The 144179-nt window shown below is 44.9% G+C and overlaps 1 protein-coding gene across 2 annotated transcripts; it reads right to left on the reverse strand.

Annotated features, from left to right (window-relative positions):
• Positions 1-1814: 1814 nt before the first annotated feature.
• On the reverse strand, positions 1815-61434 carry MMD (monocyte to macrophage differentiation associated). 2 transcript variants are annotated; one of them, XM_044297973.1, is made up of 7 exons: positions 61279-61434; positions 27200-27281; positions 9996-10156; positions 8408-8482; positions 7706-7807; positions 5444-5513; positions 1815-2821 (listed from the first exon to the last, which is right to left on the reverse strand). In XM_044297973.1, the coding sequence occupies exons 1-7, from the start codon at positions 61365-61367 to the stop codon at positions 2627-2629; spliced, it is 774 nt and encodes a 257-aa protein (XP_044153908.1). In that variant the 5' UTR covers positions 61368-61434; the 3' UTR covers positions 1815-2626. The 2 variants fall into 2 exon arrangements, with proteins under 2 accessions (XP_044153908.1, XP_044153909.1); XM_044297974.1 differs by lacking the exon at positions 8408-8482.
• Positions 61435-144179: the final 82745 nt, after the last annotated feature.

Consider the following 144179-nt stretch of genomic DNA (forward strand, 5'->3'; position numbering starts at 1 on the left):
GTTACAAAAAGATGATCACGGGCAGATATCCTGTGTCTTGGATGATGACCCATAGCTTGAAAACCCCAGTTTGATGCTAGAGACATTATAGCAACAAATTGGTCATCACAGTACTCATGAATATAACACCAGCACCACGCAAAATACATATTAAATACTAAGTCTTACATGTTATTATGCCATTATCACTTGCTTCACCTTTCTTAATACTGTTCTGCGTAGTGGTTATTAGAATAGACGCCTGCAATTTATACAAGGAGAGGATAATTAATACTGTTCAGAGCAGTGGTTATTAGAATAGAGGGCCTGCAATTTATACAAGGAGAGGATAACCCGACTCTATAAAAGGCAATTTTCAGTAAGTTACAGTCATTGGCTCACTTGCATTTCAATAAGGGATATCCTTAATTAGTGCTTTAAATTTTTACCATGTTGCCCTGGCTAGGCAAATTGATTCATGTGTGGTGGGCACTAATAACTTTCAAGAGGAGTTTAGAGCAGAGTTACAAAAAGCCTCCAGAAACGTAGCTAGAAGGAAGGCTGGCGGGGCACGCCAACAAACCACTGTGACCTGGCCAGTGTATTTCAATAAATAGCTAGGGCAGTAAACATAATCTAAGGCTGGCCAAACTCAATAATTAGCTGTCAGTCAACAGTCATCTCTTCGAACCCATGCCACACACTTACACGCTTGGCCGAGAACAAAAGGATTGGGGATGTTGAGCTCTAACAACCCGATCTTGGTGTCCCTGAACATATGACACCTGGGAAGATATTATGTGGGCAGCCGGTTGTGCTCCGCAGGCTCTGCACAGCTGGGTTTGATTGGCTCTGTTCAGCGTTTCCATCATGTAGAGAACAGATTCATAGAACGTATAAGTTTCTGTACACCACATGTTGGAGAAGCCAAGCAAAGCAGAGGAAACCTGACCTGAGAAGGGCTGATGCATGATCATTGGTTTTACCAAAGGTTTAGGTCTAAGGATCTGTAAAGGAAGGCTTACTTACCTGCTTCCTGGCATTTGCTCCCCGCTGCTTCTCCTCAAGGCCTGCAATGCTCCACTGGGCTCCCTCGCTGTCATCATCCTGTTTGACATTGCCACGATGGAGACCGGATCCCCTTGCATCATGTGACCATTTGTTATGATGTAAAGGAATCTGTTTGACACCGCAGCGACCTCAAACAAGATGTAGACAGCGAGGGAACCCAAAGGAGCATCGCAAGCTGGGATGAGCGGGGAGCTAGTGCCGGGAAGCAGGCAAGTCATCTTTCCATTACAGGTCCTGCCAAGTGGGGGTTGGCCAAAACCTATCCTTTCTTGCACAACCCCTTTAAAGGGAACCTGTCACCTAAAAAACACCTCCCAAACGGCCAGCGTTACCATAAAGTAGCCAGCAGTATGTTTCTAAAGATCCTCTTCTTCCTCTGGCCAGATGCACCAAAATCTTGAAAAATGACCTTTAATCTACTGCACGCGCTATGTAACAGCAGAGTTTGAAGTCAAGGGGTCAGCGGCCTCCTTGACTTCAAACCAAGGCCCCTTTCCCCGCCCCTTCACCTCTGATTGACAGCCGCGCATGTGAACATCTGACGCACACGCACACTCACACTCGTCCGGCTTTGCTGAACAGCCGAAAGCGAAGGTGCATGGAAATGGGCATGGTTATCTTGACTTGAAGCGAGGCCGCTGCCCCTTTGACTTCAAACTTTGCTGTTACATAGCGCGTGCAGGGGTTTAAAGTTCGTTTTTCAAGATTTTAGTGCATCTGGCCGGAGGAAGAAAAGGATCTTTAGGAACATACTGCTGGCTACTTTAAGGTAATGCTGGTGGTTTGGGAGGCTTTTTTTTTTAGGAGAGTTTTCTTTATAGCCAGGTACGTCACCATTGATTAAGAACCATCGCAGTCAAAGTTCTAATTTCTTCCACATTAAAATTGGACAAACTTTGACACACGTTGCTGAACCCATCTAGTTTCCATGGATGTCGTAGAGGGTGCAAAAAGTGCACAATTCAGTAACCAAATCAAGACCACTTCCTTCTTCACTATTTCAGGCTTCAGGTATAACAAACATAACCGTCTCCCATCTTTTACCTTTTACGAGCATAAGCATCTTAGTTTTTGGAATGTATAGACTGAGGTTTTTTGTTTGTTTTTTTATATTCGTAAGTGCTTGTAGAAACTGGAGGAATGAAAATACCCTCATTTACTTCAACGATTGGCATTTTAAATCTTGAAATGTTTGAATTCGACTTGTAAAGAAATACATCTGTGTTTAAAAAGTATCATCAAACCACTGATAGAAAAAATAATTTCCCCGCGTTGTAAACATTAGACATGCCAGTTGCAGGACCTGGCTTGACTGACTCTAAGAGCTGGCTGCTGAGCACTTTTGTGTCTGGGACGAGCAGGAAAGTCTTAGACCAGGTCAGCCAGGGGCAAAATGTTGGCTGAGGAATGGGCCTCGTTATTAACTGCTCTTAAGATTCACATCTTGTTCACAGTAAGTTGTAGAGAACCAGATACTTCAGTGCATTATTTTTTTGTAGAATACAATACCTCCTTCGCCTTATCATACATTCTTTTCCAAGTCAAGTAATACTGATAGAGTTTTGTTTAATCTGCCTCATCCTGTCATACGGGTCTGACTTTTGTAAAGGTATTTCCAAATGGCATAATAATGCACAGCAGCTGCAAGTGCCACAAAGAGGTGCCAGATGGCATGTGCAAAAGGGATGATCCCGTCGCTCTTGAAGAACACCACACCCAAGCAGTAGATGAGTCCTCCCCAGGCAAGCTCTTGTAAGCCATCTGTATTGTTCTGTAAAGGAAAAGGATGGTTATCAATTATTAACAGACCCAACATTTCCTCATCAACTTTGACAGTTCACATGTTAAGAAGAGGCTTAAACTTGGGACTACCTACAAATAACGAGTAGCCTTGAGGACATATCTCACTGCACTAAGATATATGGCTTGACTTTTTCAGTAGAGGCAAATTAGAAGACCCATGCCAGGCCTATCATTTGAAAAAGCTGACCAATGCAGTAAAGCAGAGTAGAAACAAGTAAAAATAAATTATTTAAAAGGGACATTACCATCAACTATATATATATATATATATATATATATATATATATATATACACATATACACACACACACACACACACACTCTCCAAATAACGAGGCAGCACTTCCAGCTTTCGGTGACATGGTGAAGACCCCAAAACTTTATTCCCAGCAACATTTTGGCCTACTCAATGAGGCCTTTGTCAAGAGAGAGAGGGTGAGTGATTCAATTAGGGCAACGCACATTACAGTAATAAATGCAGTGCTCTTCTATGGCCATCTTTATATAGGCCTATCAAGAGAACAATAGTTGTTATACTGTTATGCCAATCATACCAATCTACTATTATACTAGCAAACAACATAATAAGTGAGGGAAATATGCAATCTTATTCCATACTGATTTGGGGCAAACACCCCGAAACCGCTGTCTACAGGATGGATATTTGGCTTGGCTATTTTCCCATATCAAGTCCTCCCAAGGCGTGTTCTAAAAAAGTCAGACTTTGACTCATAGGGGGCCACTTCCAAAAGGTGGCGCTAGCGAGATTGTTCTCTTTCTCTGGGAGACACCTCTTTGCATAATGATTCATTCTTATAAACACAGTAGCTAAATTGCTTAATCAGGGACACAAGTTGTTATCTGTAAGTGGCCGTTCATGGGAAATGATACTTATAATGTGTCTAATATCTGGAGCATGCACCTAATATGTATAGTTTTAAAAGGCTCTCCACATGAGAATTCATTTTTTTATACATTTTCTAAATAAATGTTAAAGGGGTTATCCAACCCCTATAATGACCCCCTAATTCCCAGGCCCCTCATATAGGTTATACTTACCCAGCTCCCTGGCATGCTCATCGCACCTGGTGCCAGGGTTGCAGCCTATAGCAGGTCACGATGGTGACCAGCCTCCCTAGCATCATGGGAGACGTCACCCATGGCTGCAACCCCCAACGCCGGATGTTTTGATGGCAGGGAGGCTCGTTACCCATCGTGGCCTGCTTTTAGCTGGATGTTTTGATCTGCGTGACAGGGGGATGCAGCCACGGCCTTGTGGGGATGAGAAGCGACGTGGCTGCAGGGGAGCGGGTTAAGTATAATCTAATCTATATGAGGTGGGGGCCATTATAGGGGTTGGATAACCAGCGGCTGTGAAACTACAGCTCCCAGCATGCACACTTACTCAGCTGTTCTTGTAACCCCCATAGAAGTCAAAGGAGGATTCTGGGAGTTGTAGTTTCAATGCAGCTGGAGTGCCGGAGGTTTCTGATCCCTGAAGTAGATTTTAGTTGGTACAGATATACATTGAGGCTGATCATATGTGGGTCACCCGGACGGCCCACCCAAGTGTTAACCAGTAACAGTATTGTTCTATTTTGTACCACGCGCTAACCATGCAAAATGAGAAAGAATGCATTCATTCAATGAAGAAAAGGCATTATAACCTCTGTGCACTGGAACGACAAGTAACTCGAGCATCAGTGGTTTTTTTTTCATGTGTGAAATACGTAGCTCTCACTTTGCATTTTTTAACTTTAGAAAACTCGCTCAATTTTGGGGGGGAAAATAGGTGAAAAATGTACCCAAAAAAAAAAAAAAGTCAATGATTGAAAATGTATGTTTTTTTTTTTTCTCCTCATAAAATTGATCTAATTCATTATTCCTGACAATACAGGTCTCTTGGCACGGTCACATTTGTTGTCTGTGTCACCACCTTGTAAACAAGCCCCTAAAAAAAAAAAAAAAGAAGGCAATCGCTGACTTTTGTCACTATCCTGCATCACAAACTGAATGGTTTACTGTATTTGGGAACTATGGGAACTCCTTTTTTGGTAGGCACTACAGAAGTTATCAAATTTAAATCTATACCCTTCTTTTTGGAAAACACGATTTTACGTGAACATAGAAATTATTGTGCATTAAAAAAAATATATATATATACTGGTAAATAATGATAAAAAAGGACTCTATCCTGCATCACATTTACTAACAGATACACGCCACTTTACTAACAGATATACGCCACTTTTTGACATATATCTGAGACTTTTTTTAAAAAGGGGGCGGGGTGTGGGCGGGGAAGGGGGAGTAGAAAATTATCAAAATCTACGCTAGCAAGGAAGCTGGCGTAGATATAGACAGGCTGCAGATATGCCAAAGTTATATAGAGGCCAGCACGTCTACATTAATTCGGAGCATCCACCGCAAGCTAAAGGGGTACTAAGACCGGCATCTAAAACGCTGGTCTTAATAAATGACCCCCCTATGTTTTTTTTTTTTCACGGCACTAAAGAATTTATTATATTTCAAATCTATATCCTCCTTTTTGGAAAAACACAATTTCACATGAACATAAAGAAATTCTTACCATTGACGTCACTACTAAAGCTGGAGAAAATCCCATTGCTAGGTAGAAGAGCAATTCAACAATCTTATACCTAGAAGAATAAAATGCATTCTTAATGGCTCAAAATGTACAAAACAAAATGGCAAAAAACATTAGAAGAAGAAAAAAATAAAATAAAGTGAAATCATGAGAAAGCATTCACACATACAAATCCACAGCTACAGACATCTGTAACTAAGAGTTCTGGATCAAATCGTATCAAGAACCATAAAATGTAGTACAATCTGAAGGCAACATGCTAGACAGTAGAAGGAGCTGGGCAGATTGACAGTTTAAAAAAAATAATAATAATAATTGGGGGGCCTCACTAAAAAGGTATATGGGCACTTAGGCTAGATTCACACTAGCGGCAAGGAACGCCGGCAAGCTGCTCACCCGCTGGAGTTCCTTGCCGCTAGTGTGGATCTAGCCTTAGTTATGAGCGCACAGTAGATAAGTAAAGCGAATCCTTCGAAAATGTTCTAAATATCCCACAATCGTAAAAGATATTTAGAAAACATTATGTTATGTATTTATTCGCTTATACTATTATATGGGATTATACTTTTTTTTGTGTGTCCAATTGTTGTGGATTTTTGCTAATTTTATGATGAACTTCTTCACTGTGTAGTGAATGGAGCCGGTTATTGCATCACTGCTCCCGTTCCCGTCAAAGAAAGCAGCGCTGCAGCGTAGTTCCAGTGCCAGAGCTACTGCAGGACAGCAGGTCGGCGGGGGTGCGAGGTGTCGGACACTTGCTGATCAGATACCGATGGTCTCCCCTTGAGGGCAATTTCCCACAAAAACTGAAATTTTTGTGGCAGTGCTCAAGGTAGTGTTATGAGCAAAACCCTCAAGTGGAGTCAAAAGGAATGAGAAAAATATTGTCAGGACTTAGCTATGGCTCAAAAAACTGCAGTGGCTTTTACCCCAAAAAACTGTGTGTGACACCGCAGTAAAGAGTATGTGGAACCTTAAAGGGTTTATCATTGAAATAATATTGATGACCTATCCACAGGATAGGTCATCAATATCACACATTGGCGGGGGCCGAGTCCTGGAACCACCAGCGATCAGCTGTTTTGGGAAGCAGCAGCACTCACTGGAGCTCTGGCGAGCGTGGAGGCGAGCGTGGTGGCCTCCCAGGAGCTTACCAAGAACATGGCTGTACATGGTATAGTGGCTTGAATGTGGCTGAGCTTCAACTAGGACATGTGCACAATGACATCACTGGCCTAGGAAGCGTCCAGGATCTTCTAACAGCTGATCGTCGGGGGTCCGGGGGTCAGACTCCTGAGGATAGGTCATCAATATTAATTCCCGGATAGCCCCTTTAAAGGGGTTGTCTCAGTTCAGCAAAAGGCATTTATCATGTAGACAACGTTAATACAAGGCACTTACTAATGTATTGTGATTGTCCATATTGCCCCCTTTGCTGGCTGGATTCACTTTTCCATCGTATTATATATGGCATGTTTCCAGGGGTTATGACCACATGAGGTGGCAGGACAGGAGCTGATGCATATGCGTGCCTTTGTGCACTCCCGTGGTCCTGGCCACCAGAGAGGGTTTCCCATAGTGTGCAAGTACGACCACCGCTGCTGGATTGCAGGGTGGTCATAACCATGGGAACATGCAGTGTATTACGTGGTGGGAAAATAAATCAAGCCAGCAAAGGAGGCAATAAGGACAGTCACAATACATTAGTCAGTGCTTTGTGTTAACTTTGTCTACATGATAGATAAATGGCATTTTCTGAAGTGAGGCAACCTCTTTAAGCAAATTTTTTTAAACCCTGGAAAACCACTATAATATCAGAAGGTTTTTGGGGAGTAGGAGGAAACAGGAGTACCTGGAGGAAACCCATGTAAGTATGAGGAGAACATACAAACTCCATGAGCATGTTGCCCTTGGTCAGATTCCAATCCAGGGCTGTGAGCAGCAATGCTAACTACTGGATTTTCTTTCATCAAGTTTCTTACTATAAAAGTCCATTTCATAATTAGTCCACTTTTTGGAGAGTGGGATTATAGCGGACTACTGAAAAGAAACAAGCACAGGGAAAAGATGCAAGCTCCTTGCATATCTTGCACGCTCAAACCTAGAACCTCAATGCTAGAAGGTAACAGGGCGAACCAACCACTGTGGCACGTCTCTGTCCTATTCATGATATAAGGAGGCACAAACTACTGTAAAAATACAAAATTCATCATCGTACACAAAACAACTTACAAAACAATTTACCTTTCATGGTATAGAAACACATAAATGGTTCCACCAGCAGCCATCAGCCAAATGAACCACCTCATGTGAGAGGCCAGGGGTCCCAGTTCTCGAAGATTTAACCTTGATACGTGAAGAAAACACAACTGTTCAGAATCCAGCAATGCAAATTAAAAGGGCATTCCCAAAATTAAGATTTATAAAAAAAATTGATGATGGAGAGCCCCACAGTAAGGAAGAGTTTGAATAAAGCGGTGGTCGAGCATGCTCACTGCTGCTTCTATGTCAGTTCCATAGACTTTGAATGGAGCACCAGCAGGCATGCTTGACCACCACTTCATTGAAACTTCTCCTCACTGGTGTAGTGCCCTTATGAGGAACCAAGGGGCTCAGAACTTGTGTTCTAGTGATCATGGGGGTCCTAGTGGTGAGGCGCACAGCAATCTGACATTTATCAGCTATTCTGAGAATCGGTGAGAAATGTCAATTGTGGGAACAGCCCTTAAAATAAACCCCAAAAGCCTTTTTCCCAGAGGAGCATTGTCTGGCCTATAAAATATCTTATAGCACTCTCCTTAAAATTAGAAATTACTATATACAGGGATTAATACAGATTAAAATAGTCATAATAATATGAATTGAAGGTAAAGGACAAAGGAAAAAAATGAATGGAGGTGGCATATTTAGAAGTGAAACACATTAAATAGAACCTTTAATACCCACCATGGTGCATAGGATGCCGCAATGAAAAAGTAGATGACCATTCTGTCACACATGTGGAAACAATGCTCTACACTCCTGGAAACAACAACAACAAAAAAAAGCTTATCTGGACCATTCTGTAACTGATCAGCTGCTGATAAATAATGCAATACGGCAGGGAAAGTGGCCAATTATTATTCTGCTTGGTGACAATGCTCCAGTGAGCTCATTCACAAGATCAAAAGGTAACATGTGGTGAGCCCCATTGTTGTATGTTGTGCTGAGCCGGCTTACAACTACAACAGAAAAACGATGGACTGTATAGAATACATCAATAATGGTTATGGACAACTTTAACGTGGAAAAAAGGTGTGTACATGTGTTAGTGGTTAACTTGAGTAAAAATAAAAAAATTAAATAAAAAAGTTGCAGTAAAAGGCTATGTTCACCTTTGGTGTAATTTTTTTTAAATTACTGCATTATACTCATTTTGAGCTAAAAATTATTTTTTCAATTGGTCTTTATTAAAAATGATGAGCTGTTCTCCCTGCACAGCTTTGAGTTTATCTATTAGCAGGATCTGTATCTTCTCTCTGCTCCATCAGTTCCTACCTTATAAACACTCATTAAAGATCAATTTGTATCTTACTGCTAAGAATTTGGCTTAAATAAGTGTTTATGGCCTTTTAGTAATTTAGAGATCAGGTTTATGAGATGACCAAAGTGAAAGTGAACGTACCATTCACACAGCTAGAAAAACAGTTTACCCTTTGTGACAGAATGTCTCCAAATGTTTGATAAAGAAGAAATGAACAAATAATTTTTAGCCCAAAACGAGTAACTTGCCATCATAAAAATAACTGTCCCCAAAGGTGTACATAGATTTTAAGCTTTAGGCTGAAATCTTCATTCCTTAATTCATTTTTGGAACCTTTCATATGAAATTTGCAACCTGCTCCTAGTGTCAGAGTTCTCATGTAGGCGTATGTGTGTCAAGGATGCTGCTGCCTTCACTAGCTCCTATGTATCAGCACAGATTCATTCCTGCATCAATTTCCCCTTTGGCAGGTCATCAAGAATATCTTGTGCTGACAGTCATTGATGCGGAGAAGTATGTTATCCTGCCCTGAAAATTTTGTCATGGTCTATAAGGCGTAAGTGAATAACCTCCCTCCTGCAAACTACCTTATATGTGCAATTTCCACCTATATATATGGCCTGTGTGAGGTGCCCTCCCCAATAACTTGGATGCCTTTCTCCCTCTATAGACTCTGATCTGCCTTGTACAATTCTGCTCTCCCTCCCTGCAGCTATTCCTAACATTTGAGAGAAGGAAAGGGGGGGGGGGGGGGGTACAGAGAGCTGAACCAGCCAGAGCTGTAGAATCTATGGCAAAATTAGCAGCACCACCAGCTAGGTGAAGGACTTAAACAGACTCTGCAGCAGAGTTGCATCATGGGTGAAAAAAATCTTCATTTTTCTTTTTATCTAAATTGTTGATTTTTGCAGGTATGTATCTGAAGCAGCTGAACTACTTGTGTCCCAAGGGCATTATGGGAAATGAGCGCCTAGGGTGACTATAATTAACTCCTTCCATGGACATACGTACCTGAGATGACTTTTCTTCCAGGTGACTATGTGAAATACAGTGGACACTATAAAAAGTGCACACAGGCCCATTCCATAAATGCATGCTGTTATCTTCTCCCATCGGTCATCTGACATGCGGTGTAATAAAGCACTTCCCACGATAGAAGGGACAATGAGGAACTGCAAAATAAGTAGATGGAAGATAAGAAAGAAGAATAGGGAATTTATGACACTCAATGAGAGAAAAATACAAAACATCATTTTGTATACTGTAACAATAAAAATACAAGCATGGAAAACAAATGATAACATAATATCAGCAAATTAAATTAAAGGGGTATAGTAATTTTATGAAAGCAAGGCTTAAAGGGGTTATCCAACACCTACAGGTATAATGCCCCCCAAAATGTCCGTGCACCTCATACAGGTTATACTTACCCCGCAGTTGATGCTAGGAAGGATTGTTCCCATCGTGGTCTGCTATTGGCTGAAATCCCCACCCCCATCCAACGCTGGATGTTTGGATACGCGCAACTGGGAGATGCACCAACGACCATGTGGGCATCAGGAGCGACGGGGGTGCCAGGGGACGGGGCACGTATAACCTGTATAAGGTGCCCAGACATTTTGGGGGCATTATAGGCGACCTTTGAAGAGGACCATTCATGGGTCCAGACATTATAAAATAAGTATTAGAATATGTAGTGATAGTGCAGGGATCTAACTGCACTTACTACCCGCCATGGCCCCCATTGTATTCTCTTGCCTAATATGCTAATTTTAGCATCGGTACAGGGAGGAGGAGACTGCCCCGTTTCTCATTGGGCGTCTCCTTCTCCCTGGCTGTAGAGCGGTCCAATCACAGGGGAGCTCGTCACAGCCAGGGAGAAAAAATAAACAACTCCCCTTCTCCCTGGCTGTGACGCTCTCCGCTGTGATTGGACAGCGCTACAACCAGGGAGAAGACGACGCCCAATGAGAAACGGGGCAGTCTCCTCCTCCCTGTACCGATGCTAAAATTAGTATACCAGATGGGAGAATAAAACGGGAGCCATAGCGGGCAAATAAAGCGGTGCCCAGAAAAAATAGTACGTTTCGTTAGATCCCTGCACTATGCCCTACATATCCTGATACTTAGTTTATAATGTCTGGACCCATGAACAGTCCTTTTTACAGAGTAGCTGTCACCTCTCCCAACATGTCTGTTGTAGTAACTACTTGCATTCCTCATGTAATAATTCTGGAGAATCTATTCTTATGACTCAATGTTGTACCATTCATTTATTATTTCTGCGAGAAGGAATGAATGAATTGCTAGCCGTCTGCAGTGGGTCTGGGTGTTACCAGTTGGGGAGGGAGGGTGTCCCTACACATACCCCTTTATTGACAGTATAATAAAGAGCTGTTCCATTTTCTAATATAATCTATAATATAGCTTGTTATTTCAAGATCTCTGCTTTCAGGTTGTGACTAGAAACAATCTTGACAACATCCAGGGGGTGAAAACCTGTACTGTACATCATTTAAATACCAGAAGCCCTAAACGCATACCAGTTTATTTTCTCTGATCCTGTCCTGTGAAGGGCTTGTCCTAATTTGGACAATAAGGGTCTGCTATTTTCCAGAAATGGTCTCACTCTAGTCCATGGGCTGGGTCTGGGATGGCAGGATTTAGTTGAACAGGGATATGATCCAGTACCAGACGTTCATGTACAAGAAAGCCACAATTTCCTTAAAGAGGTATTCCACTTTTATTAATTACATCTACTTATTTAGAGAATAGGACAATGAACAATTTTCAAGTATACATCTATTTAAACTTGTGCTCACAGACCTTTATCATCTTCGCACAGTAGCCCCTCTCTAAAGAAAAAAAATGGTACGGCCCATTTTAGTCCCGTAAGCTGCATCCACAGGAGAGGTAAATGGGACTAAAGGTGGCATAGATCATGTGATCCTCAATCCTGTCATGTGACCTCTGACAGGTTAACAGTCTAGATATCTAGGGGTGGGTTCACATCACGTTTTTTTTTCCCCCATCATATTAATGTACACATCTAATATTGTTCTCCCCGTCACCCCTGTATATGTTGTACTTGTAATTTTTTTTTTTTAAAGTTAACTTTATTAAAACCTGGCAAATTCACCTAGAGACAGGAAGCCATTTTTCAAAACACCTCGAAACAGGAGGCCATGTAAACACACATACAGTGAAGAAGCTGTTATTATAGCCATAATGGTTTCCACCATTACGCTGGGTTCACACCTGAGCGTTTTACAGCGCGTTCCTACGCGCTGTAAAACGCACAACAGGCAAGAACCAATGATTCCCTATGGGAATGGTTCTCACCTGGGCGTTTTACAGCGCGTACGATCGCGCTGTAAAACGCCCGACGCTCAAACAAGTACAGGAGCTTTTTTTGGCGCGTTTGGGCCATAGACTCTTTGGACAACACTGCTGTCAATCACCCAAACGCGCGTTCACTATTAAAAAAAACACGCATAAAAACGCGCGACAAAAACGCGCATAGAAATGCGCGTTTGAGAAACGCCTAGGTGTGAACCCAGCATTAGTCCTACATCGTTATCCCATGAAAGTGTCCCTTGTGCTGACCCAGCACGTATATGTCATGTAACGCGGTTGCTTACTAAATATCACATGACTGATGCCAATTTTCAGTTAGGCCATGGATGCATTACACATGACCGATTCGTGGGCTGTACCATTATACTGTGCAGAAAGAGGTCTACAACCTGAAGATACCACTCTGCTATCTTCACTGAATGGAGGAGCTGAGCTGTAATACTGGACTGTGGTGCTGTTTCTGGAAAAATTAATTGGCATTTTCCAGGTTATAGCTCAAGGATCGGCAACCTCCGGCTCTCCATCTGTACTGAAACTACAATTCCCACAATGCTTCATTCATTTCCATGGGAGTTACAAGAAAAGCTGAACAAGTGGGAATGCTGGGAGTTGCAGCAGCTACCATTGCAGAAGGTTGCCGATTATAGATATTAAAGATCTATCCTTAGGCTACATCCGAAGGGAGTCCAACACCCCCACTGATCAGCTCCTCGCAGAAGCCCCTAGAATACAGAGAGCAGACCCATGCTGGGTTAATGCAGCTCAGCTTCCATTTGCTAGTTAGATCTGACTCTGGGTGCTGGACCGCCAATGATCTATCGTAAAGATAACCAGAATACCCCTTTAGTGGGTGCATTAGTTTAGGTTCACCCCACCTCAGCATTAGGGCTCATTCACATGACCTTGCCGTGTTTTGCGGTCCGCAAATTGTGGATCCGCAAAACACGGATGCCGCCTGTGTGCCGTCCGCAATTTGTGGAACGGAACAGACGGCCCATTATAGAAATCCCTATTCTTGTCCGCAAAATGGACAAGAATAGGACATGATCTATTATTTTTGCGGGGCCATGGAACGGAGCAAAAAATGCGGCTCGGATGCGGAACCAAACCACGGTCGTGTGAATGAGCCCTTAATCACATTCGTCATGACTATGAGAAAGTCAAAGCAGAAACTTTCCATCCCTGGTCGCGTCCTCAAAAACATTTCTCGGGGCACTGTTCCCCAGATTCTCAGTGCAAACAAAACATATGCGAATCAACCCGTAGATTCTCGGAAAACGGCAAAGAAAATGTTTGCTCAGCAACACATGAAATACACCGCAAGGTACCTTGAGCAATCAGTAAATAATACAACCATATTAAGCAACGGATGAGACTACCGCCAGATACTGCACACCCTGTCAATCCTAGTATATAAATACATTGGTTGTATTCATCTTCAGCGTTTACCATGTTACTTCACCCTGTGCTGTATTCATGCAGGTATATGCTGCCATTTAGTGATAGGGATTGTATTAAAGGGGTTTTCCAGGAGTACGACACAGTGAAGACCCACCTCCTGGGCGCTTCAACAGCTCAACCTCTTCAAGCAGCAGACTGGTGGTGGTGTTGGGAGCTGGATCCCCAACAAAGTTCTAAACAAATTTTTTCAAAAGATTGATAGAATCAGAATTTTATGTAATTTTATTCGAAAGAGAGAATGGAGATAAGTCACTGGGGAAGATTTATCAAAGACCAGCGGTTTCACGCCAATCTATGATATCCCTTGTGCCTTATTTATGACGATTTATTTACTAATGGTCCAGAAGACCAAAAAGCCCTATTGTCACATGTGCTATTAACTGTACTTTAAAACGTAACTTCTATTGTCTCCATTTTCAATGTTTCTACTGACTTAATAAAAGTATTTAAAATCATCAGCTGTGTCACATTGTTATTTTTGTATATCGATAACACTGTACGGCTACTTTCACACTGGCGTTTTGGCTTTCCGTTTGTGAGATCCGTTCAGGGCTCTCACAAGCGGTCCAAAACGGATCAGTTTTGCCCTAATGCATTCTGAATGGAAAAGGATCCGCTCAGAACGCATCCGTTTGCCTCAGTTTGCCTCCGTTCCGTCTGCATTCCGCTCTAGAGGCTGCCTGCAGCGTTTTGCTGTCCGCTTGACGAAACTGAGACAAACGGATCCTTCCTGGCACACAATGTAAGTCAATGTGGACGGATCCGTTTTGTCTGACACAATAGAAAATGGATCCGTCTCCCATTGACTTTCGATGGAGTTCATGACGGATCCGTCTTGGCTATGTTACAGATAATACAAACGGATCCGCCCAAAACCCGAGTGTGAAAGTAGCCTTAACCTCACAGGGCCGCGGTGAATAGCGTCAGGTCCCTGCTGCAAACTCGCCCTCTCTCTCCCTGTGTTACATGTAAGATCCATTTCATAATATGTTTCTAGTAACTAGTGAAAGAACTGTCTAAAATAACTTCAAACACTGCCCCCCGACATGTTTCGCCAGCTACCCTGGCATCCTCAGGGCATATGGGCAGGATAGGTTATACAAAAAAAACAAAACAACAAAGTGACACAGCTGATGATTTTAAATACTTTTAAGTCAGTAGAAACATTGAAAATGGAGACAATAGAAGGTAAGTTTTAAAGTACAGTTAATAGCACATGTGACAATAGGGCTTTTCAGTCTTCTGGACCATTTGTACATAAAAGTAATAGGGTCAATATTTACTGAGGGATTATTTATGACGAGGCCTTGTCATAAATTAGGCGTATCTTCCAGGATTCCATGCCACTAAACAGAACTCTATGGCAGCTCCGAGCTCCTGTAGATTCCAGTCTTTATTTACGCCAGAAGTCTGGTATGGATGAAGGTGAATGTGTGGGGTCTACTGGCTCCGCCTCCTCCCTGCCCCCTTTTTAGGAAATGTTGATGGTGGCGTACAAATACCACAAGTGATAATAGATGGTCTCAGTTAAAAAGTCATAAACAAAGAATTGGCAACTTTATTCCCCTGAATTGTGTCATGGGTGAAGGATAAATTCCCCCCATTTACTACTATGGGAGACTGTTGTGGCTATGATCTATTGTGCAGGGAGGTGGGTAGAATGGCTGTGTTATTACCTACTGTGAATGGGGGATCCAGATAGATTAGGCAAAAGATAGATTAGGCAAAAGATAGATTAGGCAAAAGATAGATTAGGCAAAAGATAGATTAGGCAAAAAATAGATTAGGCAAAAAATAGATTAGGCAAAAGATAGATTAGGCAAAAAATAGATTAGGCAAAAAATAGATTAGGCAAAAAATAGATTAGGCAAAAGATAGATTAGGCAAAAGATAGATTAGGCAAAAGATAGATTAGGCAAAAGATAGATTAGGCAAAAGATAGATTAGGCAAAAGATAGATTAGGCAAAAGATAGATTAGGCAAAAGATAGATTAGGCAAAAGATAGATTAGGCAAAAGATAGATTAGGCAAAAGATAGATTAGGCAAAAGATAGATTAGGCAGAAGATAGATTAGGCAGAAGATAGATTAGGCAGAAGATAGATTAGGCAGAAGATAGATTAGGCAGAAGATAGATTAGGCAGAAGATAGATTAGGCAGAAGATAGATTAGGCAGAAGATAGATTAGGCAGAAGATAGATTAGGCACATTTCATTGTAATCTTGCATGAGATAATGAGATGACTGCTGAGAAGTGATCTCTAGAGAACAGAAAATATCAGTCTACCATGAGGCTCAAAATGGAAAATTTCACAGAAAACAATTACAAATGCACCCAAATTTAGTAAAATAAAGCTAAAGGTTTTTTGATGGCTAAAATTGGTGGGAAATTGTATAAAGTAAAAACATGATTTAAGCAGTAGGTCGTTTTGTGATGAGACATTCCTTTCAAGCGTAAACTCGAGCCTCAGACAGATCAATCACCCAACCCGTGTGACAAGTAAAATGCCGGCATTAGGAGAGGAGGAGCAGCGGTTACTCATCGGCAGTTTACATTCCGCTGTCACTATTGTTTGGGTGACTCACAGACTGTTTAGTTCCACCTGCACACAACAGGCGTACTCTGTATTCATAGTTCTAAAAGGGATTTTAAGTGGTTTCCATGCTTAAAACAAATATCACGCAGTGTGTACTCCATGTAAGATATGCAAGTTACACGCAGACATATGATGTAAGTAAACGAGCACTAGCATCCCCAGCCCCATTCATATACACTACTCACAAAATGTTAGGGATATTTGGCTTGTGGGTGAAATTTCAGGATGAACCTAAATGCACTCTAACCTTTATAGGTGAACTTGATGTGATCTCTAAACTTCTGAATGCACATGTCCAACTGTTCAATGTTTCCATACTTTTTGCACAACTTGCTGTTCTTTAACAAGGAGCTTAACAACAAAATTCACAACAGGTGTAGATCCATGAATCGCCCAATAAACTTCCTGGTTCAATTAGAATTGGTATTTAAACAGTCCTCCTCATCATGCTATTCACATTTTGACATCATGAGACCAAGGCGACGCCTAACAATTGATCAACAGCACCTATCAGAGGCTTCAAGCAGGATGTTCTCAGATGGAAGTGGCCACTGAGCTTAGAGTGTCATCAGCAGGTGGCAACAGATATAAAGAGACTGACAGTGTCGCAGAAAAGCATAGAAGTGGATTTCCTGTGGCTACATCCCACACTGATGACTGTTTCATTGTGAACAATGCCCTGCGGAACCGGATGATGAATGCCACACAACTCCAGGCACATTTAATGGAAGTAAGAGGCACCCAAGTGTCATGTCAGACCATTCGACCTGCGAGGGTCTCTGCGAGAACTCCATATTATATGTGACCAATAAAAGCATTGTGTTTACTGAAGATACAGTGAATGCCGGTCTTTTCCTACAATACACGTGAGATTGCTATCTCGGACGTGTGCACCACGCTCTCTGAACAGAGTGCCGGCTGATCACCACTTGATTGGGTACCTGACCACAGGCGACGTCGCCTTGCATGGGCCAGGGAGCATCTACTTTGGCCGAGGGATCATTGTACATAAGTGCTGTTCACTGATAAAAGTCAATTCACGCTGAGCAGAAATGATAGCCGCCAACGATGTGGGAGACATCAAGTAGAGTGCTATGCATCAGCCACTGTTGTCCCCAGACAAGGCTATGGTGGTGGTGTTACAGTGTGGGCAGGTGTGTCTAGTCAATACAGAACTGCCCTACACTTTGTGAATGGTACAGTGCCCAGCCCATACTACTTGAATAACATCATTAATCCAGTCATTGTGCTTCTACATGAACAACACAGGCCTAATTTCATCTTCATGGACGACAATGCACCAGCTCATCGAGGTCGCATCATTAGGGAATGTCTGCTGGAGACTGGGGTACCTCAAATGGAGTGGCCTGAACTTTCTCCAGAACTGAATCCCATTGAAAACCTATGGGATTCGCTGAGTGGCCATGCAGAAGCTCGTAACTCTGTACCCCATAACCTCAATGACCTGATGGCTGCCCTTTAGGAAGAGTGGGATGCCATGCCTCAGCAGACAATAAGTCGACTTGTGAACAGCAGGAGACTTTGTTGTCAAGCAGAAATTGATGCTTCAGGCCACATGACAAGTTATGGAGGCACTGACATTTTTGTGGGGTTATACCCACCACTGGTGTTGGCTTTTGTTTCAATAAAATGTTTGCGATGAGGAAATCACCATTGCCGTTTCCACTTAAATGCCCTACTACTTTAAAGATATTATATCACTGTAGCCTGAACTTTCTATTTCCCTAAATTTCACCCAAAAGCCAAATATCCCTAACTTTTTGTGAGTAGTGTATATCATAGGCCTAACAATGGCAATGCGCAACTTTATTAATAATTTGAATGGGAGTCTATCACCAGGAAATTCTTCTATAAACTGATGGCGGGCCTAAGCCACTCTGTCCTCTGTTACTCTTCCTGCTTCCTCTGCTGGCCATTCCCTCTTCTTCCTTGGGACAGGGACAGGTTCCTGCATAGTCCTTTCACCTGACCTTGTCAGTCAAGGAGAGGAAGAGCAAAGGTGCACCTCTGGGACCCGCGCCTATCTTAGAAGGGAGCCTGCGTGGCCGTCCTCCATTCATTTCTATGCGATTGCCAAAAATAGCCGAGCATGGTGCTTTTCCCATTCTTTTCAATGGGACTTCCAAAAATAGCCAAGGTGTTCAAGAATGGAAGGGGGGGGGAGGGGGTAGAAAATCCTCACATGCTGATGGACCAACAAAGGGAAAATGACTTACGGTACCTGCTTGCTGGCACTGGCTCCCCGCTGCTTTTCCTGCAGGCTTGCAATGCTCCTCTGAGCTCCATGTGACCATCTGACATGATGCAAGGGGAGCTGGACACCGCCATGGCCTGTGATTGGCTGCGGAAATGTCAAACCGGATGTTGGGTTCGATGGAACCCACTGGAGCATCGCAGGTCTGCAGGAGAAGGAGCGGGAAGCCGGAACCAGAAAGCAGGTAAGTAATTTTCCCTTTAAAGGTCCAAGAGAATGGATGGTGGTTTGCCAACCACTAAGTTTTTAGTTTTTTTTTTAAATCTGGCCTACTTAGTTGAGGGCAATCATTTTTCTCTGTGCTTGGGCAGGGTGTTGAATCTGTTTAAAGAGACCAGTCCTGTATAGAGACTTGCTGGAAGTACTCCATGGTATGGACACCTATTAGCTATGCTCAAAGGGAAACAAATATGCAAAAAGGTATCTCCTAAGGAAGAGAACCATCTCACCCGCGCCACCTATTGGAAGTGGCCCCCTATGAGTCAAAAACCGACTTTCCCACAAGTCTTGGGAATATAGAGAAACCAGACATCCAGATGTTTCTGGGTGCTTGTCCCTCATCAGTACGGAGTAGGATTTTGGCTGGCTTAGTGTGATGCAACTTCCCATAGGTGGGGCTGGCGAGATGGTTCTCTTTCTTGGGAGATACATCTTTGCATATCTCTGCACTTGAAAAATGTTAAAATATTACATGTGATCAAATAAAAAATAAAAATAATATGTTAAAAAGTCAATGCAGGGAGCAGGTGTCTCCCAGCAGGTTATTACTGGAATGTTCCTGCAGCTAAAATTAAAATTTCCAATCACTATATGTTTATTAGAAAACGTCTTTTTAGGAAATTCATTCTATAAAGTGCCTGCAGAGTCGAAGCTTTTCCTATAGTCTCTGCCAGGCCGACAGATTAAAATAATAATAATAATGTCCAGAGGGTTAAGACCTATAGATCTGACTGAGCTGAGAATTAGACTGTCACGTTGGACCATTGAAAAATGCTGCAGATCAGACCCAGGAAGAGGAACATAATTTGCAAGCATCAGCTTTACCAGAGCGAAGAGATGATGAAAGATCGCCTCTTATCTCATGTGACAGCGAGAGGTTCACGAAGAGGACATGTGCTGTCGACAGAGCCAGACACCCAGAAAGAGGAGGGCGCAGGAGGACGCAGCTCATCACAGGGAGCGGGAAGCACAGCTTGTGGAGCACACTTGGCTCACCATTTGTCTCTACTGAAATAATTCTGGACTAAAGAGGACAACTGATGACTGCTGGATGCTGAACGGCCAGCAAAGCCCAAGGTCTCCAACATTTATTGAAACACCGCAAATCTTTATTTGCACGTCCTTAAAAACATCAGAGGTGCTTACGCGTTTCGGATGGAGAAGAAACATCCTTATTCGTAACCACTTGTTTCCACCTTATCCGAAACGTCAGCGTTTTTAGTGTTTCCCTCTGATGTTTTTAAGGATGTTTTAATGAGTGCTGGAAACTCTGAATTTCATGTTCTACAGACTCAGGAATCTGTTTTCTCCCTGCATCATGCTGAACAGTGGATCTGGAGATTGATACATACGGCGAGCTGATCACTTCATTTTACTCTTGTATTATACTAACGTCTTGTACTGTTCTCTATCTCAACAGTTTAAAAGGGTTTTCCAGTAGAAAAAAAAAAAAAAAAAAAGATGGCCATGCAATGGTTAAAAAAAATAAAAATAAACTAAAAACTCTTATGGCTTATACTCACCTCGGTCTACGGTCCCTCCTGCACATTTCCTCCTGCCTCAACACAGCAGGAGATGGCCTGGAATGTCACTAAGCCAATCAGGGGCTGAGGCGGGTCTTTGTTGCAGCCAGTGATTGGCTGAGCTGCATTTCCAGCCAATCAGACAGGAGCAGGAAGTGGAGCGCAGCCTAGACCCAGGCACCGTTGGAACAACAGCGCCAGGAGAATCTGTGAGGCGAGTATAAGCTAGTTAAGTTTTTTTTTTAACCATTTCATAGCCATCCAAGCTCTTTGTTTCCCTACTGGAATACACCTTTAAATGAGCAGATTTACAGTTGAGGTCTAATGCTGAATCCAACTCCGAGGGAGGTGGATACAGATGTATTGGATCCAGGGAGATTTCTGTATACTAAATAGAATACCAGCAGCACAAATTGATTTTCTGATGGTTTGTTACAGTGTATCACTGTAGGCAAAATGTATCAGTCTGTAGTACTGATGGTTTTAAAGTAATAAAAGGGGTTGTCTGCTTAAAGGCAATGTGCAAATTCATAGCCCTTGTATCAAAGCATCTAAACTGAGAAATGAAGCAAATTGTTATCAATTTCCATTTTTTCCCCCCATCTATAATTCCCATCCAGATTTGTGTCTCCATGGTGACAGACTACTAGTGTAGTGGATGGGGTGCTGCTGTCTAACTGGTTCACCCGAACCAGAATAAATAGGGTTTGAAAGACAGAAAGAACTTGATAGACAGGCACTCAAACAACGTACGTAACAATTAAAATATTGTAGAATTAGACCACTAATATCTAGAAACAGACCATCAACATTGCATAGCAGATCAATAAATTGATAACTAATCGAATAGCAGCAATATGCAAAAGATAACAACAAATCCCTCCATAATGACAAATACAAATTCTTCATCACTGTAGAACTACTAGTCCCAGCCAGTCAGATCTAACACAAAGAATATATACAACACGTATACCAACACTCTTCTAGATATACCATCATATATCATTATATACACTTAGATTAATTATGAGGATCCATACAAATATTTTTACTATATATATATATATATATATATATATATATATATATATATATATATATATATTATATTTATCTATCATCTTAATCTCTTATTGTTCCCTTTATTCTTTTTATTCCTGTATTTCTTTGTCTATTATGCACTTATAATAGAATATATATCTTCTCTTATTATCTACAACCTATTATCACTATAATAGCCAACGGCTATAGTAAAATCCAACCCATTTTTTATAACATCTTAGATAATATCTTTATTAGATAATTGAATGATTGGATAATTATATTCAACCAGAAGGTATTTAAAGTCCAAAGTAGGAGTATGCAGGTACCACTGATGAAGGGGAAGGATACTCCCCGAAACGCGTTTGGTACCGACCCAAGAACCCCGCATATCCTGGATTAGCATTGGAAGACAGTTGTTTTTTGGGTCCGAAAATTGTGCGTCTGCAAAAAAACAAACAAAACGGATGCGGCATCCGTTTTTTTTTGGGAAGATCCGTTTTTTTTTTTCACAGATCCATTGTAATAAATGCCTATCCTTGTTCGCAAATGTGAAAAAGTTGAATATGCACAATTTTTTTTACTGAAGGGAAACACTGACAATGGACACGGAACACAAACGGATGAACTATCAGCATTTGCTGACCCATTGAAATGAATGGGTCCCCATCCTATCCGCAAAAAAAAAAAAAAAACAGAACAGAGGTTGAGAAAAACAACTGTCGTGTGCATGAGGCCTAAGGCTGTGGATCCAGTTCCTGATAACTAACCTTCCTATTGATTATCCTGAGTTCTGCAGCAGCGACTTCTTCACCCCTGGAGGAAAAAGCAATAAAGGAAACATTGGGCCAAGTGTTCCTTTGCCTGTTCTAACTCCTCATCTGTATCCCTATGTCTTCATTATCCCAACTCCTCAAACCAACACAGCTCTTTATTATTGAATTAAGGGTTTAGTCCCATTGCCGCAGGTGTATAAAATCCAGTCCCTAGACAGGGAGTCACCTTTACAAACATTTAGTAAATAATGTCTTGTTCTAAAAAGCTCACTGAAATACATTGTGGTCCTACAATGCCACCACTGAAACAAATCACTTCATGAAATTTCTAACCTCCTAGATCTTCCGCCATCAACGGTGAGTGATATTAATGCAAAGTGGAAGGAACCACACAAACTCAGCCACAAAGTGGAGACAACGTAAAGGTACAGAGCGGGCTCACCGCGTGCATAAAAGTCACCAACACTCTGCTGACTCCATAACTGCAGAGTCCAAACCTCCTCTGCTATTAACATCAACACAAAAACTAAGCTGTGTCAGGAGGTTCATGACATGGCTTTCGATGGCCAAAAAGCTGCATGCAAGCTTCACATCACCAAGCACAATGCCAAGCACTGGATAAAGTGGTGTAAAGTACAGCAGCACTGGACTCTGGAGCAGTGGAAACATTCTGTAGAGTAAAGAATCACACTTCAGTTCCAGCAGACTGATGGAGAAGTCTGGGTTTGGTGAATGTCAGGAGAATATTACCTGTCTGACTGCATTATGCCAACTGTACAGTTTGGTGGAGGAAGGATAATGCCATGGGGGTGTTTTCAGGAGGTGACCTAGGCCCTTAGTTCCAGTTAAGGGAAATCTTCATGCTTCAGCATACCAAGACTTTTTGGACAATTGTATGCCTCCAAGTTTGTGGGAAAATTTTGGGAAAGGCATTTATTTTCCACCATGACTATGCCCCAGTGCGCAAAGCAAGGTCCATAAAGGCATTGTTGGCATGTTTGATGTGGAAGAACATGATTGGCTGCACAGAACCCTGACCTCAACCTCATCCAACACCTTTGGGATGAACTAGAATAGAGGTTGTGAGCCAGGCCCTCAGTGTTTGACCTCACAATTGCTCTTCTGGATGAATGGGTAAACATTCCCACAGACACTCTGCAAAATCTTGTAGAAAGCCTTCCCAGAGGAGTGCGTGAAGTTTCACCTGGATTTAGAATGGGATATCATAAACGTTCCTGTGGATGTAATGTAGAGGTGTCCCAGAACTTTTGTCCATGTAGTATACATACACACACAAACAAACACATATATAGCATTAGGGTTCATGTACACGAACGTTTGCTGTTTTGCTGTCCACAAATTGCGCATCTGCAAAACATGTATACCAGCCATGTACATTTCGCATTTTGCGGAATGTACCAGCCGACCCCTAATAGAGCAGTCCTATCCTTGTCCGTAATGAGGACAAGAATAAGATATGTTCTATAATTTTGCCGGCGGCATGGAACATATGTGCGGAGGCAGACAGTACACCGTGTGCTGTCCGCATCTTTTGCGGCCTCATTGAAATGAATGGGTCCGCATCCGATCCACAAAAAATGCGGATGGGATGCAGACCAAAAATAAGTTTGAGTGCATGAGCCCTTATACTAACTTTTTCCGTAAAAAAAAAAAAAATAGGCCTTATACAAAGTTTTTTGTACAAAAAAAAAAAATATCTGCCTGCTAGGATGTAGACAGGTGTACAGTCTCACTGGTCTTTGAGCGTACATTGTTCAGCTGATCAGGGACACCTTTAGAACTCTTGGGATTGAGCATTCTCAAGAAAGTTCATTCTAGATGATTTGCCTAATAATCTGCACACGTAAACAGGTCAGTGACACCAATTTTTATGTATTTACTTATATAGTGCTGGCATATTCCGCATCACTTTACAGACATCATTATCACTCGCTGTCACCACTGGAGCTCACAGTCTACGTTCCCCATCAGTATGTCTTTGAAGTATGGGAGGGAACCAGAGTACCGTAATCACGGGGAGATCATCCAAACTCCATGCAGATGTTGTCCATGGTCCTTGACAACGTAACCACAGAGCCACCGTGCTACTCATCAATTAGATCTATACTGAGCTGGAAAATTCTTATGACTTGTCTTCTTGGTCCTATCACTATTGATATCTTATGGCAAAGGTGGGATTAACAGAGGGGTGACGGTCTTCAATGCAACATCATTTGAGGACTGGAAATTTCCTTCAGCATCCTGAAGTGCAAACAAAATTGTGTCGTAGTTATGGAGCGCTTACAAGAAAAAAAACGAGATGAAGTGTGCAAGTCTCGTTTAATTATTTACAGGGAGAAGGAAACTTTTAGCAGTAAAAGCGAGGACTTGAAATGCTCTATGCAATTACTAAATGTTCCTGCTGGCTGTGGTGTGACCACAAACGAGATTTATTACCTTGTTTTTAATCCATATAAAACACAACAATGTATGAAATGGTTGGGAAAGCGCCACTGCCAAGGTAATGGCAGGTTTTCAACTATACTACATACGTACATTGAGTTGTCCGCATTCTTGTGAATTGCGGATGTCGCTCAGTAGTGCTACAAAAAGTCTCTGTCTAGTCTTAAAGGGCTCATCCATTCCATTATAACATTATTTTATCTGCTCAGAATATCTGAGATACTGCATATGATTGTCCTTAATTCTGGCTTTCCATGTCAGCACTTTCCTTCCCCTGTTCTCAGGATCACCACATCCTGGCAGGATGTCTACATGCAGAACTTCCCCTTTTCAGCAGCTTCCTGCTTGGTTTCCTAACTAAACCCAGCATGCTCTGCTCTGTAATGTTTCACAGGTCTTGCTCCACCTGCCACAATGTTCCCTCTGCAGTAGTCACCCCTCTCCATGTTAGTTGGGCCTCATGCACATGACCATATTTATTCTGTGGTCCACCAACCACAGATGCACAAAATATCAGCCGCATGCACCCCGCAATTTCCGCGGGTACTAGAGATGAGCAAAATTATTCTACAGAATCGATTTGTCCAATCAACAGGGCTGTTAGAATCGATTTGTTAGGGCTCATGAAAATGAAGAAGACCTGCTGATTAGAGAAATCAATTCTGCAGAATGATTTCGTTCATCTCTATGCGGGTCCTGTTGTCAAAATGCCTACTCTTGTCCACAAAATGGATAAAAATAGGAAATGTTCTATTTTTTTGCAGGACAGACATGGTTTCCAACCCTATTCAAAAAGCAAATCAGATGCCGAAAAGAAAATACAGTCATCTGCATGAGGCCTGGGAAACATTACAGAGCAAAGCATGCTGGATGATGCTGAGAACATGAGAAGGAAAGTGCTGACATGACATGATAAGCAGTGTCTGGGGTACTCTGGGCAGATTAAAACAAATGTGACTATAGGACAGGACACCTGGTTTAAGCATTACATATATGTCCACTGAACCTGTTGACTTTGGCATGACCAGCTGACCATTTAATGTGTATGGGGGTGTCCCAACTCTCCCCCAACGGCAGATGGTTGGGGAGATCAGCGGGTGCCCAAACAGTCAACCATGATCTACTGAGCGACCAAAGCTTGAATGAACGGCTGCCCCGATCACCTCTAGAGGTTTCTGCGCTCAGATGCCACAGTCCCATTTGACCACAGCAACTGGCAGGGAAGTGCCTTGCTGGTCGTGGCTCTCTCTAGATCAGGCATCCTCAAACTGCGGCCCTCCAGCTGTTGCAAAACTACAACTCCCACAATGCCCTGCTGTAGGCTGTTGTAGTTTTGCAACAGGTGGAGGGCCGCCCACATTGGCGCTTTTTGAAAGAGGTTGTCCCTGATGAGAAAACCCCTTTAATTAAGGTTAGAATCCCTAACCATTATAAGTCAGGATTTCTCAGCATCTCTCAGCCAAGAACACTCTAGTTAAAGGGGTTTTCCAGGACCCCCGCTGATGAGATACTGATGACCTATCCTAAGAACTTATTCTAGTCTAGATTTTTGAATGGTACCCCACAAAAAAAACTACACTAAGTTGCCATTTAAAGAAGGTGGGGATTATTAGGCTGCAAGGTGGACATGGGTGTGTTTGTACACGGGAATCCAGTTTTGGAGCCCTGTTATTCATTAGCACTGGTGTGAGTGATGACAATCTCTGTACAGAGCCGTGGAATATCTTGGCACTACATAATAAATAGGAGACAATAGGAATATTAAAAAAAAATTTGCCCCTCTGAAGACACATGAGAAGATATATCTTATAGCGTACGGTCTCTTTAAGTTTGAAGGTCTTGCATTCACTCAGCCATTCCATCACCCTTTACACAGAAATACTTGAGAAACCTTCCGATGAAAAGGACACACAAATACAAAGAACCAAGCAAGAAACATGATCATTTCCTTTCAGGTCCATGTGCCAAATCTGTTGCAATAAAGCTTAGCAATGGTCACGAAAACCATTTACAACTCTTAATCTTTTACAAGATGACTGAAAATATTTTAATTTCTGTGTGCAACTACTACAACATATTTTCTACTTCCTGCTGAATGCAATAAAACAATAGCACGTAAAACAAAAAACACCAGCATATAAAGCACAAAAACAGAAGATAAAACAAAAACAGCATAAAACAAAAACAGCATATAAAGCTAAAACAGCAGAAGCATATAAAACAAAAAAACTCTGGCATATAAAACACTCCTGATCGGATAATTATCTAATAATTCATTAGCTATCGCTCACACTAGAGTGGATGGAAATTGTGGAGCTTTGTCCTTGGTGAAGGACCCATTTAGGAGCAGGTTGAGCTTAGTACCTTCTCAACTGGACTCATGGGCTAAGAAAGGAATGTTGTTCAAAAACAATTGGTAAATCTTTTAGGTATATCATGGGACAAATTAGGACGTGATGTACGGTATATGGTCTTGCTCTGGATTTTACTACAGTATTGACTTACTGCATGTGTGTAGCAGTTGGCAGCATGTTCATAGCAGGTCGGTTTATAGCGGCTGTTCGCCGGGGCTCTGTGGTTCATGAACCTGTGGAGAGAAGAAATCATTACAATTCACACGCACCAAGGCTGCTGGAAGGTTGTGGCTTTCATGTGTAGATCAATTAAATCATTTTTATATGCAATATTGGCAGCATCCACCTCCCAGTCCAATGAACCAGATGTATTGTTTCCTCAGAGAACAGACACAAGACATAGTAATATCAGCCGAATTGTGTGCTAATACCAGGGGTCGAGTGGAGGGGGAACGCATGGGAACGGCGTTCCTGCACTTTTTTCATGGCAGGAACGCCGTTCCCTTTCAGCCTCAAGCCAGGAGAACACGGCTGAATCAGATTCACAGGGGGAGACGGAGCGCACTGTGCAGGGCAGGTTAAGGGAGGAGGGGCGGCTTCAGTTGAGAGGAAGCTGTCTGTGCGGTGCCGCTGCCTGCGACTCCTCTCATGGCGCCCCGCCCCCTAATGACATCATCTCCTTCACTACGAGATCATTTAGAATGTCTTTTAGAAAAGTTTGTCCTGGGATTCGAACTCACGACCTCTACACATCAGAGGAAGGCATTTACCCTCACAGCCATGAAAGCCGTCTAGGTAAATGCTTTAAAAAAAAAAAAAAAAAAAAAATATAAGACTTCTAATTATACCTAGTGTACTGATATCTAGTGTACAACCATACACATGACAGCTGCCCACTGTGTATGGATGTAGCAGAGCTGGGTGTGTTGGGGCAGCTGTCATGTGTATGGTTGTACACTAGGTATCAGTACACTAGGTATAAGTAGAAGTCTTATATTTTTTTTTTTAAACAGCTACCTTGACAGCTTTTATGGCTGTGAGGGTAAATGCCTTGCCTCTGATGTGTAGAGGTCATGAGTTCGAATCCCAGGACAAACTTTTCTAAAAGTGTTTTTTTTTTTTTTTATAAGACTTCTACTGATACCTAGTTTACTGATACCAAGTGTACAACCATACACATGACAGCTGCCCACTGTGTATGGATGTAGCAGGGCTGGGTGTGTTGGGGCAGCTGTCATGTGTATGGTTGTACACTAGGTATCAGTACACTAGGTATAAGTAGAAGTCTTAGTTTTTTTTTTTTTAAGCAACTACCTCAACAGCTTTTATGGCTGTGAGGGTAAATGCCTTGCCTGTAATGTGTAGAGGTCATGAGTTCGAATCCCAGGACAAACTAAAAGTGTTTTTTTTTCTTTTTCTGATACTTCTACTGATACCTTGTGTACTGATACCTAGTGTACAACCATACACATGACAGCTGCCCCAACACACCCAGCTCTGCTACATCCATACACAGTGGGCAAAGTTACCTACAGTAGAAGTCTTATATATATTTTTTTTTAAGTAGCAAGCTAGACAGCTTTCATAGCTGTGAGGGCATATGCCTTGCTTCTGCTGTGTAGAGGTCATGAGATCGAATCCCAGGACAAACTTTTCTAAAAGTGCTATTTTTTTAATTTATTTTTTAGTCCGCAGCGACACAAATTACAGCATGCTAGATTTTCTGTGCTTTTTTATTTTTTGGAGGGGGGGGGGGGGGGGGGTTGCAGTGGATCTTGGGTGAGTTCCCACACTTTTTTTCCCAGGACTTGACCCCTGGCTAATACATCATATCAGGCTTCCTTCCTGAAGGTCCTCTCCAAAAATCCAGAATGTATGAAGATCTGGAAATTTTACAGGTCGCTCCATAGCCATATTAAATGAACTGCACTGCAAATATATCTGTGATAAGGTTTAATGAAGGTGAAGTGGAACCATTGGGTTCAAAACGGATTTGATGTGGGGCTGAACAAGAGAGTGGAGTATTAGGGGTTCTGAGTTCTTCTTCCATGAACAGGTACGGACCTTCCCATAGGGCAGGCATGGCCAACCTGCGGCTCTCCAGCTGTTGTAAAACACAAACTCCAACCATGCCCTGCTGTAGGCTAATAGCAGTAGGTGGTCTGGGCATGCTGAGCGTTGTTTTGCAACAGCTGGAGAGCCTCAGGTTGGCCATCCCACCAAAGGAAATCCCCAGGTCGCTACTCCCCGAAGTAAACTCTATTAGTAATGGGTTGCACACTGATAAGCAGAAGATGACAATATGAGTGACCAAGTCAGTAGGCAGCAATCATAGTCAGGTGGACAGACAGCTGAAATGAAAATAACCTATTGCTCAGGCACAGAGCACTGTGGGAAGGCAGCTTAAAACAACACAACCATAAAAAAAATATTACATATTAACAGCCTGTATGTGAATATTTTATGTATTTGTTTTAGAGGGTGTGTGCTCCTCTGTGCTGTGGGTGGATGGTTTACTGGATATCATTTTCTGAAGTCATTCCATGTATTCTACTTCCTGTCCAGGCTTTTTATCTTCCTCTTCGTTCTATTAGCATGGAAAACAGTCTTTCTTAAAGGACTGATGATCTATCCTGATCGGTGGGCGACCCCCAACAATCCACCACTTTGGCCTGCTCAATTCTCGATATAGGTGTGGGGTGGAACCCACACCCATCATACAATGGAGGCATAGCCTAGAGATTTACACCCATTGTCTCAGATGAGACAACCCCTTTAAAGAGGTTCTGTAACTTATTCTTTGGATAGATCATCAGCATCTGATTGTCAGGGGTCACTCACCGATCAGATGCTGATGATCTTTTCAAAAATACATCCCCTTTACCGCCCTCAGTCAGGCCATCACTGTGGCCAGAGAGAGTCCCCTCTAGTGACTCAATTAGAAAATTACACTAATCAATGCAGTGCTTTTCTGTGGTCACCTTTATCTAGGCCAGGCATGCTCAACCTGTGGCCCTCCAGCTGTTGCAAAACTACAACTCCCATCATTCCCGGACAGCCTACAGCTTTCAGCCTACAAAAGGGCATGGTGGAAGTTGTAGTTTTACAACAGCTGCAGGGCCGCAGGTTGAGCATCCCTGATCTAGGCCTATCAAGTGAACAATAGAGAGGTCATAATGTTAGCCCAATTCTACACTTACTGATATCAGGAGGATTACACTTTAGAGAACATCTTCCCCTCACGGCAGCAGTAAACTGACAATGGGCTACACATCTATATAGAAGTTTTTAGCATTTGTATTACTTAGGCCTCATGCACACGACCGTTGTGTGCATCCGTGGCCGATGTGCCGTTCTCCGTTTTTTTTGCGGACCCATTGACTTTCAATGGGTCCGTGGAAAAATCGGAAACTGCACCGTTTGGCAGCCGCATCCGTGATCCGTTTTTCCTGGCCGTGAAAAAAATATGACCTGTCCTATTTTTTTCACGGCCAACGGTTCACGGACCCATTCAAGTCAATGGGTCCGTGAAAATCACGGATGCACACAAGATTGTCATCCGTGTCCGTGATCCGTGTCCGTTTTTTCCTATCATTTCAATGGCAAACTTGACTTAGATTTTTTTTTGCATTTTTCATGTCCGTGGATCCTCCAAAAAACAAGGAAGACCCACGGACGGAAAAACGGTCACGGATCACGGACCAACGGAACCCCGTTTTGCGGACAGTGAAAAAATACTGTTGTGTGCATGAGGCCTTAGTTAGCACAGTTGAAAAAAAGATGCAAGTCCATCAAAGTCAACCAAGGGATGGGACAGGATGTGAACTGAGGGAAAGGGAGTGAGATGCTAGAATTTCACATGTTTTTGAATGTTTTTCAATTCTAAGAATTCATCTAGGCCTTTTCTTAAAACCGTCACCTATTTTTGCAGTGACCATGTCCTGAGGCAGACCATTCCACTGCTACAGATAGACAATATTTGAAGGAGTATTCCCATCTCAGGCACTGACTGATGGCATAGCGCTGGGACTTACTCCTATCTCCAGAACGGGCCCCTACAAATTGAATGGAGTGGGGCCATACATGCATGGCCACCCTCTGTTCAGCGCAATGGCGCAAGCACGCTCCTACAGCATTGAATGGAGAACACACTGAGCATAAGTGGTGCCCTCTCCTTCACTTCAAGGGCCACATTCTGGACATAGAAGCGGATCCAGAAGTGGGACCTGCACCTATCCAACATTGATGGCATATCCTATCAATATGCCATCAGTGTCTGAAATAGGAATCCCACTCTAATTTTCAATGGTACAGCACTGACATAACGAAAAGGCAAAATTCGGGGGGGGGGGGGGGGGGATGCCATGGAACACAAAGGGGCATGGCATGACATAAATGAAGTTCTGACACTTTTTCCATCATGGGAGTTACGATGTAAAACATCCATTTGTACCTGTTACTATGACAACATGATTTATGAAGCAGTCTAAACTGAAAATTGTCTTTGTTGCCCAGCCAATCACAATGCTGCTTTCATTTTACCAGAGCAGTTTATAAAAGAAAAAAAATATTTAATCCCTGACTGGTTGCTATGAGCCGCAAAAAAAGTTGGCTGAAATTCATGTCCATAGCAACCAATCACAGCAAAGCTTTCTATTCGCGTTCGGCTCTTGAAAAATGAAAGCTGTGATCCGATTGGTTGCTACTGGCAACAAAGACAATTTTGATAAATGAGGCCCCATTGATGTCTTTTCGGTAGTGACATATACCATAGCATTTAGCCCTGGGTGCTATGTACTGTTTTAAAAACAGGCAGCGCCATCTATTATCCAAGATGTTATTTTCCGGGATCCATTATCCAAGCAGGCGCCAAGTAAACAGACGCACAGATCTGCCGGGAATATTTACACCGGCCGCGTCTACCGATTATAACCTATGAATTCCAGAGGGCCTGACGTCATTATAGCAGGCGTTCAGAAGAAATGTGAGCTTCCGTACATACACAACTCATACATTAAGCAACAAGTACACAGACATGTCTGGAAAACGAACACCAGAAGAGGACAAAAAGCCGCAAAAAAAGTTTATTCATCTTGCGTTGATAAATAAAAACTAAGGGTACTTTCACACTAGCGTTTTTCTTTTCCGGCATAGAGATCCGTCACAGGGGCTCAATACTGGAAAAGAACTGATCAGTTTTATCCCCATGCATTCTGAATGGAGAGTAATCCGTTCAGGATGCATCAGAATGTCTTCAATTCAGTCGTTTTGACTGATCAGGCAGCGCGCTACGGTTTTTTCTCAGGCGAAAAAAAACTGAAGACTTGCCTGAATGCTGGATCCGGCATTTTTCCCCATAGAAATGTATTAGTGCCGGATCCGCAGACCGGTAAAAATGTGAAAAAAGATACAAGACTGATCCGTCTGTCCGCATGACAACGATGGACCGTTTTTAAAACAGAAAGTGATACCTCAAACTATTTATTAGTTAACATTCCCCATATGTCTACTTTATGTTGGCATCATTTTGTAAATGTTATTTTATTTTTTAGGACGTTAGAAGGCATAGAAGTTTAGAAGCAATTCTTAAAAATTTTTAAGAACATTTCCAAAACCCACTTTTTAAGGACAAGTTCAGATCTGAAGTCACTGTTTGGGGCTTACATAGTGGAAACCTCCCATAAATGACCCCATTGTAGAAACTACACCCCTCAAGTTGCTCAAAACTGAATATACAAACTTTTTTAACTCTTTAGGCGTTACACAAGAATTAAAGGAAAATGGAGATTAAATTTCTAAATTTCACATTTTTGGCAGATTTTCCATTTTAATCCACATCGAGGGTTAAAAGCTCAACAAAACTCAATATTTATTACCCTGATTCTGCGGTTTACAGAAACACCCCACATGTGGTTGTAAACTGATGTAAGGGCACACGGCAGGGCACAGAAGAAAAGGAGTGGTTGGATCGCACAGGCGCAGGCAGTACTGCGCCTGCGTGAGATTTCAGCCGGACTAACTGAAGATTCCAGGTGCGTGGCTTGAATGAATTAACTGACGGTAGCAGAGAGGGCGGCGCCATTAAACTAGGCTGTGGGACGATACTACATAGCGAGGAGGCGTGCTTGGGCTCTAAACTAAGGGCTCTTTCACACTTGCGTTGTCCGGATCCGTCGTGTACTCCATTTGCCGGAATTACACGCCGGATCCGGAAAAACGCAAGTGAACTGAAAGCATTTGAAGACGGATCAGTCTTCAAAATGCGTTCAGTGTTACTATGGCAGCCAGGACGCTATTAAAGTCCTGGTTGCCATAGTAGTAGTGGGGAGCGGGGGAGCGGGGGAGCGGTATACTTACAGTCCGTGCGGCTCCCGGGGCGCTCCAGAATGACGTCAGAGCGCCCCATGCGCATGGATGATGTGATCCATGCAATCACGTAATCCATGCGCATGGGGCGCCCTGACGTCACTCTGAAGCGCCCTGGGAGCCGCACGGACAGTGAGTATGCTGCTCCCCACTACACTTTACCATGGCTGCCAGGACTTTAGCGTCCCGGCAGCCATGGTAACCATTCAGAAAAAGCTAAACGTCAGATCCGGTAATGCGCCTAAACTACGTTTAGCTTAAGGCCGGTTCCGGATTAATGCCTTTCAATAGGCATTAATTCCGGATCCGGCCTTGCGACAAGTGTTCAGGATTTTTGGCCGGAGCAAAAAGCGCAGCATGCTGCGGTATTTTCTCCGGCCAAAAAACGTTCCGGTCCTGAACTGAAGACATCCTGATGCATCCTGAACGGATTTCACTCCATTCAGAATGCATTAGGATAATGCTGATCAGGATTCTTCCGGCATAGAGCCCCGACGACGGAACTCTATGCCGGAAGACAATAACGCAAGTGCGAAAGAGCCCTAAGGCGGGATAGGCACTGCAGGGGGGCGTTACTGGGCTCAGAGGGTGAAGAATAACGCCCCTCTGGGCACCTTCAGGGTTCATTTGCATAATACAAAGATCGCTTTTTTAGCAAAATGAAAGCATGAATATAAGAAAGAAAACCACTGCAGGAGATAAGGTATTTTATTAAACATGGCAATGGTGACAGCTTAATATGGTCAAACCAGGTGACAGATTCCCTTTAAGTCATGTGATATTATTATAGAGCAGGTTGTTTCATATACAATTTTTTTTTTATTTCACTTTAACACAATAATAGCATTTTTGAAGCAAAAAAATGATGTTTTAATGTCTCCATGTTCTGAGAGCTATAGTTTTTTTTTACCTTTTGGGCGATTTTCTTTTGTAGGGGCTCATTTTTTGCAGGATGAGGTGACTGTTTTATTGGTACCGTTTTGTGGGACATAAGCCTTTTTGATCACTTGGTGATGCACTTTTTGCGATGTAAGGTGACAAAAATGGCTTTGTTACGGACGCGGTGATACCTAATATGTCTGTTTTTCCAGTTTTTCAATTTTTTATTATAACATCAGGGGAAAGGGGCATTTTATTCTTTTTTTACTTGAAACTTTATTTTTATTAAAAACACTTTTTTTAAACTTTATTTCTGTCCCACTCTGGGACTTCAACTTTTGAGGGTCTGATCCACTCTGCAATGCATTACAATACACCGAGTAATACAGCGCTGACCGCGGCATAGAAGGGGTTAATCCGCTGGCATCAGCTTTTACAGCGATGCTTGCGGATACAGCAGGGGCCCAGCTGTCAGGGACTGCCCGATCACCATGACGCAATAGTACGTCAAAATGCTGCAAGTCACTTGCCGCCATGACGTACTATTACGTCACATGTCGGGAAGGGGTTAAGCCACATTCTTATCATTAAGATAAGACTTGAGCTATAATGAGCGTTTATAAGGTCAGAGATCCGAGATAAGGAGCCAGTAGCTGAGCTGCCTGACAGAACACGGTAAAAATACAGAGCCTGATACTAGAGAATCTCAATACTGTACAGAGAAAGGGGCTCAAAATTATTGATAAAGACTAATTTAATTATTTTTAGCTGAAAAGGAGTACAATGCAAGGATTAAAAAATGCCCCCCAAAGATATACATAGCCTTTGGTAAATTGTATTATTCCCACAGCTTTCACAGAAACTGAGAAAAGATAAAGTACTTTGAAAGATGTCGGACGTAGCACAAAAACCCATTTGAAGGTTTTAAAAGTACTATTATGAGTACATTTGAGTATGTTTGGCTGTACAAGACTGGTTTTTAAAGAAGATCCCCGATGTCCCTAAGAGCGCAGCCTAAAGTCTACATTTCCTTGAACTGAGTCAGGAAGGCAGGTGCAGACAATGCCTAGAGCAGGGCAGCATGCAATCCTGAAGACTCACCTGAAGAAGGATTCCTTCCACAGACAGTGTGGGCGATGATGTAGACAGGAGTAGACATGCCCGGCCGAGATTTCCCACGATCTGTTATACTATAGAACTTGTCCGATTTAGGGCTCATGCACATGACCGTGATCACTCCCAGAAAAGAGGACCAGTGTGTTGGCTGCATCTTCCCTGACCTGAACTGACTGCATCATAGCGATTTATGATACAGTCAGTCGCTATGAGACCCTGGGGCTATTGCAGTGTACTCACATCATCATGTACACGTGACCAGATATTAACCGACTATCACTATGACTCAGTAATTTCAGGTCGAGGAGCTGCAGCTGACACTCGGACCGCGTTTCCCACGCCGATCATGGTCGTGTGCGTAAGCCCTTAGGATGTACTTTTTAAAGAGACAATATATTTGACCTTCATGATAAAGTTTCTGTCTGCGGCTTATTCTACCCCTCACCCTATTGAAAATACATGCACACTCGGCTGAGAGCATGTGTCCGGGGGCATGTGGAAGGAATCGGTAAGGTTTAAGGCCTTAAAGGGCATCTGTCAGCAGATTTGTATGTATGACACTGGCTGACCTGTTATACGTCTGTTGGGCATAAGGGCCAGACGTGATGATGTTTACACTGTGTGGTCCTGTCAATCAAAGTGGAGAGGGCGCATCAGTTGCAGAAAGAGAAGAGCCCCATAGGTGTAATGGTAACGCCCCTGTTGATCCTAGAGGCTCATTTTCATATATAAAAACATAATCTTTCTCAGCAATGCGGGCACATAAGAACATGGCACCAACACAGATGCCTTCAGCTGCCAAGTGCACATGTAACAGGTCAGCCAGTGTCATAGGGACAAAACTGCTGACAGATGCCCTTTAAAGGGGTTATCCCGTAAAAAGGTATTTATCACCTCTCCACAGGACAGTTGATAAATATTGGATTGTGGGGAGTCCATCTGCTGGGACACCCAGCAATCTAGGAAGGTGGTGTCCCCGAGTCCCCTTTCTGAGTATAGTGGTAGTCTGCGCCCATGGCTTCATCCCTTTCTATGAGACTGATGTAGACAGCACTCATCCAGTCCCATAGAAGTGAATGGAGTAATGGATAGGTATTCGGACTAGTGCTCCATTCAGAGAAGGGACTCGGGACCTCTGGGGGTCATAATGATGAGACCCCCAGCAATCCGATATTTATCACCTTTCCCGTGGATAGGTGATCAGTACTTTGTGTGGGTTAACCTCTTTGACAAAGGTCCACCGCCTTACATACAATGGTGTTGTCACAGTCTTGTTCACAATCTTTGCTCGCTTGTCAGCAGTGAACTGGATGGGCTCCAGACAATGCACACAAACTAAATGGGGCACGAATGATCGTAGTAACAATCATTTCTCATGCTGTTTGCATTAGATCATGTGAAAGGCCCTTTAAACGAGCGCCGATCAGCTTGTATATCATTGACCTGCACTCATTCAGGTCTGAAACTGCTCCATCTAAATGGACCTCGAGTCTAATTTATTATCTTGGTGCCCTGTGTAAGGCCAGACACAGACGAGCGAGTTCACTGTGAGAAACTCGCAGCATGTCAGTGTGATCCCGAACTCTGGTCCTCTGACAGGATCGAACGGCATAAGAGTAATTTATAATGCTGTGTGACCCGGAGAGTCCTAAAATCTACGGAATAACACTGACAGCATGTCAGTGTAATTCAATAGATCCTAGACACAGACAGACACAGACTCGCCGGGTTACAAAGCCTTATAAATTATTATAATGCTGTAGGATCCTGTCAGAGGAGCGGAACAGGAACTCACACTGACACACGGTGCGAGTTTCTCACACTGAACTCGCTTGTCTGTCTCTGCCCTGATAAGGCCCGGTCCTTGTTTTCAGAAATCTAAAGACCTGATCTCAAAAAGTGTTGCAGGCTAAGGGCCCTATTACACCGACAGATTCTACAGGCGATTGTCGGGGTGGGGGGGGGCGTTTCTTCCCAGTAATTGCCTGCTCGCTAGCAGAGGAGACCGCTGCTATTACATGCAGCGATCTCCTCCTCAGTATAAGACATCATGCACATGAACGTATTTTCTTTACGTGTCCGTTCAGGTTTTTTTTTTGTGGACCATTTGCATTCTGTGTCTGTATGTCTGTATTTCCGTTCCGCCAAAAAATAGAACATGTCCTATTATTGTCCGCATTACGGACAAGGATAGAAATGTTCCATTAGGGGCCAGCTGTTCCGTTCCGCAAAATACGGAATGCACATGGACGGCATCCGTATGTTTTGCAGAGCTGTTTTTTGGGGACCGCAAAATACATACGGTCGTGTGCATGAGGCCTAAGGTGGAGCAATCACTAATGCCATTGCTCGTCCCCATACTGATCACTGTTTGCCGGCAGTAGAGTGCTGATTACAGGGCATTTCACCGGATAATCGTGGCAGTATTACACTGCCAGATCATACGCTTGTTAACAATGATATTCGCGATTATCTGTAGGTCTAATAGGGCCTTAAGCAATTTTGGACAATTATAATTTTATCTTTACTGCACAGCACATATTTCAGCGTAACTCAATATGCCGGAGAAGAGCGCTTCTCTGAGTTAGCCGAGTATGCGAGTCCAGGCGAGACGGTCAATATTTCTGAACTGTCACTGATAATAATCGGGTATGAGCGGAAGCACAGTACATGAAAAGTATTGCCATTGTTCAGAAGCCAAATGATGTGAATGCAAAGCGTACCGGCTTACACTAGAAATGCAAATCAGCGACGCTATGAATGGATTCCCAGTTCACGCCTTACTTCCCCAGAACTGCAAGATTAAGTTGGGTTTAGACAGTCAAAGCGTTTGTTCTGCATAATGCAAAAAAGATGGAAAAATGGACATTCCGTATGGAAAGACCTAGAACTCTACAGCAGATAGACAGCCAGGACGACCACATCTAAGGGCAAACTGCACCGTGTGACACAGAACAAGTCACCTCTCCTTACAGGGGCTGAACCCGGACATACGCTTACTTTTACCCAGGCAGCACCTGTGAGGCTAGCATCGGAGCATCTCATGCTCCAATCCGCTCCCTTGCCCTGCGCTACATCGCGCACGGCACAGGCTTTTTCGTTTATCATAACGCCTGGCAGTGTGTTCAGCGACATCACCAGCTCTGATGGGCGGGCTTTAGTGCTGCCCTAGCCGATTTACTGCCATGGGCAGCGCTAAAGCCCGCCCATCAGTGCCAGTGACGTAACCGGGCTTTCTGGCAGCCCCATGGAGAGCCCGGTTCTTCACCAGAACTCCTAAAAATGCCTTTGCCCTGTGCAATTTAGCGCTGGGCAAAGGAGAGCATTGGAGCATGAACTGCTCCGACGCTCAAGTCAGGGGGGCTGCCTGCGTGTAAATGGAGGCATGTCCGGGTTCAGCTCTGAACCCGGGCAACCCCTTTAAGGGCTCATTGAGATGACCATATGTGTTTTGAAGTCTGCAAAACACGGATACCGACCGTGTGCATTCCGAATTTTGTAGAACGCACACGGCCACCCCTATCATATAAATGCCTATTCTTGTCCAAGAATAGGACATGCTCTATCTTTTTGCGGGGCTGTGGAACAGAAGTATAAAATGAATGGGTCCGCTTCCGTTCTACAAAATTGCCGAACGGATGCAGACACCAAATACGGTAGTCTGAATGAGCCCTAAAGGGGTTATGCAAGAATAAAGGGGGGAGGAGATTTGGCAAACCCCTCTACTTGGCCGGACCTGTAAAGGTAGGCTTACTTACCTGCTTCCCGGCGCTGGATCACTGCTCCTCCAGGCTTGCGATGCTCTGCTGGGCTCCCTTGCTGAAAACAACCGGTTTGACGCCGCCTGCAGCCAATCACTGGCCACACCAGTGACTGGATCCCCTTGCTTCACGTGACCACTTAACATAACGTAAGGGGATCCAGTCACTGCTGTAACCAGCGATTGGCTTTAGGCGACGTCAAAGCAGGTTTTTAAAGTGAGGGAGCGCAACGGAGCATCGAAAGGAGAAGGAGCGGAGAGGGAAGTAGGTAAGTGATCTTTACAGGTCTGGTTTGCCTAGACCCCCTTATTCTTGCACAAATCCTTTAAAGATGACCTGTCCACCAATCTGACATGTCTGCCTTAATCTTCTCTATCACTCTGACATTCCTCTGCAATTCCTCCTGTTCAGTCAGTGCTGAAAGAGTGCATTACTAGTACAGTCAGCATGGACTGGACAGTGTCGGAGTGTGTAGGGACATGTCTCTAACAACTGGCCAACTGTCAATAAATTTCCAGGAAGAATAAACACAGGAATGCTCCAACATGGCATTTCACAAAAAGATGCAAGTATTTACAAAAATAGGTAAAAAAAATATGATAGTAGAGAAGATAGATCATGAAGTGTGCTGTCATTTTACAACTGAAGGGGCAGGAGCCTTCAGCTGATCGTTGTGCTCTTTCGGTTCTCCGGACGGCAGAGAGAGCAATAAACAGGTTCAAGGAGAGAGTCTAAAAGTCAGTATACTGCTCTCTGAGAAGAAGTGAGCAGAGACAATCAGAAGAAATGGGGTACCACAATGCAACTTTTATTAGCAATCGTGGGGGTCTCTGCCTTCATACCGCCCCAGATTAAAGCTTCTCACATGTTACTAAGACACATCAGAAGCCTTCTGAAATTAGTTACACTTCACGCTGTAAACAGACATGTTTGCTGGTAGATCCCAAACATTGGGGCTGACACATTTCCAGTGTTGGGGAAGCAAAGATAGATCCACCAGGATGGATTTCTCATTCTCCTACAGCTCTACTCTGATAACAGGACAGATCTGGCCAAGTGGAACATGTATGGTAATGGAGTACTGGCGAGGAGAGCTCGAGTTACCCTATGCCCGTGTTAGCTTTTTAGAATCTAATGCGGATGACGGATTCGCCGACATTTTGGCCAATGAAGCAGATAAGAAGAAAGCAGCAGCTCATATTCTGCTAAATGACCTGTAAAGCACTGCTTTGGACCACCAGTGTTCAACCTGAGCATCCAATCCCTCCTCAAAAATTCACTTGTTCTCCTTAACTTATTTTGAGCCATGGTTCACACTTTGCAACTGAATTATTTACCAGGACAGACATAAAAATGTTTAACTTTTGATTATTTCTTAACGTGGACCTTATTTGAGCTTCTGCTCGGAGCGTGAGTTGTTGCCGTGGAGGTGCTTCTTCAGCATGTGGATGAAGATAAGCATAGACTTGAGGCAATTCATCTTCTCACAATTGTACTACTGGGCAAGAAGGCAGACGGAAGGTAATAATACCACCATGAAGATGCAGCACCAGGTGCAAGGTGGACTCTTTCTGGATGTTGAGGTCAGACCATGTACATCCATCTTCAAACTGCTGGTCAGGTGGAATACCTTCCTTGTCCTGAACCTTCAGTAGTTTCACTGGCCTTGACTTCAAGTGTGATGTTTTTTTTAGTAAGGACTCCTTCAAGTCAGTGATTCACGTTCGTGTGCTGTCCCGGGTCTCTACGGACAGCACACAAATCCATTGACTTTAATGTGTGTATTCCCATGTCATTGGTTTTCCATGGACTGTGGGTCCATGGTGACACCACGGAAGCAAGCACATTATAATTTAAGGGTATGAAAACCACCGACGTAGCACAGATGTCATCCATGATTAGTTTGTTGTTTTCACGGACCATTGGTAGGCGATGCTCTGGAAATGATTTTTCAGGCTAGCAGTGTCCATGAAATATGGATGACACACTGAGGGCAAAGAAAATGGACCCATGGACCAAATATGGAACATTCACAGGCATCTCCATGGATGAAATACTAACCATCTGGTCAGAGATCTCATCACAGACATGTGAAAGGGGCCTAAAAAGCTTATTTCACACAAGCAAGTTTTCTGCCAGGATGCGTCCAGTTATACAAAAGGATAGCTTCTGGACTGAACCCAGACTCACTCATTTCGATAGGTATACACACATGGGCATTGGTTTTTAGTGACCATCTGTCCATTCAGTAAAAATGCAAGCATGTTCCATCTTCATCCACTGTTCACTCAGGATTGGTCCATTCAAGTCAATGGATCAGTGAAAAAAATAAAATAAAATGATGGCACATGCACAGCATCTGGATGCAGCGCACTTTTCACTGAGGGTTGGTAGGAGATGCCTTATGCACACAACCATATGTATTTTGTGGTCCTCAAAACGTGGATCCACACAATACGGATGATGTCCATATTGCACCCATTTAATTGAATTCAATGAGTCCATGGCTGGCATTTTGCCACCAAGAAATCCTTTGCGGAACGCAAAATATGTATGGTTGTGTGAATGAGGCCTTATTCTTCAGGTTTTCTTCACGTGCGTGAAAACTGCATCAAAAACTAATTGCATCCGCGCAGAAAAAAAAAAAAAAAGAAAACAAGAACTTTAAGGGGTTATCTGACCCCTGAAATGCTCCCCCCATAAGCCCGGGCCCCTCACACACAATGTACTTATCTGGTCCCCGCACGAGTGCCGCTGCTTCTCCCCTTGGGCGGAGGAAAACATTGCGGGTGACACTAGGGAGGTTCTTCCCAGTCACCGCCTGCCATTGGCTGCATACCCAGATGATTTCATCCACGAACGGAGAGAAGCAGGGATGGTCGTGCCAGGACCAGGAGCAACATGGGTCCCGAAGAGCGAGGTAAGTACATTGTGTGTGAGGGGCCTGGGCAGTAGGGGAAGCATTTCAGGGGTCGGATAACCCCTTTAACAAGCTAAAGGAAAACTGAGGGAAAGAAGTCCGAAAGGAGCTGTGAAAGAGGCCAAAGTTTTTTGGTTTTTTGTTTTTACAAAGATCTGCATCTTGGGGGCCAAATATAGTTATTGTTGAAATTGTCATAAGGAAGGAAAGTTTTAGAGAACACTTTTTTTGTAAAAATGTTACTTCTGAAAACCATAACTACCCCTCCTCCCAAGAAAAAAATAAATAAAAATGGTGACATACCACCTGACCTCATAAAGCAGGAAGCGTAATGCACGATGGGAGTAATCCCTCGCGGAGAACAATAGGGCATCATTTTGTGTAATCCTATTTGTCTTTAAACACTGCTTTGGCTTTAGCCCAGGATTTTGCTGCCCAATCATCTTCCTGGCGGTTCGGTAAGCCATGTGAGTGGGTGACTTCAGCTCTCTGCCAGGACCACATGTAGCTATTAGTTAAAACGGACTTGGATTTGCGTACGCCTGCTTAAAGGGGACATGTCAGCTCTTTCGACGAGTCTGCTTTAGCAAATACTTGTATTACCTATGAAATTACAAACATGGAGCGATTTTACCTACAACTCTACCTCTGTTATTCCTCCTAGAAATGCATGAATACTCTGAAATCGAGAAGTTACCATTGTCCTAATTAGGGCTGAAACGATTACTCGACTGAATCGGGTAACTCGACACCCAAAAATCCTCGATACACATTTTTGGCATCGAGGATTCGCTTTTGTCATGTGACTACGAAGTGTTAGTGAAGCGCTTGCTATTACTCACGCTCCTTGGTCCTCCGCCGGCCCGCACCACGCTGCACTGGATCCTGGCATATCGTCAGGACATAGTGCACGTAAGCAGGCACTATGACCTGACGCCGTGTGATGTCAGGACAACAGTGCAGCGTGCGGAGAAGAAGTTGGACGAGCTGTGGAGCGGCGCCCCTACAGGAAAAGGTAAGTGTTTTATATCACTGGCGCTGGGGACATGGCACTAAAGGGGGAGATGGTGGCACTGGGAGGGGAGCCTGATGGCACTGGGAGGGGAGCCTGATGGCACTGGGAGGGGAGCCTGATGAGTGAAAGGAAAACATTTTTAAAAATTTTTTTATTATTAGGAGTACTAGATTAATCAGTAGAATACTCGATTACAAAAATAGTCAATAGCTGCAGCCCTAGTCCTAATCAGTAGCGCGAGCCCCTACACAGCCTGACACTGGACAGCGTCGGAGTCAAACTGTCAATTTATTAAAGGGGTTCTCCAGGATTTACATATTAATGACTTATCCTCAGGATAGGTCATTAATAACAGATCGGCAGAGTTCTGACTCCCGGGACCCTCGCCAATCATCTGATTGAGGAGGCCGTGGTACTCCTGTGAGCGCCATGGCCTCCTCACAGCTTACCAAGCACAGCTCCATCCTTTGTATAGTGGTTGTGCTTGGTACTGCAGCTAGGTCCATTCTGTGACCGATGGATGTGACGTCACACGGCCTAGGAAGAGGCCTAAGCGCTCAGGGAGCGCTGCAGTCTCTGTGCACAGCTGAATGGTGGGGGGCCCGAGAATCGGACCCCCGAAGATCTCATATTGATGACCTATCCCGAGGATAGGTCATCAATACAGTATCTAAATCCCCGAGAACGCCTTTAATGTACTTTCAGGCGAAATAATAGAAAAGCAGCACAAAATTTAAGCGATTTTCCATAAATTAACACTTGATTACCTATTTCTAGGATGGGTCATCACAGTCAGATCACCATGCGCCCCACCGTGTAGTGGACAGAGCTGGTTACTGCAGCGTTGCTCCCACCAAAGTGACCATCCACTACAGTCAGGGATGGCCAACCTGAGGCTCTCCAGATGTTGCAAAACTACCATCATGCCTGGACAGTCTTCGGCTATCAGCCTACAGCAGGGCATGGTGGGAGTTGTAGTTTTGCAACATCTGGAGGGCCTCAGGTTGGCCATGCCTGCACTACACAATGGACAGCGCTGTTTAGTTAGCTCCCCATTGTCAGCGCTGCGGGGTGTCAAGCCCTCACGATCTGATACTGATGACCTATCCAGGGGATAGGTTGGATCCACTCACGGCTTTAGCCCCATTCAACCAGATCTTGAGGGATCAGGTGTAATCTGGCATTAAAGGGGTTGTCCAGGCTCAGAGCTGAACCCGGACATACCCTTATTTTCACCCCGGCAGCCCTCCTGAGCCTGGCATCGGAGCATCTCATGCTCCGATGCGCTCCCGTGCCCTGCGCTAGATCGCGCAGGGCACGGGCTCTTGCGTTTTCAATAACACACTGCCGGGCGGTAACTTCCGCCCAGCAGTGTGTTCGGTGACGTCACCGGCTCTGAGGGGCGGGCTTTAGCTCTGCCCTAGCCGTTTTACTGGCTAGGGCAGAGCCAAATCCCGCCCATCAGTGCTGGTGACGTCACCGGGGTTCCTGTCAGCCCCATAGAGAGCCCCGGTACGTCACCGGAACTCAGAAAAATGCCTTTGCCCTGTGCAATTTAGCGCAGGGCAAAGGAGAGCATCGGAGCATGAACTGCTCCGATGCTCATGTCTGGGGGGCTGCTGGGGTGAAAATGGAGGGCTGTCCAGGTTCAGCTCTGAACCTGGACAACCCCTTTAAGTGTTCAATTTCCCAGCAGCACACCCACAGGTGAAATTAAGCATTACGCTCTGTCCATTAAGAGAAAGGGATTATCTGTGTCATGCAAGACAGGACAGAACCTCCAGAGCAAGAGACGCTTATTGCAACCGCTCTATACCCTGGCCGTTAGATGAGGGTCCTGAACAGAGGAACCTGCTTCCCCATCAACTCATAATTCCCTAAAAGCCTAGCTAACACAAAAGTGGCAAAAGCTGCATAACATCACAAAAAGTCACACATTTTTGTAAAAAAAAATTGCATCAAAATTTGTGTCCTTTTGCAGTTTCTTAAATCCCCCCCCCCCCCATATGTCTGTCAGACTACTATTAATGTATTTATAGATATTTTTATGTTTATTAATTTTTATAGACATTTTTATATTTATTAAATTGATGTATTATATTTACCAGTGGTTATTTTTATAGACAGTTTTATATTTATTAATTACGTATTACATTATTTATATTTTTATAGACATATTTTTATGTTTATTAATGTATTTGTTAAATTTATTTTTACAGACATTTTTATATTTATTAATTATTTTTTACATTTATGTATTATATTTATTATTTATATAGACATATTTTTCTGCTTAGCAATTTGTTATATTTTATAGACATTTTTTATATTAATTACGTATTACATTATTTATATGTTTATAGGAGTAGTTTTATATTTATTAGTTTATTATTTATCTAGACATATTTTAATGCTTAATAATTTATTATATTTACTTTTATAGACATTTTTATATGATTTATTATTTATATTTTTAAAGACATATTTTGATGGTGTTAATATGCCATTCAGACACAAACAATCTATTCACAGTCAAAGTCAACCAGTTGAAAGGGTTCTGCAAGGTAAGTAAAAAGTTCACATCGGTCCGTGGGCCGTTTTTGGTATTATGCTTCAGCTCCATTCACTTGAAAGAGGATGAGCTACAATCCCAGACACAACCTATGGAGAGATGTGGCGCTGTTTCTAGTCGTGGATAATGCCTTCAAAGACAACAAAAAAAGGATCTATCAACAGCAGCTTGTTAATGGCTTCCAAGGACCAAGAGGATATGTATTTCTCCTCCACATATGGACAAAACAGGCAATGGAGCAACATTACAGGGACTAAATGTCGGTGACTAAAATGAAATGACGACATACTGCTAATTCTGTTAGGGAAAAGGTGATTTCGGATTATGCAAACCTCAGAGTTAGGCCTCATGCACACGACCGTTAATTTGGTCCGCATCAGAGCCGCAGTTTTTGCGGCTTGGATGCGGTCCCATTCACTTCAATGGGGCTGCAAAAGATGCGGACAGCACTCTGTGTGCTGTCGGCATCAGTTGCTCCGTTACGTGGTCCGCAAAAAAAGAATAACCTGTCCAATTGTTGTCCGTTTTGCGGACGAGAATAGGCAGTTATATCAATGGCTGTCTGTGCCGTTCTGCAAATTGCGGAACGCACGCGGACGCCATCCGTGTTTTGTGGACCGCAAAGCACACAACGGTCGTGTGCATGAGGCTTAAGGCTACATGCACATGACCGTATGTGTTTTGTGGTCCGCAAATTGCGGATCTGCAAAAAAACGGATGACATCCATATGCCATCCGTTTTGGTTTTTTTTGCCGATCCAATGCCTAAAACTGACAATAGGACATGTTCCATTTTTTTTTGAGGGGCTACGGAACGGACATACTGATAAGGATAGCACACAGTGTGCTGTCCGCATTTTTTGCGGACCCATTGAAATGAATGGGTCGACATCCTACCCGGAAAAAAAAAAAAAAAAAAACGGAACGGACGTGGAAACAAAACGTTTGTGTGTATTCGGCCTAATACAGAATTTCTTTCAAGAGCTGATGAGGAAACCAGTGAAATCCTGTGTCAAGTCTCCCAGAGCCAAGTGTGCTAAAGGTTACTTGAGGTTGCCACAAGCCCTGGAGACATCTGCTAGCAGCTCTCCCGTCACATGAAACTGCTGATCTGCTGCCTGTCCCCAGCACAGCATCCCACCGAGAAACCAACCTCTGGAGCTTTAAGTAAACCTGTGCAAAAACATTTCGATGTCCGTGTTGTGTCCGTTTTTGTTCCTTTATTTTCGGAGGGGGGGGGGGGGGGGGAGGGCGTTGCCCTCCATGTGCCCTGCTGCACTGCTAGACAAAAAAAAAAAAAAGCAAGAACACGGATGGCATCAATGTCCTGTCTTACTTGTTTGGTCCAGAAAACAGACCAAAGTAGCGCACGCTTCGGTATTGTTTTTTTGTGGACCAAAGTCTGAACGAGCCCATGGAAAGCAGTGGATCCGTGTGCTATCCACGATTCCTTGCCGTGTAAATAAGGCCTGGAGGATCACACACACATAGGACAAAAGATCCTCTACTTCTATGGATATCTCAATATAGAAACTTGGGAAGGCCACCACCTAATCATTGCTGGGCAAAATAATCCCTCTAGAATTAATGCAGTTGCCCTACAGCAGGGATTCTCAACCTGCGGCCCTCCAGCTGTTGCAAAACTACAACTCCCAGCATGTCCTAACAGCTGAAGGGCCGCAGGTTGGGCATCCCTGCAGTAGAGCATATTAGAGGGGGCGGAAGCTCTGCTTGGACCCCTTTACACTATTTTCCCAAGGAGTTGCTTTCGAGAAGGGCTCACAACAATGATCCAGAGCATTCAGAATGTGATGAGCGGCAGATACAAGCATAGGACAGATAAGAATCATCTACAGAAGACTTTTGGGAAAGGGAGGAGACTCTGTCCAATGGTCCAGACCATCTGGTGTCAGTTTACTGGAATTGTATGGTCAGTGCTGGAGGTTTTGAGGCTAGAGGAGCTTTTCAATTCACTTCTATGGGATCACCACTACTCCGCTATCCTGGCCGTATGACGCGTAGTGCGACCAGTGTCGCCGTAAGACGTACCCTTGCAGATAGTGACATGGGCTAATTCAAAGAGATGTATGTCCACTGGGGATCAGATATAAGTGAAGCCAGTTGCATAGTTTATAGATTGCATATGTTAACCCCTGGGGGCCTTTCAGATAGAGCCTCTCCCAACGTGACTTCACCTGCGTACTTACCTGATCCACCACAGTCTCCACTCTATCAACATCCCCCTCCCCCAAGATGGATGTTACTGGGTCATGTGACACATGGGGGACACGTCAATGTTGCAGCGGCCACCTGACCTGCGTCAAATCAAACGTTTATGCAGGGAGAGTGGAGAGAGAAAGCCATGGGAGGGAAATGAAGGAGCCATTGCTCAATGGCGAGAATCAGGTAAGTATGATGCCCAAAGGCATACTTACCAACATTTTGGTTGGTAAAATCGAGGCATGTAAGCCCTGCCCTGGGAACGCCCATTTAAGGGAGGGATTGCCTGCCCATTTTCAGCCTGGACAGGCTTAGAGTTGCCAGGACCGTCTTTCAAAATCAGGGATGGTCCTGGCAAACTCTGGACCGTTGGCAATTATGCCACGGGGGTGAACAACCCCTTTAACTCTAGAGGATGGGTTTCCATTTTCATTTTTTTTTATGCAGTTTTGAAGCCAAAGGGGGAGATTTAGCAAAACGGTTTAAAGGAAAACTGGCTTAGTTTCCCATAGCAACCAATCAGATTCTACCTTTCATTTTCCAAAGCAGTTCTGAAAAATGAAAGGTGGAAACTGATTGGTTGCTATGGGAAACTAAGCCAGTTCTCCTTTGCAATAGTTTTGATAAATCTCTTTGTTTCATGGATATTTTTTCAGAAAACCCAGACCCTGGACATATTTCTTAATAATAAGATCATCTCCAGGGCTTACTCACTTCCAAAACTGATGGACCCTTCACTTTGGTGGATCTAGTTGCATTTGAATGGTCTCCAGCTCTCCTGTGTCCTGCTGACAATATGGACATCCCATGACTAAAAGGGGTTATCCCATGACTAACGCAAAAAAATGAAAATCAGACATCACAACAAAGCTAGACATTTATTCCTCCACATTTATTCCTCTGCTAAATTTATATTAAGCTGACAGCTCAGGGGGAGTGTCTTTTCTGCTGCAGCTCAGGGGGCGTGTCTCCGCTCTCCCTATCACAGCTCAGGGGGCGTGTCTCAGCTCTTCCTATCACAGCTCAGGAGGCAGTTGGAGGATGAAACTGAGCATGTGCGGCCTTCTCAGTGAGCAGGACAAAACAAAATAATAAAAAACAGACAGCAGGTGGCGCTATACAGATACATTACATTGAATAACTCAGTGGCTATACAAAATTTTAAATTACATGTAATTACAAAAGTGTTCGGATCCAGGTGCTGGTTTGAAAACTGTAGAGTATTTTTTTGTCGGACAACCCCTTTAACATCCCTTCATTAACGTGTACAATTACATACATCAACTGTGGAAAGTTCTAGATACAAGGTTTTTCGGCCAGTTTTTCCACACTATTAGAGGCAGGTATTATATTTTACTAATCCCTATTACAAGTAAAGATGCCTCCCGTTGTTCCTAATCAGCGGATTCTGGCACTTGCCAACAGGTCCAATTAATTTTTCCGTGTTGAGATCAAAGTCAGACAGAAGGCTTGCTAATTTAGGATTGCTTACTCCAAGGAGTCATCACTTGGCACAATATCATTCATTATAAAGACAGTTGGGTCCCCAGAAGCCAAACCAACCAACGCTCTGTTCACTATCCATACACAATACACTTCATGATTTCACGTACCATGCTAATTAAGGCTGGGGCCAAATGAAAACATGGAGATCGCACACCTGTGACACAATAGTTCCTAAAAAAATCCAACAGGACTTTATAGACCACAAGTAAATCTCGTGCGACTTGCCTGTGATTCGGCTGTTCTGTCATACAAACCTCTGTGGTCGTGCAACGTTTCTGAGACTTGATGTCACACGACACATCTTAAAATTGATCAAAACTTTTGATAGGTGAACACCAACGCCGTCTTATTTGCTAGAAAAAAAAAATATAGTGCAGCCTGCAGTGCTATTTTTCCCATTAAAGGGGTTGTGCATCCCTATTGCCTATTTATGCTGGACCAGGCGACAAAACGCAGGCGCCATCGCCGCTGGGCGTGGGAGCCTGGCAGAGCATCACAAGCTGAAAGGAGAAGGAGCAGGGAGCCAGTGCCCGGAAGTAAGTTTCCTTCTATTTACAGGTCCGGCCAAATGGGGGTTGTGGCGAAACCAACCTCGCCACTGGATTTTGGAGGGGGCTGTTTAAAAGCCTCTTGCCTCAGGATTATGGCCCATAGTAACTTTAAAGGAGAAGACAGACCGGCCGCACAGCTTAAATCTGTCTGTAGAATTGTATTTTATGTTATTATGCGTTCGGTTAAATTGTATGTTATGTGAGGGCACCCAGATAGCTAATATTATTGTATTCATGTATTCTGAGTGCCAGTCACCTAATCATATGCACTCAGACTTGAGCTATCTGGGGATATGTTAAATGTCTGTGTTTGCTGTGGGGGTGTGCCATTGTGTGTTTGGGTGGCGATTCCTGTCCTGTTGTCTCCACATGTGTATTGGTGATCTCCCCTTTGTCCTGAGAGATAATTGGATTGTCTTCGGTCGTCTCCCAGGCAGAGAGGAGGAAACCATGATGCATTGTGGGGATTTGTTGTATCTGTTCTGTATTTGCAACAACTAATAAAAACCAGGCTGGGTGTGCCAGCACATCAGATCACTGCTTAACCCTCAACACGGAGCCTTGTCTCGTTATTGGGGGGATTCCCTGTATGCTGTTGGAGACTGATTGCCAGGAGTGTAAGCTGACGGATACGCTTTTCCTGTTCGTCTGACTGACAGCTATTTGCGAGGTTCCAGTTTGGAGTGCTATTTTGTATCCAGTTCGGGAGGTTGGTGTTCTGCAGTAGCTGTGCCTGCATCTCAGAAAAGGGGCATATCGCCTAAACGGATTTTAACCCCTTGTCTGCTGAAAAGGTCCGTTACATTGGTGGCAAGCAGCGGGATCGTTCCTACAGCCAGAAGGACAGCTACAGGAGACACCATTTCTGTGGATTCTACAATTTAAGGGCAACGCATGTCCCAGTACAGCGACCCTAAAAGCACCAGGATGGAACCAGCAGTGTTATACGAGGAGGAGGACCTGGATGGCCGGGATGCATTAAGGAAAGGCATCTGGTACCAGGCCCTGGATAATGTACAATACCAGCGAGGTGAGAGTCTCCCCAGTGAAGAGCAGCGGTTGCAGAAGCAAGTGGCCCTGCGTTTGCCCTTCCTGGGAGAGCAGCCCCTGGAGGAATGGGTGAAGGAACTAGAGCACCGGGTATGGCAGGAGCTATGGCTGGAGGATGCCTACCAGGCGCTTTGGTGGTATGTGGCACAGTTTATACCCTGGACAGCTGAGCATGACAAGCCAGAGGGAGAGGAGTTTGATGGTCCTGGCTTGTTATGGGAGTCCTTTGCAGAGCCTGACTTCGGGAGCCCTGCACAGTCCAGACTTCAGGACATTTTCTATGAGAGGGAGGCTAGGCAGAATTGGGATGACCCCCATGAGGTAGAGCAAGACCTGGCTCACCTAGCAACCCTGGAGTGGGAACTGGAGCAGGACTACCGAGATCTCTTCTACTCCATTGGAAAGGCTCAGCAGGACAGCAAGAAGTCAGACCCAGGTCCAGAGCCCTTCAGCTGGGAGGATATAGTTGATGTTTACTGGGAAGAACCCCAGGTGGCCGGTGGAGATGGGACCGAGGTCTCTCCACCGGTCCTGCAGGAAATTGGGAGCCTAGTCTCCATTCCCCAGCGGCAGGCTGAGTTACAGGGGGCAGAGGTAGTTGTTCCTGCCCCCCAGCAGCAGCATGATTTTTTGGAAATTGGGAGCCGAGTCTCCATTCCCCAGCGGCAGATGGAGTTACAGGGGGCAGAGACAGTCGGTCCTGTCCCCCAGCGGCAGAGTGTCCTACAGGGAATAGAGAGCCCAGTCTCCTTTCCCCAGCAGCAGGACACTGTATTGGGAGCGGAGGCGGTCGGTCGCCCTCCCCAGCGGCTGGAAGTATGTATGGGAGAGGAGCTCTTTACCCCCTCTCCCCAGCGGCAGCTTAACGCACCAGGGGGAGACAGTAAACCCCACAACTGTGCAGATGGGACCGTGGTCTCTGCACTTACAGCACAGGGGGTAGGGACAGTTGTTCCTGTCCCCCAGCAACAGGGAAGTTTAGCCAAAGGGGAGACAGTCGGTTTCCCCCTCCAACAACCAGACTCCAACCAGGCTTCTTCCGTGGTAACGCTGGCACCAGGGCAGAGTACCGCTGATCCTTGCCCACAAAGCAACCTCCACTCCAAGCCAGGGAGCAACTCAGAGACCGGGAGTACCAGCTACCAATATAACCTTGGTGGATTCACTGGACAGAGACAGCCTACTAAATTCTACAGGTCCAGTATTGGGTTGTGGGTGGGCTGCCAGACTAACTCAGGTACCGACCGGCGTGAGGTCAGGTATCTGGTTAGTCTTCCCTGGGGGGGGAGATGTGTGGCGAAACCAACCTCGCCACTGGGTTTTGGAGGGGGCTGTTTAAAAGCCTCTTGCCTCAGGATTATGGCCCATAGTAACTTTAAAGGAGAAGACAGACCGGCCGCACAGCTTAAATCTGTCTGTAGAATTGTATTTTATGTTATTATGCGTTCGGTTACATTGTATGTTATGTGAGGGCACCCAGATAGCTAATATTATTGTATTCATGTATTCTGAGTGCCAGTCACCTAATGATATGCACTCAGACTTGAGCTATCTGGGGATATGTTAAATGTCTGTGTTTGCTGTGGGGGTATGCCATTGTGTGTTTGGGTGGTGATTCCTGTCCTGTTGTCTCCACATGTGTATTGGTGATCTCCCCTTTGTCCTGAGAGATAATTGGATTGTCTTCGGTCGTCTCCCAGGCAGAGAGGAGGAAACCATGATGCATTGTGGGGATTTGTTGTATCTGTTCTGTATTTGCAACAACTAATAAAAACCAGGCTGGGTGTGCCAGCACATCAGATCACTGCTTAACCCTCAACACGGAGCCTTGTCTCGTTATTGGGGGGATTCCCTGTATGCTGTTGGAGACTGATTGCCAGGAGTGTAAGCTGACGGATACGCTTTTCCTGTTCGTCTGACTGACAGCTATTTGCGAGGTTCCAGTTTGGAGTGCTATTTTGTATCCAGTTCGGGAGGTTGGTGTTCTGCAGTAGCTGTGCCTGCATCTCAGAAAAGGGGCATATCGCCTAAACGGATTTTAACCCCTTGTCTGCTGAAAAGGTCCGTTACAGGGGTGTTTGCCAAAAACATCCCCATTCTTGCACAACCCCTTTAAAATTAAGGACACCATGATGGAAGCCAATGGACTCCACTAGGTCAATGGGATCCATCTGGTACCATCGGTGTCTAACACATGATGGATCCAGAACTGCTTTCTGCTCCTACGACAGAAAACTGGAAATGGTAACATAGTTGTCAGCTGATCCTTATTTCTTTAAAGTGCATCCTGTATTCCTGGAAGGGAGAGTTCACATCCGTCAGAAGAACATAAAAATAAAGAAAATAAAACGGATCCTGTGCATCAGTTACGCACATTTGGCATCTGTTTGAGGCATACAACATACCTTTTTTTAGATGGAAAAAAATTCCTGCATGCAGAACTTTTTTATTCATCTAAGAAAATGGTTCTCCAACGGAAATGGCTCAAACAGATGCCAGGTGTCCATAACTGATGCACAGGATCTGTTTCTTTACAGGACCCGTTTTTTTTTTTCTTTACTTTTCTGCTCTTCTGACGGGTCAGAAGAATGGAATAATAATGGTGATGTGAACTCTCCTTCGGCCATATAGACATCTGAAAAAAATGTTTCCCCAGGTCCGGAGATAAGAGCCACCAAAAAGCAGTGAACTTCTCTGGAAGACCTGGCTTGGCCACGTATCACACAGTCATCTATGAAATGGTAAGGAGTTGCCTAGAAGCTTCTTACCCCGGCAATATTAGCTGATTGTTGGGTGTTTCAGGAGATAGATCTCAGCTGAGACTTGGGTCGCTTTCTAAAGAGAAGTTCTTTCTGAGACAACTTTCCACCATTAGACCTGACTAACAACTCCTCTGGGGCTGGAGTGATATGAGGGGCACACATTTTAATAAAACTTCCCAAATACCATCATACATAATGGCAAGTGGTGGTCACCATGGGCTCCACAAAGATTACCAAGGGGTTCCTCACGGCTTTCTGATTTATTTGCACACTTCTTCGGCATGTGACTTGCATTCCTGTGTGCATTTATTTGACAGTGGGAAATTAGACTGTGACAATCAATGGAAGAAGGAAGCAACGTGACATCTAGGTGGAGCTCCATGGATGCCATAATCCTGGTACATGCAAAATGACATGGAGAAGGCATCAGTGGCATGCTCACCTGAACGAGCCTTCATCATAGCTGAGAGATGACAAACCACCATAACGTCTAAGGCACTTGCATACCTCTTCACTTATGAAGTATTATTTATGAACTGCATCACAGATTACACATTACAGATGAATGATGGTTGTATACCTGACAATCTCCTGCACCAACCACAATACAGAAGGATGCACTGAGATTTTGTGGATTTTTTTGCAGAATCAGTTCCATTCACCTTGCAGAAATCCATGTGCATGCCTCCCCATTTATGGGCATTTTTAGTCCTATGGGACTGAAAATTGTACATCCCTGTGTTGTGTTCAGTGGTGAAAATAATACAATCCATGTGGCTTCTGTTGCAAATTATTGAGATTCTCATATAGGAAATCTACAACAAAGTCTGCACCATAATTCACAACTTTGTAAAAATCTGTACATTCAGATTTTCTGGCGGAATTTTCCACCACGTGTGAAGGCAACCTAAAGAGACCTGATGTGTCACCAAGTGGTCCTTAAAACGAGATGTCTTTTGAACAGACCCTCTGTTTATAAAGCAGCTGGCTCGTTGCTGCTGGTCCAACTTTTCTCACCCCATCATGGTCAGCGGGTGTCGTCAGGAGCATTCACTCTAAGCAGGGATTGAGAATTATATGCCAGACATTCAAATGTCGCTCAACCCCTCCAGCCCTACTTTTTAAGGCAAACTGCGATACAGTTGAATATAGAGCGATATTCTCACAGCCCTGCCCCCACTTGTCTCTTGGTCTTGTCTCCAAGTCAATCGCCTCACCTGGCCTCATTGGTGGTGCACACTATGGTTTCAGATACATCAAAAAAGGCATTTCTGTCCATCATTCCACAGTGAGCAGACAACTATGGGTCAAAAGTGGTAGCTGAGAAAAGGGAATAGATAGAACTGAACAAAGTCAGCATGAAGAGACCGCACATCTGAGATGTGGAAAGTTTTATAAAATCTTTGGAAGTAAAAGAAAGCAGGCTGCACACTGACAAAGACCCCCCCTTTAGATTCTCGTTGGTCATTTTTGGTGGGACCAGCCAGCTGCCTAATGTGTATGACCGAGTCTACCTCGATGATGTTGAGAGAAAAAAGGATGGAGCAAACCGAATTTCAACACGTGATCTTTTGGCAGGAGATACGCCTCTGACTCAGGGGTCTGGCAGCAGCATTCCCCTCTACGGCCATTGAAAACACATGCATGTTCAGAAGAACCAAGCATGCAAGTGTATGGGCGAGTTGGGAAGGAACAGTTGTCAGCTACCAAAGGTGCATGGGGCACCTTAACGCTTTGCAATCTTCAAACATGGAAGAACATGGCAGGTTTGAGGATGTATAAGGGTGATATCCAACGGTCCAATCTAAACGGGGCTTGCAGAAAACCATGCGTTTGCTGCAGAAACAACCCTTAGGGCTGTTTCACACGAGCGGATGCCGTGCTTGACATCCTCTCCGTGAATGACAGCCAAGACCTGATGCGGACAGCAGAAACATGGAGCATTAACATGACTGATAATGCTCCGTGCCTCTCTGTGATCTCTTCGAAATCACAATGACAACTTTATCTCACCGTGATTTCGTAGTAAAGAGATCACAGAGAGGCACGGAGCATTATCAGTCATGTTACTGCTCCGTGCTTCTGCTGTCCGCATCGGGTTTTGGCTGTCATTCACGGAGCGGATGTCACGCACGGCATCCGCTCGTGTGAAACAGCCCTTATTCAGATGCATGGAATGGATTTTCAGTTGCAGAAATTTCCGCACCAAGTCTGATGTTTGTGAATTCCTCTTAGAAGGGGTTGTTGAATCCTTTACAAGTGATGGCCACTTTTGGATCCGCGGGGGTCTGACAACCCCTACCTACCCCAATGCATAGTGGACAAAGCTGGTCCAGCTGTAACAGCTCCATCCCCTGCAAATGTGTAGTTCCGGAGCAGAGATCCAGCTTTAAACACTGCTGCAGATGAGGGGAATAAAGGTATGGGTTCAATCAGGATGTTCTGAAGGAGGAGATGAAAAAATACTGAAAAGCAAAAAAACAAACCACCTGGCTTATGGCACTGAGGTCGTAGTCCATAATGAGGAGCAGTAAGCGTCAGACGACGTTTATCAGCAATGTTCTAGAACCACACAGGCGTGTGACAAGACAGTGAGTGAACTTTGGTTGGTCACCAAGTTCCAATGATAGGGACAGAAATGCTTCTAAATCGACACCTAATAGATAGTAGTCAGTCATTCTGTGTCACGACGACCTGGTACACGAAAGACGGGGCCACCATACACACAAACACCCCGGCCATCCCCGAACCCCCACACGTGTTGTGAATGAGAAGAGGGGGGTACGCTGCAGTTAGACTCTCGTGGGGTGGTTTATCTCACCTGTGAAGAAAAGGATAGGGCATGTTGTCCAACAGCCCTATCCTTATTCCCCCATTCCCTCCCAAAGGTTTTCAAGTTCAGACTTAGGCTACTTTCACATCTGCGTTCGCCTTTCCGGTTCTCAAATCTGGCACCAGATCTCAAAACCGGAATAAAACACTTCAGTTTTGTCCCCATTCGTTGTCAATGGGAACAAAACAGAACAGACTGGAACAGAGTGCTCCAGATTGCCTTCTGTTCCGGACAGAAAACCCCTGCAAGCAGAGCCTTGTGTGCAACATGGGAAACTGAACATGCCGATCCGGCACCAAAAAACATGCAACTCAATGGTGCCGGATCTGGTTTTTTTTCGAAAACATACCGGATCCAGTATGTTCATTTTCGATTTAATACAACCGGATCTGTTCTGAACGGATGCAGCCGGTTGTAATATCCAAACCGATGAGTTTTGCTGTGGTTTTGGGATCCCCTGCAGGATCTCAAACCTGGACAGTAAGAACGCATGTGTGACAGTAGCCTAAATCAGTGGGCTTAGCCAGTGTATGTGTACGGAGAGAGAGAGAGATAAAGAGAGAGAGAGAAAGAGTCCTGAGCCGGTACAGACTGAGTGCCCACAGCCTGGAAATGGAATCTGGGTGGCACAGACAGACCTACAAGCCCAAAAGGAGAGTAGACTGTGCCAGCATGGTGACCAGGGGGCCCTGGAGGATGAGGGCCACTTCCTGCTACAATGCCCCAAGTACACAGCGCTGAGGGACACTCACTTCCAGAGACTCTCCACTCTCATCCCAGACTTCACCTCTATGGAAGAGAAGAGGAGACTCCACATTGTGCTGGGAGAAGAGGAGCCGATGGCGAGAATAGTTGCACAATATGTCATCGACTGAGGGGAACATAAGAGACCCCGGACTGCTAAATCCCCAACATGGACCCCCCCCCCCCCCCTGTTATATCATCCCTCTACCCTGAATATGTCCCCCAGATTTACCCATTACCCCATATCATCCCCCCGCCAATCCACCCCCAAAAATCCTTAAATGCTTTGGCAATGCTAAAATGTACTTGGTCCTGCCAATAAAGCTTATTTTGAATTTGATAGATATATATATATATATATATATATATAGATAGAGAGAGAGAGAGAGAGATATGAGAGAGAAACATAGAATGTGTCGGCAGATAAGAACCATTTGGCCCATCTAGTCTGCCCAATATATCTGAATCCTATGAATAGTCCCTGGCCCTATCTTATATGAAGGATAGCCTATGACATCATATACCGAATCCCCATTTGTGAATATCAAATCCAAAATGGCCTCCCTCCGGGTTGGCTCCTGTACTCCTGGTAGAACTGGCTATTTTGGTTTTCCAGTTTATATCTGGAAGATTGAAATCTCCCATAATGATAACTTCTCCTTTCATTGTCATTTTAGCTATTTCTTCAACTAGTAGATCATCTAGTTCTTTAACTTGACCAGGTGGTCTATATATCACACCTACACGAGTTACTGCATGATTAGCAAACTGCAACGTAACCCAAACTGACTCTATGTTGGCCTCACCAACTTGTATTAGGTTAGATTTAATGCTATCTTTCACATACAGGGCCACTCCTCCTCCTTTCTTGCCTTCTCTGTCTCTTCTGTATAAAGAGTACCCTGGTATGGTTATGTCCCAGTCATATATAGAAATATATATATATATATATATATATATATATATAAATAAGAGAAAGAGAGAAAGAGAGAGAAGAGAGAGAGAGAGAGAGAGAGAGAGAGAGAGAGAGAGAGAGAGAGAGAGAGAGAGAGAGAGAGAGAGAGAGAGAGAGAGAGAGAGAGAGAGAGAGAGAGAGAGTAGATACTTGAGAAAAGCTCCATTGAGGGAGCTGAAATGTATAGTTACACAAATGGTTGAATATAAGACATTGCTGGCCACTTTGGGAGCGCTGCGATTCTTATGGACAACTATTTACATTAGACAGATATGAGATTATATAGATACAGAAGAAAGAACGGACGAACTACAGAATGAAAGATAGATACATACAGGTGAAACTCGAAAAATTAGAATATTGTGCAAAGTTCATTTATTTCAGTAATGCAACTTAAAAGGTGAAACTAACATGAGATAGACTCATTACAGGCAAAGCGAGATATTCCAGGCCTTTATTTGGTATAATTTGGATGATTATGCCTTACCGCTTAGAAACCCCAAAGTCACAATCTCAGGTCCCCTTTGCTCAGGGGGTATGGAGTAATTAGCTGACTAGAGGGTGACACTTTTAGCCTAGAATATTGAACCTTTTCACAAAACTCTAATTTTAAACTGCATTACTGAAATAAATGAACTTTTGCACAATCTTCTCATTTTCCGAGTGTCACCTGTAGACAGACAAGCCTGGTGGATGAGAGCGTCTCCCTGCGCCACTCTTCTGATGGACCTGTACCCGCTGTAGAAGACTGGATTTGTTATCGACTCAAAGACAAGTTCAGTAACAAATAACATTAGGTGACGACTAATGTTTGTGTCTACAAAGAACCACAAAGAACCCCCTACGGCTTCTCAGAAAGATCGGGTTTCTAATAATCCAGCAGAAACTCATATATAAAGGAAGTCTCACAGAAGAATCCAATTATCCATCATGTGTCTATATAGCTATCATCTAATAAGAAAATCCTAAAACCAAGAGAATGTACGAGCGCAATATCAATGCCACTACCTCCCAACAGTGAACATGATGAGATGAGGGGCTCTTCATCAGAGACAATCCTGAAGTCCAAACAAAGAATCCATCGGGGTCACAGATAGGAATCTTCTCTCCACAGAGGCTAGTCCACCAATGCCAAGATCTGCCCCCAACCTGCCAGGGCTGGAGCTGCCTTGTCAGTAGAGGAGCCAATCAATGAGAACAGCAGTACCACTGCCCCCTCCCCACAATGAAGTAATCCATGTCTTCTCATGTTCCAGCTGGTACTCTACCTCTGCCTGCCCGCCCCCCTGGAACCTTGTCACAGCTGCCCCTACAAGAACGCCCAGATGCTTTGTTATGAAGACCTGCTGACCCCACATCAGGGTGTAAATCCTAATTCCCACCTGGGAACTGGAATATTCCTGTAATCTGGAAATCATGGATGACTAAGAGATCTAATGAAACAATCCAACAAGTCTGAGCACGGTGAAGTATCAGAAGCTGAAGGAAGCTCCACATCTGAGGGCCATGGTCATATATGAAGAATGCTACATATGCTCAGTGATCAATACACACAGTGCAGGGCGTGAGCTGGGGACATGCTCCTTTGGGCTAGCCTGGTCACAAGAGCCTCGGTACGTACCGCGCGCAAGAGCCTCGGTACGTACCGCGCGCAAGAGCCTCGGTACGTACCGCGCGCAAGAGCCTCGGTACGTACCGCGCGCAAGAGCCTCGGTACGTACCGCGCGCAAGAGCCTCGGTACGTACCGCGCGCAAGAGTTAGTATACACTGTATATAAGATGCTTGGCATACACCGTATACACGGTTTCTGAGCCGCTCTTCTCCATTAGGGTGAGGCCGTCAGGGTGGTAGTCTACAGGGGAGATGAGGTGGTGTGAGAAGACCACAATGTAACAGCTACAGCCTGAGAAGAAGTAGCAGGAGTGGCATCATCTACTGTCTAGAAGGAGAGTGTGGGCAGAGGTGGCATAATCTATACTGTATATAATGAGAAGGGCATCATAAGAGGAGCAGTGTGGGCATGATCTACCAGTATACTGTACAGAATAATAGGACCAATCTTAGCATCATTAATTATATAGATATTAGTGCCATGATCTATACTGTATAGATGACATGATAGGAGGAGCATCAGTGGCATGGTCTGTACTGTATATAATGGGGGCATTATATGAGGACCAGTGTGGGCATCAGTGGCATGGTGTGTACTGTATATAATGGGGGCATTAAATGAGGACCAGTGTGGGCATCAGTGGCATGGTGTGTACTGTATATAATGGGGGCATTATATGAGGACCAGTGTGGGCATCAGTGGCATGGTGTGTACTGTATATAATGGGGGCATTATATGAGGACCAGTGTGGGCATCAGTGGCATGGTGTGTACTGTATATAATGGGGGCATTATTTGAGGACCAGTGTGGGCATCAGTGGCATGGTGTGTACTGTATATAATGGGGGCATTATATGAGGACCAGTGTGGGCATCAGTGGCATGGTCTGTACTGTATATAATGGGAGGCATTATATGAGGACCAGTGTGGGCATCGGTGGCATGGTCTGTACTGTATATAATGGGGGCATTATATGAGGACCAGTGTGGGCATTAGTGGCATGATACATAGAGCTTTAGGTGCCAGGATGAATTCTGTATAGTTGCCAGTAGCAGACACTGTAAGAGATGCAGTCTGGGCATTACTAACATGATAGATGGGTGATGCCACCAGCAGGCATGGTATCAGGAGGATGATGGGGGTGATGGCCGTCTAGGAGGAGGAAGAAGAGGAAGCACATCTCCCAATAAGGCAATGTATGGAGGAGACATCCCTGGTGCCAGCGTGGGCTCCATCCCTGAATGAATGAGCGGGGCTGTGCCGCACGCTGTGCCGGGAGGGTGGGGGCGCAGGCAGCGTGCTGCCAGGGAAGAATGGAGCCCTCTCCTCCTGCCTGCCACACTCCGGGCAGCCCCCTCCATCACCTACCGTTTGAGGTCCTTGGCCACCATGTTGGCCACCATACCCTCCTCAGGACGGATCCCAGGCAATGAGGACCGGAGAGGTGGAGCCCACATCGGCCAGCCAGCAGGCAGAGCCCCGGACACTGGCACCGCCGAGCACCCCACTCTCCACGCAGCCGGTCTCTACGCCCCGCCCCCTGCTCAGTCCACCACTCGCGTGCCCGCCCCCGCTGTGACGTCAGCCACCTCACGCCAATCATCCACATACACCCGAGGGAAGCCGGCCGCGTGATTGACGTCTCCGCCGGCCCCGCCCCTTTCCTGCTTAACCGGTTCATCACCTGTGGAGCGAGAAGACGCGGCGGTGACGCAAGTGCCTGCTGGTTATAGAAATATTAGTATTAATATTATTATATTCATAATTAAGAAGAAATCTTCTGAGGAAAGTTTATTTTACGGGTTGGAGTCTAACAACTATGGTAAAAGAAGCAGAAGAACTCTAAAAGTGGGATCCAAACTACAACTCCCAATATTTCAGGACAATGCTGGGAGTTGGGAGCTTGGTGCGCCCTTGTATCCCCCATCCCCTTAAGGCTACTTTCACACTCGCGTTTTGGGCGGATCCGTCATGGATCTGCAAAAACGGATCCGTTACAATAATACAACCGCATGCATCCGTCATGAACGGATCCGGTTGTATCATGTCTTCTATAGCCATGACGGATGAGCGAATCGACTTCGGATGAAATATCTGAAGTCAATTCGCATAAAACGTTGTTATACTGTACGGAGAAGGAGCTCGGTACAGTATTAGAATGTATTGGCTCCGATGAGCCGAAGTTATTGCTTCACGAAGTCTCCCAAGACTTCGCATAATCACTTCAAAAATGAATTTGTACTGTAAAAAAAACATTTCCCGAACTTGGGTTCGGTTCCAAGTGGTACCTTCGGCTCATCGGAGCCAATACATTGTAGTTCTGTACCGAGCTCCTGCTCCGTACAGTATAGAACGAAGTTTTATGCGAATCGACTTCAGATGTTTCATCTGAAGTCGATTCGCTCATCCCTAATGACGACCAATTAAAGTCAATGGGGGACGGATCGTTCTCTATTGTGTCAGAGAAAACGGATCCGTCCCTATTGACTTACATTGTGTGTCAGAACGGATCTGTCTCGCTCTGCACCACATGGCGGGCAGACAGCGCCAGCGTTTTGGTGTCCTCCTACAGAGCGGAATGGAGACTGATTGGAGACAAACGGATATGTTCTGAGCGGATCCTTATCCATTAAGAATGCATTAGGGCAAAACTGATCTGTTTTGTACCGCTTGTGAGAGCCCATGACTGATCTCACAAACGTAAAGCCAAAACGCCTGTGTGAAAGTAGCCGTACACTTGCCTGTGTCTGGATTGTCCGGGTCCTGCCGTAATTGCATTCAGGAATATCCAATACACCTCCCCCGAGGAGCCGGTGCAGAGGATGGGAGTGGTAGTGAGATGTTGTATTACCATGTACTCCCTCAGGCCGTCGCACCCTGGGAAGCGGTGCAGTAAAAACGTGGTTTAAAGGGAATGACCTGTTACACGTGCGCTCGGCAGCTGAAGACATCTGTGTTGGTCCCATGTCCATATGTGCCCGCATTGCTGGGAAAGATGATGTTTTATTATATGCAAATGAGTCTCTAGGAGCAACGAGGGCGTTACCATTGCACCCAGAGGCTCTGCTCTCTCTGCAACTGCCACGTCCTCTGCATTTTAATTGACAGGGTCAGGTGTGATGACGTGTTTTATGCCTGGCCCTGTCAATCAAAGTGCACAGGACGTGGCAGGTGCAGAGAGAGCAGAGCCTCTGGGTGTAAGGACAGCGCCCCTGTTACTCCTAGAGACTGCATCTATCTATCTACTATCTATCTCATATCTACTACCCATCTATCTCCTATCTATCTATCTATCTATCTATCACATATCTATCTAATATCTATCTATTATCTATCTATCTATTATCTATCTACTATCTATCTCATATCTATCTATCTATCTATCTATCTCTTATCTATCTATCTATCTATCTATCTATCTATCTCTTATCTATCTATCTATCTATCTATCACATATCTATCTAATATCTATCTAATATCTATCTATTATCTATCTATCTATTATCTATCTACTATCTATCTCATATCTATCTATCTATCTATCTATCTATCTGATATCTATCCACCTCATAGCTATCTATCTCATATCTACTACCCATCTATCTCTTATCTATCTATCTATCTATCTATCTATCTATCTATCTATCTATCACATATCTATCTAATATCTATCTATTATCTATCTATCTATTATCTATCTACTATCTATCTCATATCTATCTATCTATCTATCTATCTATCTCTTATCTATCTATCTATCTATCTATCTATCACATATCTATCTATCTATCTATCTATCTATCACATATCTATCTAATATCTATCTAATATCTATCTATTATCTATCTATCTATTATCTATCTACTATCTATCTCATATCTATCTATCTATCTATCTATCTATCTGATATCTATCCACCTCATAGCTATCTATCTCATATCTACTACCCATCTATCTCTTATCTATCTATCTATCTATCACATATCTATCTAATATCTATCTAATATCTATCTATCTATCTACTATCTATCTCATATCTATCTATTTATCTATCTATCTATCTATCTATCTATCTATCTCATATCTATCTATCTATCATAATCTATCTATCTATCTCCTATCTATCTCATATCTATCTATCTATCTATCTATCTATCTATCATAATCTATCTATTTATCTCATAGCTATCTATCTATCTATCTATCTATCTATCTATCTATCTATCTCATTTCTATCTATTTATCTATCTATCTCATATCTATCTATCTCATATCTAGCTATTTATCTATCTATCTATCTATCTATCTATCGAGCGAAGGGCGAGGATGAGCGAGGAGCTAGAGCGGCATCTAGAGCGAGCAGTAAGCGAGCAATCTAGCGAGCATCTAGCTAGCTAATCTAGCTATTATCTTGCATATCGACTATCATCTCATCGACTATCGTCGTAAGATCGAGCGAGTCGATCTAGGAGTCTATGCTATCTATCTATCTATCGAGCGACTAGTCTATCTATCTACTATCTATCTACTACTAATCAATATCGATCTATCATCATAGATCTATCTATCTATCTACTCTCTATCTATCTATCACTAAGCTATCACTATCTATCTATCGATCGATACTATTATCTATCTATTATCATCTCATATCTATCTATCTATCATATATCTCATATCTATCAGCCATCTATCTATCTATCTATCTATCTATCATCTATCTATCTATCATTCCTTCTGTCCATCTGTCTGTCTCTGTCTATCAATCTATCTCATATCTCTCTCTCACTATCAATTATGTGTTCTAGTATGTATTATACAAGGAATCAGAAGATCGCCTGTCAGAGGCCCCTTGTGGGACTAATAAGTAGTAAACAAAAGAGTCATATAAAGTTTTAGTTAAAAAAAACTTAAAGTTAAACAAATGCAATTTTTTTTCTTTGACAGATGACTTTTCAATGAAAAAAAGTGACAAAATGAAATACATTGATGGAAAAAAAAAAGTTACAGCGGTTGGAATGCAACAATAATAATAAAAAAATAAAAAAAAAGCGTGGTCACAAAGGGGTTAAGATGTGTTTGTTGAACCTTCCTCTTTACACAGAGAATAATGACCATCTGCTACAAATGTATCCGGTCTAGACAACCTGCGCTTATACACTGTAACACACAGGAGAGGGATTTGTGCTGCAGGTATATAGAAATTTGGCTCACTCTAGGCGGAATCCTGGAATAGGTGCTGCTAACCCAAAAATAGAGGGACACCCACCCTCTAGTAATAAATAATGAATTAGAAAACCAAGATTATGGGTGAGCACACTGCACCTGGACTTCAATAAATATATAAGATTGTGAATACAATTTTATTAAACAACAATATAGATGAACAAAAGATGAATAAAATGCAATAATTTGCGATAAAATGAATGCAATAAAAATCAAAATTATATTACAAATACAATCCCTAAAACAGAGATTGAGTTCGTGGATGGGAATGATTGCTTATTACCACAATAAACGCTGGGATATATATATATATGTCACTGCACAGTCATAGAGTGCTCTGCAGTTACTGGACTCCGATGTACGGTATGTGGGTAAACATACACAGAGAGATGTCGCTTCAGACTCCTGCACAGTAATAGAGTGCTCTGCAGTTACTGGACTCCGATGTACGGTATGTGGGTAAACATACACAGAGAGATGTCGCTTCAGACTCCTGCACAGTAATAGAGTGCTCTGCAGTTACTGGACTCCGATGTACGGTATGTGGGTAAACATACACAGAGAGATGTCGCTTCAGACTCCTGCACAGTCATAGAGTGCTCTGCAGTTACTGGACTCCGATGTACGGTATGTGGGTAAACATACACAGAGAGATGTCGCTTCAGACTCCTGCACAGTAATAGAGTGCTCTGCAGTTACTGGACTCCGATGTACGGTATGTGGGTAAACATACACAGAGATATAGCTTCAGACTCCTGCACAGTAATAGAGTGCTCTGCAGTTACTGGACTCCGATGTACGGTATGTGGGTAAACATACACAGAGAGATGTCGCTTCAGACTCCTGCACAGTAATAGAGTGCTCTGCAGTTACTGGACTCCGATGTACGGTATGTGGGTAAACATACACAGAGAGATGTCGCTTCAGACTCCTGCACAGTAATAAAGTGCTCTGCAGTTACTGGACTCCGATGTACGGTATGTGGGTAAACATACACAGAGAGATGTCGCTTCAGACTCCTGCACAGTAATAGAGTGCTCTGCAGTTACTGGACTCCGATGTACGGTATGTGGGTAAACATACACAGAGAGATGTCGCTTCAGACTCCTGCACAGTAATAGAGTGCTCTGCAGTTACTGGACTCCGATGTACGGTATGTGGGTAAACATACACAGAGAGATGTCGCTTCAGACTCCTGCACAGTCATAGAGTGCTCTGCAGTTACTGGACTCCGATGTACGGTATGTGGGTAAACATACACAGAGAGATGTCGCTTCAGACTCCTGCACAGTGATAGAGTGCTCTGCAGTTACTGGACTCCGATGTACGGTATGTGGGTAAACATACACAGAGATATAGCTTCAGACTCCTGCACAGTAATAGAGTGCTCTGCAGTTACTGGACTCCGATGTACGGTATGTGGGTAAACATACACAGAGAGATGTCGCTTCAGACTCCTGCACAGTGATAGAGTGCTCTGCAGTTACTGGACTCCGATGTACGGTATGTGGGTAAACATACACAGAGAGATAGCTTCAGACTCCTGCACAGTCATAGAGTGCTCTGCAGTTACTGGACTCTAATGTACGGTATGTGGGTAAACATACACAGAGATATAGCTTCAGACTCCTGCACAGTAATAGAGTGCTCTGCAGTTACTGGACTCCGATATAGGGGATGTGGGTAAACATACACAGAGAGATAGCTTCAGACTCCTGCACAGTAATAGAGTGCTCTGCAGTTACTGGACTCCGATGTACGGTATGTGGGTAAACATACACAGAGAGATAGCTTCAGACTCCTGCACAGTAATAGAGTGCTCTGCAGTTACTGGACTCCGATATAGGGGATGTGGGTAAACATACACAGAGAGATAGCTTCAGACTCCTGCACAGTAATAGAGTGCTCTGCAGTTACTGGACTCCGATGTACGGTATGTGGGTAAACATACACAGAGAGATGTCGCTTCAGACTCCTGCACAGTCATAGAGTGCTCTGCAGTTACTGGACTCCGATGTACGGTATGTGGGTAAACATACACAGAGAGATGTCGCTTCAGACTCCTGCACAGTAATAGAGTGCTCTGCAGTTACTGGACTCTAATGTACGGTATGTGGGTAAACATGCACAGAGAGATGTCGCTTCAGACTCCTGCACAGTCATAGAGTGCTCTGCAGTTACTGGACTCCGATGTACGGTATGTGGGTAAACATACACAGAGAGATGTCGCTTCAGACTCCTGCACAGTAATAGAGTGCTCTGCAGTTACTGGACTCCGATGTACGGTATGTGGGTAAACATACACAGAGAGATGTCGCTTCAGACTCCTGCACAGTAATAGAGTGCTCTGCAGTTACTGGACTCTAATGTACGGTATGTGGGTAAACATACACAGAGAGATGTCGCTTCAGACTCCTGCACAGTAATAGAGTGCTCTGCAGTTACTGGACTCCGATGTACGGTATGTGGATAAACATACACAGAGAGATGTCGCTTCAGACTCCTGCACAGTAATAGAGTGCTCTGCAGTTACTGGACTCCAATGTACGGTATGTGGGTAAACATACACAGAGAGATTGCTTCAGACTCCTGCACAGTAAAAGAGTGCTCTGCAGTTACTGGACTCCGATATAGGGGATGTGGGTAAACATACACAGAGAGATAGCTTCAGACTCCTGCACAGTAATAGAGTGCTCTGCAGTTACTGGCCTCCAATGTACGGTATGTGGGTAAACATACACAGAGAGATAGCTTCAGACTCCTGCACAGTAATAGAGTGCTCTGCAGTTACTGGACTCCGATGTACGGTATGTGGGTAAACATACACAGAGAGATGTCGCTTCAGACTCCTGCACAGTAATAGAGTGCTCTGCAGTTACTGGACTCCGATGTACGGTATGTGGGTAAACATACACAGAGAGATGTCGCTTCAGACTCCTGCACAGTCATAGAGTGCTCTGCAGTTACTGGACTCCGATGTACGGTATGTGGGTAAACATACACAGAGAGATGTCGCTTCAGACTCCTGCACAGTAATAGAGTGCTCTGCAGTTACTGGACTCCGATGTACGGTATGTGGGTAAACATACACAGAGAGATGTCGCTTCAGACTCCTGCACAGTAATAGAGTGCTCTGCAGTTACTGGACTCCGATGTACGGTATGTGGGTAAACATACACAGAGATATAGCTTCAGACTCCTGCACAGTAATAGAGTGCTCTGCAGTTACTGGACTCTAATGTACGGTATGTGGGTAAACATACACAGAGAGATGTCGCTTCAGACTCCTGCACAGTAATAGAGTGCTCTGCAGTTACTGGACTCCAATGTACGGTATGTGGGTAAACATACACAGAGATATAGCTTCAGACTCCTGCACAGTAATAGAGTGCTCTGCAGTTACTGGACTCTAATGTACGGTATGTGGGTAAACATACACAGAGAGATGTCGCTTCAGACTCCTGCACAGTAATAGAGTGCTCTGCAGTTACTGGACTCTAATGTACGGTATGTGGGTAAACATGCACAGAGAGATGTCGCTTCAGACTCCTGCACAGTCATAGAGTGCTCTGCAGTTACTGGACTCCGATGTACGGTATGTGGGTAAACATACACAGAGAGATGTCGCTTCAGACTCCTGCACAGTAATAGAGTGCTCTGCAGTTACTGGACTCCGATGTACGGTATGTGGGTAAACATACACAGAGAGATGTCGCTTCAGACTCCTGCACAGTCATAGAGTGCTCTGCAGTTACTGGACTCTAATGTACGGTATGTGGGTAAACATACACAGAGAGATATAGCTTCAGACTCCTGCACAGTAATAGAGTGCTCTGCAGTTACTGGACTCCGATGTACGGTATGTGGGTAAACATACACAGAGATATAGCTTCAGACTCCTGCACAGTAATAGAGTGCTCTGCAGTTACTGGACTCCGATGTACGGTATGTGGGTAAACATACACAGAGAGATGTCGCTTCAGACTCCTGCACAGTAATAGAGTGCTCTGCAGTTACTGGACTCCTAATGTACGGTATGTGGGTAAACATACACAGAGAGATGTCGCTTCAGACTCCTGCACAGTAATAGAGTGCTCTGCAGTTACTGGACTCCGATATAGGGGATGTGGGTAAACATACACAGAGAGATGTCGCTTCAGACTCCTGCTGTATGGGACAGTCTTATTTCCCATAATGCTGGGCACTGATGCGGTAAGATAGTTATTGCAGTGATTTTAGTCCCATGCCAATAAATATATGGATTAAACCTTCTTACCTTCCGTTCAGTTTCTATCTTTCGTGTGCGTCTTTTTCTTAGTTTAGCGTGGGACACTGCCGGCGTCTCGCTGCGTACTCCTCCAGCTCACTTACCCAGGATCTCGCGGGAGTTGGAGCGATGTCTAGGTTTTGCCTGACCCATGTCATTGACGTCCAGCACAGTAGGAAGGCAGATGTCTTTCTCGATTATTTGATCTTGGTTATAATCGTATAGGCTTTCCTATATTCAATATTTCAGCATGGCCATGGTTGTAGGTGCGGAGGTGCTTCTTTATAGGTATGCGATCCAGCCCAGACGCGTTTCAGGAACTCTCCTTCCCTTCATCAGGGGTACCACACCATTATTCAGAATGCTATTATTTTCCTTCATAACCATGTTATAACAGAAACTAATACAATCTACAGAACACCTAACCCAAACCCAAACTTCAGTGAAGAAGTCCGGGTTCGGGTCTTGGTACCACATTCAGTTTTTTATCACGCACGTGCAAAACGCATTGCTCCCGTGCAATAAAAACTAAACAATGCAATCGCAGTCAAAACTGACTGAAACTGGGTGCGCACTCGCACGGGTTTCCCGCAATGAATACGTGACGCATCCGGAGCAAATCCGGGATGCCCGTGTGAAAGAGGCCTTATAGTGGACGTTTTTGAGGATGTATTTTGTGCTGTTTTCAGCAGTATTTTGTGATGGACTGTGGTATTTGGCTCTGTTGGGGTGGTATAATGTGCCACAATATGGTACTGCTGGACCTGCCTTCCATCAATTTGGACCCGACTACAAAACGGGGCCACTTTAAGTATTTTTTCCACGGCCACTTTAAGTTCCCAGTCTACGCCTGCTGGCCACAACTTCCCCTGATGATAATAGCTAGAGATGAGCATATCGAAGTTGACAAAGTGGAATTCAATCTGAATTTCAGGAAAAATTTGATTCGCAGCGAATCCGAATTTCCTCACTCTTCGTGGTAACGAATCACATATTTTCCTAAAATGGCTGCTGTACATGTGAGGACATGGAGCAAGGAAATCTAGGAAGGCGGGATCACCCATAATGCCATGCATGCAGCCAATCAGCAGCCAGCCAGCCTTATGATTTCACAGCCCTATTAATAGCCTCAGCCATTTTCCAGTGTACTTAGTGCAGGGAGAGACATCAGCAGGTGCTAGGGACAGTGCTAGAAAATACTTCATTGTGCTGAAAAACTATTTACAAGTACAGGTAAATATTATTCAAGGTGTAGGGAAAGGATAGGGACGAATCATTCCACTGCATTTATGTAGAACAGGGTTCAGTAGGGGAGGTTACAGCCTGGGTAATAGGAACAATCCTATTACACCTTGCTACACTGACTGGGGATCCAAATTGCCATCATACTGCTCCATAATTCCAGCAAACCGTTCTTGTTATTGGGGTGCAAGTGCTAATTGATGCAGCCATTAACAGGGTTTATTACAAGGAAATATTTCTACGTCTTATTTGCCCTTGCAGTTACATGTTCTAAAGCCTTTTGTGGCGTGTGCGAAAATTACAGCCCTTTTTGTTGTGTATTAGCGGCAAAAGAAAAATATATTTGCCGTGCAGCGGTGCAGTTGTATGTTCTAAAGGCCTTTTTGTCGTGTAATAGTGGCAAAATAAAAATATATTTGCTGTTCAGAGGTGCAGTTATATGTTTTAAAGGCTTTTGTGGAGTGTATTAGTGGCAAAAGAAAAATATATTTGCCATTCAGCAGTGCAGTTATATGTTGTAAAGTCTTTTGTGACGTGTATAAGTGGAAAAAGAAAAATATATTTGCTGTTCAGCAGTGCAGTTATATGTTCTAAAGCCTTTTGTGGCGTGTATTAGTGGCAAAAGTAAAATATATTTGCTGTTCAGCGGTGCAGTTATACAGTATGTTCTAAAGCCTTTTGTGGCGTGTATAAGTGGAAAAATAAAAATATATTTGCCGTTCAGTGGTGCAGTTATATGTTCTAAAGTTCTTTTTTGTGTGTATTAGCGGCAAAAGAAAAATGTATTTGCCGTTCAGCGGTGCAGTTATATGTTCTAAAGCCTTTTGTGACGTGTATAAGTGGAAAAAGAAAAATATAGTTGCCATTCAGCGGTGCAGTTAGATGTTCTAAAGCCTTTTGTGGCGTGTATTAGTGGCAAAAGAAAAATATATTGGCCATTCAGTGGTGCAGTTATATATTATAAAGCCCTTTTTGTCATGTAATACTGGGGAAAAAAGGGCTTATTAGCCATTGTGTGGTAAAGTGAGAAAATTACAAACTTTTTTGGGGGGTTTGATCTAACAGTATGTCAGACAGAGAAGTGCCAGGCCCTGCTGAGGAGAGTGGCGGAGGCCTAATTGTTTCTGGCGCAGCAGAGTAAGGGGCCATGGCTGCAGGGGTCACTTCGAGAGGCCTGAGCTCCCAGTGTCAGCTGGCGGTCGTGTCTTGACCAGCAACCCAGCTGTTCTTGAATGGTTGACTCGATCTTTGACTTCGTCGCAAGTGACATCAGACACCCCCAGCCAAGAGTCAGTGGTTTCGTCACACACAACCCTGAGTTGGCAATGTGACCTGGGAGCAGGCCCAGTGCCCTCACCTGTCCTCAACCTGCCTCTGTCCTTTTCTGTTCCCTCAGCCAGAGAAGTATTGTATGCTGTAGGCTCAGCTCCACTATACAGTGAGGACGAGCTACTAGAAGACAGCAGCTATTGGCAAGCCAAGATGTGGACGAGAAATCCGCCGCTTCCTCCTCTAGTCGGGCAAGTAGTGATGATGAGAGTGGCATGGGAGCTGGTGTTGCAAGTGGTCAGGCTCCTGACCCAGAGACGTTGAGGAGGATATCAGTGACATGCAGACAGTACTCAACGATTATGATGTAGCTGATCGCACTTGGGAGTCAGGTGATGAAGGGTCTTCATCATCATCGGGAGAAGAGGGTGGCAGCTTGCTTGCCAGCAAGTCTCTAGCGTCACTGAGAGTCAGCATGGAGGCACCACAGTGGGAGGTCCGAAGCCAAACGTGCCCGGGTTAGACCACCCGCCGGGATGTCGCGGTGCACTGCTTCACGGAAGCAGCGGCGGTAGCAGTCAGTCAGTGCGTAGTGTTGGGGGTAAAATCACCTACTCAGCGGTGTGGCAATTTTTTGTTAAGCCGCTGGAGGAGGTGAACATGGCCATATGTAGAATCTGTGGGCAGAAGCGTAGCCAGGGTGTTAATGTTGGCACCACGGCCCTGCGTCAATATACTGTATGCAGTATCACCATAAAGTGGCCTGGGAGAACTGTGGCTCCGATGTCGTGGTCCAGTCTAACCGCAGCAACCGCTGCATCACCCAGTGGAATGCAGCTGATTTCAGGCAGTCAAGGCTCCACCACCTCAGCCGAAGAGAGCTGTCTGTCCTTCCCATCATCTTCTGGTCCTGATGCTCCTGCTCCTCGCCCTCCTACTCCTCGTCAGTTATTCCGTCAGCAATCAATCACCGAAGCGATTGCCCAAAAAACAACAGTATCCAACGGCGCAGAAGCTTAACCTGCTCCTGTCCAAGTTGCTGGTGTTGCAGTCCCTCCCTTTCCAAGTAGTGGACTCTGCACCTTTCCTAGAACTGATGGCTTGTGCCAAACCGAGGTGAAGAGTCCCAAGCCTTAATTTCTTTGCCAAAAAGGCAGTACCAGCCCTCCACACACATGTAGAACAGAAGGTGGGCCAGTCCTTGAGCCTGTCGGTGTCTGCCAAAGTGCATGGCAGCGCCGACGACGTGTGAAGCTGTAACTATGGTCAGGGACAATACATGTCCTTTACGGCCCACTGGGTGAATGTGGCTCCTGCACAGCCACACCAGCAACTTGGCCAGGTGACGCTGCATCTGCTTCCATGTTCTCACGACGTTGGTCCTGCGACAATGTCCACCTCAGCCTCCTCATCCTCCACGTGTCCTCCGCCTCCACTGCAGGGACAATTCACAGTGCCCCTTCAGCATACCACATGTGCAGGGCATGGCAATGTCATGTTGTTCTGCACCTCATTTGCCTGGGAGAATGGAGTCACACAGGGGAGGAACTGATCCGTGTCCTTCATCAAGAAATCGAATCCTGGCTTTCTCTGTGACAACTCAAAATTGGAACCATGGTGACTGACAACGGGAAGAACATGGTGTCGGCGCTACATCAAGGAGAGCTGAGCCATGCACCCTGCATGGCACACGTGTTCCATCTGGTTGTCAAGCGGTTCCTGAAGTCTTCCACCCATCTGCAAGACATCCTAAAAATGGCCAGGAAACTTTGCATGCACTTCAGCCACCGCAAAGCACACCATTCTTGAGCTTCAGCGGCAGAACGGCATCCCACAACTTATGCTGATATGCAACGTTTCCACCCATTGAAATTCCACCCTCCATATGTTGGACCGACTACACGAACAGAGAAAGGCCATAAATGATTTCTTGATGATCCAAGCGGACAGGAGTACTCCCCTGTGTAACTTCGATGTCAGCTAGTGGCAGCTCATGCGTGACACCTGCCATTTGCTCAGGCCCTTTGAGGAGGCTATGTTATTTGTCAGTCTCCAGGACTACGGGATGAACGACATTTCACTGCTTCATGTCCTGGAACAGATGCTCGTTAATCTGGCTGGCCTATATCTCATGGCCACATGAGCCTTGTGGGGGCTGAACTGGAGGAGGAGGCCATAGTTACCCCAAGAAGAACTCGCCTGTCCACCCAAAATGTGGAGAGACTGACCTTTGTCAAGATGAACCCACCATCTTCAGCGGGTACTATTATTGCCACCTACCTCCACACTCTGTCACCTTGCCACTCTGTGGCATCCTCAAGCTGCTGCCACCTCCACACTGTCATTGTGCCACTCTGTGGCCTCCTCATGCTGCTTCCACCTCACCACTATGTCAAAGGGCTCATGCTTTTCCCACCCTCCCCACTTCATGACTGGGACACTATTTTGCCTTTTGGCCTGGCTGACATCAACATTAATTTGACCCTTCTTATGATCTCCGAGAAGGAAGGAAAAATGAGACGCACAACTGATCCTGTCTGTGTAGCAGCTGTAAGGCCTGTATGGTCCCATCAGAATTGGCTTATGATTTGGTAGCCAAATGCAGGTTTATTGTTCTGATGGATCAGAGGAAGGGCAAAGTAATCAGTGACGTCAACACAAACTTACTGCTGACACCCTCTCCACTCTGTCGGGGGGGGGGGGGGGCTCTACTTGTATACGGGTTTAATAGAGCAGGTTCTGTAGACATTTATGTGGAATCAGCTGACGACTGTGTAAAAGGAATGCGCTTCTTCTTGGTGCTAACATCGACCTGTAAGGCTGAGTTCACACTTGGGTTATTTGGTCAGTTTTGGCCCCATGACTGTGTGCAGTGATTCTAATAGTGATGCCCGTCATCTGCATGTCATACGGACTCACAGTATTATTTCAGTACCACAGCAGACTCCCTATGCGTGTTACTGCAAGGCACAGTGTTCTACACCACTATAAAGGCTCTCTGCAGCCAGGAAAAAGTGTTTTTAGCGCGATTCGCCGCAAATGAATTTGGATCGAAACGTTTTTTTTTTCTGAAGATTCGACGAAGCCAGCCGAATCAAATTTTTTTTAAAAAATTCTCATCTTTAATGATAACAACACCAGTGTATTTCAGCAGCCACACACCCAGTGGATTCAGCTGTTATTTTTTTAGAAGGGGTTGTGAGATTTCCTTGAAGGCGGAAATGGAGGGCTTTGTTGTATATTGTACTGTGGATTTACTGTGGATTTACTGTGGATTTCACCTTGCGCATTGAAATAGTAAAATTTGACGTAAAAATCTCTGCATGATAACCAGCATGCTGCAGATCAAAAAAAAAATTCACAGCATGCTCATTTTGCTATACAGATTTTTTTATGCTACATTTGAATTGGGTTTTAAAAACCCTATCTGCATGTACTGTACTATATGTACATTGCATTGGTTTTATAGTCCAAAATCTGTACTGCTAATCTGCAGTAATTAATCTACAGTATTTTTCGCCCATAAGACGCACCGGCCCATAAGACGCACCTAGGTTTTTGAGAAGGAAAATAAGCAAAAAAAAAATTTGAACCAAACGGTGTGCTTTTGGTGGGCTTTGAACTAATTGTAGCCTGTGAATGACACTATTATGGGGGTCTGTGGATGGCACTGTTATGGGGGTCTGTGGATGGCACTGTTATGGGGGGATCTGTGGATGGCACTGTTATGGGGGTCTGTGGATGGCACTGTTATGGGGGTCTGTGGATGCCACTGTTATGGGGGTCTGTGGCTGACACTGTTATGGGGGTCTGTGGCTGACACTGTTATGGGGGTCTGTGGCTGACACTGTTATGGGGGCGTCTGTGGATGGCACTGTTATGTGGGCATCTGTGGATGGCATGACACTGCTATGGGGGGATCTGTGGATGACAAATAAATAGCATCTTATGCTATTTGACATCCACAGATCCCCCCATAACAATGTCAGCCACTGTGAATGACCCCCAATACAGGGGCTGGGGGCTGGCATCTACACTAGTTTTTAAATTGCAGGGGGGCCCATTGCAGTCATTGTATTCCATTGCAAAGGGGCCCCGCTCACTGTACTAATGGCACTGCAGGCAGGCAATGGTTAACTTTACACATGTTCGATCCAGCACTGAGCAGCCTGTACTTATGATCATTGCAGGCTGGAGGCTGGAGGCAGGAGGCTGGGCGGGCGGGCACTGGCAGCGCAACTTCCTACGTCACGTGCCTGCGCCACCTGCTTCATTCATAAAGTGGGCAGAGCAGGCACGTGAAGTAGAAAGTTACGCTGCCAGTGCCCGCCCGCCCAGCCTCCTGCCTCCAGCATCCAGCATCCAGCCTGCTATGATCGTAAGTACAGGCTGCTCAGTGCTGGATTGAACATATGTATAGTTAACCATTGCCTGCCTGCAGTTACAGATACCATTAGTACAATGAGCGGGGCCGGTGCAATAGAATACGCTGCTATTATAAAACTAAAGGCCGGCCCCCAACCCCTCCTTCCTCCTCGCTGATACACACACCGGCCGCGCTGTGTAGCTTGCGGTCGGCTGTGCATCAGTGTAAAAATGGCAGCCTTCGCCCAATAAGACGCACTGCCATTTTCCTCCCACTTTTGGGGGGAAAAAAGTGCATCTTATAAGGTGAAAAATACGGATATCTTTAGGATTAGCAGCGGCGCCAGAACCAGGCATCGGGACTGCATAGCTCCATGCACTGTGTAGTTCATGTGCACTGCTCCCATCCTAGTGAATGGAAGAAGCACTGTACTAACCAGGTATGATCTCTGTGCTTCAGGTGAATAGGAGCAGTGCTGCAGTTACCAGGTCGCTACACTTCCCGTGACTGGGATCAGCCTGCAGTAACCAGGCACACTGCTACAGAGTGTAGTCAGCTATGTAGTGCCGGTGTCACGGAAGGTGTACAGAAAACTCAAATGAAGATCCGACTGACTTGATCCAAAACTAAGGAACAGGAGGGTAAGCCCTGTAAGAGCCCTAGCTCTCTCCCTTACTGCTCAGCCTATGCAAAAATCTCAATGGTAGAAAATTACATATACACGTTCCTCGACTGTATGCACCTAAACATCTTATTATAGTGAGGGGACACGACCACCGGCTCCCTACACTTAATACGGAGGGAGTCAGGGTCACCTAGGATCAAGCCCACAGGCAAACAGAAATAAAGAAAACAGACTTATCTTGTGGATGCAGTAGTAACAGCTTCTAGCATCAGCACACTCCAGGAAGTTGTATAAACCGCAAAGTGATGCAGTATGGGAAGGGATTTAAAGGGATGCAATCAGTGCAACTACATGACAGCTGAGAGAGGCTAACGAGATGAGAAAACGAAAGCAAAACAAAAGGAACCTCAAGCAGGAGGTTCTGTAGAACATTTGTCAGAGCTTCTCAGATGTCTGGTGGTGACAGCCGGTGCCTGGTTCCAGTGCCTCAGCTAGCAAAATCAGATGATAGTTGTGGGTGCAGGGGGTCGGACCTGATATTGATGACCCACAATAAATTATTCTCTTCTATTTCATGGGATTTTCTCTATTTATAGTGGTGATCCAGTAGATCTCATCCTTTGCCCTTTCACGCATAGAAATTATCGCTTTATTTTTAGCCAGATTGCAGTGAAAATAGCTGAATATATGACTAGCTTCAGGCGCCATTCATATGTAAAGATTTCTATTCATATGGTGTATGCAGGTGTTTATAGAGTTGACATTTCCTCTTTCCTGACATTTAGAGCATATAATAATAGAAATATAAAGAAATGTGCCATTCATGGCATAGATTTACACTGCTGAAACCTACAGAAGACCAGAAATGACCACAGCTGTAAATTGCAAGATGGAAATGTATAAATCTCCTATTTTTTGTCCATTTTTTTTAATCTTTTCTAACGTGGATAGGGCTTAGTTGATTTCCACTTGATGCCTGTATAGGGAAAGGTCATTAAAGGGGTTTTCAAAGTTTTTGATACTGATAACCTATCCTCAGGATAGGTTATCAGTATCTGATTGGTGGGGTCCAACACCGGGGACCCCTGCCAATCAGCTGTTTGAGAAGGCACTGGCGCTCCTGTGAGCAGCTTACCAAGCGCAGCGCCGCACATGCACTTCAATGGGGCTGAGCACAATACCGAGCACAGGCACTATACAATGTGCTTGGTGAGCTGTGAGAAGGCTGCAGCACTCACAGGAGCGCCGGTGCCTTCTCAGATGGCTGATCGGTGGGGGTCCTGGGTGTTGGACCCTCACTGATCAGATATCAAAATCTCAGAAAACCCCTTGATATGGGTTGTTCCATCTGGAAATTTATGGTATATTGATGGTATATGCTATAAACATCTGATAAGTGCGAGTCCTACTTGTGGGACCAATTCCGATCTGAAGAAGGGGCCACCAACACGAACAAAGAGCACACTACACAGGATTTTTCATTCACTGCTATGGGACTTCCGAAAATAGCCGAGCAAGCGTCCTCAGTTATTTTAAGAAGTCCCATAAGAGTGAATATAAAGGATGCTGCGCGGCCACCCCACTATTCACAGCTGGAACTCTGGAAAAATAGCTCAGCGCTCCACTATTTTCAGAAGTCCCATAGCAGTGAATGGAGAAAGCCAAGCCGGGGTATACCAAAAATATCCTTATGGGACAACCACTTTAACATAAAACCAACATGTTTCCTGGAGAGAGAAAAGAAAATCTGTCATGAATGTAACATAGTGAGTTCCTGCAAAGTAGAAACCATACTATAAGGTCAAACACAAGGAGAACAAACACTTTAGAATGTACAACACCCATGTCATAGCTCATACTTTATGTTTAGCTGGGGATTTCCAGTTATTATAAAGGTGACATGTAGCGGGGAACGAGGGCCCTCGTAATGGGGTGTGATACGTTTGGTTGCCAGTGAAGTATGTGGAAAGCTATGATCACATATTTGCATGTACATACTCTTCTCATGTCTTGCAGAAATGAAGAAATTCAGGAAGTGTTGTGATGGCTTTGCGTGTCCTTTCCTGCTATGACTAGCCAGATGTAAGTTCTCACACACATCTCAGTAGACATCAGCACGAGAGTCTCTTGAGTGTAAACCCATGGGCATCAGTACTTTACTTGGTTTATGTCCCCCTGCAAACACTGACAATGTCACAGATAAGTGGTATTCAGGGCTCTTGCACACCGTTGTATTGCAGATATGTCCCATACAATTTTCACATACATCTATGGGACTGCTCCAGTGTGCCTCGTACACAGAGGTATCTTCTACTTGTAAAGTCTAGATTGTCAGGTACTATATCACGGAGCAGGTAATCTGGCACACATTGCTGAAAACTCAGAGTTCTTAAAGGGGTTGTCCGAGTTCTATAAATAAATAAATAAATAAATAATTAAATAGACCAGCAGTTGCAGAGCTGTGGGGTCCTGTAACAGCAATCTCTGAGCGTGTCAAAAAAGACTGCCTTTCGCCCCTCCCTGCTCTGCAAAGGGAGTGAATAACATTGGCGTCCTGCTTGCAGTCTGACTACTAGGATACTCATGTTGTATGTGTAGGACTACAAGTCCCAGCTGTACAGTACATTGGCATTGCTGAGGCACACAGAATCTTCCTTCTACTTGTCCTTGAAGACAACTCCTCACAGCCAGCAGAAGAATACAGAGGAGAGGACTCCTCCAGTCAGGGGCATACATATAAATCATTGGGCCCCATAGCAAGAATCTGAATGGGGCCCCCATGCCTGCATAGTTGCCAACTGTCTGAATTTGCCGGGATTATCCCTGATATTCAAAGAAAAAGTCGCAATATTTCAGGCTGAAAAAAGATGGGGCTTACACAAACCCTGCCCATATTAGCCCATATTGGGGCTAATATGCCCCAATTTTAAAAACAGAAACACCGTTAATATGTTTCTAGCCCCTCTCACTACCTGTATATATATATATATATATATATATATATATGAAATGTGCCCCCCCTACCAGTGTAAAGATCTAAAATGAGAATTAAAAGGGTTGTCAAGATTTTTGCAAGGATAACCCATCCCGAAGACAGGCCATCTGGATCTCATTGGTGGGAGTCTGACATTCCCACTGATCAGTTTTTATGCTCCGGTGTCAGACGTCGGCACAGAAACTATTCTAACGAAAGTTACAGGAACTACACAGCTCCATCCATCCACTGTACTGTAACTGAGCTCTGTCTACTATACACTGGAGAAGTGTAGTTTAGACACCTACCTCTGGCACTGGAGGTTGTACAGAACATCTTATCGGTGAGACTGCAGTAGACTAGAAAGTGATGCTGGTCTGTCCTCAGGATAGGCCATCATTTTAAAAACCAAGCTTTAATGTATAGCTTTGGTTATAGAACCAAGGTTACTGGAAATATGCCATAACAAAGATATCTACAAAGATATGGTATGAAAATCAAATGTAGTACATAAATATGGTACCAGAAATAAGTTTACTGCATTTTATGGACAGGTTTTTGCTTCAGTTACAGCGAAGAATCCTGACTTGAACGCAGACCAACTGACCCAAGTATATATATATATATATATATATATATATATATATATTATATAACAGTACAGACAACAAAAAGTTTGGACACACCTTCTCATTCAAAGAGTTTTCTTTATTTTCATTTATTTTATTTTGACTATGAAAATTGTAGATTCACACTGAAGGCATCCAAACTATGAATTAACACATGTGGAATTATATACATAACAAAAATGTGTGAAACAACTGAAAATATGTCATATTCTAGGTTCTTCAAAGTAGCCACCTTTTGCTTTGATTACTGCTTTGCACACTCTTGGCATTCTCTTGATGAGCTTCAAGAGGTAGTCACCTGAAATGGTCTACCAACAGTTTTGAAGGAGTTCCCAGAGATGCTTAGCACTTGTTGGCCCTTTTGCCTTCACTCTGCAGTCCAGCTCACCCCAAACCATCTCGATTGGGTTCAGGTCCGGTTACTGTGGAGGCCAGGTCATCTGGCGCAGCACCCCATCACTCTACTTCATAGTCAAATAGCCCTTACACAGCCTGGAGGTGTGTTTGGGGTCATTGTCCTGTTGAAAAATAAATGATGGTCCAACTAAACGCAAACCGGATGGAATAGCATGCCGCTGCAAGATGCTGTGGTAGCCATGCTGGTTCAGGATGCCTTCAATTTTGAATAAATCCCCAACAGTGTCACCAGCAAAGCACCCCCACACCATCACACCTCCTCCTCCATGCTTCACGGTGGGAACCAGGCATGTAGAGTCCATCCGTTCACCTTTTCTGCGTCGCACAAAAACACCTGGTTGGAACCAAAGATCTCAAATTTGGACTCATCAGACCAAAGCACAGATTTCCACTGGTCTAATGTCCATTCCTTGTGTTCTTTAGCCCAAACAAGTCTCTTCTGCTTGTTGCCTGTCCTTAGCAGTGGTTTCCTAGCAGATATTCTACCATGAAGGCCTGATTCACACAGTCTCCTCTTAACAGTTGTTCTAGAGATGTGTCTGCTGCTAGAACTCTGTGTGGCATTGACCTGGTCTCTAATCTGAGCTGCTGTTAACCTGCAATTTCTGAGGCTGGTGACTCGGATGAACTTATCCTCCGCAGCAGAGGTGACTCTTGGTCTTCCTTTCCTGGGGCGGTCCGCATGTGAGCCAGTTTCTTTGTAGCGCTTGATGGTTTTTGTGACTGCACTTGGGGACACTTTCAAAGTTTTCCCAATTTTTCGGACTGACTGACCTTCATTTCTTAAAGTAACGATGGCCACTTGTTTTTCTTTACTTAGCTGCTTTTTTCGTGCCATAATACAAATTCTAACAGTCTATTCAGTAGGACTATCAGTTGTGTATCCACCTGACTTCTCCACAACGCAACTGATGGTCCCAACCCCATTTATAAGGCAAGAAATCCCAATTATTAAACCTGACAGGGCACACCTGTGAAGTGAAAACCATTTCAGATGACTACCTCTTGAAGCTCATCAAGAGAATGCCAAGAGTGTGCAAAGCAGTAATCAAAGCAAAAGGTGGCTACTTTGAAGAACCTAGAATATGACATATTTTCAGTTGTTTCACACTTTTTTGTTATGTATATAATTCCACATGTGTTAATTCATAGTTTTGATGCCTGAGTTCTGACTTCAGGCTGTAATTGACTGCAAAGGATTTGCAACCAAGTATTAAAAAGTCAAAGTTTGATTTATGATTATTATTGTGTCCCATTACTTTTGGTCCCTTAACAACTGGGAGGAACATATGCAAACTGTTGTAATTCCTACACCGTTCACCTGATTTGGATGTAAATACCCTCAAATTAAAGCTGACAGTCTGCAGGTAAAGCACATCTTGTTTGTTTCATTTAAAATCCACTGTGGTGGTGTATAGAGCCAAAAATGTTAGAATTGTGTCAATGTCCAAATATTTATGGACCTGACTGTGTGTATATATACATATATATATACACAGTGGATATAAAAGTCTACACACCCCTGTTAAAATGTCAGGTTTCTGTGATGTAAAAAAATGAGACAAAGATAAATCATTTCAGAACTTTTTCCACCTGTAATGTGACCTATAAACTGTACAACTCAATTGAAAAACAAACTGAAATCTTTTAGGTAGAGGGAAGAAAAAAATAATTTAATACTTTGTTGAAGCACCTTTTGATTTTATTACAGCACTCAGTCTTTTGGGGTATGAGTCTATCAGCATGGCACATTTTGAATTGGCAAGATTTGCCCACTCTTCTTTGCAAAAACACTCCAAATCTGTCAGATTGCGAGGGCATCTCCTGTGCACAGCCCTCTTCAGATCACCCCACAGATTTTTAATCGGATTCAGGTCTGGGCTCTGGCTGGGCCATTCTAAAACTTTAATCTTCTTCTGGTGAAGCCATTCCTTTGTTGATTTGGATGTATGCTTTGGGTCGTTGTCATGCTGAAAGATAAAGTTCCTCTTCATGTTCAGCTTTCTAGCAGAAGCCTGAAGGTTTTGTGCCAATATTAACTGGTATTTGGAACTGTTCATAATTCCCTCTAGCTTAACTAAGGCCCCAGTTCCAGCTGAAGAAAAACAGCCCAAAGCATGATGCTGCCACCACCATGCTTCACTGTGGGTATGGTGTTCTTTTGGTGATGTGCAGTGTTGTTTTTGCGCCAAACATATCTTTTGGAATTATGGCCAAAAAGTTCAACCTTGGTTTCATCACACCATAACACCTTTTCCTACATGCTTTTGGGAGACTTCAGATGTGTTTTTGCAAAATGTAGCCTGGGTTGGATGTTTTTCTTCGTAAGAAAAGTCTTTCGTCTTGCCACTCTACGCCATAGCCCAAACATATGAAGAATACGGGAGATTGTTGTCACATGTACCACACAGCCAGTACTTTCCAGATATTCCTACAGCTCCTTTAATGTTGCTGTAGGCCTCTTGGTAGCCTCCCAGACCAGTTTTCTTCTCGTCTTTTCATCAACTTTGGAAGGACGTCCAGTTCTTGGTAATGTCACTGTTGTGCCATAGTTTTTTTCCACTTGATGATAATGTCTTCACTTTGTTCCATGGTATATCTAATGCCTTGGAAATTCTTTTGTACCCTTCTCCTGACTGATACATTTTAACAATGAGATCCCTCTGATGCTTTGGAAGCTCTCTGTGGACCATGGCTTTTGCCGTGGGATGCGACTAAGAAAATTTCAGGAAAGACCAACTAGAGCAGCTGACCTTTATTTGGGGTTAATCAGAGGCACTTTAAATGATGGCAGGTGTATGCTGACTCTTATTTAACATGATTTTAAATGTGATTGCTTTTTCTGAACACAGCTACATCCCCAGTTATAATGTGTTAATGTGCACAGCATTTATCTTTTCACTGCCTGCAGAAGAGGAAACCCTACGGCTGTTCAGTACCTCCAGCCCTGAGTCTGTGCTTCTGATGGTAGAAGGAGTTAAACTTTGCTGAAGAATCCAGTGGGAGGGAGGACACAGGGCAGATAGCTCAGCCAGCAGATTGGCAGTGCAGGGGGCATGGCCAGCAGATCAGGCATGCAGGGGGCATGGCCAGCAGATCGAGCAGTGTTGGGGGCACAGCCAGAAGATTGGGCAGTGCAGGGGGCATGGCCTACAGATTGGGCAATGCAGAGGGAGTGGCTTGTTGCTCCATCCAGACCAGCCCGCAGAGGCAGACCTGCTTCTCCTGCTCCCTCCGGCTTGTGCACGGAACGTCATCAGAGCAGGGAAAGAAGCTGACATCACAGGTGATGTGATGAGAAATGGGCCACAGTAGATTAAGTAAGTAAATTGAAAACCCCTTACATTTGATTAGTTAGAAACATACAAAAAAATTACTTGGACAACCCATTTAAAGAGTCCATTCCTCAAGAGTCAGATCTTCTTGGGGTATACAATAGGCTGGTGTATGGTGCCCCATCTAGATAACATAGCAGAGTAACAAAGAGTCCAATGGTGTATCACTTACTCTTCTACTTCTTTTCTTGGCCGAGCACCGAGTCCTTGTATCCATGATCTGCGGCTCTCTCTGCCCTCCCACTGCTGTTCAACAGATCTCTCCTTATACTGTGCATAGGGAGAAAGCTGTCTGCCTGTGATTGTGGGAGTTTCAGGCCAAGAATAGGGAGTATTCTGGATTGCAGGCTCATCACTATGAGGACTCCAGCCTCGGCATCCATTGCAGTTAATAAACATCGATATTATAAAAAGTGCAGCAAGAAAAAAGTAAATGACCCTTCGCTAGGACAGCCTAAACCTGATGACACATTTCCTTTAATGTCATGGCTGATTGGTATATACAGATGTTCTATTCGGACCCGAATTGATTGTTCCGAATCAAAAATGTCTTCAATCTCCTTGAAAAGCTGTGCATGACATGCCAGTCTTTCTTTCTCCTATGCAAAAATCTAATTATTAGAAATTCCGATTCTGTACAAACCAATAAAAAAAAAAATTCAGGTAGAATTTTGATTCTGTAAAATTGGTTGGCTCATCTTTACCAGGCTCCAAAGGGCTGAGCAAATCCGAATAAAGGGGCACTTCTAAGGCTGCTGGATCCGTCACTGCCGCGCGCTACTGGAATTCTGTCTGTCCCCATTTACTGTAATGGGGACCAGCAGAGAGCGCACAGCTGCGTCCGGCAGTAATGTTCCGTATCCGACAGGCTGTTTCCGGCCAAGAACAGCCTCCGGGATCTGCTTAAACGCAGATGTGAAACAGCTCTAAACCATTTTTGTGTCAATTTCCCATATAATTGGGTCAGTGGAAAACCCAAATGTCCCAAAATTTGCATTTCAAGTATTAAAGTGTCTCTCATGGATACACATACAGTAGATGCCGTATTAAGCCAAAATCAGTACACAAAATATCAGTGCAGAAAAGTACACAACACATTTCAGGAAAAATTGTTCTTATCCTTAGCTAAACATGTTATCAGCATTAGCAAGTCAGATATGATATCTTTCTCATGACTTCTCACCTCATACAGTAATGGTTCCTGCTATGCGTACCGTCCCGATGCTGTTTCCGTAAAGGGTTAACACTATTTGGAGCCAGTTCTCGTGTGCCATACGTGTGCCTTTGTGTGTTTGTTGACACTGATAACAACCCAGCAGCGGTAACACTAAGTGTGACCCGCGGGGAACCTGACGTGTTATACAACAGTAATAATTACCGGCCCTAGGAGAGAATGAGGGCTAAAAATGGTCTACGCAACCACAGACGTAACATGATGTTCTGGAACCTGGTGCCCGAGTGTAATGTAAAAGGCAAACAAAACTCTGAGCTGAGAACTAAGAGAGGCATTCAAACCTTTCCCTTATATTGTGGTGTTAGTGTATTTTTCCATTGTAGTCTCATGAGAATTCACATAAAAACATGGCTTCAGGGAATGTCGATTTCCCCATATGCAATGTATAGCCTGCAGTTTATGGCTGCTTCTCAATCGTCTCCAGACTGCAGGTCTCCAAAATGGGCCTCCTCTCTCCCTGCCCGACTGATTAACAGGTGATTGTTTCCCCCTCAATGTACTTTTCATCACCTGCAGACCAACACCTCGAAACTACTGCCGGCCTCATTCACATGAATGGAGATGTGTTAGAGTTCCTTCTCACCTTGGGGCGGCTGGGTGCCAATGTACAGGGTAAGACTGGAAGGAAATCATTGCTGAGTCCCAATCAAACTCGAGATCAATGAATGCCCCAGAAGTCAGATCTCCATCATCATAAAGTGATGGGATATCCTAGAAATAGGCAATCTCCTTAAAAGATGAGAATACCCCTATAACTCGTTTAAGGTTGGACCTCCACCGATGATAAAGTAATGGCATCTTCTAGCAGTATGCCACCTCCTTATGAGATGTGAATACCCATTTAATCCCTTTAAGTAAAGTCAGACCCCCAACACATAATAAAGTGAGGGCAACGGATCAACACTTCAGAACTACAGCCGGACTCATTCACTTGAACTGAGATGTCGTAGAGTTCCTCTTCACATAGGGCGGCTGGGTGCCGTTGTGCAGGGTAAGACTGGAAGGAAATCTGCGTTCCAATCAAACTCGAGATCAATCAACATTCCAGAAGTCAGATCTCCATGATCATAAAATAATGGCATCTCCTAGCAATATGTCATCACTTTATAAGATATGAATACCCCTTTAATTAAGATCCAACTCCCACCAATAATACAGTGATGGTATCTCCTAGCAACATGCCATCACCTTGTGAGATGAGAATGTCCCTTTAATTCCTTTAAGTACGGCCAGACCTCCACTGATGATAAAGTGATAGTGTCACGGTAACTTCTGTGACAGAGGTTAGAAGATCGGAGAGACTGACTGCACGTGAGGTTAACTGGCAGTCTCTTGATTCTCAGTGTTGTGGTTTGGTAATGACCACATTTATTGTCAGGTGCAGCCCTACTTAGTTTGGTTTCACATTTTATACCATGCGGTTGATATTCTCTGCTTGGATTTGGAAAAGTTGGTGTGTGGACCTTACCTGTGTTCCTGCTCATCCATTTTCTATAAGATAAGTTGTACTGCTCTTTGTATTTGGTTGTTCCCCTGTGCTTGTTGTTACTAGGCCTCAGGGAGAAGCTGGTTCGTTCACCTGGGAAGGAACCAGTAGTCTCCTTCACTGCCACTACCTAGGGCATTTCAGGGCTCCTAGGGAATAGGTTCCAGCATATGTATTTTCCCACCTTCAGGGTCTATACATACTGACAGGAGTCAGGGCCAGGTTTAGGGGCTTCCTAGGTGACCTTTTCCCCCTCCCTAGCCTTAAAGCCTAGTTCTGTGTCCCTCCCCTGTATTCGTGACAAATAGCATCTCCTAACAATATAACATTTCCTTATGAGATTGCATTATACCTTTAACCTGTTTAAGTAAGGTGAGACCACCATCCACGATGAAGTGATGGCATTTCCTAGCAATATGCCCTCTCCTTATCAGATGAGAAAACTCTATTAACCACTTTAAGTAAGGTTGGACTACCACCCATGATGAAATGATGGCATCTACAATCAAATGTGCCATTACTTTCTGAGATTGGGGGTTCAGAAGTAGCAGTCACCCTCAGCCTTGCTCCTCTGCGTATACAGGGTCATACTGAGAGATTACGTAAGACAGATCTAAACCTCTAGATAAAGCGTTATAAGGACTTCAGACAGGTTAATTCAGCAGCGGCTGTAACATCCTCGCTACAGCAGACATTCTCAAAGAGTCCCCATAGAGCAATTATGTAATGAGAGTCTGGAGGTAGTCTTCTGAGACGGTGATTGGCATCTGAGCTGCCATCTTTTGCTAACAGAAATCATAGTGTGGATATCAGTCTGCCTTATGACTTCATAGACGACATTTCAAGTAACCTTCTGATTATCCCATATTGTGACACTAAATCAATGTGGTTAAGGAGACCAACAATCGTGTCCCTAAGATAATATTTTTATTACAGTCAATAGGAGTAAAGGATGGGACCTTCTGAAGTGTTACATCTTAGTCCATGACTGACAGCTGTCTTTGTATGCAGTCATATAGTGTACTGTAGTTTCAATCACTGAATAGGACCGCCCATTGGACTCCTATGCCTAGAAAGGGCTGAGGTAAAAAATGAAGAAAATATGTTTTACTAAATCTTTTTCTTCAAAAGTACATCTATGGGTGGGTTCACATCTGCACTCTGGAAAATAACAGAATCCATAGGACGGAAGGACAAATCCGTTCTTCTGCCCATAGACTTCTATTATGACGGAATGCAAAACGGAAGCCTTTAAAAGGCATTCCGTCTTCATAGAAGTCTATGGGAATCATAACGGATCCGTCCCGTTTCCGTTATGCAGAATGGAGAAAAAAGTCCTGTCGACAGGACTTTGTTTTCCGTCTTGCATAACGGGAACCAGACAGATCCGTTATGATTCCCATAGACTTCTATGAAGACAGATCAAAACGAAAGGCCTCTTAAAGGCTTAAGTTTTGACTTCCGTCTTATGGATTCCGTTATTTTTCGTTATAATGGAAAGCCATAACGGAATCCAGAACGCAGATGTGAACCCACCCTTAATCCTCTCAGCTCCTCCTGCTCTGTAACATGCGGTCTGCAGATCAGACACCACATTCAACATGGCAGGTTCCCTTTAAGAGATGTTGCACGTGGCTCTGGCTTGTAATTGAAAGTGCTCTGATTGCCTGGAAAAGTTTATTTTCTCTCCTTTTTCCATTCACCCAAATCGAATCACACAAAATTTGGTTTCTTTACAATTGGAAGTTTTTGAAAAATGTGTCAAATTACCAAATTTTAGAATTGATTCGCTCATCTCTACTCACAATCTAATTCCTATTAACGTGGAGATCAATTTTACAATCTATATGTGCATATGTATATAATTTGTTTGCGGCTGGATGGTTTTCTGGATGTGAATTTTTAAAACTCTTTAACTTCCTCTTTGGACTTTTAGCACAGCAAAAAGTCTTGCTTGAACTCTCTCAGTCAGACCATGACTGCGGCCAGAGACAGCCCCCTCTGGTGACTCAATGACAGCATCACACATTACGCTAATCAATGCACTGCTCTTCTTTGGGCACCTTTATCTAGACTTATCAAGAGAACAATAAAACTGTCATATTGTTATGCCAATTCTACACCTACTATTATCATCTAGCTAAAGCTACTATAATATTGTATTTTAATACAAAGATAGTGCTCCCACAGAGCCTTGATTCTGCTATTATTAAGTCTATCTGAGATTACATGCACAGACAGAAGGATTTGAGAAAGCCTACATCCACAGAAGATCTGCCATTCGTGTATGGAAAAACAATCCTCTTTTAACAACTGGGCGAAAGTGTGCTCTCGTGATCTGGACATGAAGGATGGGGATGGCAATGACAGACTTTACAGGCTCCAATGGTTAAAAAGTCAAAGATCACTTTGGAACAAGTTCACAGGAGTGTAAACATAAAACAAACCACCTGTCCGCCTGGGAGCTAACTATACAGAAGTTCACCTCAACAAGGTACTTCAATACAAACATCAGGCTTTTCACAACAAGCAGATCTTGCAGCTTTTAGGCAATGCTACTGAATGAGCATTTCAGCCCTGTATTTATTCCCCAAGTAATGAGCCCAGCAGCTACATGTGGATTTGCCTCAAGCTAGGGGAAATTGGTGTACTGGAGTGGGGAGGAAATGACTAGTCCCACTACCAACACCTATCTGCCAATCCATAAAAATCCATCCAATCATACAATTCGAGCAAAGTGTCTCAGCAAACTACACTTTTGGTGAAAGAGACCAGCTTTCTGGATTCTTTCCTCACCCATCTGAGCATTCTGGGTAAGATATACACCCCCTCCAGTACTTGACCAGACACCATGCTACAGTACCTAGAAGAACTAATGCTGTTTCGAAGGCAAAAGGGGGTCACACCACATATTGATTGGATTTAGATTTCTCTTTTGTTCATTTACTTTGCATTGATAAAAAAAGAATCCATTAACACTTCTGCTTTTGAAAGAAGTCCTGTATGTGTACAGGAGGTACTATCATGTGTGCTGTCTGCTACAGAAGATTAATATTTAATATTTAATATTCAATGGCATAGTGTTGCCAAAATGAAAAAGAACAACCATCAATTCTTACAAAAAGGTTTTCTATGACTATTTAGTAAAAACAAAATACCTTTTTTTTCTGATGGAAGCAAAGTTTGAGTTTTTTTCTGATGGATGACTGGATATAAATGTCATATTTTTATGGCAGCTTATGATGTTAGGCATCAGAGTAAATAGAAGGTAGGAATTGTATCGGTGTGCACAGTAGGCACTGACCTAAATGCTCTATAAAAGGTGTATTTGTCCCATATGCTACACGTATTCATATGATGCTAAAGCAGTGAAGCATTCAGGAGTGACGGAATGGACGCGATTCCACGAAATCCATCAGGGTAGCGCACCGTATTCATCATTGTCCCTGCTCAGCGAGCTGGAAATAAAAGACTGAATTCCTTTACTGCATCCCTGTGCATCTTTAAAAAGGAAAATGCTGGAGTTTTCCTCTGCAATTGTTCGTCGGGGCCCTAATTTTCAGACTGGCGGGGCCCACATGAGTTCAACTTTCTTATCATCAATATTAAAGGGGTTTTCTGGGGCTTCGATATTAATGACCTATCATGAGGATAGGTCATAACTATCAGATCTGTGGGGGTCTTCTACTCAGCACCCCCACCGAACAGACAGCTGAGAGTAGGCTCTGTCTACCATATACTGCAGCTCAGCTCCCATTTACTGCTGAAACAGCCGATCGCAGGGGATGCCTGGTGCCAGCCCCCACTAATCTAATATTGAAGCATACCCCCCGTCTATTAAAAGCACAAAGAGGGACAATATTTTTTTGGAAGCTGAGCCACGCATCTAACTCCACCCAATGTCTACCTATATACGCTCCAATCCTGCCCAGTCCCCTTGGTGCCCCCACACAGTAATTATACCTCGTCAGTGTCCCCACACTGTAAAATTCCCCCTTTAGTGCTCCCACATAGTAGAATGCTCCCTTTAGCGCTGTCACAAGTAGTTATGTATTCCCAAACAGTACTTATTTATCCCTTTGTGCCCCCACACAGTAGTTATTTTCCCCTTCGTGCCCCCACACAGTAGTTATTTTCCCCTTCGTGCCTTCATAGTAGCTATGCCCCCTTTAGTGCCCCCACACAGTAGTAAAGTCCTTGTAGTGTTCCTACATAGTAGTTATGCCGCCTTTACTGCCCCACACATTAGATAAGTCTCCTTAGTGCCTCTACATAGTAGCATAGCTCCTAAATTAGCTAGAACTGGCCCTGATTTTCAGAGACAGTCCTTGCAAATTTGCGCTGTCCTGGGCTAAAAATAGGCAGGGCTAATGCAAACCCCACCCAAAAGTGTGTGTTTCTGGCTAGGTTAGGGGTATTCTTGGGGGTGGGGCTTATATGCCTTGATTTTACCGACTCCAATGTTGGTAACTATGCAGTAGTTCTGTCCCCTTAGTGTCCCCACACAGTAAAATGCCCCCTTTAGTGCTCCCACGTAGTAGAATGCCCCCTTTGGTGCTCCCACAAGTAGTTATGCCCTTAGTACCCCCACGGTAGTTATTTCCTCTTTAGTGCCCCTACACAGTAATTATACCTCCCCAGTGTCCCCACATTATAAAATTCCCCCTTTAGTGCTCCCACATAGTAGAATGCTCTCTTTAGCGCTCTCACAAATAGTTATATACTCCCAAACAGTAGTTATTTTCCCCTTCGTGCCCCCACACAGTAGTTATTTTCTCCGTCGTGCCCCCACACAGTAGTTTTGCCCCCTTAGGGCCCAAACATAGTAGTTAAGCCCCCTTTAGTGCCCCCACACAGTAATAAAGTCCTCGTAGTGTTCGTACATAGTAGCTATGCCCCCTTTAGTGCCCCCACACAGTCCTTGTAGTGTTCCTACATAGTAGTTATGCCGCCTTTACTGCCCAACACATTAGACAAGTCTCCTTAGTGCCTCTACATAGTAGCATAGCTCCCAAATTAGCTAGAACTGGCCCTGATTTTCAGAGACAGTCCTTGTAAATTTGCGCTGTCCTGGGCAAAAAATAGGCAGGGCTAATGCAAACCCCACCCAAAAGTGTGTGTTTCTGGCTAGGTAAGTGGCATTCTTGGGGGTGGGGATTATATGCCTTGATTTTACCAACTCCAATGTTGGTAACTATGCAGTAGTTCTGCCCCCCTTAGTGTCCCCACACAGTAAAGTACCCCTTTAGTGCTCCCACATAGTAGAATGCCCCCTTTGGTGCTCCCACAAGTAGTTATGCCCTTAGTATTTCCCCTTTAGTACCCTCACACAGTAAATCATTCCCCTTAGTGTCCCTACACAGTAGTTATGCCCTCTTTAGTATCCCCCACACGGTAGATACGTTTCCTTAGGACCCCCACACAATAAAATGCCCCCATTAGTGCCCCTGTGGTAGTTATACCCCTTAGTGCCCCACACAGCAGTATTGCCCTCTTAGGCTCTAATAAAAACACGATCCTAGATCAGACATTGCGTCTCCTTACAGAATGAGTATGATCATACACGCTGGCTTCAGCAAAATGACTACTGCAGCTTCACTGAACATCTCCACCCAGAGTTCTCCCTGGTGTTTGGAGCATCACTTACAGTACATGCGATTGGATGCTTTTCTGATGTCACTAACAAGTGCCTTCTGACACAACATCTGTGATGAACTGGATTGTGTAGCATTGCAAAAGGTAGCGGATAAGGAGAGCCATGTATGATGATGATCACGCTCAGAGATCTTGGCCCACCTCCTTCTGCTCATGAATCAGGTCCTCTGGACAGCACAGCCATTCCTATCGCTGGGACCCCACCAATCACGAAAAACCCTGTACCCTGGGTACCCCCCTGAAATGGACGGATTAGCCGCTCTGAAAAGCATGCCAATGCTCCATTCATTTTTATATAAGCGCCGGAGGTTGAGCGTTTGACTATCTCTGCCGCTCCAAGACAAATGAATGGAGCGGCAGCGCACTTTTCCGACCAGGTCCATTTCAGGGGGGCTGCACAGGACCCTGTTCTCATGATTGGTGAGAGAGAGTGCCGGCGGTAGGACCCCCACTCATCTGATAGTTATCCCCTATACTGTGGAATAACCGGAATACCTATTTAAAGGGGTTGTCCGGGTTCAGAGCTGAACCCGGACATACTCTTATTTTCACCCCGGCAGCCCCCCTCATGCTCCGATGCGCTCCAGTGCCCTGTGCTAGATCGCGCAGGGCACGGGCTCTTTTGTTTTCAATAACACACTGCCGGGCAGTAACTTCCGCCCAGCAGTGTGTTCGGTGACGTCACCGGCTCTGAGGGGCGGGATTTAGCTCTGCCCTAGCCGTTTTACTGGCTAGGGCAGAGCCAAATACCGCCCATCGGTGCCGGTGACGTCACCGGGGTTCCTGTCAGCCCCATGGAGAGCCCGGTACGTCACCGGAACTCTGAAAAATCCCTTTGCCCTGTGCAATTTAGTGCAGGGCAAAGGAGAGCATCGGAGCATGAACTGCTCCGATGCTCATGTCAGGGGGGCTGCCGGGGTGAAAATGGAGGGCTGTCCAGGTTCAGCTCTGAACCTGGACAACACCTTTAACTGTAGCATTTACTTAAATGAGAGCAGCCAGTGTCGGACTGGGGTATGCAGGGCCCACCGGTAAAATTTATTCTGGGGGCCCACTGCAAAGCTACAAGCATATACTACCTGCCCACACTACCCAGTTTTTTTATATTGACATAGGCAATGTACAGTATAACATCTCAGCCAGCCTATCTATATGTCACTCTACTGTGCCATGTGCCACTTAAGCAGGGGATAGTGGACTAGGGGGACACCTTGCACAGGGTCCCACCGAGGAATTCACCTGTTCCCCTGTGGGCCAGTCCGAGCCTTGGAGCAGCACTGCAGTAATCAGCTCCGTGGCCCCATCTGGAGCTACAACTAAACAGTTGATCGGCCGGGGTGCGGACCCCCCACTCATCTGATATAGGATAGCCTGTTAATATAAAAGTCCTGAACAACCCCTTTAGGCCTCTTTCACATGGCCGTGTGCTGGCCAGGCTCGTGCTGCGGACTGCAATTTGCATGGGCATCGACCGTGTACAGCCGCATGTGGATCACGGACCCATTCACTTGAATGGGATCCGCGATCCATCCGTTCCGCAAAAAGATAGCACTAGTTCTATATTTTTGCAGAACGAAAGCATGGAACGGAACACCACAGAAGCACTCCGTAGTGCTTTCGGGGGGTTCCGTTCCGTGCTTCCGTTCCGCACCGCATCTCCGGATTTGCGGACCCATTCAAGTAAATGGGTCCCCATCCGTGATGCGGAATGCACACGACTGGTGACCCGTGTATTGCGGAACCACCGTATGTTGCCCGCAATACGTTTGTGGAAAAGAGGCCTTAAGGAGCATTTCAGTTTGCAGGATATTTCTCCTTAAGAAAACGAACGGTGCTTTGTACATGACAAGCTGATTCTGTAGCTAAGCGGCTGTAGAGCAGAAGGAACGTACAGTGCCCATGTGAAATAACATCCTGGAGAGGAGGAAATTGCAGCTGGTTTGTTGCAGTCTATTCATATCCTCGTCTTACATCTGAATACAGTAAACAAGTTGCAGGAAGTCTTCGCTTTTCTCATTTTCTTAAGTAAAGACACCAGACCTGCTCAGCGCTGCTGCTATTGTAATGTAAATTAAGAAGAGATAACTTCTCTGATGTCTACGGTGCAATAACTGCAACATAACGGGGAGATTTATCACCAGGGGAGTTTTTGAAGTCAGTTTCGCTTGGGTCTACCATGGTAATTTGCACAAGATTTCTCAAACATTGTGCGCCGTTCGAAACGTGTGTTGCATCTTATAAAATAACACTTTTGTCTAGACTTGTCACTCCAATCTTCTCTTCCCCCTTCACCGGAGTAGATTGCGCCATTTTATGTGACATTTTGAAAAGTAACTTTTGATAAATCTGCACCTAGTTAAGGGGTTGTCCCATCTTAGACATTGAAGGAAGATCCGAATGATGTCAAAAAGGTGCGGGTCCCACCTCTGGGACCGACTTCTATCTCCAGAAGTGAAGGAGAGTGCACTGCGCAAGCGCGGCCACCCTCTGTTTCCCACAGTGGGAATTCTGAAAATAGCTGATGGCTGACTTGCCTATTTCTAGCTGTCCCATAACGGTGAATTAAGCGGTGGGTCGTGCACTCTCCTTTACCGCTATGGGACTTCCGAAAAATAGCAGAGTGCGCTAAGCTATTTTCAGAACTCCTATACCAGTGAATGTAGAGCATGCTGTGCATGCGTTGTGCGCTTTCCTTCATTTCACAAGCCGGTTCTGGAGATAGGAATGGGTCCCAGAAGTGGGACCTACACCTATCTAACTTCTATGGCATTTACTAGAAATATGCCATCAATGGGTATAACCCTTTAAAAGGGGTTTCCCATCTCAGACAATGGGGTCATATTGCTAGGATATGCCCCCATTGTCTGATAGGTACAGGTCCTAGAGGTGGGATCTAACTTATAAACCCAGCTGGCAAAGTGAAGGAGGGCACACCGTGCATGCGCAGCTGCCCTCTATACATTTCTGTGGGGCCACCGAAAATAGCCAAGCAATGGAGCAGCTATTTCCGTCAGCCCCATAGAAGTGAATGGAAGTGGTGGCTGAGCAAGCGCGGTGTGCTCCCGTTTAGTTTTATGGGGATTCTGAAAATAGCCAAGCGTGACGCTCAGATATTTTCGGCGGGCTAATAGGAACGATTGGTGGCAGTTGGACCTCGCGCTGCTGGCCACCGCTTTACCGGATTCATTTTAGGCTTTGTTTGCGGGCCCTGGAGGTAAGACCTGCACCTATGAGACAGTGATGTTCCCCCATTGTCTGAGATGGGAATACCCCTTTAACATAGCTGACCATGCATATTTCCAACCCGCCTTTTCAAATGTGGGTAATATCACAACTTTTTTACAGCAGGAAACTGGCATACAGGGTCTGATCATTTTCCCCGATTGTATATCGTATTTTAGAAGTACCGTATTTTTCACCCTATAAGACGCACCTACATTTTAGAGGAAGACAAGAAAAATAAAAATAAATTCATTACACCTAAGGTCAGGCCAGCAATCAGACCCCCAATCAGACCCCCATTCAGACCTCAGATCAACCCCCGTGCCTCTTATCAGCCCCCTAGCCTCTCATCAGCCCCCTAGCCTCTCATCAGCCCCCTAGCCTCTCATCAGCCCCCTAGCCTCTCATCATCCCCCTAGCCTCTCATCAGCACCCTAGCCTCTTATCAGCCCCCTAGCCTCTTATCAGCCCCCTAGCCTCTTATCAGCCCCCTAGCCTCTTCTAAGTCCCCTAGCCTTTCATCAGCCCCCCAGCCTCTCATCAGCCCTCCAGCCTCTCATCAGCCCCCAGCCTCTCATCAGCCCTCATACCTTGTGCGCAGGAGGCGAAGCAAGCATGTGTGGCAGGAAAGCCTGTTTTGCCCCTCAGTTGCCTGCTCCCTCGCTCCCACCAACGTCTTCCTGCAAATATGCCGGCCGTCCGATCCCTGTCGACCAGCCACAGACAGGGCCAGCCGGTCTCTATCAGCCTACACCAGCTGCCCTACACCCTACCAGTCAGTGCACTCCGCGGCCTGTCCTCATCAGCAAGCCCATGCTGCGGACACTGGGCTCTCCCTCTTCAGGTAACTGTCTGGTACATCGCAGGCTGCTGTTCCTATGCAGCGCAGCCTGCGATGTACCGTGCATAATCAATGCGCCGCACATTTTATATTTCTTTGCCCTGTATTCACCCCATAAGACGCACTAGCGATTTCCCCCAGGGGGAAAAAGTGTGTCTTTTGGCTTGAAAAATATGGTTTATCTGAGGCTACATTACACAATGGCATATACACTTACAATTCCCCGGAATTTCAGCGCTGACTAGCATTTTGCTTTTACATTTGGCTTCAATTTCTAACACACAATTTCGGGGGCAACGCAGTCACTTTTATTTCTGGTTGTTATGGCAACTGCCATTATTTGAAGCCTTCGATGTGAGCTCAGCCTCAGTTACTATGGGAACCGTTTTCTGATATTTTTATTTCTTACGTGTTACCATCTTGCAATATCTCTACCGTGCAATGTAATAATAAGAATCATTTTAGCTTGATTTTAGTAAATCTATGATACTCGTCTTTGTCTGAAAGGAAAAGTGTGATTGGCTTTGTTCACACCACATTAAGGGCATGTCTACAACGTGATTTTGGCCGCAACAGCTGTTTGCCGACCAAAGGTAGTGGGGCCGCCATAGGAATGACATTTGCCGGGGTTGCAACACGCACACCTTGTGACCCCATTCATTCCTATGACATCCCTGCTACACTGTGATACTTAGGCACGAAACTGGCACGTAGGGCCCAAAATCTGTGTGTAGGTAGATGTGCTCCTTAGCTTTATGGCTGACATACACTCACCTAAAGAATTATTAGGAACACCATACTAATACGGTGTTGGACCCCCTTTTGCCTTCAGAACTGCCTTAATTCTACGTGGCATTGATTCAACAAGGTGCTGATAGCATTCTTTAGAAATGTTGGCCCATATTGATAGGATAGCATCTTGCAGTTGATGGAGATTTGAGGGATGCACATCCAGGGCACGAAGCTCCCGTTCCACCACATCCCAAAGATGCTCTATTGGGTTGAGATCTGGTGACTGTGGGGCCATTTTAGTACAGTGAACTCATTGTCATGTTCAAGAAACCAATTTGAAATGATTCGAGCTTTGTGATATGGTGCATTATCCTGCTGGAAGTAGCCATCAGAGGATGGGTACATGGTGGTCATGAAGGGATGGACATGGTCAGAAACAATGCTCAGGTAGCCCGTGGCATTTAAACGATGGCCAATTGGCACTAAGGGACCTAAAGTGTGCCCAGAAAACATCCCCCACACCATTACACCACCACCAGCCTGCACAGTGGTAACAAGGCATGATGGATACATGTTCTCATTCTGTTTACGTCAAATTCGGACTCTACCATTTGAATGTCTCAACAGAAATCGAGACTCACCAGGCAACATTTTTCCAGTCTTCAATAGTCCAATTTTGGTGAGCTCATGCAAATTGTAGCCTCTTTTTCCTATTTGTAGTGGAGATGAGTGGTACCCGGTGGGGTCTTCTGCTGTTGTAGCCCATCCGCCTCAAGGTTGTGCATGTTGTGGCTTCACAAATGCTTTGCTGTATACCTCGGTTGTAACGAGTGGTTATTTCAGTCAATGTTGCTCTTCTATCAGCTTGAATCAGTCGGCCCATTCTCCTCTGACCTCTAGCATCAACAAGGCATGTTCGCCCACAGGACTGCCGCATACTGGATGTTTTTCCCTTTTCACACCATTCTTTGTAAACCCTAGAAATGGTTGTGCGTGAAAATCCCAGTAACTGAGCAGATTGTGGAAATACTCAGACCGGCCCGTCTGGCACCGACAACCATGCCACGCTCAAAATTGCTTAAATCACCTTTCTTTCCCATTCTGACACTCAGTTTGGAGTTCAGGAGATTGTCTTGACCAGGACCACAACCCTACATGCATTGAAGCAACTGCCATGTGATTGGTTGACTCGATAATCGCATTAATGAGAAATAGAACAGGTGTTCCTAATAATTCTTTAGGTGAGTGTATACACAACGATAAGGAGAAAAGTATCAGGACACAGCTCCTAATCATTGAATTCAGGGGTTTCATTCAGTCCTATTACCACATATGTATAACTTCCAGCATCCTAGCCATACACTCTGCCATTGCCACGAGTGTATAAAATCCATAATACCCACCTCACTACAGATTTACGTGTAGAAAAACCGCAGCATAATACAGTACCAGCAAAGTATATGACAGACAAATCTCGTGTACACGTTGCTTTTTTCTTCTTTGTGGAAATTGATCTGCTGTGTGGATTTTGAAATCTGCAACATGTCAATTCTTGTTCAGTTTTTCTTTTGGATTTCAACCTCTTCAGTGGGAGTGTGAGATCTATGGTAAATCCGCACCAAAAACCTCATAAAAACTGCACAAAAATGCAATAAATAGTGCAGATTTATATTCCTTTTTTTTGTTGCTGTTTTGGTGCAGATTTTCTGCCCATAAATTTGCATCGTGTGCATCCACCCTTAGAGTAAATGCACTGAATTTGCCATGGAATCCGCAGATGTTCGTATTCTGGATTTTATACACTTGTGGCAAAGGTTGTCGGGAACAGGGCTACCCACCTTGTCCCTCCCCTCTTGGTAGTGATCTGGTCCTACTTCCTGTCAAGACATGGGGGGTACGAGAGCAGAGAGTGTGGAAGCAGATGCTTGGGCTCTTACTCCAAGAGCCTGATTCTATTCCCCTGTGAGACTCCAGGAAGATTGTCAAGAGACAGATTTTCCAAAAGTTACAGTAAAATTAAGCTTCATAGACCGTGCTGCCAGTGTGGGAAAACAGATTAGACACCCGTCATCTAGAATAACCATAAGACCATACTAACTCTTCTTGCCTGTATCACACCGTGGACACCTATATATCCACAAGTGCCTGCTAGTCCCATTCAATTATTATCCAATCTGTCATCATACCTCATCACCTGGTGTCTGAAAATTGCACTTTGTACCTACTACAGCTGGATTTGGGGCAGATTTTCCGCATTTCCGTAGATTTTACTCTCCCCATTAAAGTGAATGGAAAATCTGGTCTGGAAAAATAAAATAAATTGACATACTGCAGATTTTAAAATCCACACCACAGGTCAAAATCCGCACAGAAAAACTCTGCATTGTATACATAAGAATTTCTAATTGTCATAGAATAAATTACGGTGTGGATTTTACGCACGCAAATCCACACTCAATCTGTACAGCTTTACTCTTTAGAAACTTAGGAAAGTGATGGGGGCTGTGATAGAATCTGTGCTGGTTGTAAGCCAGCGTTCCTCGAAATAGCAGAATAGGTCTTTCTAGTTCAGCATGTTCTTCCATTTTTCAGCTAAAGGCTATCAGAACGTTCTGGGAACACTATAGATCACTTTTCATGTACGATTTCAGTAATTTACTAACTGACTTTGAGAAGTTAGAGCTACATTTCTCCTTTGCTTAGTTGCTAACATTTTCAGATAATTGCCAGGGACAAACATTTCTAAGGAAACCTTTGAATGCTGAGGTTGTTCCTGGAAATCATGGAGAACTGGGAACTATGCCCTATGACAGGTCTGCTCAAGCAGAATTCCACGTACAGTAATTATTTCAAGCCTGAGCTCTCAGCCATTGCCAGTCTCCATAATTCAATTCATTTTGAATCAAAAATGGATATATTATGTTTATTGGAGGAGAAAGCAGCAGATTCTCTAGCAGATACATGTCCTCCATGGGGTTCATTGGGCACTGAGTAAATATAAATGCATTTTCACTACTAACAGGAAGGAAGAAAAGTAATGATGGAATAGGTTTTCTGCAATGATATCCCATTAAGAAAAGAAAAAAATTTAATTAAAGGACTTTGTCTTCCTTGTCCTGAACCACAAGGAGGTAGAGCGAGTTCATAGACACTTAGACAAATGTATTTCCGCTATGGAACGATATGAAGTGAATGCTGGACAAATAATTGCTTACATATATATTGTATCAGCTAAAAAATTCATTAAAAAAGGAATTAGTGATTTCTGGGAGTACAATATCGATGGCCTATTTCCAGGATCATTATCTGTTTGCGGTGGAGTGGGGTGGGTGTCTCACTCCTGAGTCCTGACACCACCACCGATCAACTGTTTGAAGGTCATGGTGCACCACGGGGAGCACTGTGGCCTCCTCACAGTCTGCCAAGCACAGCGCCATACACTGTTTAGAGGTTGTGCTTGGTATTGCAGCCCAGGCTCATTCACCTACTGTAAATGTGCCTAAGTTTAAAGAGGTTGTCCGGGTTCAGAGCTGAACCCAGACATACCCTTATTTTCACCCAGGTAGCCCCCCTGAGGCTAGCATCGGAGCATCTCATGCTCCGATGCGCTCCCTTGCCCTGCGCTAAATCGCGCAGGACACTGGCCCTTTTGTTTTCAATAACACGCGGCTGGGCAGAAACTTCTTTTTTTACTGGCTAGGGCAGCGCTAAATCCTCCCCATCAGTGCCGGTGTCATCACCGGGCTTCCTGGCAGCCCCATGGAGAGCCCCGGTTTGTCACCAGAACTCCTAAAAAGGCCTTTGCCCTGCGCGATTTAGCGCAGGGCAAAGGAGAGCATCGGAGCATGAACTGCTCCGATGCTCATGTCAGGGGGGCTGCCGGGGTGAAAATGAAGGTATGTCCGGGTTCAGCTCTGAACCCGGACAACCCCTTTTAACATTGGCCATGTGACAATGAACATAACATGCTGACCAGAGGATCATGGCCTCCTCGAACCATTGATCAACAGGGGTGCTCGGTGTTGGACCCCCTCTGATCAGATATTGATGTTCCATCTTGCAGTTTGGCCATTGATATTCTAGTTCCAGAAATCCTTTTTAAAGAGGTTGTCTCCCGATCAGGACCAGTGATTGGCCATATTTTCATATTTCAAAAGTGACCACAAAGTAGAGACTGGAAGGAAGACTCAGGAAGCATCGGAACAGGAGTCAGGACTAACTAAATGAATACTGGGGAAGACAGGAGGAATAACACCTTAGCTCTTACTGGAACCTACGAAATGGGTTGCTCAGGCATTGGACTGATGGGAGAAGGGGACCCTAAATAACAGGCCTTAAAGATATCATAATTAGAAATAGAGTAGGAAGTAGCAGTGCTTCACGGTCACAGCTCACAGAACAGGAAGGGTTAATCATGACTGGATTGCAGCATAGCAGAGCTAAATGGACTTAGAACAGCAAAGATGGATTTGTAGAGCACACTGGAAACAAATGGCATCCTGTCAGTGGGAGAGATACGAGCTGTGTCGGAGCTTGACAAGTATGACTTTGATTTAGAGACATTCTGACCTTTTTTTTCCCAATAGTTTTGACTGTTAGACAGCCCCTTTACTGGAGGGGTGTCCTGACGAAAGTTCAGTGGAATGGATTAATGAGGGACTTCACTAAAAAGCTGATACAAGGAGTAACAAAGGTATAACAGAAGATAACAGCTCATTATAGGACTATTACCAGTGTCGCCTGGCCATCAGCATGTCTAATAAGGCCTCTGATTTGAAGGTTGAGATCAGAAAAACCTTTGTTAAAATTGAACAATTATAAAGGATAGGGTTGACCCTTGCTCACTATAAGTCCTGCATTGCTGAGTGTCAGTGTTTCTGTTTGCTTCCCTTCCTACAGGGATGCACAGCCTGCAGACTGGGAGCCATATTTGGCCTATGATGCTGTTCTGTGTGCATAGAGCCCATTAGGAGCTGGTGCAGAGAATTGGAGTGGTAGTGGCCCTAATGAGATGTTGTGTCATGTGGTACTTCCTCAGGCTGTTTCTCTCTGGGGATCAGTTCAGTGGAAAGATGGTTTGAAGAATCAGGCCAGATGTAAACATATAACAGAATATAACTTGTGGTGCATCCAACTGTAGTAGGTACAAAGTGCAGTTTTCAGACACCAGGCGATGAGGTATGGTGGTAAGTTGGATGATAATTTAATGGCACCAGTATGCACTTGTGTCCACTGTGTGAAACAGGCTTGAAGTTACTATGGTCTGGGGGTTATTCTAGATGATGGTTGTCTAACCTGTTTGTCCTCACCAGCAGCATGGTCTATGAAGCTGAATTTCGCCGTAACCTTTGGAAATGCTTTATCTTGAAAATCTTCCAGGAGTATGGGTCTCACGGGAGAATAGATTCAGGCTTTTGGAGTAGGAGCACAAGCTTTAGCTTCCTTCCTTAACACTCTCTCTGCTCTCAATCTCCCCTTCCTGACAGGAAGTAGGATCACTTCACTACCAGGAAGGGAGGAACAAGGTGGTTAGCCCTGTTCCTGCCAACCATTGCCAACCATACCACATCTTCTGGAGCACACGGCAGAAATTGCAGATACCTCCAGGTCTGGGGTACTGCATGTGCACCCCTTAACCATTGGGACAAAAAACATATTTGTGTTTCTCTCAGTGCTTCAGAAAGACATGGCTGTCAAAGGGGAACCCTACTGCTTGAGGCAGAAAACAATGTGTCGTCTTTCCTGCAATGATCACCCCTTTAAGAAATATAGATGTGAAGACCCCCTGAGAAGACCTCTGAGGCCAGTATTAGAGTTTTCACATTTCGTTGTAGTTGCCTTTAAAATCACCTACCCAACAGAAAAATGTGTTGCTTGGTGACTTCTATGGAGGCGAAAGGTGATACTTTTGTAATGTAGAAATGTCTGTTGGGGACTCTGGATACACATTCATTTACTGTACAGCAAACACAATGTATGAAGTGTCAGCTGCAGGATTTGATTTCCAGGAGCTGAGATGTTGACATGGCTTTGTGATTACTGTTGAGTTCCTATGTTTGCTTTACTTAATGCGTTCCTTTCTATTTCATGTTTATCCTGAACAGTTAGAAAAAGGATCCGGCTTTGTTTAGATAGTGGGGAAATTCACAGATCTATTTCTGTGCAACGAAGAATCACAAAGTTCTTGATGTTTCCGATCCCTTTAATGAAAGATTACAAAAATTGTATATTTACAACTATTTCAAGTGGTTGTCTGGTTTCCGATATTAATGACATATCCACATTAAAGGTCATCAATATCAGATCAACAAGGGTCTGATCCTACCTGAATTGAATGTAGTTTAACGTCAACTGCTCCTTCCCATTCAAGTGCATGGGACAGAGGAGCTACAATTACTCTGCTTGTCGCTGCAATGTCGATGGCGAGCAGGTAAGCAGCGAAGAGAAAGAACCCAATGCTCATACAAGCACTGTGGTCTCTGCAAACAGATGATCTGCGGGGCTGCCAGGTGTAGGACCCCCTCTGATGTGATGTTGGTGATCTATCCTGAGGAAACCGGACAATCCCTTTAAGCTTTAATCACATCTGTGTTGGTGGAGTCTTTAGGAGCATCCGTCATAAATAAAAATGCTGGACAAAGTGTGGTAGACACCATAACAGAAACCTGACGGACCCACAATGGGGTCCTTTGGGCTTTGTTGATGATATGGTGGATTCAGGACTGATGTTATTTTCAAGGCAGAGGGCTCTTACAGTAGCAGATCTGTGATGTGTGAGTATTTACAGCACCACTGTACATCTTACAATAGTGACTAAAGAACAAAATTGGGATTTTTTTAGCGGCACTGCCTTCAAGGACAACCCCGATATGAAGATGGATGAAATTCATAGAAACATAGAATGTGTCGGCAGATAAGAACCATTTGGCCCATCTAGTCTGCCCAATATACTGAATACTATGGATAGCCAATGGCCCTATCTTATATGAAGGATGGCCTTATGCCTATCCCATGCATGCCTAAACTCCTCCACTGTATTTGCAGCTACCACTTCTGCAGGAAGGCTATTCCATGCATCCACTACTCTCTCAGTAAAGTAATACTTCCTGATATTACTTTTAAACCTTTGCCCCTCTAATTTAAAACTATGTCCTCCTGTGGTAGTTTTTCTTCTTTTAAATATTCTCTCCTCTTTTACCTTGTTGATTCCCTTTATGTATTTAAAAGTTTCTATCGTATCCCCTCTATCTCGTCTTTCTTCCAAGCTATACATGTTCATTCGCTTCATTGTAGCATCTATGACGCATTTCGGCACCTTATTGGTCCCTTTGTTAGATGGTTCCATGTTGTAAACTATCTGATGAATATCTGGTAAAAATGTGTTATGGATGCAACAATAAAGCAGATTTCATCTATCTTCATATCTATATTCATATCTTTCTTCATATTCAGGTTGTCCTTGAAGGTAGCGCCGCAACGTACTCCCAACCCCGACAGTAAGATTGATAAAATCTGAATTGTTATTGCATCTATATCACATTTAGAGACTGCACCTGTCCCTTTGTCAGATGGTAGCATGTTCTAAATCTGATGAAGGGGCCTAAGCGGTCGTTAAAGATGCAAAAATAAAGCAGTTTTCATTTTTCTTCATATCAAGTTGGACCTTGAAAGTATTACCACTACATCATCTCAATCTTGTTGTTCAGTTACTGTTTTGCCTTCTGGTTCTTGATCTCAGGGGTGGACTGGAAACTTAAAATTGCCCTGGAAAAAAACTAAAAGTGGCCCCATGTTATAGCCGGGTCCAGGTTGACAGAAGACGGGGCAACACAAGTAGGCAGGGTCAGCAATACCGTAGCATAAAATACCGTCCCATCTGAACTATATACCACAGTGCAGTACAATATAGTACCCCAAAAACCTGTGGTTACCATTTTCTGTCCTCCTTCTCTTCCAGTTGTTTTTGATTAAGATATGGAGCAGTGGGCTTAGGAGGTGAGATGTGCGCCATGGCAGTTGAATTTAGAAGGGCATGTGCAGTTGCTGGCCTGGTACATACGTATCTGATGTTTACAGCGTTAATTAGTGCTGAGAGCTCATTATGTACCCAGCCAACAGCAGAGAGGAGGGCTCGGTTGGCCCCCTGGGCATTGGCCCACTGGGAAATTTCCCTGTAAGGTCCATGGCCAATCCGCCCCTGCTTGATCATGGACACCAGTGGGGACAACATGCAGTCGCAAGAGGACTTCTGTCCTGACCACTAAAGGTTGTTGTACCTTGGTTACAACTGTCACAGGTAAGTAACACTTGCTCAAGTAAATAATTAGTGTTATTCCATCTATGGTCCTGCCTATGATGCAGATCTCCTGTTTTTTTTAAATAATTGCTTACATCTTATAATAGAGGGTCATACAGGCAGCTGTAAACACAGGTGTCTATAGGAGGGGGAGAGAATCATGAAGTTGTTTATATGGTAATCCTGCCAGGGGTGCACCACCAATGAGGCCAGGTGAGGCAGCACCAGGAAGGGGCAAGAGGAGAGCGGCAGAAGGGCCATGGGCAATGAGCGCTTTCATTGTGGCAAAGGGGTTAGGTTAAGAAATTGGCATGGAAGGAAGGGGCGCCGTCTTAGTTTTTGCCTCAGGCAGCAGAAAGGCACCCCTGAATCCTGCCCACAGAAAGCCCTGGTAGCATCAAAACAAAGGTACATCATACTTGTGTTCTATGGCAGCATTGCTTCATGAGTATACAAACCCATATAGGTATTTTTCAGCATTTTGTAAGCTTGGAAAACCCCTTTAAGCTTTTGCCGTAGGAGATTTTGCGAAAATAGAACTAGTCTACAGAGCCAAAGAATGTGGACTGACCACTTTCCATAAATAAATTCAGTTAACTGTACATCTTGAAGGCATTGTTGTCTTTAGCTACTGTATTATAGCAGGAGATCTAGTCCATGCAGCTAAGCCAGGAGCACCAACAGTCCGCATTAGGTCTGTCTAATCTACAACAGTGCAGTACAGAGATATCCATCTGTCCCTCAAACCACTGTGAAAACAGACATCCTTTTTAAAGCAATTTACAGTAATTAGTCTTCTCCTTTAACTTAAATCACTCACTACAAACAGAAGTGGTTTTCGTAATGAGAGAAAACAGCAGAAAGTAAATTCATTTCCCCCTGATGACATCAGCAGAATATAGGTGTTGTTTATGGTGTCTGCATTCTGTGATAGAAAAGAGGTTGTATTGGTGACATCACAACAGTTCTTCTCTCTATTTTAACACAAAAACGTGATTGTAAACGTCTGCAATTTATTGATATCCCCATGGATACTTAAAGGGTAGGATAGGTCATTAATATCTCATCAGTGATCGACACCCCGCACCCCCACCTATCAACTGTTCCCTGCAGCTTCTGGCGCTGGAGCTAGCACTGTGCATGGAACAGGAAGCACAGCTCCATTCAAAGTGTAGTGGTCATGTGGGGTTACTGCAGCTCAGCTCACATCCACTTCAATGAGAGCTGAGCTGTAGTAACCCAGCATGGCCACTACACTTAGAACGGAGCTGTGCTTCCTGTTCCAAGCACAGTGCTAGTTCCAGCTCCATAAGCTGTATGATTGGTGAACCTTTACCAATCATATATTTATTAATGTACTGTATTTATAAATTTCAAGGAGGGATAACAGAGTAAAGGCATAACTCCTTTGCAAAATTTTATTATTGGGAAACTATTTTTTACTAAAGCACGAATTTTTGGAGTGGTGATAGGCGTGTTCGCCCGTGAACACATGCGAGCTGCTATCTTAACTGACAAGTCCGGCGATGCACAGGTAAGCCCTCACCTTTGCCTGTGCGCGAGCCGGTCTGAAATGAAATGCGGTCACCGGGTGTAGGCAGTTCCGAGAACAGCCAAATGAAGGCCCCGGCTGTGAATATCAGGAAGTATTACTTTACTGAGAGAGTAGTGGATGCATGGAATAGCCTTCCTGCAGAAGTGGTAGCTGCAAATACAGTGAAGGAGTTTAAGCATGCATGGGATAGGCATAAGGCCATCCTTCATATAAGGGTACTTTCACACTTGCGTTTTTCTTTTCCGGCATAGAGTTCCGTCACAGGGGCTCTATACCGGAAAAGAACTGATCAGGCATATCCCCATGCATTCTGAATGGAGAGTAATCCGTTCAGGATGCATCAGGATGTCTTCAGTTCAGTTGTTTTGACTGATCAGGCGAAAGAGAAAACCGCAGCATGCTACGGTTTTCTCTCCGGCCCAAAAAACTGAATACATGCCTGAACGCCGGATCCGGCATTTTTTCCCATAGGAATGAATTAGCGCCGGATCCGGCATTCAGAATACCGGAATGCCGGATCCATCGTTCCGGCATGCGCATGCGCAGATCGGCAAAAATTTGAAAAAATGTACAAGACGGATCCGTCTGTCCGCATGACAAGCGGAGAGACGGATCCGTCCTTGCAATGCATTTGTGAAACGGATCCTCATCCGGATCCGTCTCACAAATGCTTTCAGTCAGCGGCAGATCGGCGGATCCGGCGGCCAGTTCCGACGACGGAACTGCCCGCCGGATCACACTGCCGCAAGTGTGAAAGTAGCCTTAGATAGGGCCAGGGGCTATCCATAGTGCTTAATATATTGGGCAGACTAGATGGGCCAAATGGTTCTTATCTGCCGACACATTCTGTGTTTCTATGTTTCATCCCCATCCTCGTCCTCCTCGTCCTCCAGTAGTGGGCCCTGGCTGGCCAAATTTGTACCTGGCCTCTGCTGTTGCAAAAATCCTCTTTCTGAGCCACTTCTAAAAGACTGGCCTGAAAGTGTTAGAGGTGACCCCTATTCCTCCTCCTCGTCCTGGGCCACATCCTCTTCCATCATCGCCCTAAGTGTTTTCTCAAGTAGACATAGAAGTGGTATTGTAAGGCTGATAACGGCGTCATCGCCACTGGCCATGTTGGTGGAGTACGCGAAACAGCGCAACAGGGCACACAGGTCTCGCATGGAGGCCCAGTCATTGGTGGTGAAGTGGTGCTGTTCTGTAGTGCGACTGACCCGTGCGTGCTGCAGCTGAAACTCCACTATGGCCTACTGCTGCTCGCACAGTCTGTCCAGCATGTGCAAGGTGGAGTTCCACCTGGTGGGCACGTCGCATATGAGGCGGTGAGCGGGAAGGCCGAAGTTACGCTGTAGCGCAGACAGCCGAGCAGTGGCAGGATGAGAACGCTGGAAGCGCACTCACAGACGGCCCGCACTTTATGCAGCAGCTCTGACATGTTGGGGTAGTTGTGAATGAACTTCTGCACCACTGGCCATGTTGGTGGAGTACTCGAAACAGCGCAACAGGGCACACAGGTCTCGCATGTAGGCCCAGTCATTGGTGGTGAAGTGGTGCTGTTCCGCAGTGCGACTGACCCGTGCGTGCTGCAGCTGAAACTCCACTATACGCTGTAGAGTAGACAGCCGAGCGGCGGCAGGATGAGAACGCCGGAAGTGCGCACAGACGGCCCGCACTTTATGCAGCAGCTCTGACATGTCGGGGTAGTTGTGAATGAATTTCTGCACCACCAAATTCAGCACTTGCGCCAGGCAAGGGATGTGCGTCAAGCCGGCTAGTCCCAGAGCTGCATCGAGATTTTGTCCATTATCGCACACCACCTGGCCGTGCTTGAGGCCCACCGGCAGCAACCACTCGTCGGTCTCTCCGCGAGCCAGTGGATGAGGTGTATATATATATATATATATATATATATATATATTGTTTTTTTTTTAACACTAGATTAACCCCATAGCATTTGAATGTAAGTCTCAGATGCCAAGATCAGCGTTGAATGTGGCATCCGAGGGGTTACATGACGGGGGGAGTGGCGTGATCGCCGTTCCTCATCATTTTGTTCGCTCCATACAATGAAAAGCAATTTGTGACAAAGTTATTCGAAACTAATTGAATTTTTTTACGAAGCTGCCAAATTGAATTTTTCTAAACTTTGCTCATCTCTAATCATACCCATTAGATGGCTGTCTGGTCTTATCGAAAAGTGTCAAATATAAAGAAATACTTCAAGAATAAAGTATAAAATGTATTTGTTCCAGGGCACAGACTGTGAATGTGTTGAGTCTTTTACTTACCTGCAGTCTTTAGTTTATTAATGTAATGATTTAATTCCCATCCACTATAAGATATATATATATATATATAACCTTTGCCCATCGAGTTGTCATTTAGAATATTGCTCTTACACAATCACCTATTATCTTCAGGCCACAGATGTAAATTACCATCAGATCTAATCTGCTCGTGTTAATCATTGGAAGTCATAAACGACACAAAAGATTCATGTGTCATTAAGAAGCGCTTTATAAATTGTACCTTGCCTGGACTAGTGTTAATAATTCAAGACGTCCATGATATGGTTGCTGAGATTCGTCCTCTCATCAATTAGCAGAATCATGGCTGTTCTTTAGTAAACTCCTCCAAGCTACAGAGCCATTAAAATGATACATGTTGCATAAGGGTTCTGAGATCAATAGCCTTTACGTATGGAAACCAAACATGTTACCTCTATAGCTTTTGGCCAGCAGAATAAAGCAATGCTCTATTTTTATTATAGTTGAACATGGAAATTAGATTAATTTTATATATACAAATGATTGAGGAAAAGAAATGTAGTAGTAGATAAAAAAAAAAACAATTCCAAGAAGTAAGGACAACAGCGCTGGTCAAAAATCGTATTTTCTGATTTATTGCAAAGAGTGCAATCGCCAAGAAGCAGAAAGGTAATCATATCAAAGATAAAGAGTTCTCCTGAGACCTTTAGGTCATCCATAATCACTGAGCTACTTATTACAGTGCATGCTTGGAGCCATTCTGCTGTGAAACATTGTTTATAGCACATCGTTCCTCATTATGTGGGTCTACCCAGTTGAACGAAAGGTAGTTATCACCAAGTGTCACAAAGTGGATGTGGATCCACTGTGTTTACTGAACAGATTTTGTTTGGGGATACTCCTAAGGGTATTAAGTGGCCCCCCAGTTGTTTACCCTTTAACTTCTAGACATGAATCAGGACTTCAGTGCAGGGGAAACACAAGGCCACTACTTATTTGAGTAGGCTGTGTTCAATAGACCTGTTGACTGACAGGAGTCAAGAGAAACACAGAGAGGTCAGGAAAATTCATAGGGGCAAGCCAAGGTCAGGGCAGGCAGAGTTTGTACACTTTCAAAGTTGGTACAAAGGTTAGGGCAAGCAGCTCAGGGTCAGTACAGAGATCAAACAGAGGTAAGGTCATTCAGCTAAGGGTCAAATCAGGAAATAGACAAAAGTCGGTATATGGGACACCAAACAAGACAAATAACACACCTTTGCAGGAAATAAGACTATTAGAACCCATTGCTCAGGCAGCCTCCTGCTGGGGAAGGTGCCTTAAATACCCAGGAGTGTCTCATAAAGTCCTTCTCCATTTGTCTTAATGTAGCATGGAGACCAAAACTCAGCAGGCAGTTTGTTGATATGGGGGGAGGGGTAATTGTCATACTGCTATCTGCCCTGACTATCCCCGAAACCTTAAGGTGGCCATACACATTTGACAAAATTTGATCAAAAGAAACAATCTCGACTAACATGATTGTGAATTTTAACAAACAATGATCGTTTTAGCCAACAGATGACAGACTATCATCGTCGGAAAAGAAGAGTCATTTTTTGCTTTCCTCTGGATCAACTTGCAGGATAACAGGTAGAACTTGATGGACATATGTATTTTTTCAGCCTTACAAACTATGTTACTATGATTAAATTTTTGACCAAACGCCACTTTGAACATATGGAGTAAAATGTGTATGGCCGTTTCTACGATATGATCATCCACCAGATAATTGTTTATTCAGCTGGCTTTCAACCACCAACCAACTTCTGTCTAATGCGTATAGTCACCTTTACAATTGAAGCTTAGCACAATGTTGACTTAGGCTGGTCCCAAGATGAGTGAAAAACAAACTACAGCAGAAAAGAACTTAATTTCTATCATCTTTTCTATCATCCATCCATCTTATTCATCATAACTATGTGACAGGAGCCTGTCCGTGGTTGTCAACAGTCCCAACGCAAATTTGCCTTGACTATCTTGTGCCAAAAATGGGCAGTGCTCTTGGAAGCCCTACCCTTTAGTGGGCAGTACCATGTGGGGGCACTACCATGGGTAGGGCTTACATGCCCTGAATTTACTATGATGTTGGTAAGTATGCTTGTCTAGTAGCCTAGTGGTGAGGCTATGTGGAACTCTTTCATCATACCTCTTTCATCATACCGGAAGATTTGGTGCCTGCCTGATTGACACTGGTTTATCACCATAGACTAGTAAAAAAAAATGTGTCAGCAAAGCCTGATTCACCCTGTTTTTGGGCATCATTCCTGTATGATTTATAGAGATAGAAGCAGCAAAAAAAAAAAAAAAGAACAGGTAAGAAACTGAAACTTGGAATTCCGAAATGGAGCACATGTAAAAATGTTGTTTTGGTCAGATTTGCCCTTTAGTTGGATATCACAAACCGGAAGGGCATTTTAACACCTTCCCACATTTTTATGTGCTGTAGGATGTATACAACTGGATGTCATGAACACAGGAGCTGTACCCATGCTGTAAGCAGTGAGTGCTAGCCGTAAGACACAGCCTAATAGATTGCCTATTATGGTCAATTTGATGCAATCATGTTTGCGAATACTTATCATTCCAAAGCATTCTAGAAGTGATCAATCACAGCTTCTAGTCCCCATAGAGGGATGAAAATAAGGAAGTCAGATTAAAAAACACAAAAAACATTTTGCCTATTTAAAAAAATAGTTAAAAAACATATAAGACACCACTACAATGAAACCATGTGGTATATGGCATGAATTTACCCCAAAACAGTGGCATAAAAGCTACAACTTGTCCCAGTTAAATCTTATGGAAAAAAAAGCCCAGGAAGCCCTACATAGGTTGGTTCTTGAGGGCTTAAGAAATGCTCTTGAGGGAAACAGATACCGACAACCGACCGCCAAAACGATATAAACCACTGTGTGGTGACCATGCAAAGAACCACCAAAAATACAATAGCACACATCAAATATAAATACATCCTTTGATACATCATAAAAAACAAATAGACTAAAATCGTACAAATATGCAGTATGGACTCACAATATAGTCAGCCCTCCCTCCTAAACTGCAGGTTCAGTTCCCCACCACATAGCTTTAACATATATATGATGCGATGGTACCCCACAATACTGTTGGTTTGCTCCTCAATGACACACAGGCAAATACTAACCATAAATAAGTAAACATCCATTCCACTATACAGTCGTGGCCAAAAGTTTTGAGAATGACACAAATATTAGCTTTCACAAAGTTTGCTGCTAAACTGCTTTTAGATCTTTGTTTCTGTGATGTAGGGAAATATAATTACACGCACTTCATATGTTTCAAAGGCTTTTATCGACAAATACATGACATTTATGCAAAGAGTCAGTATTTGCAGTGTTAGCCCTTCTTTTTCAAGACCTCTGCAATTCGACTGGGCATGCTCTCAATCAACTTCTGGGTCAATTCCTGACTGATAGCAACCCATTCTTTTATAATCACTTCTTGGAGTTTGTCAGAATTAGTGGGTTTTTGTTTGTCCCCTGCCTCTTGAGGATTGACCACAAGTTCTTAATGGGATTAAGATCTGGGGAGTTTCCAGGCCATGGACCCAAAATTTCAACGTTTTTCGGTCCCCGAGCCACTTAGTTATCACTTTTGGCTTATGGCACAGTGCTCCATCATGCTGGAAAATGCATTGTTGTTCACCAAACTGTTGTTGGATTGTTAGAAGAAGTTGCTGTTGGAGGGTGTTTTGGTACCATTCTTTATTCATGGCTGTGTTTTTGGGCAAAATTGTGAGTGAGCCCACTCCCTTGGATGAGAAGCAAACCCACACATGAATGGTCTCAGGATGCTTTACTGTTGGCATGACACACGACTGATGGTAGCGCTCACCTTTTCTTCTTCAAGCCTTTTTCCTGATGCCCCAAACAATCGGAAAGAGGCTTCATCTGAGAATATGACCCCAGTCCTCAGCAGTCCATTCACCATATTTTCTGCAGAAGATCAATCTGTCGCTGATGTTTTTTTTGGATAGAAGTGGCTTCTTTGCTGCCCTTCTTGGCACCAGGCCATCTTCCAAAAGTCTTCGCCTCACTGTGCGTGCAGATGCGCTCACACCTGCCTGCTGCCATTCCTGAGCAAGCTCTGTACTGGTGGCAGTCCGATCCCGCAGCTGAATCCTCTTTAGGAGACGATCCTGGTGCTTGCTGGACTTTCTTGGACGCCCTGAAGCCTTCTTAACAAGAATTAAACCTCTTTCCTTGAAGTTCTTGATGATCCTATAAATGGTTGATTGAGGTGCAATCTTAGTAGCCACAATATCCTTGCCTGTGAAGCCATTTTTATGCAACGCAATGATGGCTGCACGCGTTTCTTTGCAGGTCACCATGGTTAACAATCGAAGAACAATGATTTCAAGCAACACCCTCCTTTTAACAGGTGAAGTCTGCCATTTTAACCCAATCAGCCTGACATAATGATCTCCAGCCTTGTGCTCGACAACATTCTCACCTGAGTTAACAAGACGATTACTGAAATGATCTCAGCAGGTCCTTTAATGACAGCAATGAAATGCAATGGAAAGTTTTTTTTGGGATTAAGTTAATTTTTATGGCAAAATAGGACTATGCAATTCATCTGATCACTCTTCATAACATTCTGGAGTATATGCAAATTGCTATTATAAAAACTTAAGCAGCAACTTTTCCAATTTCCAATATTTATGTAATTCTCAAAACTTTTGGCCACGACTGTATACACCAACTATACAACTATACCTAGTCTTCACTCCAAATATTATCCTTATCTTAAAAAATATGGGTAGCTCTGACCTTGGTCTGTCCCTGACTATGACTTACGGCTCATTCAGAATTCTTTTGGGAACAGATGTGGATCCATTAATTTCAATGGGGCCGCAAAAGATGTGGACAGCACACCGTGTGCTATCCACATCCGTACATCCGTTCTATGGCCCTGCAAAAAGATAGTACATGTGCTATTTTTGCCTGCAATTGTGGACAAGAATAGGCATTTCTATCATAGGGCTGGCCGTTCCGTTCCACAAAATACAAAATGCACACCGCCAGTATCCGCGTTTTGCGGATCCACAATTTGCGGACCGCAAAATAGATATGGTTGTCTAAATGAACCCTTAGCCTGATACCCTGTGGGTCAGCTGTCAGCCAGACAGATAACTACTTCATGAGGTAGCGGCCTGGTGGTTCCCCTGCAGCAAAGTCCAGATTCCTGTATAGAGATTAATGTTTGAAAACCAGGGGACTGCAAGGATAACGTCTTTAGGATTAGCCCAAAATCAAATCCGTGTGTTTGTTGACACAGCGATTCCATACCCACTGCCGTAAAAGTTCCTCATTGTCCGAAATTCTGGGATTATATTAATTGGATTTTTTTGGCTTCATAAAGTCATATAAACATACTGTTCAGTTACATCTTTAAAGGATACACATGTGATTTCAAGGGCGTTTATAATTCTTGATGCATAAGTTGAAGTTGATATATTAACTAAAATGAACTAAATTATGTTATTGAGATAATAATTATAAGAACACAAATGTTGACTTCTGCATATTTTTTGATTTGCCTTATTGGAATTGTTTCCAAGTAGACACTGTGAACTGAAAGCAAGATAACTTTGGCCTGGCATCTTAAGAATTAATTTGGATATTCTTACAAACAAATTGAAAGGAGTCCAACAAGTAAGTGTTAGCACATGATTGAAGCCTAGCGATCTGAAGTGCTTTTTGCTATGCGGTCTCTGGATTGACACCAGTCATCTTCTTACTGAAGGTCTGTGGATTCTTCCAGATGCAATTACTTGTGAAGTCAGTCATGTCAGTCCACAGAAGAGCATTTAACAGTACAGAGATTTAATGTTTCCCATCAGTCACTAATGTATTATTTAGAATTTGTTTTCGCAAACCATATCTATTGATTTTTATGTTTAGCTCTCCAATTCTTAAAGATGGCAAAATAGATAAGTGAACCATCTTAAAGATACCACCCCCTCCCCCCATTTTTTCTGATTTTCAGTATGCTGGGTGAGGGCACACCTCACAAGCTATGACTACCATATACTTCCCCCCTTTGGCCCAATTAGAAGAGACAAGAGTGGTGAAAAGGCTTCACTACAGTATCTGTTTCCCAAGCCACCACACATCAAATATGTATCTGGGTGAAATTTGGTACTATAGTCACAAGAAGGGGGTGGGGCAGGTGCAAACTGACTCCACCCACACCTCTGTCCCTGCCTACTTGCACTTACCCGTCCTAGGCAATGGAGCGCAACTGGGCGGCGATCCCTAACCTGAGTAAGTGTGGGAGAGACAAATCAGATAAACACAGAGAAGTCAAACTAGCAAGGTCAAAACCAGGAGGTCTAGGCGGTACCAGGGGACAAGCAGAAGAAGCGTCAATGTACAAACCAAGAATCAATACCAGGAGAAGCAAGTAAGACACAGGGAGCAGACAAGGTCACGTCAAAGTCAAGCAGAAGTCAAATACCAAGAGAAGCGACAGTACAAGAGGAGCAAGCAATGGGCGAAGTCAAAAACAAGCCGAAATACTAATACCAAGAAGCATTGTCAAAGGGGATATACACAAGGTATAGGACCTTAATCACAGGCAACCTGTGGCCAGCAGGCTGCCTGTTAAATAGGGGAGAGAAGGAGTCATGTGACGTGGTCAGCGTCACATGACTCATCCCCCTGCATACAGCTGAGCGTTGAGTGCCTAGTTCGGAGCTCAGTCTCTTCGCAGTAACTATGGGAGCGGAGGACACCGGCCACGCTAAGGAGGCGTGCGCGGCCGGGTCCTCTCCCCCCCCCCCGTTGCTCTGGAGATGAGGACACAGCGCACGTCCTTGCTCCGAAATTATCGCAGGGCGCCAACGGAACTGGAGGGACGGAGCGCGAAGCCGGCGCCCTATGACAACTATATGAGAAACTGCACTAGTATGCAGAGATGCGCAAATTTACAATTTTTCTTTTCTGAATCAGCTGTCAGATTTTATTTGGTCTGAATAAATTCCTGTTCAATTTGAAAGCACCCCAATTCCTTAAAAAGTTGTCTATGACACTAAGATCTCCTAGGACCATATCCAACTCTTCGTTTGGGAGGAATCTCAAATGTTTCAGATTTGCCAAAATCCAAATGTCACAGATCAGCGGATGTAAAACCCACTTTGCCACTGACCGGCTATACTCTGGAGGGGCATGTCTAAGGAACTACCTGGTCTTCACTAAAGCCTCTGGTGGGGAGGATAGGCTTGAGCCGTTAGGGTAGTTGCCAGGGGCTACTCCAAAGCGTAAACCAACTCAGTGGCAGCTGGTCCAGGCAGACCAGAGGATACCTGGGTAGGTACCGCAAGTACAAGAGTAGTCAGGTGGCAGAGGCATTAACAGGAGCGACGATGCAGGACCGAAGGATAAGGTAGAGATGAAGTCAGACAGGCAGAGGATCAGGGCAAGCGGCACAGGTGCAGGTCAGGCAATTCGAGTCGGCAGCAGGAGAGACAAATCAAACAGGCTGTCATGGTCTTACCTCCTTGCTGTTCCCTTCGTTTGACATGTGCTGGCGGCCATCTTGGTTTCTGGGTTTTCTTGTAGCCTCCCACCCTGCGGCTCCTCCTTCCCACTGGGAGGAGCTGGATGCCCAGCTCATATATATAGGAGGTCTGTGGCTTCAGTTCCTTGCTTGGTCCTCCTGTGTTCACATGCTTCCAAGACTGCTGCTGCTTCTGGTTCCTGATCCTGGCCTCGTCTGACTACCCCGTTGGTTCCTGATTCCGGCTTCGTCTGACTACCCCGTTGGTTCCTGATTCCGGCTTCGTCTGACTACCCCGTTGGTTCCTGTTCCTGGCTTCGTCTGACTACCCTTCTGGTTCCTGACCTCTGTCTCCGCAAGACCCTGCTTCGGTTTAGCCATCCGTTCGGACTTTGCTTACGGCTTGCTCTTCAATAAAACCTTCTTATTTTCCACTTATCTCTTGTTGTACGTCTGGTTCATGGTTCCATGACATTAGGACCAAGCCATGAATTCTGACGGTACAGGGCCACCCTCGCTACCTACGCTGGTTGCCAGACTTGATCAGCAGGATCACCTGTTGGGTTGGTTCGCTGTGGCGTTGCAAACCCTGCTTGAACGCACGGCTCATTTAGCTTCCGTTGCCGATGGGTCGGTTGTCGCTCCTGGGCCCGCTCCTACTGCCGCTCCGGTTGTTGCGCCAGAGTCTACCCTGACACCTGTTGCTGCGCCTGTGGTGTTTCAGGGTATGACCGGTTCTGCCCCCCTTCCACAGCGCTTTGGGGGAGAGCCAACTCAGTGCCGAGGTTTCCTTAACCAGGTGGGCATTTACTTCGAGTTGCTGCCACATGCCTTTCCTACTGAGAGATCAAGGGTGGGCTTCTTGATCTCGCTACTCTCGGACAAGGCCTTGGCCTGGGCCAGCCCTTTATGGGAGAACAACAATCCGGTGGTTGCCGAGTTTTCCGGTTTTGTTGCTTCTCTTCGGAAGGTATTCGATGTGCCGGCTCGTGCTGCCTCTGCTGCGAAGCTCCTTATGTCCATCAGACAGGGTTCACGATCCGTAGCTGAATACGCCATTGAGTTTCGTACCCTGGCAGCAGAGGTGGGCTGGAATAATGAGGCTCTGGTCGCTGCTTTCTCTCATGGTCTCTCGGATGCCTTGAAGGATGAGGTTGCAGCTAAGGACCTACCAGTGGAGCTCGAGTCTCTTATTTCTTTCCTGATTTTGATTGACACCAGACTCAGGGAGAGACCTTCCTTTAAGGAGAGCCTGCGGAGGTCTCCTAACAGATTGGCGCCTACGTTTGCTGTCCCACCCGTGCCTCCCTCTCCTCCCACGCCTCCTGGGGATGACTTGTCTGGGGGTGAACCCATGCAGCGGGGGTTTGCTCGCCTGTCTGAGGGGGAGAGGGTACTCCGGAGACGCGAGGGCCGATGCATGTACTGTGGTCTCGGTGGGCATTTTCGGTTGGCATGTCCGAACCGTCCGGGAGAACGCTCGCACCTGAGGTCCTGTCGGGGGCAGATCTTGGGTGGAGTCTCCTCGTCCCCGGTTTCCCGTGTTGACAAACCACTGATCACGGTTGTCCTCTCCTGGGTCGGGGGCTCGGTGACGACCCAGGCGTTGGTGGACTCTGGTGCTGGTGGTTTGTTCATTGATAGAGTGTTCGTTGCCGCCAATTCCATTCCTCTGCAGCCTCGAGGTTCCCCACTGGCTCTTGAGGCGATAGACGGCAGACCCCTTCTGCCGCCACACGTGACTCATGAGACCCTTCCAGTGGGGATAGCCATTGGTGCCGTTCACAGAGAGTCGGTCTGTCTCCAGGTTATTTCGTCTCCACACTACTCGGTGGTCTTGGGGTACCCCTGGCTCCAGAAGCATAATCCGACTTTCGATTGGAGATCGGTCGAGATCCTCTCGTGGTCACCGCAGTGTGGGGCTAGTTGCATCCATGGGCCTGTCAAGTTGCTGTGTACTTCCTCGGACTCTCTGTTGCCTCCTGAATACGAAGAGTACCGGGATGTATTCGATAAGGTGCGCGCGGTTGCCCTACCTCCGCACCGCCCATACGATTGTGCCATAGAGTTACAATCCGGTGCCGTTCCTCCTCGTGGCAAAGTCTATCCACTGTCGGTAGCGGAGAATGAGGCCATGGAGGAGTACGTGAGGGAGGCGCTTTCACGCGGACACATTCGCAAATCCTCGTCCCCGGCAGGGGCTGGATTTTTCTTTGTGAAAAAGAAGGGCGGCGAGTTGAGGCCTTGCATCGATTACAGGGGTCTCAATCGCATCACGATCAAGAACGCTTACCCGATACCCTTGATTTCCGAGCTGTTCGATCGCCTCAAAGGGGCCACGGTCTTTACCAAACTCGACCTGAGGGCGGCATATAACCTGGTAAGGATCAAGGCGGGCGATGAGTGGAAGACCGCGTTTAACACCAGGACCGGTCATTATGAATCCTTGGTTATGCCCTTTGGGTTGTGCAATGCGCCCGCAGTCTTCCAGGAATTCATCAACGATGTTTTCCGTGACCTGTTGCAGCAGTGTGTGGTGGTCTATTTGGATGACATCTTGGTATATTCTGCATCCATGGAGGCCCACATTCTGGATGTCAGACGAGTGTTGCAACGCTTACGAGAGAACAAGCTGTTCGGTAAGCTTGAGAAATGCGAATTTCACCGATCCCAGGTAACCTTCTTAGGTTACATCATTTCCGCTGAGGGGTTCTCCATGGATCCTGAGAAGGTTTCGGCTGTCTTACAGTGGCCCCAGCCCAGTGGGCTTCGTGCCCTGCAGCGCTTTTTGGGCTTCGCCAATTATTATCGGAAGTTCATCAGGGACTTTTCCATGCTAGCCAAGCCTCTCACGGATCTGACCAGGAAGGGCAGTAATCCTCAGGTCTGGCCGCTCGAGGCCATCCGAGCTTTTGAGGCTCTAAAGTCCGCCTTTGTGTCGGCTCCGATTCTGTCGCATCCCAACCCTGGGTTGCCTTTTGTCCTCGAGGTGGACGCGTCTGAGACGGGAGTAGGCGCCCTCCTGTCTCAGCGTAGAACACCAGAGGGTCCCTCTGCTTCCTTGTGGGTTTTACTCCCGGAAACTGTCTTCCGCGGAGTGCAACTATCAGATTGGTGACAGGGAGTTATTGGCCATCGTGCAGGCCCTTAAAGAATGGAGGCACTTGCTCGAGGGCTCTGTGGTTCCGGTTCTCATCCTGACGGACCACAAGAATCTGACCTACCTCTCTGAGGCCAAGAGATTGACACCACGTCAGGCCAGATGGGCTCTGTTCTTGTCACGTTTTAATTACGTGGTCTCCTACCTACCCGGCTCCAAGAACATCAGAGCGGATGCCTTATCACGGCAGTACTCCGAGCTGTCCGGGGAGGAGTCGATTCCGACTACGGTCATACCCCCGAATCAGATCCTGGCCGCTATTCGCACCAGCCTGACTTCCCCTCTGGGTGAGCAGATTTTGGCGGCTCAATCTGGTGCTCCCTCTGGGAGACCCAACGGCAGATGTTTTGTGCCTGAGGAGTTGCGCACTCGGTTGTTGCGAACCTACCATAACTCCAAGGCCGCGGGGCACCCTGGAAAGAATCAGCTGTCCTGGGCGGTTTCACGTCTGTTCTGGTGGCCTTCTCTACGTTCCGACATCGCCGCATATGTAGCGGCATGCTCCGTTTGTGCCCAGAGTAAGTCCCCTCGGCACCTTCCGTTGGGCCTTTTGCAACCCATAGCCACCGGGGAGCGTCCATGGTCACACCTGGGGATGGATTTCATTGTGGACCTCCCTGCATCCCGAGGCCATACGGTCATTCTCATGATTGTGGATCGGTTTTCCAAAATGTGCCACTGTGTTCCTCTCAAGAAGTTACCCTCTGCACAAGAGTTGGCCTCGATTTTTGCCAGGGAGGTCTTCCGGTTGCACGGTTTGCCCAAGGAGATTGTGTCGGATCGGGGGAGTCAGTTTGTGTCCAGGTTCTGGCGCGCCTTTTGCTCCCAGTTGGGGATTCATCTCTCTTTCTCCTCGGCCTACCACCCTCAGTCCAATGGGGCCGCAGAACGATCCAATCAGGCCTTGGAGCAATTCCTTCGTTGCTATGTCTCCGATCACCAAGACAATTGGGTTGACCTCCTGCCTTGGGCTGAGTTTGCCAGGAACACGGCGGTGAACTCTTCCTCTGGGACGTCTCCCTTCATGGCCAATTATGGGTTCCAACCTGCCGTGTTACCGGAGGTATTCTCTCCCCAGGATATTCCGGCTGTGGAGGATCACCTTTCCGTCCTACGTGCTTCTTGGGTACAGATCCAGAGGTCCCTTGAGGTCTCTGCGCAGCGCCAGAAACTCCAGGCTGATCGCAGACGAGCGCCCGCTCCTTCCTACCAGGTCGGAGACCGCGTATGGTTGTCCACCCGCAACCTCAACCTTCGAGTGCCCACTCCCAAGCTGGCGCCTCGCTTTGTTGGTCCCTTCCGAGTGCTTCGCAGGGTAAACCCGGTAGCCTATGCCCTTGCGCTTCCTCCTGGCATGCGGATCTCCAACGTGTTTCATGTCTCCCTGTTGAAGCCACTGGTGTGTAATCGTTTCACTTCCTCGATTCCTCGGCCTCGTCCGGTCCAAGTGGGCAATCGTGAGGAGTATGAGGTGAGCAATATCCTGGACTCACGCCTGGTCCGCGGCCGGGTGCAGTTTTTGGTCCATTGGCGTGGTTATGGTCCAGAGGAGCGTTCCTGGGTTCCCTCCGCAGATGTCCATGCTCCTGCTTTGCTCCGAGCCTTCCACGCACGCTTCCCTCAGAAACCGTTCCTTACTCCGCGGAGGAGGGGCCCTTGAGGGGGAGGTACTGTCATGGTCTTACCTCCTTGCTGTTCCCTTCGTTTGACATGTGCTGGCGGCCATCTTGGTTTCTGGGTTTTCTTGTAGCCTCCCACCCTGCGGCTCCTCCTTCCCACTGGGAGGAGCTGGATGCCCAGCTCATATATATAGGAGGTCTGTGGCTTCAGTTCCTTGCTTGGTCCTCCTGTGTTCACATGCTTCCAAGACTGCTGCTGCTTCTGGTTCCTGATCCTGGCCTCGTCTGACTACCCCGTTGGTTCCTGATTCCGGCTTCGTCTGACTACCCCGTTGGTTCCTGATTCCGGCTTCGTCTGACTACCCCGTTGGTTCCTGTTCCTGGCTTCGTCTGACTACCCTTCTGGTTCCTGACCTCTGTCTCCGCAAGACCCTGCTTCGGTTTAGCCATCCGTTCGGACTTTGCTTACGGCTTGCTCTTCAATAAAACCTTCTTATTTTCCACTTATCTCTTGTTGTACGTCTGGTTCATGGTTCCATGACACAGGCAAGGATCAGACGATAAGCGAAGTCCAGAAACAAAGTACAAGTCAAAAGTACCAGTGGTTGTCAGGCTCTTTAGCAAAAGACAAGGACCTTAACCCTTTCACGACCGCAATCTGTATATATACGTGATAGCTGCACATACCCCGTGCAGCTACCACGTATATATACGTTCTGGCAGCTCTTTAATCCAAGCGCTGCAAAGCGCTTGGATTAAAGCTTCTGCCCCTGCCCTGTATGCTGTCACGGACAGCATACAGTGCAGTAATGCCGGCAAGGGACCAATCGGAGTTGCCCCTTGCCGGCAATCGATCCGATTGGTTAGTCTGTGCAGACTAACCAATCGGATCGCGGCAGTGAAAAAATGCTGGTTTCAAGCTCTGATCTGCGCTCTGCAGATCAGAGCCTGAAAGCCGATAGTGTTCCTCATCCCCCCCGATCCTCCAAGCCTTTGGTGCCCCTCTGTGGTCCCCCCCTACCCCGATCTGTGCCTCGCTGATCTGTTCCCAGCCGGCGCTCATGTCCTTCCTCCTGCCCTGATTGGCATGCGGTCCGCCCCCTCCCCGCCCCCTGCATTAATTTTCTGGCCGCCCCTCCTGCCCCAGCCTCCCTCAATATTGTCCCTACCCCCCGATTCCCCATTCTGTGTGTGTGATGGCGGCGGCTCCATTCCTGAGCCTCCGCCATCAGCAGAGTGTCAGCTCTATGCTGACACTCTCCTGTAACCCGATAGATGCTGCGGTTGCGGCATCCATCGGGTTAACAGAGGGAGGGGGCTCCCTCTCTCCACCATCGGGGCTGCAGCGCTGTGATCGCAGCGCCCGATGGTTGCCATGGCAACCGGACGCTTTGCAAAAGCATCCGGTTGCCATGGCAAAGGCGTCCAGTGCTGCCACCTACAGGCAGTCTGGAAGTATTATACTTTGCAATGCAAGAGCATTGCAAAGTATAGTACAACTATCAGCCCCACTGGATCTTCAAGATCCAAGAGGGAACTGATAAAAAAAAAGTGAAAATAATAAAAGTAAAAATAAATCAATAAATAAATAAAAATGTAAATAAAAAAAAGACTGCCTTTTCCTATAAAAAAATGAAAAAATGAAATAAAATACACATATTAGGTGTCACCGCGTCCGTAACGACCGTCTCTATAAATATATCACGTGATGGACCCCGTCCGATAAACACCATAAAAATAAAATAAAAAAAACAGTGCCATAAAAGCTATTTTTGTCACCTTACATCACAAAAAGTGCAACAGCAAGCGATCAAAAAGGCTTATGACCCCCAAAATAGTACCAATCAAACCGTCACTTCGTCCCGCAAAAAATGATACCCTATTTAAGACAATCGCCCAAAAAATAAAAAAGCTATGGCTCTCAGACTACAGAGACACTAAAACATCATTTTTTTGGTTTCAGAAATACTATTATTGTGTAAAACTTAAATAAATAAGAAAAAGTATACATATTAGGTATTGCCACGTCCGTAACGATCTTCTATATAAAACTATCACATGACCTAACTCCTCAGATGAACTCTGTAAAAATAAATAAATGAAAACTGTTCCAAAACAGCCAATTTTTGGGTCACCTTGCCCTATAAAGTGTAATAATGAATGATCAAAAAATCCTATGTACCCAAAAATGGTACCAATAAAAACCTCAACACTTTCTGCAAAAAACGAGCCCCTGCACAAGACGATCGGCAGAAAAATAAAAAACATATGGCGTTCAGAAAACCAATCCAGCACAATCTGCCTTCCAAAAACCGTATGGCATTCTTTTCCTTCTTCGCCCTGCCGTGTGCCCGTACAGCAGTTTACGACCACATGTGGGGTGTTTCTGTAAACCGCGGAATCAGGGTAATAAATATTGAGTTTTGTTTGGCTGTTAACCCTCAATGTGTTAAAGAAAACAAATATATAAAATGGAAAATCTGCCAAAAAAGTGAAATTTTTAAATTTCATCTCCATTTTCCCTTAATTCTTGTGGAACGCCTAAAGGGTTAACAAAGTTTGTAAAATCAGTTTTGAGTAACTTGAGGGGTGTAGTTTCTACAATGGGGTCATTTATGGGGGTTTCGACTATGTAAGCCCCACAAAGTGACTTCAGACCTGAACTGGTCCTTAAAAAGTGGGTTTTGGAAATTTTCTTAAAAATTGTAAGAATTGCTTCTAAACTTCTAAGTCTTCTAACGCCCTAAAAAAATAAAAATGACATTTCCAAAATGATGCCAACATAAAGTAGACATATGGGGAATGTTAAGTAATAAATATTTTATTAGGTGTCACTTTCTGTTTTAGACGCAGAGAAATTGAAATTTGGAAAATTGTGAATTTTTCCTAATTTTTGGTAAATTTGGGATTTTTTCATAAATAAAGGTGAAATATATTGACTCAAATATATGACTATCATGAAGTACAATGTGTCACGAGAAAACAATCTCAGAATGGCGTGGATAAGTAAAAGTGTTCCAAAGCTATTACCACATAAAGTGACGCATGTCAGATTTGAAAATTTTGACCTGGACACTGGGGCATCAATGACCCTTGGTCATGAAAGGGTTAACATTGAGGCGTCTGGGAGAAGGGCTGAACCACTTAAATACCTGCAGGAGAGCCAGGGTTGGTGAGCGAGGTCACCTGACCTAGCCTGATGCTGCCACCCCTAGAGCAGGGTAATATGACACCAGCCGAACTCAGGCAGTGTCCAGGGCTGAATAGAAGCTGTGGAGCGGAATCCTCAAAAGCAATATCACTTATACAAACAGAGTGTTCCGGACTCCAGCAGTAACTGGGGGAACAGAGGAGCACTGCAGCCGCTGTTACACCAAATTTTGGTGAAATTCTTAACAAATCTGATTCTTGCCTAATTGAATTGCTCATCTGTACTTGTATGTCTAGTGTTTTCTCAGCTTCATTTTCATCAAGCCTCGGTGTATATGTCAGCAAGGAAAACTGAAATGTCTTTTATGATATTTGCCAGATAGTGATGATGAGAAGACTCCATGGTGAGCTTACGAAACCCCTGCTAAGTGTATATTGAATGTCTAATTTTTGAGCAGAATGATTTATATAGATAAAAAGTTTAGTCACTTGGTCTCTCTTTGGAAAGTACTGTGCAATACAAGCCAGTACTACTTTATTTACAGGAGAGGAGATAAGGCTGCAGACATTTGTGGTGACAAGAACGGTATGTCAATATGTTTTTATGGCATGCTTCCAAAGCCCTGTTTGTTCATTTGTGAACACATTTACACAAGATTAGAGATCATCTGAGATCCTGGTAAACGGAGAAGCACATACAGTATCGGGAAGTTTATATAAAACGACAAGTTATGCATCTGTTATTTTCACATGCCAAATTCATTATCCTGTCCTTGTTAAAAGAAGTACTCCAGCAATTTCTTTGCCCATAGTGCAGCATAAGCTAGTATTCAAGAATAAAGGCTCTTACTCTGTATATGCCTTGTGTACAACTGTATTAGTTGATGTGCCATTTGTGAGTTGTCTGCCATCTTGATTCCTTCTTCCATTGCAATGTGGTTCTCCTGATGAAGCCTACGTTTCCTGTTTTGCACCTGGCTTTGAGCAAATGGCAGAGTCCTATCACACTGCAATTCTTGTCGAACTTCGGCGAAGCTGTAGATCGAATTTTTCAAAACTTTGCTCATCTCTAATATTAAGTATAATTACAGCAAATAGGCTGAAGATTTTAGTATTTATTATATAATTTTTTTTCTTAAGGATTTACGGTTTGTACTGATTATTTTCCAGTTGTCTGATTCTCTAATGAGATTATAATGTTGTCTGCAGACTCCGGGGAATTTATTTAACTTCCATAGTCAGATTTGATGTCTATGACAGACAATAACATAAGGGAATAGAGCATCATTAGGGATGGAAGCCCAATGACTGGAAAACTAATTACAGCTAAAACACTTAGTAGACTCTTTAGATGACATACACGTCAGTGTATAGCCTGTGTACAGATGGGCATATCCTTGTCACAATTTATGAAGCCATAAAGGGTAGAATGTATCCCTGTTAAAAGGCTTGGGAAAAGAGAACAAGATGCATATTTTCTGCCTGCAACAAAACTAGTCATAAAAACAGTCAGGTTCTTAAAAGGGTTTAAAATTCACTAGAAAGCCATCAAAGTGGGATATAAAAATTGCAAGGTATACTCAAAATCACTGATCCCTGCCACTCCCATGCTGACACTTATCAGGTCTTACCAATCTCTTCTCAGCACACAGGAAATTCTTGCTCAACCAATCATTCATCATTAAGGACTATTCACACGACCATATCAATTTCGCTGATCTCAAATCGCGGGTCCACAATACACAGATTTGGTCCATGTACATCCTGCACTTTTTGTGGGGCCCCATTGCAACAATGCTTTTTCTTGTCTGCAAAATGGACAAGAATAGGACAGTACAGGGAGCAGTACAGAGATCTCTCCCATCATCTATTTATCCCCAGGACTGTGACGAGGGGACATCCTCTGCGTCTGGAGGAAAGAAGGTTTGTGCACAAACATAGAAGAGGATTCTTTACGTTAAGAGCAGTGAGACTATGGAGCTACTAGAGAGGAGTTGTTGATCCAGGGAGTTATTCTGATTGCCTTATTGGAGTCAGGAAGGAATTTTTCCCCCTAAAGTGAGGAAAATTGGCTTCTACCTCACAGTTTTTTTTTTTGCCTTACTCTGGATCAACTTGCAGGATAGCAGGCCGCACTGGATGGACAAATGTATTTTTTCTGCCTTATATACTATCTTACGATGGTCTATCTTTTTTGTGGGGCCGCGGAACAGTGTCACAAACCAGCAGGTGTGAACCGACTGTGCCATGTGTCCTACCTCTTCTAAGGGCGTTATCTAAGTGAACCCCTCGATCTTCACATTACCCCTGATGGTCGGGATAGACTTTCCCGAGGGCAACACCAGGTTGCTACCTCTTGAGGAGGATGGGCACATGAGGCAGCTGGTCCAGGCAGACCAGGAGGTACCTGAGAAAGGTACCAGAGGTACAGGCATTGTCAGCAGGCTGAGTGGCTCCCAGGAGAAACAGTGCAGGACCAAAGGATGAGGCAGAGGCGAAGTCAGACAGGCAATAGGTCAGAGCAGGCGGCACTGGTACAGGTCAGGCAATTCGGATCAGCAACAGGAGAGTCAAGTCAAGCAGGCAGGGATTAAACGGGTAGCAGAGTCCAGGAATACAAATACGAGTCTGGAACACAAGCTGATATCAGGAACCTTAGCAGGACACAAGGACCTTGACACTGAGGCAGCTGGAAAGGGGCTAAGCCACTTATATACAGTATATGTGCAGGAGGGCTAGAATTGGTTGGCGAGGTCACACGATCCAACCTAGAGATGAGAGCGAATTTCTAAAAAAATTCGATTCGGCTGGTTAGCTGAATTTTTCAAAAAAATTTGGTTTGATCCGAATTTATTTGTGGCGGATCGTGTTAAAAATGGCTATTTCTTGGCTGCAGAGTGGTGTAGAATGCATAGGGAGTCTGCTATGGTAGTGAAAAAATACTGTGAGTCAATATGACATGCAGATGACCCTGTAACTGCACACCACTTATTTTGGCAGTTACAGGGCCAAAACTGACCAAATAACTCAAGTGTGAACTCAGCCTTACAGGTCAATGTTAGCGTTAAGAAGAAGTGCACTCCTTTTACATCGTTGGCAGCTCATTCCACATAAATGTCTACAAAACCTGCTCTATTAAACGCTTATACAAGTAGAGCACCCCCTACAAAGTGGAGAGGGTGTCAGCAATAAGTTTGTGTTGACGTCACTGATTATTTTGCCCTTCTTCTGATTCGTCAGAACAATAACCCACAAAAAACAGATCCTGTCTGTGGAGCATCTGCCTTAACTCAGTCAGTATTTGGTCAGTAATCCATCAAAAAAACTGGAGTGGATCCAAAAGAAAGATAACACATGAATGGAATATTTGCACGTGTTCTGTGTTTTGTACACACTCCTGCTTTTGGCTACCAATTCATAAGCCAATTCTGATGCAAAATAGAGACGATGTCATGCAGGCCTTACAGCTGTTACATAGACAGGATCCATTATGCATCTAATTTTTCCTTCCTTCTGACAGATCAGAAGAAGGGTCAAATAAATGCTGATGTCAGCCAGGCCAAAAGGCAAAATAGCAGCCCAGTCATAAAGTGGGGAGAGTTTGAACAGCATGAGAAGTCCACAGAGTGGCCCTATGACTGGAAGCAGCATGAGGAAACCACACAGTGGCCCAATGACAGAGTCTGGAGGTGGCAGCAGCATCTGAAGGCCACAGAGTAGCACAATGACAGTGTGGAGGTGGCGGCAGCATCAGGAGGAAGCCACAGGGTGGCACAATGACAATGTTGAGGTGGCAGCAGCAGCATGAGGAGACCACAGAGTGGGAAGGTGACATAGTGTGGTGGTGGCAGCAGCATCAAGAGACCACAAAGTGACCCTGTGACAGAGTTGGCAGGTGGCTGGTAGTTGAAAGAAGGAGCACATGGCATTAGATGTGTGGCATCAGGCAGAGGGCAGCTAGAAATGAGCGAATAAAAAAAAAATCGATTTGTCGGTTCACCTAATTGTTTTGGAAAAATTCAGTTTGATCTAAATAAATTTGTGGTGAATTGTGTTAAAAAATGGCTATTTCCTGGTTGCATTTGGTCAGTAATCCATCAGTATTGCTAATGCCAAAAAAACAGGAGTGGATCCAAAACAGAGATGACACGTGAATGGAATATTTGCATGTCTTTGTACCCACTCTTGTTTTTGGCTACCAAATCATAAGCCAATTATGATGGGACCATACAGGCCTCTGCTACACAGAGAGGATCCGTTGTGCGTCTCATTTTTCCTTCCTTCTGACAGATCAGAAGACCGGTTAAATAAATGATGATGTCAGCCATGCCAAAAAGGCTAAATAGTGGCCCAATCATAAAGTTTGGTGGGTGGGAACAGCATAAGAAGTCCACAGAGTGCCCAATGACATAGTGGTGAGGTGGAAGCAGCATGACGAGACCACAGATTGGCCCAATGACAGCGTCTGGAGGTGGCGGCAGCATCAGGAGGAGGCCACAGAGTGGCACAATGACAGAATGAAGGTGGAGGCAGCAGCAGTATCAGGAGGAGGCCACAGAGTGGCACAATGACAGTGTGGAGGTGGCAGCAGCAGAATCAGGAGGCCACAGACTGGCACAATGACAGATTGTGGAGGTGGTGGCAGCATCAGGAGACCACAGAGTGGCCCAATGACAGAATGTGGAGGTGGCGGCAGCATGAGGAGACCACAGAGTAGCCCATTGACAGAGTGTGGAGGTGGCAGCAGCATAAGGAGGCCACAGAGTGGCACAATGACAGTGCGGATGTGGCGGCAGCAGGAAGATACCACATAGTGGCCCAATGACAGAGTGTAGAGGTGGCAGCAGCATGAGGAGACCACAGAGTGGCCCAGTTACAGAGTGTGGACGTGGCAGCAGCATCCAGAAGAAACCAGTCAAAGTGTTGTTGTGACACCATGGATGATCTAGTCTGATACATCAGGCATTGGTGGGTGGAAATCCTGGCTGATCCACACCTGATTCATCTTGACAAAGATCAGTCTCTCCACATTTTGGGTGGACAGGTGAGTTCATCTTGGGGTAACTATGGCCCCCGTCGCACTAAAAACCCGCTCTGATGCCACATTACTGGCCGGACAGGACTTCTTTTCCAGGGCAAACTCTGCTAGTTGCGGCCACAAATCCAGTTTGACTGCCTAGTAGGCCAGCGGATATTCAATGTGGGGTGTCCAAGTATGCCACCACATGCTGGTTCAGGTATTGCTCTATGTCTAGTTGCTGGTGAGTAGTTTCTTCACTATGCGGGTGAAGGAAGCTGCTCATCAGCAACTCTAGACTCAGGCTGCTGCTGATGGAGCTGGCACTGCTCCTGCCACCCCACTCCCCAGCAGCCATGTTAGTGGAACGTGAGTGCAGAGGGCCCTGCAAGAGCATGGATGATGGTGCAGATAGGCAGCGGCCAACTGACTACATAGGATGTCTCTATAGTAGTTCAGTTTGTCCTTCCTCTCAATGGGTGTAAAAAAGGCCCCCATTTTTGACCTGTAGCGAGGGTCCAACAAGGTGGAGAGCCAAAAGTCATCCCTTTGCCAAATGGTGACAATTCGGCTGTCACTACCCAAGCAAGTGAGCATGCAGCGGGCCATTTACGCAAGTGACTCGGAGGGACTCCCTGCCTCCATCTCCACTGCATACTGCCACGGTGTGCCTGGGTCATCTGCCTAGTCTTCCTCATTGCTCTGTAGCTCCTCTGGCTGCTCCTGCTCCTCCTCTCCTGTAACCGGTGTTGAAAAACCACCCATTTCACTACATATTGCTAGTGCTTCAATGTGATCTTCCTCCTCCTCCAGTTATGTCCCCACAGGGCTGATGTGGCCATGAGATGTAGGCGCCACGTCTCCAGTCCCCTGACCAGCCAGATTTACCAGCATCTGTTCCAGGACATAAAGCAGTGGAATGACATTGTTCATCCCATAGTCCAGGCGACTGACAAAGAACGTGGCATCCTCAAAGGGCCTGAGCAAATGGCAGGTGTCACGCATGAGCTGCCACTGGCTAACATCGAAGTTACACAGGGAAGTACTCCTGTCCGCTTGGATCATCAGGAAATCGTTTATGGCCTTTCATATGGAAGGTGTAATTCCAATGGGTGGAAATGTCTCATATCAGCCTAGGTTGGGGGGATGCCGTTCTGCAGCTCAAGGAGGGTATGCTTCACGATGTTCGAGTGACTGAAATTCATGCAAAGTTTCCTGGCCATTTTTATGATGTCTTGCAGATGTGTGGAAGACTTCAGGAACCGCTTGACAACCAGATTGGAGGGCGCATGGCTCAGCCCTCTTTGACGCAGCGCTGACACAATGTTCTTCCTGTTGTCGGTCACCATGGTTCCGATTTTCAGTTGTCACGTAGAGAGCCAGGATTCAATTTCTTGCTGAAGGACATAGACCAATTCCTCCCCTGTGTGACTCCGTTCGCCCAGGCAAACGATGTGCAGAACCGCATGAAACCGCCGTGCCCTGCACATGTGGTATGCTGGAGGCGCACTGTGAATTGTCCCTGCAGTAAAGGCTCAGGACACGGTGGAGGATGGGAAGGCAGAGGTGGTCATTGTCGCTGGACGAATGGCATGGTAATGTGGAGGCGGAAGCGGCGTCACCTGGCAAAGTTGCTGGTGTGGTTGTGCAGGAAACACATTCACCCAGTGGGCCGTAAAGGGCATGTATTTTCCCTGACCGTAGTTACAGCTCCACATGTCGGCGCTGCCGATCACTCTGGCAGACACCGACAGGCTCAAGGACTGGCTCACCATCTGTTCTACATGTGTGTGCAGGGCTGTGTACTGCCTTTTTGGCAAAGAAATGAAGGCTTGGGACTCTCCACCTCGGCTCGGCTCAAGCCATCAGTTCTCTGAAAGGTGCAGAGTCCACCACTTGGAAAGGGGGGGACTGCAGCACCAGCAACTTGGACAGGAGCACATTCAGCTTCTGCGCCGTTGGATGAGTGCACACATACTGTTGTCTCTTGACAATTGCTTCGGTGTTTGAATGCTGACGGAATGAGTGACGAGAAGTAGAAGGAGGAGCATCGGGACCAGCAGATGATAGGAATGACAGCTCCTTTCGGCTGAGGTGGTGGAGCCTTGACTGCCTAAAACTGGGTACATGCCACTGGGTGATGCAGTGGTTGCTGCGGCAGGCTGGACCACCACATCAGAGCCAAGGTTTTCCCAGGCCACTGTATGGCGATGCTGCATATGTTGATGCAGGGCAATAGTGCCAACATTGGCACCCTTGCCACGCTTAACCTTCTGCCCACAGATTCTACATATGGCCACGTTCACCTCCTTAAGAAAAAACTGCCACACTGCTGAGTAGGTGATTTTAACACCAACACTACACACTGACTGAATGCTACCGCTGCTGCCTCCGTGAACCCCTGCACCGCTACTTCCCAGGCACATTTGGCTCCCAACCTCCCACTGCTGCCACCCTGCTGACTCACGGCCACGCTACTGACTTGCTGGCTCCGCCGCTGGCTCACGGGCAAGCTGCCACCCTCTTCTCCCGATAATGATGAAGCCCCTTCGTCACCCAGCTCCCAAGTGTGATCAGCTACCTCATCATCATCGAGTACTGTCTGCATGTCACTGATGTCCTCCTCAATGGTCTCTGGGTCAGGAGTCTGACTGCTCGCAACACCAGCTCCCACTCCACTCTCCTCATCACTACTTGCCCGCCTAGCGGAGGAAGTGGCAGATGTCTCCTCCAGATCTTGGCTGGCCAGTAGCTGCCGACTGTCCTCTAGTACCTCGTCCTCTCTGTATATTGGAGCTCAGCCCAAAGCAAACAATACTTCTGGCTCTGTGAACATGCCAACTAAGGGTTGTGTCTGACAAACCCAATGACTTTTGGCTGGGGTTGTCTGATGTCACTTGCGACGAAGTCTAAAATCGAGTCAATCACTGAAGAACCGCTGGGTTGCTGGTCACGACATGACAGCTAGCTGAGACTGGGAGTTCAGGCCTCTCGAAGTGACCACTGGTGCCACGGCCCCTTACTTTTCTGTGACCTCTGCCTGCGCCAGAAACATTTAGGCCTCTGCCACTCCTCTGTGCAGGTCTCTGTCTGACATACTGTGAGATCAAATAAATAAATAGGAAATTAAAACACCCCACAAAAGCCTTTACTACAGAAAACTGCACCACTGAGCGGCAAATGTATTTTTTCTTTTTGTGCTAATACACGTCACAAAAGGCTTAACAAGAAATAACTGCACCACAGAGCGACAAATTTATTTTTTATTTTTGTGCTTATAGACTTCACAAAAGGCTTTTCAAGAAATAACTGCACCGCAGAGCGCACATTTATTTTTCCTTTTTGTGCTAATATAGGTCACAAAAGGCTAAACAACAAATAACTGCACTGCAGAGCGGAAAATACATTTTTTCTTTTTCTGCTAAAACCCCCCACAAAAGCCTTTACAACAGATACTGCATCGCAGAGCTGCAAATGTATTTTTTCTTTTTGTGCTAATACACGTCACAAAAGGCTTTACAAGAAATAACTACACTGCTGATCAACAAATATATTTTTTCTTTTTGCGCTAACACACGTCACAAAAGGCTTTAAAAGAAATAACTGCACTGCTGAGCGGCAAATATAGTTTTTGTTTTTCTGCTAAAACACCCCACAAAAGCCTTTACTACAGATAAGTGCCCTGCAGAAGGGCAAATAAGACGTAGAAATATTGCCTTGTAATAAACCCTGTTAATGTCTGTATCAAACAGCACTTGCATCCAAGAACGGTCTGCTGGAATTACAGAGCTGTATAATGGCAATTTGGATCCCTAGTCAGTACAGCAAAGTGTAATCGGATTGTTCTTATTACCCAGTGTGTGACCTTCCCGGCTGAACCCTGTTCAACAGAAATGCAGTGGAATGATTCCTCCCTATCCTTTCCCTACACCTTGAATAATCTTGCCCTGCACTTGTAAATCATTTTTTTTAAGCACAATTTTGTTTTTTCTAGCACTGTCCCTGCACTAAGTACACTGGTAAATGGCAGAATCTAAGATGGCTGCCGTATTTATAGGGCTCAATGTATACAATATATCGATCAGCACTGCGGGAAATAGAGTGGCGGTGTGCGTGTCCCAGGACAGGCGTCCCATGTAGATAAAAGGAATAACGGGCCGGCTCTCTCTGTTAGTATATAATCTTGTGATTTATTGTCACATTCCAGTGACTGCGTTTCTGAATACAATCTGCATTTATCAAACTGTCATTGACAGCTTGATAAAGGCAGATTGTATGCCGAAACGCCGTCACTGGAGTGCCAGTCTGTTCTTCCTTTTATTTATAGGGCTGCGACATCACAGGGCTGGCTGCTGATTGGCTGCATGCATATCAGTATGGGTGATCCCACCTTCCCAGACTTCCTTTCTCCATGTCCTCACTTGTGCAGCAGCCATTTTAGGAAAAATGCGATTCGTTACTACAAAGCGCGAGGAAATTCACATTCGGTGTGAATCAAATTTTTCCTGAAATTTGGAACTAATTCCACTTTGTGAGCATCGATTCGCTAGTCTCTAGTGGTAGCATCAGAATAGTAGCTGAGGCAGGTAGCCAGAAGAAACCGGTCTCTTTTGTCAAAGTGTTGGTGTGGCACCATGGATGATCTAGTCTAATGCATCAGGCATTGGTGGGTGGAAATCCTGGCTGATCCACACCTGATTCATCTTGACAAAGGTTAGACTCTCCACATTTTAGGTGGACAGGCAAGTTCTAACTATGGCCCCGTTGCACTAAACACCCGCTCTGCTGCAACACTACTGGCCGGGCAGGACAGCTTTTCCAGGGCAAACTCTGCTAGTTGCGGCCACAAATCCAGTTTGGCTGCCCAGTAGTCCAGCGGATCTTCAATGTGGGGTGGCAGGGTGCTGTTCAAGTATGCCACCACCTGCATCAGGTCCTTTCCCAGGTCTAGCTGCTGCTGCTGGTGAGTAGTTTCTTCACTATGCAGGTGAAGAAAGCTGTTTATCAGTGACTCTAGACTCAAGTTGCTGCTGATGGAGCTGGAACTGCTCCTACCCCCCTCTATAGTAGTTCAGTGTGTCCTCCCTCTCAGATGGGTGTAAAAAAGGCCCCCATTTTGGACCGGTAGCGAGGATCCAACTGAGTGGAGAGCCAAAAGTCATCTCTCTGCCGAATGGTGACAATTCGGCTGTCACTACGCAAGCAAGTGAGCATGCACCGGACTATTTGTGCAAGTGACTCGGAGGCACCCCCTGCATCCATCTCCACTGCATACTGCCACGGTGTGTCTGGGTCCTCTGCCACGTCTTCCTCATTGCCCTGTAGCTCCTCTGGCTGCACCTGCTAGTCCTCTCCTGTCACCTGTGTAGAAAAAACACCCATTTCGCTACACATTGCTTGGGCTCCAATGTCCTCCTCCTTAACAAGTTCAGCCCCCAGAGGGCTCATTTGGCCGTGAGATCTAGGCGCCACGTCTCCAGTGCCCTGACCAGTCAGATTTACCAGCATCTGTTCCAGAAGCAGTGGAATGACATTGTTCATCCCGTAGTCCTGGCGACTGACAAATAACCTCCTCATAGGGCCTGAGCAAACGGCAGGTGTCAAGCATGAGCTGCCACTGACATCAAAATTACACAGGGGAGTACTCCTGTCCACTTGGATCATCAAGAAATCATTTATGGCCTTTCTCTGTGCGTATAGATGGTCCAACATACGGAGGGTGGAATTCCAATGGGTGGAAACGTTGCATATCAGCCTATGTCGGGGGATGCTTTGCGGAGTACGAGTGGCTGAAGTGCATGCAAAGTTTCCTGGCCATTTTTCTGATGTCTTGAAGATGTGTGGAATACTTTAGGAGCCACTTGACAACCAGCTTGAACATGTGTGCCATGCAGGGCGCATGGCTCAGCCCTCCTTGATGCAGTACCGACACTATGTTCTTCCCGTCGTCGGTCACCATGGTTCTGATTTGTCGTGGAGAAAGCCAGGAATCGATTTCTTGATGAAGTACATGGAGCAGTTCCTCCCCAGTGTGACTCTGTTCCCCCAGGCAAATGAGGTGCAGAACCGCATGACACTGCCATGCCCTGCACATGTGGTATGCTGGAGGGGCACTGTGAATTGCCCCTGCAGTGTTGGCTAAGGACACGGTGGAGGATGAGGAGGCAGAGGCAGACATTGTTGCTGGACCAACGGCTTGAGAACATGGAAGCGGCGTCACCTGGCAAAGTTGCTGGTGTGGCTGTGCAGGAAACACCTTCACCAATTGTGCCTTAAAATACATGTATTGTCCCTGACCGTAGTCACAGCTCCACATGTCGGCGCTGCTGTTTACTTTGGCAGACACCGACAGGCTCAAGGACTGGCCCACCTTCTGTTCTACATATGTGTGCAGGGCTGGTATTGCCTTTTTGAACAAATAAATGACAGCTTGTGACTCTCCACCTCGGCTCGGCACAGGCCATCAGTTCTCTGAAAGGTGCAGAGTCCACCACTTGGTAAGGGAGGGACTGCAGCACCAACAACTTGGCCAGGAGCACATACAGCTTCTGCGCCGTTGGATGAGTGCACGCATACTGTTGTCTCTTGGCAATTGCTTTGTGATCGATTGCTGACGGAATGACTGACGAGGAGGAGGAGCAGGAGCATCAGGACCAGCAGATGATGGGAAGGACAGACCGCTCCCTTCAGCTGAGGTGGTGGAGCCTAGATTGCCTGAAATCAGGTGTGTGCCACTGGGCGATTGTGATGAATACCGTACCGCGACTGATGTCAAATACGTAGGGCCAGCGAGACGTTACGCCGTCCCTGAGGAGCAGGTAAGGTCAGCTTGGTGCAGTTTTCACAGACTCCTCCTGTCCACATGGACACAGAGAGGCAACAAGTTGAGGGAGCCTTTTCACTGCCCCAGTGAAACAGCGCTTCCTCAGCCCGGGAAGACTGCCACCAGCTTCTCATTTGATATAAGCCCGGTCCACTAATGGGATTATATAGGGCGAAAAACCAACCCGCAGTAGCGTAAAACTATGCCAAAACACGGACATGGGAATTTGTGATCGAGATACCAGACAGCACAAGATTAAATTCAATATTTAATCACCTTAAGGGCTCACTAGATATAACACTATACACACAAAGAATATATAGAGTGGTCTTAGGTTGCAAATAAAGGTAGTATGGTACAAACAGAATTAAACAGAGCAAAAAATTTTTAGTTTACCAGATGGATGAGTCCTTTGGGTTGATGAATAATGGTATCTGTAATCCTTGGCCGTAGTCACCTGGGAGGCAGTGATGTCAGCCGTTTACCGATCCCTTCCAAACACGTGATGCAGAAAAAAGACACGCCCGCTGGGTTGCATGGGCCTATTGACCTGTAGCCGGCCCCTCCCCTCCCTGCCTCTGGGAGGGGTCCACTCCTTCTCTTCTGGTGCTGGCAGCCAAGGACCCACAAAACCCATTGGGGCTCATAGCTCCAGACCAGAAGGTCACTGGGAAATGGTTCTGGGACCAACGGATCTGCCTGAGTTCCAACTACAGGTAGAGTCCAAACATTGTACCGTTATTAGGTTTCTGTGGGGATTTTTGCCTACCTCCCGTCCCTGGCCTCCCATTACCAACCTACGACCAGGGCAATGTTTGTATTGGCCACAGGATCACAAATATATATCTGGTTTATGCCTGTGATGGACAGGCGTATGATAGATCTGGGTAAGGGCTGAGACCCCCTACATAAAGGTTTTCCTGTAGGATTAACTGGCCTCCGTGCTGGCTGGTTGAGGTGTGAATTTGTACGCATGTGGCCTTCTTGAAGCCGGAACCCCTGTGGAGTTCACTACTAGAGTTGAGCGGATACCTCGATGTTCTGGTTCGGCCGAACTTCACAAAAAAGTTTGAGTTCGGGACCTGAACTTGACCCCGAACCCGAACCCCATTGAAGTTAATGGGGACCCAAATTTTTTAGCACTAAAATGGCTGTAAAATGTCATGAAAAGGGCTAGAGGGCTGCAAATGGCATCAAAATGTGGTTAAGAGCATGGCAAGTGCTCTGCAAACTAATGTGGATAGGGAAATGACTTTAAATAACATAAAATACGTAAAAATAAAAAAACAATAATCTTGATCTAGGAGGACGAGGTCCATATGGAGTAGGAGGTTGAGGAGGCGGTTGCGGTGTAGCAGTGTAGGTGGAAGCGGCGGTGGGCAGGCCAGCACCTCCAAGGCGTAAAGGGCAAGCTCAGGCCATGTGCCTAATTTGGAGACCCAGAAGTGGCAGGGGGCAGAACAATCAGTCAGTTTGTGTAGGCGTGTGCAAACATACTGCCCCACCATATCGCACGTCCCCGTGATGTCCACGATCCAATTAGATATCTGCTCTATCAACTTTCAATGTTCTTTTCTGCGCCTACCATGTTGATTATGGTTAGCGACGAATCGGGGTTCCACCACGGGGAGGGAGCGTGAGAAAGGGAGACTACATCCAAGGGAGATCAATGGATGAAATTTAATTGTGATTGAGCGGAAATGTGGGAGAAGCTATTAAAACGGAATTACCCACTCCCGACTCGGGGAGGTAGTGACGATAAATAACAGTACAGGACTCTTAAGATGCCATGTTATTTGAATGAGAGGGAGAGACCACATCCAAGGGAAGTTAATTGTTTCAAATTAAATATGATAGAGCGGAAATGTGGGACAAACTATTGAAGTGCAAATGTGGTACAACTTGTTAAAGTTTAAGCATTGAATGAAAGGAGTGGTGTGCATCAATTAAAGAAGAATTTCAGAAATTTGATTTCCTGTCACCTATGCAGAGCAGGGGTTTCTATCCGGCAAAATTGGTAAAATGTCACCTGACAATGTAACAGACAATTTTTGGAAATTTATGTTCTTGTCACCTATGCAGAGGTTCCCCTGTGACGTCCACCTTCCATTTGGATATCTTCTCTATCGACTTTCAATGTTCTTTTCTGAGCCTACCATGTTGATCACAGTTATCGGCGAATCAGGGTTCCACGCCGGAGAGGGAGCGTGAGAAAGAGAGACCACATCCAAGGAAGGTCAATGGATGAAATTAAATTTTGATCGAGCGAAAATATGGGAAAAGTTATTAAAGCAGAAGGATCAAAGGAAAGAGCCAATTAAAGACGATTTTTCGAAATTTAAGTCCCTGTCACCTATGCAGAGTAGGGTTTTTTTTATTGCCAGAAATGAGTTAATTTCACCCACCAATGGAACAGATAATTTTTAACCCCCCTTGTGCCATCCTGCGCCCCTCTTGTGTAGGGATGAGCGAACTCGAACTGTATAGTTCGGGTTCGTACCGAATTTTGGGGTGTCCGTGACACGGACCCGAACCCGGACATTTTCGTAAAAGTCCGGGTTCGGGTTCGGTGTTCGTCGCTTTCTTCGCGCTTTTGTGACGCTTTCTTGGCGCTTTTTGAAAGGCTGCAAAGCAGCCAATCAACAAGCGTCATACTACTTGCCCCAAGAGGCCATCACAGCCATGCCTACTATTGGCATGGCTGTGATTGGCCAGAGCACCATGTGACCCAGCCTCTATTTAAGCTGGAGTCACATAGCGCCGCCCGTCACTCTGCTCTGATTAGCGTAGGGAGAGGTTGCGGCTGCGACAGTAGGGCGAGATTAGGCAGATTAACTCCTCCAAAGGACTTGATTAACTGATCGATCTGCAGCTGTGGATCATTGAGCTGCTGATCCTCAATTGCTCACTGTTTTTAGGCTGCACAGACCGTTTGTCAGTCTCATTTTTCTGGGGTGATCGGCGGCCATTTTGTGTCTTGTGGTGCGCCAGCACAAGCTGCGACCAAGTGCATTTAACCCTCAATGGTGTGGTTGTTTTTTGGCTAAAGCCTACATCAGGGTGAAGCTGTCACACCAAGTGCATTTAACCAGCAATAGTCTGTTCATTTTTTGGCCATATACAAAATCAGGGGCAAGCTGCGCCTGTCACCAAGTGCATTTAACCCTCAATGGTGTGGTTGTTTTTTGGCTAAAGCCTACATCAGGGTGAAGCTGTCACACCAAGTGCATTTAACCAGCAATAGTCTGTTCATTTTTTGGCCATATACAAAATCAGGGGCAAGCTGCGCCTGTCACCAAGTGCATTTAACCCTCAATGGTGTGGTTGTTTTTTGGCTAAAGCCTACATCAGGGTGAAGCTGTCACACCAAGTGCATTTAACCAGCAATAGTCTGTTCATTTTTTGGCCATATCCCAGTCTAATTCTGTCACTAAATCCATACCGGTCACCCAGCGCCTAAATACTAGGCCTCAAATTTATATCCAGCTAAATCTGTCCCTAGTGCTGTAGCTGGGCGAGTTATTTAGTGTCCGTTCAAGCACATTTCTTGTTCTGGGTTGAAATACAATTCCCAATTTAGCAATTTCATAATTTAGTGGTTCCTGCTATATCAGAGCTATTTGAAATCTATCCCAAAAAGGGTATATAATATTGAAGGTGCACATTGGGTCATTCAGAATAACTTCACACACACCCGCTACTGTGTATTTCCAAGTCTAATTCTGTCACTAAACCCATACCTGTCACCCAGCGCCTAAATACTAGGCCTCAAATTTAAATCCCTCTAAATCTCTCGTTACCCACCGCTGTACTGTTGTTGCTGGGCAAGATATTTAGTGTCCGTCAAAGCACATTTTTTGTTCTGGGTTGAAGTACAATTCCCAATTTAGCAATTTCATAATTTAGTGGTTTCTGCTATATCAGAGCTATTTGAAATCTATCCCTAAAAGGGTATATAATATTGAAGGTGCACATAGGGTCATTCAGAATAACTTCACACACACGCTTCTGTGCATTTCCAAGTCTAATTCTGTCACTAAATCCATACCGGTGACCCAGCGCCTAAATACTAGGCCTCAAATTTAAATCCCTCTAAATCTCTCGTTACCCACCGCTGTACTGTTGTTGCTGGGCAAGATATTTAGTGTCCGTCAAAGCACATTTTTTGTTCTGGGTTGAAGTACAATTCCCAATTTAGCAATTTCATAATTTAGTGGTTCCTGCTATATCAGAGCTATTTGAAATCTATCCCAAAAAGGGTATATAATATTGAAGGTGCACATTGGGTCATTCAGAATAACTTCACACACACCCGCTACTGTGTATTTCCAAGTCTAATTCTGTCACTAAACCCATACCTGTCACCCAGCGCCTAAATACTAGGCCTCAAATTTAAATCCCTCTAAATCTCTCGTTACCCACCGCTGTACTGTTGTTGCTGGGCAAGATATTTAGTGTCCGTCAAAGCACATTTTTTGTTCTGGGTTGAAGTACAATTCCCAATTTAGCAATTTCATAATTTAGTGGTTCTGCTATATCAGAGCTATTTGAAATCTATCCCAAAAAGGGTATATAATATTGAAGGTGCACATTGGGTCATTCAGAATAACTTCACACACACCCGCTACTGTGTATTTCCAAGTCTAATTCTGTCACTAAACCCATACCTGTCACCCAGCGCCTAAATACTAGGCCTCAAATTTAAATCCCTCTAAATCTCTCGTTACCCACCGCTGTACTGTTGTTGCTGGGCAAGATATTTAGTGTCCGTCAAAGCACATTTTTTGTTCTGGGTTGAAGTACAATTCCCAATTTAGCAATTTCATAATTTAGTGGTTTCTGCTATATCAGAGCTATTTGAAATCTATCCCTAAAAGGGTATATAATATTGAAGGTGCACATAGGGTCATTCAGAATAACTTCACACACACGCTTCTGTGCATTTCCAAGTCTAATTCTGTCACTAAATCCATACCGGTGACCCAGCGCCTAAATACTAGGCCTCAAATTTAAATCCCTCTAAATCTCTCGTTACCCACCGCTGTACTGTTGTTGCTGGGCAAGATATTTAGTGTCCGTCAAAGCACATTTTTTGTTCTGGGTTGAAGTACAATTCCCAATTTAGCAATTTCATAATTTAGTGGTTTCTGCTATATCAGAGCTATTTGAAATCTATCCCTAAAAGGGTATATAATATTGAAGGTGCACATAGGGTCATTCAGAATAACTTCACACACACGCTTCTGTGCATTTCCAAGTCTAATTCTGTCACTAAATCCATACCGGTGACCCAGCGCCTAAATACTAGGCCTCAAATTTAAATCCCTCTAAATCTCTCGTTACCCACCACTGTACTGTTGTTGCTGGGCAAGATATTTAGTGTCCGTCAAAGCACATTTTTTGTTCTGGGTTGAAGTACAATTCCCAATTTAGCAATTTCATAATTTAGTGGTTCCTGCTATATCAGAGCTATTTGAAATCTATCCCAAAAAGGGTATATAATATTGAAGGTGCACATTGGGTCATTCAGAATAACTTCACACACACCCGCTACTGTGTATTTCCAAGTCTAATTCTGTCACTAAACCCATACCTGTCACCCAGCGCCTAAATACTAGGCCTCAAATTTAAATCCCTCTAAATCTCTCGTTACCCACCGCTGTACTGTTGTTGCTGGTCAAGATATTTAGTGTCCGTCAAAGCACATTTTTTGTTCTGGGTTGAAGTACAATTCCCAATTTAGCAATTTCATAATTTAGTGGTTTCTGCTATATCAGAGCTATTTGAAATCTATCCCTAAAAGGGTATATAATATTGAAGGTGCACATAGGGTCATTCAGAATAACTTCACACACACGCTTCTGTGCATTTCCAAGTCTAATTCTGTCACTAAATCCATACCGGTGACCCAGCGCCTAAATACTAGGCCTCAAATTTAAATCCCTCTAAATCTCTCGTTACCCACCGCTGTACTGTTGTTGCTGGGCAAGATATTTAGTGTCCGTCAAAGCACATTTTTTGTTCTGGGTTGAAGTACAATTCCCAATTTAGCAATTTCATAATTTAGTGGTTCCTGCTATATCAGAGCTATTTGAAATCTATCCCAAAAAGGGTATATAATATTGAAGGTGCACATTGGGTCATTCAGAATAACTTCACACACACCCGCTACTGTGTATTTCCAAGTCTAATTCTGTCACTAAACCCATACCTGTCACCCAGCGCCTAAATACTAGGCCTCAAATTTAAATCCCTCTAAATCTCTCGTTACCGCTGTACTGTTGTAGCTGGGAAAGTTATTTAGTGCCCGTCAAAGCACATTTTTTGTTCTGGGTTGAAGTACAATTCCCAATTTAGCAATTTCATAATTTAGTGGTTCCTGCTATATCAGAGCTATTTGAAATCTATCCCAAAAAGGGTATATAATATTCAAGGTGCACATTGGGTCATTCAGAATAACTTCACACACACGCTTCTGTGCATTTCCAAGTCTAATTCTGTCACTAAATCCATACCGGTCACCCAGCGCCTAAATACTAGGCCTCAAATTTATATCCCGCTGAATTTGAATACAATACATTGGGCCAAATAATATATTTGTTGTTGTGGTGAACCATAACAATGAGAAAAACATCTAGTAAGGGACGCGGACGTGGACATGGTCGTGGTGGTGTTAGTGGACCCTCTGGTGCTGGGAGAGGACGTGGCCGTTCTGCCACATCCACACGTCCTAGTGTACCAACTACCTCAGGTCCCAGTAGCCGCCAGAATTTACAGCGATATATGGTGGGGCCCAATGCCGTTCTAAGGATGGTAAGGCCTGAGCAGGTACAGGCATTAGTCAATTGGGTGGCCGACAGTGGATCCAGCACGTTCACATTATCTCCCACCCAGTCTTCTGCAGAAAGCGCACAGATGGCGCCTGAAAACCAACCCCATCAGTCTGTCACATCACCCCCATGCATACCAGGGAAACTGTCTCAGCCTCAAGTTATGCAGCAGTCTCTTATGCTGTTTGAAGACTCCGCTGGCAGGGTTTCCCAAGGGCATCCACCTAGCCCTTCCCCAGCGGTGAAAGACATAGAATGCACTGACGCACAACCACTTATGTTTCCTGATGATGAGGACATGGGAATACCACCTCAGCATGTCTCTGATGATGACGAAACACAGGTGCCAACTGCTGCGTCTTTCTGCAGTGTGCAGACTGAACAGGAGGTCAGGGATCAAGACTGGGTGGAAGACGATGCAGGGGACGATGAGGTCCTAGACCCCACATGG

This window comes from Bufo gargarizans, chromosome 6 (assembly GCF_014858855.1).
Source record: "Bufo gargarizans isolate SCDJY-AF-19 chromosome 6, ASM1485885v1, whole genome shotgun sequence".
NCBI lineage: Eukaryota > Metazoa > Chordata > Amphibia > Anura > Bufonidae > Bufo > Bufo gargarizans.

Coding starts and splice junctions, on each gene's coding strand:
- MMD (XM_044297973.1), bottom strand. CDS start 61,367: ATGTGGGCTCCACCTCTCCGGTCCTCATTGCCTGGGATCCGTCCTGAG. Junction 27,282..61,278: donor GTGGCCAAGGACCTCAAACG/GTAGGTGATGGA, acceptor TTCTCTCCACAG/GTTCATGAACCACAGAGCCC. Junction 5,514..7,705: donor GTGTTTCTATACCATGAAAG/GTAAATTGTTTT, acceptor TTATTCTTCTAG/GTATAAGATTGTTGAATTGC.